The sequence below is a fragment of the Rana temporaria genome, chromosome 6 (assembly GCF_905171775.1).
Source record: "Rana temporaria chromosome 6, aRanTem1.1, whole genome shotgun sequence".
NCBI lineage: Eukaryota > Metazoa > Chordata > Amphibia > Anura > Ranidae > Rana > Rana temporaria.
Genome location: NC_053494.1, coordinates 150,092,812 through 150,221,731, shown reverse-complemented (window position 1 = coordinate 150,221,731; position 128,920 = coordinate 150,092,812). Strand labels below are relative to the sequence as shown.

General features: G+C 43.0%; 2 protein-coding genes across 2 annotated transcripts; one reads left to right on the top strand and one right to left on the bottom strand.

Annotated features, from left to right (window-relative positions):
• Positions 1 to 15,652: 15,652 nt before the first annotated feature.
• On the top strand, positions 15,653 to 24,390 carry LOC120943904 (anterior gradient protein 2-like). Its single transcript, XM_040357572.1, has 8 exons — positions 15,653 to 15,764; positions 16,013 to 16,189; positions 17,017 to 17,080; positions 17,369 to 17,421; positions 19,859 to 19,935; positions 20,174 to 20,237; positions 22,766 to 22,849; positions 23,669 to 24,390. The coding sequence occupies exons 2-8, from the start codon at positions 16,018 to 16,020 to the stop codon at positions 23,716 to 23,718; spliced, it is 564 nt and encodes a 187-aa protein (XP_040213506.1). The 5' UTR covers positions 15,653 to 15,764; positions 16,013 to 16,017; the 3' UTR covers positions 23,719 to 24,390.
• Positions 24,391 to 41,670: 17,280 nt separating this feature from the next.
• On the bottom strand, positions 41,671 to 123,442 carry USP40 (ubiquitin specific peptidase 40). Its single transcript, XM_040357571.1, has 32 exons — positions 123,343 to 123,442; positions 114,255 to 114,480; positions 111,048 to 111,115; positions 108,931 to 109,044; positions 106,865 to 107,029; positions 106,441 to 106,587; positions 102,790 to 102,933; positions 101,524 to 101,652; positions 99,034 to 99,120; positions 94,783 to 94,893; positions 93,944 to 94,217; positions 91,270 to 91,351; positions 87,992 to 88,163; positions 86,300 to 86,384; positions 84,713 to 84,783; positions 82,655 to 82,974; positions 81,917 to 82,043; positions 79,426 to 79,483; positions 77,533 to 77,583; positions 74,894 to 74,982; positions 74,479 to 74,565; positions 70,810 to 70,846; positions 68,671 to 68,738; positions 63,146 to 63,220; positions 62,953 to 63,058; positions 60,662 to 60,756; positions 60,401 to 60,519; positions 56,581 to 56,646; positions 54,041 to 54,251; positions 52,924 to 53,019; positions 51,087 to 51,181; positions 41,671 to 42,262 (listed from the first exon to the last, which is right to left on the bottom strand). Exons 2-32 carry the CDS (start codon positions 114,457 to 114,459, stop codon positions 42,175 to 42,177), a joined length of 3,642 nt encoding a protein of 1,213 aa, XP_040213505.1. The 5' UTR covers positions 114,460 to 114,480; positions 123,343 to 123,442; the 3' UTR covers positions 41,671 to 42,174.
• Positions 123,443 to 128,920: the final 5,478 nt, after the last annotated feature.

Here is a 128,920-nt window from a genome sequence, read left to right as displayed (position 1 = left end):
ATGCTCTCCATCCAATATGACAGAGCTTGAGCTATTTTGCAAAGAAGAATGGGTAAACATGTCACTCTCTAGATGTGCAAAGCTGGTAGAGACATCCCCAAAAAGACTTGCAGCTGTAATTGCAGCAAAAGTTGGTTCTACAAAGTATTGACTCAGGGGAACTGAATACAAATGCATGCCACATTTTTCACATATTTATTTGTAAATAATTTTGAAAAACATTTATCATTTTCCTTTCACTTACCAATCATGTGCCATTTTGTGTTGGTTTATTACATAAAATTCCAATGAAATACATTTTCGTTTTTGGTTGCCACATGACAAAATGAGCAAAATGTCAAAGGATATGAATACTTTTTCAGGGCACTGTATATATGTAAAAGTATTAGGAAAAATAAATAAAAATAAACTAAGTTATGGCTTGACTATATAGGTCACTATATGCTAAGTGATGCCAGATCCAGCATACCTGCAGTTCCAGACCTTTTGAATGGTTAAAAGTTACAACGAAGGAGCACTCCGTGAGAGACTCTTTACCTTGATCGGTGTTGCGGGGTGTCAGACTGACACCCTGCAACAACGATCGCCGCGATGTGCGCCCCCGGGGGCGCGCAGCGGCTCAGAATCCTGAGGACGTCATATGACATCCAGTCAGGATTCTACAACCACTTTGCCGACGTCAATTTGTCATTGGCGGGCGGTAAGTGGTTAATCTGCAACAGGCTAGTCGCACGCCGAGCTTGGGCGCCATTCAGAGAACGCTTTGAATTTTCTCAATGAATGTAAAATGTTTTTTTTGATTGGGCAAGGTGAACAGGTGGGACAGTGACATCACAATCTCTACCTTGTCTAATCAGAGAATGCTTGTATTCATTGAGCGGTTGACCTCTTGTGGGTACTATGCAGCAGGACAGCTGCTGGGAACAGGTTCCAGAAGACAGCAAGGATCACGGTAGTAACGGTGGGTACTACAGTAATTCTCCTCTGCCACAGGGATTGGCCAGGTATAGAATATGCATACTTACATTGGTACAGGCTGGACCAATGTAACTATACCAAAAAACATACCTGGTATTCAGCTTTAAAGGAGTTGTAAAGTAAAAAAAAAATTCACCTTAATGCAATCTATGCATTAAGGTGAAAAAACATTTGATGCTGCCGCCCCCCGAGCCCCCCTTATACTTACCTGACCCCTTGAAAGTCCCACGCTCGGTCCCGAGATCCTCTGGCCGCTGATTGGCTAGAGCGGATGGATTGAGAGCAGCGCAGCCATTGGCTGGCGCTGCTGTCAATCACATCCAGTGACGCGGGGCCGAGTGATACATTGAGCCGCTATGGCCGCTCGCTGTATCACGGGAGCGCGCCAGCAATTACTCACCACCATGCGAGCTCTCTCGCATGACTGTGGACAGTACTTGCGGGGCAGCCGCCGAGGAACCCCAGAAGACGTGGATCGGGGCCACTCTGTGCAAAACGAACTGCACAGTGGAGGCAAGTATAACATGTTTGCTATTTTAAAGTAAAAAAACATTTTCCTTTACTAACCCTTTAAGATTGCAAGAAATCAAAGCTTGATTTCTCCATAGTACTCACAAACTCTGTAGTACTTACCATGTGCAGGTGAGAACCTAGGAGACACATATACACCATCCACAATCCTGACGATCAGTGCCTCACTATATATATATATAATATATATAAAAATATATAAAGCAGGGCTCACAGAATTCACCCCTAGACAATACTTTTTCCAAAGGCCATAATTGCCAGAGCGACATTTTGGGTAAGTGAAATGGATCTGAGGCACTACGTTCTTGTGATAATTCAATTATTGGGAAAAGTCAATACTTTCAGCTGTCCCGTAAATTAATTATACAATCTGTGAATTGGCACAGGAACATAAGTACTGGGAAGCACTGGCAGCAAACCACTTATATCTTCGCCCCCTCCTCTCCTGATGTCTGTCCTTTTTTGCAAAAGTGCTGGAAGTACGTTAGTATCTGGTGCTCACGTATACACATATTTACTGAAAAAAATAAAACAATATGATATTCCCTACTCATTATCAGGGCATCATCTGAGACCTGTGCAACAGGTTTAGTAACTTTACACATTTCGCAAAATATGCCAAATGGCCTATGTAGTGCAAATGCTCACCACAATGTGTAAAGTGCTAAGTAACCTCTAGTAACAAGATTTTCTTTAATTAATCAGTTTTTAGAGCATTTAGAACAATGAAAGATAAAGGGGCAGATCCAGATCCCGCCATGCATTGCGCTAAATGACGTTGCAACGAAGTAATTTTTTTAAACATAGACGTGAATTACGTCCATCCCGATTCAGACGACTTACGCAAAAAAACAAAAAAATTAAAATTTCGACCAGGGAACGACGGCCATACTTAACATGGCAAGTCTAACTATACGCCGCAAAACAGCAGCTTTAACTATACGCCGGAAAAAGCCGACTAGAGACGACTGCAGAGAATGCAACGGCTGCGCGTATGTTCGTGGATCGTTGAAAATAGCTAATTTGCATACCCGACGCGGAAAACGACGTGAACGCCACCCAGCAGACGCTGAAGTATTGCATTTTAGATCTGAAGGCGTACGAGGACGTACACCTGTCGGATCTAACCCAGATGCCGTCGTATCTGGGTTTGAGGATTCAAACCAAAGATACGAAACGGGTGATTTGAAAGTACGCCGGCGTATCAGTAGATACACCGGCGTACTCCCTCTGAGGATCTGGCCCCTAGACTCTTTATTGTTTTTGTTTTTAACGCTTAACTACAAAACTTCAAAACCTTTTTGTGTTTTGAGTGAAGGAGCAGAACCCAGAGGCACTGCAAGGCCCTGGCACACAGGTTTATGTGCAACAGTTGGAGGAGCGCTGCCTGTGCAGTGTGCTCCTGTGCGGCTCTTCTTTACCCCTCCCCCCACCGTGTGTGGAGCTAGAGTGGCCCCACTGTAAACAGCTGAAGAATGGACCTGCTCTGTGTGGATCCTTCATTCCCTTCCCAGCCACCGCTGTAGAGGGGGGACTAGGGAGGCACAGCTGTCCGCTATGTGTCAGAGCAAACTGATCCCCCCACTCACTCCTGTCCCCCCCCCCTGTTTCCTGGAAAGCATCAGAGGACCAATCTCAATAGATTGGAGGGGGATTATGGGACATGTAGTGCTATTATAAGTATTTGCAGTGATTTTCAATCAACCAGGTGTGTCAGAGGAGCTGAGGCTGTTCTTGGAGTCGAGGGTCGCAGAACAGAGGACCCAAAATTACTAAGCATCTCCTATGGGGGAAGCACTACATATGCACAATAAACATTTGGAACACTGTGTAATTAATCGAAATATTCAAAAATATGATTGTTTTTTCTCTAAGCAATAATAATACAACCGGTTTTCAATTTCAGTCCAATTTAGGTCTATGCATTTACATAGAGTGGGGTACCGATATAAAATTTGTGGAGGTCTGATCAGTAAACCTTTCTTCCAGCAGAGGTCCTTCATATCACAACCCCCCTCCTATATTTCACAATCCCTTTCTAACATCAATGCCCTCATTCCCTCTGCAAGCTTCACACCACAGCTGCCTGCAGCTGTGGCCCCTTTCACATTACAGCCCCTTGCAGCCCTGACCCCCCTTTACATCACAGCCTCCTGCAGTGCTGGGTCCCCTTTACATCACAGCCTCCTGCAGTGCTGGGCCCCCCTTTACATCACAGCCTCCTGCAGTGCTGGGCCCCCTCTTCACATTACAGCCTCCTACAGCGCTGGCCCCCCCTTCACATCACAGCCTCCTGCAGTGCTGGGCCCCCCTTCACATCACAGCCTCCTGCAGCGCTGGCCCCCCTTTATATTACAGCCTCCTGCAGCGCTGGCCCCCCACCTTCACATCACAGCCTCCTACAGCGCTGCCCCCCCTTCACATCACAGCCTCCTGCAGCACTGGCCCCCCTTTATATTACAGCCTCCTGCAGCGCTGGGCCCCCCTTCACATCACAGCCTCCTGCAGCGCTGGCCCCCCTTTATATTACAGCCTCCTGCAGCGCTGGCCCCCCACCTTCACATCACAGCCTCCTACAGCGCTGCCCCCCCTTCACATCACAGCCTCCTGCAGCACTGGCCCCCCTTTATATTACAGCCTCCTGCAGCGCTGGGCCCCCCTTCACATCACAGCCTCCTGCAGCACTGGGCCCCCCTTCACATCACAGCCTCCTGCAGCGCTGGGCCCCCCTTCACATCACAGCCTCCTGCAGTGCTGGGCCCCCCTTTACATCACAGCCTCCTGCAGTGCTGGGCCCCTTCACATCACAGCCTCCTGCAGCGCTTGCCCCCCTTCACATCACAGCCTCCTGCAGTGCTGGCCCCCTTCACATCACAGCCTTCTACAGCGCTGGCCCCCTCTTCACATCACAGCCTCCTGCAGCGCTGGGCCCCCCTTCACATCACAGCCTCCTGCAGTGCTGGCCCCCTTTACATCACAGCCTCCTACAGCGCAGGGCCCCCCCTCTTCACATCACAGCCTCCTGCAGCGCTGGCCCCCCTTTATATTACAGCCTCCTGCAGAGCTTGCCCCCCTTCACATCACAGCTCCCTGCAGCTCTGGCCCCCTTCACATCACAGTCCCCCCGCAGCTCTGGCCCCATCTTTCCACTGGAAAGATATATATGTTATATAAGAGATAATTCAGCGTCACTTAGCAATGCAAATATACAGTCGTATGCAAACGTTTAGGAACCCCTGACAATTTCCATGATTATCATTTAAAAATATTTGGGGGTTTGGATCAGCAATTTCATTTTGATCCATCAAATAACTGAAGGACACAGTAATATTTCAGTAGTGAAATGAGGTTTATTGGACTAACAAAAAATGCGCAATATGCATCAAAACAAAATTAGACAGGTGCATAAATTTGGGCACCCCAACAGAAACATCACATTAATATTTAGTAGAGCAGAAATAACAGCCTCTAGATGCTTGCTATAGCCTGTGATGAGTGTCTGGATTCTGGATGAATGTATTTTGGACCATTCCTCCTTACAAAAAATCTCCAGTTCAGTTAGGTTTGATGGTTGCCGAGCATGGACAGCCCGCTTCAAATCACCCCACAGATGTTCAATGATATTCCGGTCTGGGGACTGGGATGGCCAATCCAGAACATTGTACTTGTTCCTCTGCATAAATGCCCGAGTAGATTTTGAGCAGTGTTTTGGGTCGTTGTCTTGTTGAAATATCCAGCCCCAGCGTAACTTCAACTTTGTGACCGATTCCTCAACATTATTCTCAAGAATCTGCTGATATTGAGTGGAATCCATGCGACCCTCAACTTTAAAGGGGTTGTAAAGGTAAAATCCCCTAAATAGCTTCCTGTACCTTAGTACAGTCCTCCTTCACTCACCTCATCCTTCGATTTTGCTTTTAAATGTCCTTATTTCTTCTGAGAAATCCTCACTTCCTGTTCTTCTGTCTGTAACTCCACACAGTAATGTAAGGCTTTCTCCCTGGTGTGGAGCGTCGTGCTCGCCCCTCCCTTGAGGGCAGAGGGGGCGAGCAGGAGAGTCAGGACGCTCTCTACGTTGCAGATAGAGAAAGGAGCTCCCTTCCTCACCCGTCATTACAGCGGCTGTGAGCGTCGAGTCAACACCGGAAGAAAAGAAGAGGGAAGAAGAAGGCGACGAGGAAGAAGACGACAGAGGAAGACCGGGCTGGCCGCTGCTGCTAGTAAAAGAGCTACAAAGAAGATAGCAGCGGCGGCGCAGCCCGGCAGAAGGCACCGGAGAGCGGGAGAAGAACCGGGGAGCGCGGAGAGCAGAAGAAGAGAGCGGAGAAGACGGAAGAAGACCCCCGAAGTCAGAAGAAGACCCCCGGAGAGCAGAGAAGTCGGAAGAAGACCCCCGGAGCTGACCAATAAAATATTTTAAAAACCTGTGTAGTGTGTTTATTTTTTTTAACTTTTCGACTTACGATGTACCCCATACTCATTCACCTAGGGTGGGGGGCTGGTATCTGGGGGCCCCCTTGTTAAAGGGGCTCCCAGATTCCGATAAGCCCCCCGCCCGCAGACCCCGAAACCAACGGCCAGGGTTGTCGGGAAGAGGCCCTGTCCTCATCAACATGGGGGCAGGGTGCTTTGGGGTGGGGGGGCCGCAGGGACCCCCCCTGCCCCAGAGCACCTACCTCCCCATGTTGAGGGCATGCGGCCTGGCACGGTTAAGGAGGGGGGGCGCTCGCTCGTCCCCACCCCCTTTCCTGACCGGCCGGGCTGCTGCTCGGATACGGGTCTGGTATGGATTTTGGGGGGACCCCACACTGTTTTTTCGGCATAGGGGGTTCCCCTTTAAATCTGCACCAGACCCATGGGCCTGGTATGCTCTTGGAGGGAAACCCATGCCGTATTTTTTGTTAAAATTTGGCGTGGAGTTCCCCCTCAAGATCAGCAGAGTACAAGTCGCATGCAAAAGTCGGAGCGTGCAAGACTGCAATCCGACTTTGATCCTACTTCAATGATATTCAATGGAGTGAAGTAGGATCAAAGTCCGACCAAAGTAGTACAGGGAGCACTTGCAAAGTCGCTCCGACATGTGTCGGACCAGTTAAGACGGCTCCCATAGGGAAACATTGGTTTTCAAACGTCATGCGACATGAGCTCCCAATGTCGGAGCGTTTGTCGGACTAGTGTGAACCCAGCTGTATAGTGTGAACACAGCCTTAATGAGCTCACCAAACCAATTGTGTGTTCCAATTAATCAGTGCCAAGTAGTTACAGGTATTCAAATCAACAAAATGCCAAGGGTGCCCAAATGTATGCACCTGTCTAATTTCATTTTGATGCATATTGCGCATTTTCTGTTAATCCAATAAACCTCATTTCACTACTGAAATATTACTGTGACCTTCAGTTATTTGATAGATCAAAAATAAATTGCTGATCTAAATACCCAAATATTTATAAATGATAATCTTGGAAATTGTCAGGGGTTCCTAAACTTTTGCATACAACTGTAAATATAGCCTAGAGAAAAGTACATATTTTTAAATTGCATGGGTGACCTTAAAATGATGCCCCCTGAAAAAAGTTCTGCGGATGCCCATGCCTGGCATAGAGGAATATTATTTTGACAGATTGAGCAGGTGCATGGACAGAATTTGGAGTGGATGAAGCTTGTTAATACCCATTGCCAACACAGCAAAATGCATGTTACAAGCGCTTTGATGTGTTGCCATTCACTTGTATGGGCTTCACAGTGTACTAAAATGCAGATTTTTTTAAATTTGCAACGTATTTTTTTAAATTTGCTATACTGCAGCACTTAGATGAAGACAGATATTGGCCCAGATTCATGTAGGGCGACGTAACTTTGTGCGGGCGTAGCGTATCTTATTTACGCTACGCCGCCGCAACTTAGAGATGCAAGTGCAGAATTCACAAAGCACTTGCGTCCTAAGTTACGGCGGTGTAGCGTAAATGGGCCGGCGTAAACGCGCGTGATTCAAAGTAGGCATGTAGTTGGCGTGTTGTATGTTAATGACTCGTGACCCCACAAAATTGACGCTCCTAACAAACGGCGCATGCGCCGTCCGTGAAAGTATCCCAGTGCCCATGCTCAGTATCACGTCGAATTTATGCCCTAAGATACGCCGGCTCAATGCCTGTGACGTGAACGTAACCTACGCACAGCCCCATTCACGTACGACTTACGTAAAAAGATACGCTTGTTCTGACGTCCATACCTTGCATGGGCTGCGCCACCTAGAGAGCAGCTTTATCTTTACGCCGGCGTATGTCTTACGTAAACGGCGTAACTAATTGTGACGGGCGTACGTACATTCGTGAATCGGCGTATCTTGCTCATATTTACATATTCAACGCGGAAATCAACGGAAGCGCCACCTAGCGGCCAGCGTAAATATGCACCCAAGATACGACGGCGTAGGAGACTTACGCCGCTCGTATCTTGGCCGAATTTATGGGTAACTGATTCTATGAATCAGGCGCATAGATACGACGGCGCTCATTCGGACTTACGACGGCATATCTGGAGATACGCCGTCGTAAGTCTTTGAGAATCTGGGCCATAATCTTTAGTGTGGGTAAAACAAGACATGCATTTTTAGTGCATCAGAACTTTCCTTTAGACCTATTTGGATCTCTGATCTTAAAATACAATGTATCATGATTTGTGAATGGTGTATCTTCAATCAGGATTTGTAATTTAAGCTCCTTATATTAAAAACTGTGTAATTTCCCTTTTGTCTCTACAAACTGGATTCTAATTACACTCACCAATAATCTACTGTTTAGGCCTCTCCCAGTCGACTATTAGGCTTATCACTCGACTTTATCTGTATCCTGCTCTAGGAGCTTAAAATGACTGTACAGTCCAGCCAAAAGGAGCCGAATGCTCCGCCTAGCAGTGCACCTGTAGATGTGATAAATCAGGAATTGGAGGCTTTTAAGAAACTGTTACATAAACTGATACTGTGGATTAAATCTATAGATAACAGCAGGTGTGTGACAGAGGATAATCATTATGTGATCTGAAACATTCTTTATGGTCAAGGGAAGCCGTGCAATTTACTTTTATATTTAAATAATATTAACTGTATTTGGTGACATGACATCAATTGGAGTTAAATTAGCTTCGATCAGAAGTAGAAACACGTCATATACATACACCATGGCTACATTCACAAGGATGATTAGCAGACCCTGCAACAAGAATCAGCAAATGACAGGTGTGTGTGAATAAGGCCGGCTATAGATGGAGCGAATCTCTTTTCGAAAGAAGAAATGAAATAAAATCGCTGGATTCCCCCATCATCACAGTGTTGATGGGGGGAATCCCTCCCCTGGAGCCATTGGGCCGGTTTTAGGTATAATTGCGCTTTTTTTACGGAGGCGCAGGGCAACGTTTTTGCCCTGCGCCCCCGCAATTTTTTTGCGCTGCCCTCTATTCATGGAGCAGAAGCTCCGTAAATTGCGCGGGCACGCCGGCAAAATGCCCGGCGCAAGAGCGCGCAATTTAAATGATCCCGTATGGGCCGGGAATCATTTAAATTAGGCGCGTTCCCACGCCGATCGTAGAGCGCATGCTCCGTCGGGAAACTTTCCCGACGTGCATTGCGGCAAATGACGTCGCAAGGACGTCATTTGCTTCAAAGTGAACGTGAATGGCGTCCAGCGCCATTCACGATTCACTTACGCAAACTGCGTAAAATTCAAATTTTGCGACGCGGGAACGACGGGTATACGTAACATGGGCTGCCCCTGCTAATAGCAGGGGCAGCCTTGCGCGAAAACCGCCGTACGTAAACGACGTAAATTGGGCTCGCGCAACGTTGTGGATCGGTGTTAGTATGCAATTTGCATACTTTACGCTGAGCACAACGGGAACGCCACCTAGCGGCCAACGCAAGAATGCAGCCTAAGATATGCGGGCATAAGAGCCTTATGCCGCGCAGATCTTAGGCTGCAGTCGGCGTAACGAGGTTCCTGAATCAGGAGCATTCGTTACGCCGGGGCAAGTAAGCAATTGCGCTGTGTAACCTATGGTTACACAGGCGCAATTGCTTCTTGAATCCACCCCATTGTGTTCTTCCAGCAGGGGGGAAGCCATCCCCGCCGGGAGAACACAGCGATTATTGCTATAACAACCACTAGCAATAATCGCATGTAAAATCTGACAGGCTGGTTGTACCCACGTTAATTAATCTGCCATCTTTGGTATATTCAGCCTGCCCATACATGGTTCGATTCTTGGACGGTTCCTGCTGAATCGCTGAGATTCGAACCGTCTATGGCCAGCATAACTATTACCTGTGGTGATTGTGGCTGGACACACACACAATGGCCCGGATTCACATACATCGGCGCATATTTATGCCGCCGTAGCGTATCTCTTTTACACTACGCCGGCGAAGCGCACAGAGACAAGCACTGGATTCACAAAGCACTTGCTCCCACTCGCTCTTAAAGATACGCTGGGTTTCCTCGGCGTAAGCCAACGTAGGTGGAAGTGGGCGTGAGCCATGCTAATGAGGTGTGACCCCATGCAAATGATGGGCTAAGCGTCATAGAAGTACTTAAAATGAACGGCGCATGCGCCGTCGTGTGGCCGCATCCCAGTGCTCATGCTCAGAATCACGTCGAAACAACTGCCTAAGATACGTCGAATCACTGCCTACGACGTTAACATAACCTACGCCTAGTCATATTCACGTACAACGTAAACGACAAAAGATACGATGGCTTGTGTTCCATGGTCCATACCTTTGCATGCGTTGCGCCTCCTATATGGGAAATAACTTTACGCCGGACATACGACTTATGCAAACCGCGTATATTATGCGCCTGGCGCAACTACGTTCGTGAATCGGCGTATCTCCCTCATTTGCATATGTGCATAGAAAATCAATGGGAGCGCCTCTTGCGGCCAGCGTAAATATGCGCCCACGATACGCCAGCGTAGGTAAGTTATGTCAGTCGGATGAAGCCTATTTTCAGGCGTATCTAGTTTTGTGGGCACGGTGCATAAATACGACGGCGCATATTTACACTTACGCGGCGTATCTCGAGATACGTCGGCGTAAGTACTTTGTGAATCTGGGCCATCGTGTTTATCCATGATCACTATAGTAATCGTTGGCTGTGCAAGCAGTCAGGAATATCTGCAGCCGCCATCATTCTGTCATTGCATTGGCTGAGCATGTGCAGCTCTTTGCATACATCTGCAATTTCCACGTTCACACGGGTGATTAGAAGATACTATATTGTCAAAAGTTTTGGGATGCCTGCCTTTGCACACACACACATGAACTTTAACGGAAACCCAGTCTTAGTCCATAGGGTTCAACATTGAGTTGGCCTACCCTTTGCAGCTATAACAGCTTCAACTCTTCTGGAAAGGCTGTCAACAAGGTTTAGGAGTGTGTCTATGGGAATGTTTGACCATTCATCCAGAAGCACATTTGTGAGGTCAGGCACTGATGTTGGACGAGAAGGTCTGGCTCACAGTCTCCGCCCTAATTCATCACAAAGGTGTTCTATCAGGTTAATGTGCAGATCAGTGAAGTTCCTCCACCCCAAACTCGCTCATCCATGTCTTTATTCACTGGTGTGCAGTCATGTTGGAACAGGAAGGGGCCATCCCCAAACTGTTCCCACAACGTTGGGAGTATGAAATTGTCCAAAATGTCTTTGTATGCTGACGCCTAAAGAGTTCCCTTCACTGGAACTAGAGGGGCCAAGCCCAACCATTAAAAAAAACCCTCACTATAATCCCCCCCCCCACCAAATGATTTGGACCAGTACACAAAGAAAGGTGCACAAAGACATGGATGAGTGAGTTTGGGGTGGTGGAGGAACATGACTGGCCTGCACAGAGTCCTGACCTCAACATGAGAGAACACCTTTGGGATGAATTAGAGCGGAGACTACGAGCCAGGCCTTCCTGTTCAACATCAGTGCCTGACCTCAAAAATGTACTTCTGGAAGAATTGTCAAACATTCCCATAGACACACTCCTAAACATTGTGGACAGCCTTCTCAGAGGAGTTGAAGCTGTTATAGCTGCAAAGGGAGGGCCAAATCTACATTGAACCTTACGGACTGAAGTCGGGTACACACGAACCGATTATCGGATACATTTTCATCCATTTTTTATATGCTGCTAGTCTAATATCGAAAGTAAAGAGGTTACTCCACAAACGGAAATTTTTGTAAGGCAGAATTCAACGTCAGAAGTGATGTAAGGTGTTGATTCGTTTTCTATGTGTTCTTTTGTTTCTGAGCATGCGCAGTCTTGCTCTTATGATTTATTTTCGGACAAAAACTGTACTAATTGAACGAAAATCAGACATTGTGTTCACATCCGACAACAATTTTACAGCCTGCACACCCAGCTTTAGTCATACGAAAATTCGTAATCGGCTGTCAAATGCACCATACCAACGATCAGAAAATCAGCAGATCGTTCGGACAAAATTTTACTTCCGATTTTCTATTCGTGTGTACAGGCCTTAAGACTGGGATCAGTGGTGGCTGGTGCTCAACATTTTTGGGGGGCGCAAACAAACTGAAAAATCCCCATCAATTGCAGCCACTGTGCCCATCAAACACAGATACTGTGCCCATCAATTGCCGCCACTGTACCATCAAATGCAGCCACTGTACCCATAAATTATCGCCACTGTGCCATCAAACGCAGCTACTGTATCTATCAATTGCTGCCAGTGTTCCCATCAAATTTCTGACACTGTGCCCATCCATTGCCGCCAGTGTGCTCATCAATTGCCGCTACTGTGCCCATCAATTGCTGCCAGTGTGCCCATCAATTGCCGCTACTGTGCCCATCAATTGCTGCCAGTGTGGTCATCAATCACCACTACTGTGCCCATCAATTGCCGCTACTGTGCCCATCAACTGCTGCCAGTGTGCCCATTAATTGCCGCTACTGTGCCCATAAATTGTTGCCAGTGTGGCCATTAATTGCCGCTACCATGCCCATCAAATGCTGCCAGTGTGCATCCCCTGCCCGCCCGGGAATTACCATGTCTCGGTGGGGCAGCGGGTCACGGCGGTGTCCACCACACTTCTCGATGTCTTCTCCTGTCCTCTCTTCCCATCCTCTGCTATGATTGGACGCCTGATAGGCTGTTGTTCCAGCCAATCAGGTGACAGGTAACAGACCCGAGCACCTGATTGGCTGAGAGGCAGTTCAGTGCTAGGAAAGCGAATAATTATTTTGCTTTCCTAACACAAAGCTGAGTGAACTGCTAGCGCCCAGCATGGCAACCGCTGTTCACCTTTTTGGATGCCTATTGGAGCCTATGGCTCTAATCAGGTGCTTCCGAAAAATAACCCGCCACTGTAATTCAGACTCCTGGCGCCCAAACAGGGTCCGGGTACCTGATTAGGGGGTGGCAGCGGCAACCATAGATAGATTCATGCAATGCATGAATCTTTTTATGGTGATAGAGAGGTGGCAGGAGAGAGGGGGTGGCGCCCATGCACCCCTTATGGACGCACCGCCACTGACTGGGATGCAAATAAAGTTCATGTGTTTGTAAAGGCAGGCGTTCCAATACTTTTGACAACATAGTTTATTCCAATCACCTGTGTGAACGTGGAAATGAATATTTATATGTTGACCATAGATACATTTTAACTGCAGTAAACAAAATTCAAGTCTCCTGCCTTGCCGGACATAGTGGGGGTCAGAGGTGTGAAAATCTTTGAATAGACAAAATTACAAATCTTTTGGCAGGTTGAACAGTTTATATAGATTTGTGTATTTAGCAGTCTGCTTTGTGTTCAGCTTTAGGATCATTAGTTATTGTGCACATTTGGAAAAATTGAATTTCTCTTCCTGTAATCTTTGAAAAAAAAAAAAAAAAAAATTCCCTGAATATACTGTAGCTATGGGAACTGTGCATACTTATATGATAATGACATATCGGCCCGGATTCATATACAATTGTGTATCTATCGGCGGGCGTAACGTATCTCAGATACGTTACGCCGCCGTAACTTAGGGCGCAAGTTCCGTATTCATAAAGAACTTGCGCCCTAAGTTACGGCGGCGTACCGTATGTGGTCCGGCGTAAGCCCGCCTAATTCAAATGTGGATGATGTGGGCGTGTTTTATTTAAATTAATTGTGATCCCACGTATTTCACGTTTTTTACGAACGGCGCATGCGCCGTCCGTGAACGTTTCCATATGCGCATGCTCCAAATTACGCCGCAAACTGTCAATGCTTTCAACGTGAACATAACTTGCGAACGACTTACGCAAACGACGTAATCAACGGAAAATTAGACGCTGGCCCGACGTCCATACTTAACATTGCGTACGCCTCATAGACCCAGGGGTAACTTTACGCCGGAAATAGCCTAACAAACGACGTAAAAAAATGCGCCGGGCGGACGTACGTTTCTGAATCGGCGTATCTAGCTAATTTGCATATTCCTTGCGTAAATCGACGGAATCGCCACCTAGCGGCCAGCGTAAATATGCAACTAAGATACGACGGCGTAAGAGAATTCCCTGGGCGGACGTACATTTCTGAATTGGCGTATCTACCTAATTTGCATATTCCTTGCGTAAATCAACGGAAGCGCCACCTAGCGGCCAGCGTAAATATGCAACTAAGATACGACGGCGTAAGAGACTTACGCCAGTCGGATCTTAGCAAAATTCCGGCGTATCTTGTTCTCTGAATATAGAAAAACGATACGCCGGAGCATACTAGAAGTTACGCGGCGTATCAATAGATACGCCAGCGTAACTTCTTTCTGAATCCGGGCCATCATTTTTATTATCTTCATCATTTCCCAGTGCAGCAGAGATGAAGATTTGTTGAGATAAGCTTTCAGGGGCAGATTCACGTAGAACTGCGTAACGTATCTCATTTACGTTACACCGCCGCAAGTTTTACGGGCAAGTGCTTGATTCACAAAGCACTTGCCTGTAAAGTTGCGGCGGCGTAGCGTAAATCCCCCTGGCGCAAGCACACTTAATTCAAATGATCCGGGCAGGGGGCGTGAATCATTTAAATTAGGCGCGTTCCCGCGTCGATCGTACTGCGCAATTTCCCGCCGTGCATTGCGTGAAATTACGTCGCAAGGACATCATTGGTTTCGACGTTAACATAAATGGCGTCCAGCGCCATTCACGGACGACTTACGCAAACGACGTAAAATTTTAAAATTGCGACGCGGGAACGACGGCCATACTTAACATTGGATACGCCACCTAGGGGACATGTTTATCTTTACGCCGCGTATCTCTTACGGAAACGACGTAAATTCACTACGACGGGCAAGCGTACGTTCGTGAATCGGCGTAACTAGTCATTTGCATATTCTACGCTGACCGCAATGGAAGCGCCACCTAGCGGTCAGCGTAGATATTGCACCCTAAGATACGACGGCGCTGGCCGTCGTATCTTAGGCATGTTTAAGTGTATCTCAGGTTGAGAATACACTTAAACATACAACGGGCTTAGATGCGGAGTTACGTCGGAGTATCTGCTGATACGCCGGCGTAATTCTATGTGAATCTTCCCCCCAGATTCTACTGCATAGTTCTATATTGTACTGTGAAATCACCATAACAAAGTTCACGTGGAGGTGCAATTTCTGTTGCCCCAGGGTCTACCTAGAACATGCAGGCCGATAGCTATGCTGGGACTACACATCTCAGTATGACGTAACAGCTAGCCAGAGGGCCATATTCTGGTATAGACAGTATTGTGCACAGTGTAATTATAAATAATCCCTGAGTAATCGTTATAAAATGATGTTTAGAGAAACAGATATAAGTGTAAAATTTCCTGCAGCCGTAAATGTGAAAAGAAGTACAGTCATGCTTGTGAATGGAATGTACAGTCATACATTTTCTTAATTGTTCTTCTTGGTTCTGAATCTCACAAACACTGTACTCTCCAGCCAATAAGTATAGGACACATGCAGAATAAAGGGCCAGGGACGGGTGTGTCCCCCAAGCATATCTCCACTAAACAAACAATGGCAACCCGGAGAAAGGGAAAGGTGTGATGGGGGCAGTTCTTAGCTTTCGTTGAGCTCTGGGTTGGGTCACTCAAACTACAGGGATCAGGACATCCTGGTTTTAAGGCTGACGTTGATCTTTGGCAGACTTCTCAGCTCTGGGTATAAATAGATGTTCACCTGTAACCTGTAGTACAGATCATCTTGTTACACTTCTGACATTGCCAGAGGCAGCCACAAGCCACAGGTGAGTGAAAGAAACAGTCCAGCAAGGGATGCCTTTTAGTTATTTTCCCCAAAAGCTCTATTTTCTTTTTACTTTCTATAGTAAACCCTGTGTATACTTAACGATGTATTAATAGAAAACATTATGTGCAATTTTGGAGTATTGTATACAGTAACAAGTGTTGTTTGTATATTGTTCATACAAGGGTTTTGGCATCGTACTTATAGAGGAAATCTGATATCACTATTGCTATGTATTTATCTTTACAGACACCATGAGTTTCAACCTGTCTTTTTGTTGCCTGCTAATCCTCCTGTGTACTGTGATGAGTGAGGCTGCCACCCGAAAGCCAAAAAGACAGCAAACAGCTGATACCGCTGCTTCACCAAAGCCCGATACAGAATCTACTGAAGCCCCCGTCGGGCAGCCCAAAACTCTTGACAGAGGTGAGTGTTTCAATAAGATGTTACTGTGGGTGGTCTCAGGGGGGAAAGTATACCCTTATTAAAGGGGTCGTAAAGGAAGTGAAAATTTCAGACAAAGAAAAAAACTATTTAGAAGGGAAATCGAAGGAAAAAGGTAAGTGAACCAACAATGCACAGCTTAAAAGGGACCTATTCAGAAAATAAAAAACCAACCTTTACAACCCCTTTAAAGTGGAGGTTCTTTTACTGTTAAAAAAAAAAAGTGGAGGTTCACCCAAAAAATCAATTTTTAACATTAGATTGAGGCTAATTGTTCGAAGCAGAATGGGATGTTTTGTTTAAAATAATGCAGTACTTACCGTTTTAGAGATAGATGTTCTCCGCCGCTTCCGAGTATGGGCTGCGGGACTGGGCATTCCTATTTGATTGACAGCCTTCCGACAGTCGCATACAGCGCGTCACGAGTTCCCGAAAGTAGCCGAACGTCGGTGCGCAGGCGCCGTATAGAGCCGTACCGACGTTCGGCAACTCGTGATGCGCTGTATGCGACCGTCGGAAGGCTATCAATCAAATAGGAATGCCCAGTCCCTAAGATCATACCCGGAAGCCACGGAGAACATCTATCTCTAAAACGGTAAGTACAGCATTGATTTAAAAAAAAAAACACCCGATTCTGCTTCGCACAATTAGCCTCAATCTAATGTTAAAAATTTCGGGTGAACTCCCGCTTTAAGCTAATAAGAGGAAAGCCTTGCAAATGTGAATACATTACAAATTGCTGTGGTGGGAATTTGTTTTAGTTTTTTATAGTGAGAGCTGAGCAATATGATATATTCTTTTCTTTGTAGGCTGGGGTAGCGACATTACATGGATCCAAACCTATGAAGAAGCTTTAGCCAAGGCCAGAGAATTGTAAGTACATCCTTCGTGCCATCACATACAGAGATACCTGCATTTTTTTCTTTTTTTTTTCCCATCAGTCATAAGGTCAAATCCTTACGTGTATGGGTGGATTACAAGTTTCTTGTAACAAACTTGGAATCTGAACAATTCAGTTAAACAATTCTATTGCACTGGCCTTAAGTTTTATTGCACTTTACATATATAATCACTAAACCAAGTGTGTTTGCAGCAAAGGCTTAAAAATAGTCATGTAGTAGCTCATATCATAACTCTTCTTTTGTCAATATTTCTTTGCAGAAAGAAACCTCTTATGGTGATTCATCATCTGGAAGACTGTCCCTTCAGCCAAGGTAAATTTATTATTTGGTTTTAAAATATCGTCAATAAGAGGTTTTTGTAAATTATATAAATAAAACTTAAACACCATGTAGGGCCTGAGGGGGAAAAGTAATATGGAACCAATGTAACATTTGTTGAAAAATGCATTGTCCTTGTAAACCAGCAGCAAAATTAAAGTTTGCCCTGGTCTAAGTATAATAGAATGGCATCCCTTATGATTAAAATTGCAGCTTCTGGTGCCTAAGAAAAAAATATAAAGCTAATAAGTAGAGCTGATAAACTAAAACACTAGTTCGCTGGTCATCATAAATGCATAAAGTAAGACTGTTGTAATTTTAATTACTATTTCCAACCTCTGCTGGTTGCTAATGTATGATGCCAGTCATTGCAACCATGAAAGCCTAATTACCGCCGCTAGGGACCCTTCTGGGTTTGATGACAACCTTAGAGTCATCTTATTTTTTTAAAACAGTACTAAACATAAGCTTGAGATGGAATTTTTTTCTTTTAAGATTCCAGCAGTAGGAGGCATACGCTGCTTGGCACCTCTGCTTAGTGATTCATGCTGGTCAGCATCACCTTGCCAGCTGACGTCAATTTAAGGGGCGGACTGTCAATTGGAATTAATGAGCACAGAGTTCCTCCCTATCTTTGAATTGTTCCTAGACCGGCCCATCTATCAGAGCATTTGGTCTTGAAAAATCATCAAATACTCCCCAAGTTCCCATTAGAGTAAAATAAGCATAGCTCCCAACTGTCCCTGATTTCGTGGGACTGCCCCTGATTTGGAGCAATGTCCCTCATTCCTCCTCATTTTGGTCTGATCTATATAGATGTATATAAAATGCACTTTTTAGCTATCAAAAAGTGTTTTCCAAGTGCTAAACCCTTCATCTGATTTCTAAATTGCTGCATTTGTAAATTCCAAAAGCCAATATAAAGGAATAGTAATGATTAAAAAAAAAGCACTTATGGGTTTAACCAATTTAGTTTTTTTTTGTACAAGTCTCCTTTAACCACTTAAGACCTGGACCTTTATGCAGGTAAAGGACCTGGCCAGTTTTGGCGATTCGGCACTGAGTTGCTTTAACTGACAATTGCGCAGTCGTGCGATGTGGCTCCCAAACAAAATTGGCGTCCTTTTTTTCCCAGAGCTTTCTTTTGGTGGTATTTGAGCACCTCTGCAATATTTTTAATTTTTTGCTAAAATAAATATCCCCCAAAAAGATATAAAAAAACGTTTTTTTCCTCAGTTTAGGCCGATAGGTAGAAGAATACGTAAAATCGCAATAAGCGTTTATCGATTGGTTTGCGCAAAATTTATAGCGTTTACAAAATAGTAGATAGTTTTATTGCATTTTTATTAATTATTTTTCTTTTACTACTAATGGCGGCGATCAGCGATTTTATGGCGGAAACATCGGACAATTTTGACACATTTTTGGGACCATTGTCATTTTCACAGCAAAAAATGCTATAAAAATGCATTGTTTACTGTGAAAATGACAATTGCAGTTTGGGAGTTAACCACTAGGGGGCCTCATATGTTTTTCTAACTGTAGGGAGGCGGGGCTGGACGTGTGACCTCATTGATCGTGTTTCCCTTTATTAGGGAACACACGATCAACGATCAATGAAGCTGCCACTGTGAAGAACGAGGAAGCTGTGTTTACACACAGCTCTCCCCGTTCTTCAGCTCCGGGACCGTTTGCGGCCGCGGAGCTCCAGACCGCGCCGTGGGCACGCGCTCGCGACCCACGGCTGGGCACTTTAAGAGGATGTACAGGTACGTGCTTGTGCCCACCCGTGCCATTCTGTTGACGTATATCTGCAGGAGGCGGTCCTTAAGTGGTTAAGAGGGCGTGGCAAGGGGTGTGTCCTATGCCTGCATACTTTTGCCGATAGGTGTCCCTCATTCCCATCTCAAAAAGTTGGGAGGTATGAAATAAGTAAAGGCATAGTGGTGCATGGCGATTTATATAGTTGGTTTAACGAGACACTGGCAAGGTAGAAAATGCTATCCATGCCTTGTTTTTGAAGATGCATTACATTCAGCTTTTCTTTAGTACTAGGAAATTTACTAGCCTAGAATAGGACATTCTGACACTTTCGTGGCTGCATGCTTGTCCAGGTTCAGCCACTCACTATGTAGTGACTAAAGGATGACAGCCCTGGGGTTGTTGTGGACAAATTCCTATTTCTGTGTTGACACATTATTCGTGTACAGCAGTAACATCCATATGGCAAGCAGACATCTGATCAGCTGGAAAACAGCCCAAGTTTTTATTTCTAATGGTTATGTAGGCAGTACAATGAATCCATAGCAGGAATAAGATTGAAACCGTAAATCCCTACTATTATGTACCAATAGGATTCAGTGCTCTAAATCTGTTATGAGCTCATATTCTATCAATGTTCAATAAAACTGATTTTCTCTCCCATATCCAGAACTGAAAAAAGCTTTTGTTGCCGATGTCCTGGGACAGAAACTGGCTCGTGAAGACTTTGTAATGTTGAACGTAGTGGTGAGTTTTCTAGTATTTTTCTGTAATTTATACCTAGTTAATTATAATAGTATATAAAATTAAATATACAAAAATTATATATACAGTATATATATATATATAGAGAGAGCATTTAATTAGGCACAGGATAACATCACTCCAGTTATTTTACAAAAAAAAAAAAGGATACCTGCCTGCAGCAACTGAATTAAATGAAGCTTATTCCATCTATATATCTGTATCTGCTCTTTGCTTACAGCACCCCATCGCTGATGAGAACCAGTCTCCAGATGGGCACTATGTACCCAGAGTCATATTTGTGGGTGAGTTCTGTTCCCATTGCCAATAAATAAAATGTTGTCTTGATTTGGACTGTTTATATCATCCCGAAAATGTCTCTAACATTCCGTTCTTCATTTATCAAAGTATGTGAAATAAAAACTGTTTAGTTACTCTGGTGATTCAATGTAATTCACACATATTAATCAGCATTTATATTCTAGGAAAAGCTTGACTTTCAATACTTGTGTAAAAGTTCTTATTTAGGACACTTTGCCTAATTAGACCCACAGTGCCTTCTTCTCAGTATCTATAATGGCCAAGTCTTTATATTATTATCATTCTTTTTTTACCTTTCATAATATTTATTGATTTTCTTCATCATAGAAAAAGTTAAGTTACAACCATATATATTCACATTTTTCTCATTTCTTAATTCACATATATATCACATATTCACATTTTCACTATCCCACCCGAAGGATATTATCATCATTCTAGTCTATTTCTGGACAAATCCACAATCTCCAAAAACTAAAAAGGGAAGGAATGTGTATTCAAGGCATTCTTTGGTTCAACTATGGCTGGACCTTAATTTGAATGAATTAGGGGGAGAACTTGCATATTATAATTTTTTGGAATTGCGTAGTTTTCTCATTGTTTTTGTATATACATTTCATAAGAGATCAGTGTGATGTAAATAATCCTATGCAATAATCAACATGCATGGTTTAAAAACCTTGTATTATATATTATATATAATTTTTTTTATTATTATTATAATAATACAGAATTTATATAGCGCCAACAGTTTGCGCAGCGCTTTACATCAGGGAAGACAGTACAATCACAATACAATTCAATATAGGAGGGATCAGAGGGCCCTGCTCGTTAGAGCTTACAATCTAGAATATATGTGTGTGTGTTGGGGCAGCCATATTTGCTTATTATACAGTATATGCATGTTCTGCTTTGCAGTGTTACACATAGCCTTTTAACGTGAGAAGTAAAGCACAGGCAATCAGTTGGCTGACTCTTTAAAAACAAAGTCCTCTCTTTCTGACTGATAATTTAAAGAGACTCTTGCACATACCTTCAACATGTCCCAAAACCTTGCTGTCATGAGGGAATGCTTAGCCATTGTCACAAGCTCTGGCACAATGTAGTAGTGAAGCTTGCCAATCCCTCACTGCCTTTTGTTTACCTCCTGCCTTTGACAAAAATATGTTTAATCAGTTAACAAAAGCTACCCAAACATAAGCAACACCATATCCCCTAATCAAAAGGCTTCTGGCATAAAAACAAATTACATAACGAGCAGGAAAATTTAACATTTACCCGCATATCCAGTTTTTCACGCCTGTGCACCAACATTACACGCTGGTCTTCTGTGTATGTGCTTATCAACAAGACGCTACCAGCATTATTCTTACCTTTGGGGGATAGGGAGACAAATAGTCTATCAATTAGGGCTTGTTCACGCTTGCTTAAGATACTGATGCTTATCAAATGCGCCTATGGCGTTAATGCGTGTAATAGGGACAGTTGATAAGCGTTTAATGAGCATTAAAAAAGCTCCTCCCAAATGCCCTATGTGCGCTTGAGGTGTTTTTAGTGTGTTTAAACTGCACCAGAAACACCTACGGTATTATTATCTGTAATGTACTACTGCACTGCATGCTGGTGAGGTTGCGGCACGTTACCATAGACCTGAAGAGTTTCAACTCCTTTCAAACTTGATATGAGGCCTCGATTTTGAAGCAAAGCAATGCTAACGCTTCACGTTTTTATAACATACACAGCACTGTGCGCTGTCCATAGTTCATTTGCATATTCATTTGAGAACGTTAAAAATGCCCCACAAACGCCTGCTTTCAATGCCAGTGTGAACTAGGCCTTAATGCTAGAAAACTATTAGCTGACCGACTCCTGATCAGTGCTCTCACCCAACAGCAGAGAGCACTGATCGGAGTGTTCTGATGGGGGGGGGGGGTCTCTCTGTCAGAACGACAGCTCAGCGGGGGAGTTCACTGGACTAACCTCACATGGTTAGTACAGCAGCTTCCGACGAGAGCTGTCAGTTTTTGAATTTTTTTTGTGCAACCCACAGGGTTGCATAAAAAACAAACAAACTGTATTGTGTAGGCTATAGACTTCTCAAGATCATTTATAACATTACCTTTTGAGATCTAAAATTTCTGGTTTGTGGCCCATTACTACATTTTTTTTTACAAAAAGGGCATTCATCATGCTATTTATACCTTAGCACCTGGATTCTATCATATGAAGCCATCTCGTAAGGTGTATGTCCACCTTTTGCAAAAAATACTTCTTTATGATAAAGCCAAGTTGCTGTGTTTAAACCTTATACACCATACTATTGTTTTCAAACTGTGCTTGTACTGAATTGTACAATAGTGGTTTAATAATTATAGAGCTATTCAAATGAAAAGTATTGTTTTTAGTTTTTTTCTGTCTTAGTTGCATAGTTATTGATAGTTTAACTGTCCTTTGAGGTTTTTGTCATTTGCTATTGCTTTGTCACTTCTAACAGATATGTTTTTTTTTATAGATCCATCAATGACTGTCAGAACAGACCTTGCAGGAAGATACTCAAACAGACTGTATGCCTACGAAGCTGGAGACATCCCAGAATGTAAGTATCACTGGAAAACGGTTTTGTGCAAAAGGAAGTAATTATACATGTATCCATTGTTTACTATAAAACACTTATTACCCCCCAACAGTTAACAGAGATATTGTTTTTTAGTTAGGCAAAAATTCATGTTTTTGTATAATGATGTTTAAAGTGACAAAGCCTTTAGAAAAAAATAATAAATAATCTGCACATTTTTGGGTTACCCAACAACTGCTTACTTAAAAACTTGGTGCAGAGGAAAAGTAAAGATGTTCTCTATAGTGACAAATCAGAAGCTATTTGATATAATTTAATGTGGATTACAAAATGTAATTTGACTGGCTACAGTGAGCAACAGGCCTAGCCCATAAGAGGTGCGATTTCTATTTTAAATAGTATCCATTCTCTTAAGGGCAGGGCTTACACCTCAGAGGTCTGTTGTGTTCCCCAATAAAAAGTAGGATAAATTTGGTCAATTGGCTTTTGCTGATCTACCTCTAAAAATACTAGTTTCCTAGTCATTTTGTCGATTCGGCTGGGAATACATATGCAAACTAAAATTCCGGCCTTACTACATGAGTGTTCACAGTCTGACTTATCAAAGACAGCGATAGCCAGGCATACAACAATTTCAGAAGGTAGTCAGCAATGACAGTCATATTTTTCTCCTGTGGTTTCTTTGTATTTATCTTACCCTTTAAACAGATGACAGTTTGTAATGCTTCAACCACTGTACATGAAAGTTACTTATCACTTATGATTTGCATAGCGTAATGATTCTTTTACAATCATCGATGATGATGTTAACACTTGCCTTTCCTTATATTTCACCAACAGTGGTTACAAACATGAAGAAAGCTAAAATCCTCCTGCACACAGAGTTGTGAGTGCCCAGAGAAGAGAGTCTTCCAGTGCTCCAATGGTGACCAGAAAAGCACCGCGTAGCACAACCCAGGAAAGACCAGCAAGTCCCTATTTAAACAGTCCCTCGCCTATATGAAACATGGTGAACTTGACCAGAAAGAACTCCTCATTTACAAGTTCTCCTCTGGTTAAGTCCCCATAAGCACACTGGCTTTATTCTTTTTAACTCACAGCTATTTAATATTTTTTCACCTCTGTGCACTCCCCTAGTTAATTGAAAAGATACATAATGCAATTTGAACTTACTTTCCGTTTAATATAGTGCTGTATAAACAGAGCAACACCCATCGTCAACATTAGCGTACAATTCACACTCTAAATCTCTCCCTTATGCAGAGGCCAGTACTTTGCGGGAGTCTCTAGAATTTACAACCTTTTACATGCTGTAGCCCTTTTTTTTCGAACTGAAAATATTTTGTCCAAGTTATGTTATTCTATTGCTTTGTGTTATTTTATATAATCCACCTAATTCCGGAGGGTGATGTTACTAAACATAGGCATTAGAGGCTCCTGTTCAGGTTTTTTGCACACACTTCTTTGGATCAACAGTTCACCTCCTCTTTAACTTTATACATTTTATATGAATATTTACTATGTATTTTTAACCGTATCAAATAAATATTTTATCAAAAGCATTCTGTCTACTGAGTGGTTGACTGCACATTAATAAATACAAGTTTAATAGTAAGCAAACGTAATTGCATGATGTCTGCAAACAGAACGGACCAACTTGGTCATAGCTTTGTTTATGCATAACCTAAAGGGAAGCTACAGAACCTTTCAGTGAGCACATACAGTACATAGTTATTGTATTAGATTAATGATATATGAATCTGGGGGCATTCTGATTTTCCCATCAGATACATATGCTCCAGTCCATAATTTGCGTTGGTGCACAAATGTTTTTCATATACCGTATTTTCCGACGTATAAGACGACTTTTTGGATGCAAAAAAATGCATCCAAAGTCGGAGGTCGTCTTATACGCCGGGGACGGTCTCCATGCTGCTGCGGGCGTTCATGATTTGAAAGCCGCGCCGTATTCTCCGCGTGTCCTGTGATAGGAGGAACACAAATCTTCCCAGCAGCGCCTCTGTTCTGTGTTCCGCCTATCACGGATGCCTTCTCATCCTCGGACGAGATGAGAAGACGTCCGTGATAGGCGGAACACAGAAAACAAAAACAAAATTTTTCCTAGAAAATTAGGGGGTCGTCTTATACGCCGGCAAATACGGTAAATCAAATCTGAGTCCACTGACTGATCGAAATCAATATGCACTCCCTGTCTGGCTATCCTACCTCAACAGTTGTTAAAGTGTGCTAAAAAGTGTCCTGGGGGCGCTATAGAGGAATATGTAATTACACAACTTATCCTATAATATGCAACAAGTAAATTAATAAAAATGTGTCCTGTTGTACGTGATAAATCAATCAATAATTCAATAGTAAATAATAAAGTCCCATTAGTGCAAACAAAGATACAACATCAATGCTCAAATATCCTCTAGATATATTTCTTGCTGTGATACAAAAACCGTCTCCAGTTGTGCAAACTTAATTGATCTTCCACCACCTGGATAATTAGTACGACACCCAATGTGCACAAGTAGTAAATTGTGCTCGACATATAAATGGACTGGAGCATGTACGATACCTCACCCTTGGAATGTTGAGATTTTAGAACATGGAATACAAACAGAGAGCTTCCATAGTGCAATGCTATTTTATTAAAATGGAATAAAAACACCAGCCAAATGGCTACTCACATAAAAAGTGCCCTTTTCCTGGCACTGGGGCTGCAAGCTTTGATAAAAAAAAACACTGGCTCTCCCACCTCCGTGGCGGCGTGCGTTCCACCAGCTGCTGACACTATCCAGACGATCGGGAAGTGACGTAGGACATAATACACGTGACCAAGTTCCGCCGCCAAAGGTACAGACCAGGGAGGGGGAGGGTGTAGCGTTAGGTGAAATTACCATATATCCTCGAGTATAAGCCGAGGCACCTAATTTTACCACAAAAAACTGGGAAAACGTATTGACTCGAGTATAAGCCTAGGGTGTCCATGTGCATGCCTCACTGTGTCCATGACTAGACATTTACATTTAACATGGGAGTATACAGGTCCCCAAAGTCAATGGAGAAATTATTGTTTAACATGGGAGTCTATGAAGGGGTGCCTGACTTTGAAAAATCGGTGCTCCCTGGCCGTAGGTCCCTCGGACAACAAACTTTGCACACTTGTAGAGGAAGAGTTGGGCTATATGTGTGCCAAGTTTGGCAGGTACCAGGTCCCCAGAGTCTGGGAGATAAGGCGCAAAAAGATGACTCGAGTATAAGCCGAGGGGGGCATTTTCAGCACAAAAAAATGTGCTGAAAGACTTGGCTTATACTCGAGTATATACAGTACCCTTCAAAGCAATTTTTATATGGCTTTCATGGTGGTGAGGGTGTAGGGCAGCTATTCTCAACATTTTTAACACAGAGGAACCCTTGAAATAAAATTTCTCAGAAAAAACCCTACTAATTTATCTAAAGCTCATGGCACATTAAATTGATGATCTCCAGGAAGAATGCTTTTTACATTTGTGGAAAGAATCCCCTTCCTTACAGATAGTAAAACGATCCTTGGTTTCAAGGATACTTATCTTGGAGGCAGAAGTTGTCCTTTGTCCAGGGAACCCCTAGCCACCTCTGGAGGAACCCTTGTTTAGAAAGGCTGGTATAGGGTGCTCCTTAACCTCTTTTATTGTGAAACAGTAAAAATATGCTTTAAAAGTGATTACATTTTTTTAATAGCAAACAGGTTTATATTTACCTGTTCTGTGCAATGGAATTGTACAGAGCATCCTCAAACCTCCTCTTCTCAGGTCCCCGGCCAGCGCTCCTGGTTCTGCCATCCTGAGCCATGCTGGTCGTGTCCATAGACACAGACAGCATGGCTTGGCCCCACCCCCACTTCCATGTCACAGGATTTGACTGTAATCAGCAGGAGCCAATGGCCTCAGCAAAGCCTGAGAGTCCGGAAAGCGAGAGGAGAGAGCTGCTGCAGACAGGAACAGTGCTGGATCGAGTGAGGGCTAAGGTAAGTATGGGGGCATAATAATGTTACCTAAACTTAGTTAATGCGAGGAATGCAATAATGTAAAAAAAATATTTGAACACCTAATATGTAAATCAAAAAGTTCACCATTATCAAGTAAAAGTATATAATTTGTAACAGAAGCAACATGCAAATCCTTAGGCCATAGGAAACTACAGCATGAAGTAGAGGGGTGGACTCAGATTGCATGGTTGTTAGGTACCGAGTTTGCATTATCCCAAAGATAGAAGGTAAATCATTGCAGATCTTTTTTATATTCAATTATATTTATTCAAAAGATTAAGGATTTTAAGGATGTAAACAACAGTACAAAATCGTTTCAACACATCCACCAGCGTTAGCAAATGCAATCTAGGACCCATACATATATCATAAGTAATGCAGTAATTTATAATAATAAAAATACAAAATAAAAACAAACTCTGAAAACCTCCCAGGATACCACCCAAAGAGTAACCCTTTAGAAACAACAAAACTATCAGTGCGTATTCCCAGGGACCTCAAGTCCCGCAGGACAAGAGTCCTCGGGCACAAAATCATAAGCCCATCTTACTTCTAATACTGATATCTGAGCAAAAGGGTCAGTGTTTGAGAGCTCTTGAATGAGAAATTGAGGGGAAAAAGAAGAGAAGTAAAGAAGAAAAGGAAGAAATAAATAAATAAATAAATATTTATTATATATATATATATATATATATATATATATATATATATATGAGAGCTACCGTCCAGGGCCCTAAAATCCATCAAATAGGATCATAACTACATCGCCAGTGTCCTCAGGTCGTTGGTAAGATACCCAAGCCATGGGTCCCAGGCTTTATGAAATAACTTAATTTTGTCCTGTACCAGTGCTGTCAGGAGTTCATTCAGGATCAGCCAGGACATTTTCCTCTTAAGCTGATCGAATGGCAGGGCTGCGGACCGCTAATTTCTAGCGATTGTAATTTTAGCCGATATAAAAATGAAAGTAAGCAACCGTCTTTGGGCCTTAGAGGCCTCCGCCACCCTGTCACCCAAAAGAGCCTGATTCTAAAACACTTGGGGGTAACTTCATGTACAAAGGTAGCAAGCCTAGCCTGCACCATATACCATCTAAGCAACACTTTATAATTAGCTTCTATTATAGATGTGTTGATAAGCGATCTGGACGCTGTGTCTGACATCCTGTGCCACTCTTCCAAGCCTAGGGTCTCCTGCAAATTTTCCTCCCATTGGAGCATATAGTTCAGTTTAGTCGATGAACGCATCAACATCGCATATATCTCAGAAATATGACCTTTGAGTCTATCATATTGAATCCAAAAGTGCTCCTTGGGAGTAGGGGCCGCAATATCACCCTGACGAGCCAGGGTCTGCACATAATGACGCAATTGGGCATATCTATAACATTCCACCAATGGCATGTGATATTTTTCCCGCATAGTTTGCTCAGTTAGCACACCCCCTCTGTCACAAATGTCTGCTATACGCAGCAAAACCTTATTTGTCCACCATTTGAAAGCAAGAGGATCGATGCCCGGGGTAAAGGCACTATTCCGCACTAAAGGTGCCAATGGGGAGTGTGGTGATTTGAAATTCTGGGTTCTAGAGACTATCCCAAATATCCAAGGAGAAAGATAAAGATGGACATAATATAGTGGGTCTATCCTTAAGCGGAAGCCACATAATATGGGATATTTAATGCGGGCGACAGGAGTGAGATTCCATGATCATCCATATCGCTAAAAGTATTTCTGCAGGTCAGGTAGGCCCAAACCCCCCTTACGTTTAAGAGTAAACATAGTGCGCTTATTAACCCTAGACCCCTTATCCCCCCAAACAAACTGTAGGATTTTCCTTTGCAACATTTTCAAATCACTGTGTACCAAGGCTACCGGTATCGTACGAAACAGATACAATATCCCTGGTAGGACGTTCATTTTAATAGAGTGAAGTCTGCCAAACCACGATGGGGGGTGATCCTCAGTTAACCTCTTGAAAAGAGCTGGGTAATTACTCCTATATAGCGTTTGAAGAGATGAAGTTAAGTTAATACCCAAGTAGGGAAGTGCTTCGGGTTCCTACTGAAACCGGTGCGTTTGTTCAAGTGCTTTCTGGGTGGAGTTTGGCAATGAAATGTTAAGTTCCCTAGATTTGCTATGATTAATTCGTAGCCCCGATATTACCGAAAATGGATTAAGTATCGCGTACAAATTGGGAAGAGACGTGATCAGTGAAGTTAAAGTCAACAACAAATCGTCAGCAAAAAGTAAACATTTGTGTCCATATCCGCCGCCAACTATGCCCCGTATATCCTGGCAATCCCGAATTTTTATAGCCAGCGACTATTGCCAGGACGAACAAAAGCGGAGACAAAGTGTATCCCTGCCTAGTTCCCCTCTTAATAGCGAGAGGTTGGGAGGAATGCGCCCGAAGCACTAAGGAGGCCGTCGGAGCGCCATATAACGTTCGGAGAAGGGCCAGAAAGCGTTCGCCAAATCCATAACGATGCAATACATCGAACAGATAATCCCAAAAAAGGGAGTCGAACGCCTTCTGAATATCTAATGAGAGTATCATTCCCCTTCTAGGTCCTTCGCTATCCCAATCTGATTGGATGGCCAAGATCAAATTTATAATTCTACGGGTTTGGTCCGACGCCTGTCTATTAGGAACAAAACCTGCCTGGTCCGGGTGAATGTAACATGGGAGGAAGGTATTCAATCTAAGAGCTAGGACTTTAATCAGAATTTTTAAGTCAGTGTTAATTAGCGAAATCGGACGATAGTTTGCGCAGTCCCCATGATCCTTACCCGGTTTTGGTATAACATGAATAAAAGCGGCATTTTCATGTATGGGAAGCTCACAAACTCGACGTAGGTCATTAAAATAAGCGCATAGGTGAGGAACGAGAATGTCTTGGTACTTCCTGTAATAATGGCCAGAGAAACCATCCGGTCCCAAAGCCTTCGTGGGGTGCAGGGACTTTATGGCGGCCCTAACCTCAGTGTCCGTTATTGCTCCTTCCATAAGGTCGACATGGTCCTGCACCAATCTGGGCAGATTAATATCATGAAAGAAAGCTTCAACTTTGGATGGGTCTAACCTATCATGCTGACTGTATAATGACGTATAACATTTAGCGAATTCTCTAACGATTCGCTCAGGATCTTGAGTAAAATGACCGGTCGGTAAGCGCAACTTTGGTAGCGTCGATGTGTAAGGCCGGGGTACCAGCCTCCTTGCCAATAACGTAGTCGGCTTGTCTCCCATCGTATAGAACCTATGTTTAGACCAGCTAACGTGTTTCTCAGCTTTTTTTTTCAAAGATTCAGTACCAAGCGCGCCTCGTCTATTTTAAAGCTCAAATCCGTCCGGGGGTTCTTGTGCTGCTCCGCCAAAAGAGCCTCCAGATTATTCTCTAATTGTTTAATCGTATGTTCCCTCGTCCATTTTAGTCTACTCGCGATTTGTAGCAATTTACCCCATAACGCCGCCTTGTGAGCCGCCCAATTAACCACAGGGGACGTGTCAGTAGGCTTATTGATTTCAAAGTAAGCCTGAATCTCCCGTTCAATCTCTACATAGAGCATGGGGTCGTTTAATATGCTCGCATTAAGCCGCACGGGGAGGGGGCCGCTTTAGTCCACAGCCCTGTAGTAGTAAGTTTGATTGGGGAATGATCTGACCAGGGGATGAGTAATATTTTAGCAGATGTTATATAAGGGAGCAGGGGGGTACGGACTAAGATGATCAATCCTAGAATAGAATGATGCACCTGAGAATAATAAGTGAAATCCCTCACTGAGGGGTTACACTCCCGCCAAATATCGATCAGATTGCAAGAGTGGAGCAGACGCGCTACCTTACTGCCACTGATCAGGGGTCGCCTCAGGATAAATTTTGTTGGATCCGATTTGTCCATGGTTAGATCCAATGGGATATTGCTGTCCCCCCTCATGATTACCTGACCCTGGATCTTAGGGATCAATACCCTAAGCATATTTTGAAAGAACTCTAACTGCCCAGTGTTTGGGGCGTAGTACGAAATAAATGAAACCAACTGATCGTGTGGACGTCCCACAGCCATTAAATATCTTCCTCCCCTGTCCTTAACTATTGTAATGAACATGAAAGGGATTTGCTTAGAAAAGCAGACTGCCACTCCCCCTTTTTTTCCCCCACCACACGAAAGGAAGTATTGCGGCTATCTGGCGTAGAGATAGCAAGGCGCTGAGGTCTTAGAAAAATGAGTGCATTATCCGACGCGTTTCGGCTCAAAGCCATCAACAGGGGCATCAACAGGATGCCCCTGTTGATGGCTGAGCCGAAACGCATTGGGTAACGCACTCAGTACCCCATACTGCTTTTATACATTTGTTCACGTGATTTTATTAATTTATATTTTAAATAAAGCCTCCACGCTTTTTTGATCTGCACCATTGGGAGCATTTCCTTTTTTTTTTTTTCTTATACCACACATGCTGCATGCTGTGTTCGTCCACGAGTTGGCCATTCCACCATTGGCCCTTTCCATCCGGGTTCCTGCATCCGAGGTATTTGATCCAGACGGATCCAGACTATCAGGAACCTGTACTCACCGAGGCCGAGATGCTGAGGACGGCTCACCTTTGCGACCCTGCGCAGTCCACTCCCTGGAGTTGAGACAGAGGAGGGAAGGCACAAGGAGGCACCGGTGCCGGAAGCAGGTAGGTAGACTTGGTGCAACTGACGGTAGCAGAGCAGACGTGGACTGGAACAACTGGAGGTCAGGCAGGAACTGGCAGGAAGTCCAGGAGAATCAAGCAGGAGACACAGGCAAGTCCGGGTCACAGGCCGTGGGTCAAGGGCTGGAGAAGGCAGAGGAAGTCCGTAGGTACAAGCCAAGGTCAAGGGGCAGGAGACAGCAGCAATCCAAGGTACGTTAGCCAAAAGGTCAGAGGTTCCGGGTGAGAGGAGAGTCGTCAGGACGTCCGGGTCAAAAAACAGGAAGATATGGCAACAGGTACACACACTAAAGCTGATGACAAACCAGCAACCTGTTCAGGGGATGTTGCTGGTTTAAATAGGACTGTCAGTCCTCTGATTGGCCCCAGGACTGCCGCGTCCACGCACACGGCGCACCGATGTACCGCGCATGCGCGCGCAAGTTGCACCCAGGCATGCGACAAAGCCCCGTTTCACCGCGCATGCGCGGGAGTCTATCAGAGACGGGACTAGTACCCTGACACAGACCGGTTCCAGCTTTCCCCTCGGAGTGACCGTCTACGCAGAACCATCTGCACAGAGCCCAGGGTCCGGTATGACCACCATGCCTAATCAGACTTGCTGTTAATATTAACATGTAAGTCCACCACAGCTGGTAAGAGTACCCATTCTCTTCTTTGATAGTCTACCGTCAAGTCATTACTGTTGTCTCCATTTATCTGAATTGGCATTACATGTGAAGTGATTCATCCATTCACTGGGAAACACACCTAAGAACTTTTCACATTGTTCATTAGACCTGTTTGGTGTTTCCATTCATCAGCTTGGAAACATATGTATGGACTCCCAGTAGTATTGCATTCATGCTGTGCTTGATTTCTCTATATATATCGTTTGTTCTGCCTGGATTACCATGTGAATTTGGAAACACTTTCACTCATCAGCTTGGAAACATATGTATGGACTCCCATTAGTATTGCATTCATGCTGTGCTTGATTTCTTTATATATCGTTTGTTTTGCCTTGATTACCATGTGAATTTGGAAACATTTTCACTTATTAATCCACCTTAGCGCTGCACTTCCTTTTCCTATGTTCACTTCTGACTTTGTTTGTCTGTGTGCTGGCTGCTACATTGTGGTTTTTGTTTTTTTGTTAGCTAGCGCAGTTGTTTTCCCCATTTTATCTCCAAGTTTAAACTTTTTAGCCAATGACTGGAAACAAACATGTCACTCTTTAAAAGTGATACTAAAGTCTCTTTTTTTTGCTTTAAAAATAACAAACATGTTATATTTACCTGCTCTGTTGCAGTGGTTTTGTACAGAGCAGCCCAGACCCTCCTCCTCTCTTCAGGGTACCTGGCCCCTCCATCCTGTCGAGTGCCCCCACAGCAAGCAGCTTGCTATGGGGACACCCGAACCGAGCTGCAGCACTGTGTGTTTATTCAGACACGGAGTTGTGGTTCGGCCCCACCTCCTCCCTCTCCTGATTGTCTGACTTTGATTGACAGCAGCGGGAGCCAATGTCTCAGTCAATCAGGAAGCAGTGATGTCTCAGCCAATCAGGAGGCAGTGCCCCGGCTGGCTGAGACTCATGCACATTGCTAGATAGAGATGGAGCTCAGGTAAGTATTAGGGCCCTGCTGCACATAGAAGTTTTTTTTATCTTAATGCATAAAATGCATTAAGATAAAAAAAAAACTTCTGTCTTTACAACCACTTTAAAGACAGATAAAAGTCTCGTCATCATAATGTTCAAAACCAGTTGCTTCGCAAACACTGAAGTTCGTAAATCAGCATGGACAGCCAGCATTTATATACTTTTTTGGCAGAGATAAAAAAGCTTTCCATTTATCCTACACACCTGAAAAACATAAAAAAAATACTCCATTTCTTCCTGGACAGACCTTGGAACACAGGAAGGAGTTTACCAGCTGACCCAATTAGCACACACCCTGCATCTACCTTCCACCAAATCACTCATGTGCACGTTTTTCCAATGCAATCAGCGAATACTGTGCTCACTAAATACACAGCTATAGATTGTTTACTTGGCAGAGTGTGCAGGAGCTGAGCAATCAGATAACGGCCTATGTAGATAGAGCTGTAGTATTAGAATCAGGAGAAGTATGTCCTGGGTTCTGTATAGCTCACTATACAATCTGATTGTACAATCTACTTTACATCTACCATCAACTATGTAGTGCAAGGACGTGAATGAACCAAAAACTCCCTGTGTCCAGAAAATACAACAGCAAAATTGGATTACATTATTGAAGCCATTTGGTTCTGTCACAAGCATGTTTATGGGACTTTGTACATGTTTAATGATTATTTGAACTACAGATACATATACACTATTTAACATTGGTTTCTTATATGAATTGTATATTAGTTTGGCACTTTTATACTCAATTTGTACTTTTCCGGCAACATTTTCACCAGCGCAACTGGTCATATAATTTTAACCAGAGTGCTGCATAGGATATCTGTTAGTATGTAGTGAAGGGGCCTGTCTGATTGGATACAGAGTCATTGGATAGATGGGGTCTCCTCCTATTATATTTTGGTAAATGTAAAGGAGATCGTACAGAGATTGTATAGTGTATGGCCACCTTTATACACCTAAAATTAACTAGTTGCACTTTCAGTGGCATTAATTGTTAATGGCACACCAAACACGGAAGCAAACACTCTTTTGCCACGTGAAAAAAACCCCCAAAAAAACCACAAGCAACAAAACGCAGCAAAGCACACAGTAAAAAATGTGCAATCCGCAACACACCAAAATGTCCTATGAGCTAATTTACCACGTTTAGCGCAGCCCATTGAAATCATCAAGCTGGCCTATGCGTGTTGCTGGAAAAACTAGCCAAAAAACAAGCAATCTTACTATGCTAGAGGTGAAGAGTGAGAGTGGTGTGTGTACACAAGAACAATGAGGCTCCATTCACATGTGTGCTTCCAAATGCATGGCAAACCTACGCAGAAAAAGAAAATGCACTGAAAAGCACAGTAAGAAACGCACCACAAAGTTCTGGAGCTTCCTTGAGGTGCTTATTGAACGTAGGGCAGCATATTCAAGTGATTGGGCTGCCCCCTATGTGTGATGAGCAGAAAATCTGCGGGGATATGTTTCCACTTTGTGAAAATATGAATGGAGCCTGACAGCTGAGTGTCTTCATCCACTGCCTCATATGTACTTGTGTAAAGACCATACACTATGCAATCTGATTGTACAAGCTCTGTAAAATTTTCTTTCGATTTAACAGAATTACGGAATAGGAGGACACACTTAAACAATTATTTAATTTGTATCAAATCAGGCAGGCTTTAGCACTACATAGCTGATGTAGTGCAAGATGACATACAGGGAAGTAATGCAAGCAGAAACATGACATTTCAAACCTTCTGTGGATGACGTGAGTGAGAGATAAAAGCATTGGGATGGCTGGGCCAGAAATGATGGCACAAAGAGATTCCATTTATTATGAAAAGTGAAATTCTGCCTGAAAAGGTGAACCTAGCCTTTAACCCACTGTAGTACATGTTGCCCCTTCCCCCTTATTCTTTGTGCCAAATCTTCAAGCATGCTTCCAGGTTATCTCAAAATGATTAGACTCCTCTTATCGAGTTTGCAGTCAGTTTTCTTTAATAATATTAAAACACAATTTCATATATGCAATATGCAAACAGAACTTGAAACTAATTTTGCAGAGCTAAAGATCAAAATGAACAAAAGGTTTACAGTCAAACAGAAACAATGAAATGTCAGTCTTCTTTATATACTTTCAAAGTTCATCAAGGGGAAAATGTATAAAAAAAAAGTCCAGCCTACCTGGGATGGCAGGGATTTGAGCAGTGTTTGCACACGATAACATAATGTAATCAGCAGTGGACAAGCTGGTAATATTTTGCAGCATGCAAAGGGGACACATGGAAAGATAAAATTGAAGGCACAGCCAGTGAAGTCCAACATCAAGCAGGTCTTTCTGCTATGTTTACACTTTATGAGGGATATGCAATTAGCAGACCTTCAGCTGTTGCAGAACTACAAGTCCCATGAGGCATAGCAAGACTCCGACAGCCACAAGCATGACACCCAGAGGCAGAGGCATGATGGAACTAGTTTTGCAACAGCTGGGAGGTCCTCTAATTGCATATCCCTGCACTATATGATTCCATGTTATGTCTCACATGAAAAATAAAAAAAATAAAAGCAAAAGTGCCTCTCTTGCAGGCTGATTGAACCAAATTGGCCACTTTATACTAAAATGTTAGACTGGCCATAGACCGTGGAAATTATTTCCTGCAACCACAGTTTTCAGGAAATAAATTCTCAGGATTCCTCCTCATCAGCACTGACAGGGGAATACCTCCTGCTGAGACATTGTCTTCTCCCGGAAAGGATAGGGAGGGGGGAGCCGCCCCCTGCTGGGAAAAGACAGCGATTATCGCTAGCGACTATAGCAGCGGCTTGCGATAATCGGAAGTGAATCCAGCAGGCTGGTTATATATACCCAAGTTGATTGATCAACTTGGTACATTCAGCCTGCCCATTAATGGTTCGAATCTTGGCCGGTTCCTGCTGAACCGGCCGAGATTTGAACCGAGTATGACCGGCTTAAATCAAATAAAAAAAAAAAAAAAAAGGTCAGTTAACCCAAAAACAAATATTTTAACTATAGATTTAGTGTGGATGTGAGATAGTACTTTGCTTATTTTATGGCTTGAATGCACCAAGCCCGAGCTCTTCCTGTTCTAATACAGAGTTCTTATCTACTTGGCAGTCCGGGTCCACCTGCCAGTTTTTTAGGCGGAACCCATCGAACCATCCATTGTCCTCTATGGAGCAGTGGGTGTCAACAGGCATGTGTCTGTTGACACCCGCTGACATCCTATCTGTTAAAAACAGATGAATGGGGGGGGGGGGGTCTACTCCCCATCCATCTGGCTGATTAAATCGAATGACAGTCAGATGTAAACAGACAGGTGGTCCGTTTACATTTGACTGCTCATAGGAGGAGAGTGGAGTGTGTCTATGTCAACTTTGCATAAGTGGAGCAGACATGGAAGTGTCATCTACCCTGCTCAGCAGGGATCACCCGGGAGCATGAGGATCTGCTGGCGGAGTCCGCCAGTGTGAAAAAGGTTGAATATAAAATAAATGTAAAATCTTCCAGCAGCTGCACAAGCTGTGCAGACTCAAGCTATTGCATCAACAAAGTACCTAAAAGATATAAGAAACTGCCAGAGGGATGAACTCCCTGCCATCTTATAAAAAATTCAATATCAGTTTTTAGATGGACTGGCTCCTTAAAGCTATACTCCGCACAGACAAAAATAAAATAAAAAATTGAATAATAACCTGTTAACCTGTAAATTTCTAATCTTTGAGTACAGTATAGGGACACAGGACTGGTATTTATAGACTATGGATTATATGCCGCTACCTTCAGGTGATTAGACAGACACTGGAAAAACTTTTGCTAGGGCCACCCTGGAATGTACCCATACAACTTTATGCAATCTGTGAGGCTCCAGTTTTTCATCAAGCAATAAAAAGTGATGAAAATACAGGGTGATGGGTGTGAGATGGGGGGGGGGGGTGTATCCTGTACTGTACACCAAGTTAAGGAATGTAGAGGTAAATCAAAATGATGTTGATCGCACAGTACTGAACTGGTATTCACAGATCATGGGGTGTACACAAGAATTTAAAAGTGCACAACATAGCAATGTAGAACTGTCAACAGGCTCACAAAAAATAAAGAAATGTTAAGGAACTCGAACAAATGCTCAGATAACCACTTGAGCCTAGGTTCACACTGCCGCAAATTCAAAATCGCGGTAAAATGCGCGATTTTACCGCGATTTCGCGGCCGCGATTTGCCACGATTTTGCAGCGATTTCGGCTGCAATTTAATGTAAATCGCGGCCCGAAATCGCAAAAAGTAGTACAGGAACTACTTTTTGAAATCGCAGATGCGGCGTCGCACTGATTAGGACAGTGCCATTGCCGACAATTGCCGCCGATTTGAGATGCGATTTGACATGTCAAATCGCATCTCAAATCGTTCCAAATCGTACCCAGTGTGAACCAGGGCTGAAGGCCTGAGCTCACCTAAGCTGAGGCCTGAATGTCCACCTGGTAGAACTTGAAATACATGCGAACAGAGGAGCACGTGGCGGCTTTGCGAATCTGCTCAAAAGGAGACCCCCATGAAACCCAGAACCCTCATGCAGAAGCAAATTGAAGGGTGTAGGGAAAGGGACTCTGGTCTGGGCTGTGTCCAAGCTTAAACCCAGGTAACCGGTGACATGGAATGCCCTGAATTCATAGAAGAGCCAGAAGGGGGAAAAGCACTTTTGTGGTGCACAGAAGAGCCTTAATGGCAGTGCTACGAACTAGAAAAGCTGGTTTCCCACAGCAAAATGCAGGAAGTGTTGATGTGAAAATTAGATTATGGAGCTAGGAATGTCTACCGATGCAAAAAATCCATTTGTCTGAGGGAAGCAATGACAGATCTTGTATGTTCCATTTACAATTTCGTAACATAAAAGAAATCTGTTTATCGATTTTTTTTTTCTTAATTCAGATCTTATTTAAACACAAAAAGGTTTTTCATAGTAACAGAGACAAGCTGTCACAAAGGCCAGAAAGACCAAGAGTAATACCTCGTACACACGATCAGTTTTCCCGACAAGAAAAGCGCGATGTGAGCTTTTTGTCAGAAATTCCGACCGTGCTCCATCACACTTTTTCTGTGAGAATTCCTGCCAAGAAAAGATTAAGAGCAGGATCCAAATTTTCGTGACCGGAAAAATTCCTATAGGGAATTGCAGTCTGTATGCAATTACGACACGAAAAAAAACGTGCACATGCTCAGAATCAAGCAGAAGAGCTAAACTGCCTTTTGAACTTCAATAATCTCGGCTTGTTGTACGTCACCACGTTCTTGACATTCGGAAATTCAGACAAGATTTGTGTGACCGTGTGTATGCAAGACAAGTTTGAGCCGTTTTCAGCTATGCACTGAAGCTACAGTGCGAAACGTTAGCTTTTGTTCCAATTTTTTTTGCTGCGGCATGTTTATTTTGTGATCGATTTTAATTAAAAGAACATTTTTGGAGTGCGGCTGTCCAAGTTTCCTTCGAATTATTGCATCACTATTGCATTGCCGGCACCCATGGTTTGGTTCCAGTGAGGAGGTTCTTTGAAGACTACTGAGCGGTTATTTTCTCTCTCTACTAAATGACATGGATTCCAAATTTTTAAACAGAGATCTCTTACCAAATAGTAGGATACTATTCACTTCAGATGTCCACTCGTCTATGGTTGGAGGTTTAGCAGATACCCATTTTAAAGCAAACAGTGATAAAACAGCGATTATATGACTACCAAGGTTAAACTGTCGTTCAACACACTGGAGTCAATGTTCCCTAGAATATACGCAACAGGATCAGAGGTTAGGGTAATACCATATATATTGTTTAAGGTGGTAAAAACCTTGCTCCAAGAAAGTTTGAGTTTTGGGCATCTCCCTTTTTGTGGATTTCGGTATGGGGCTATTTTTGGTCTGAGATTAGTGTATTGAAAGGTAAAAAGCGAGAAGGGAGAGGTAATAGAAATCCTATTTTAAAAATGACAAATTGGTCCCAGAGGTCCAAAAAATAAATAAAAAATAAATAAAAAATAATCTCCAGAGCAGAACAGGTCCATTACCCAAGGACCCTAGAAAAAAACTGGAGCCTCATAGATCGGGAAGGGTTTACCAGTGTTCAATCACTTTAAGGTAGAAGTAGATAATCAATCCATGGTTCATTAATACCAGTCCTGTAATGTATGATTAACCACTTAAGGACCACCCCATGTACATATACGTCCACAATATGGCACGTACAGGCACATGGGCGTATAGGTACGTCCTCGCCTATTAGCGGGTGGGGGGTCCGATCGGGACCCCCCCCGCTACATGCGGAGGTCGGGTCCGCTCGGGGAGCGATCCGGGACCACGGCGCGGCTATTTGTTTATAGCCGCTCCGTCGCGATCGCTCCCCGGAGCTGAAGAACGAGGAGAGCCGTGTGTAAACACGGCTTCCCCGTCCTTCACTATGGCGGCGCATCGATCGCGTCATTCCCTTTATAGGGAAGACACGATCGATGACGTCATTCCTACAGCCACACCCCCAAACAGTTGTAAACACATACTAGGTGCACCCTAACTCCTACAGCGCCACCTGTGGTTAACTCCCAAACTGCAACTGTCATTTTCACAGCAAAAAATGCATTTAAATTGCATTCTTTATTGTGAAAATGACAATGGTCCCAAAAATGTGTCAAAATTGTCCGAAGTGTCCGCCATAATGTCGCAGTCACGAAAAAAATTGCTGATCGCCGCCATTAGTAGTAAAAAAAAAATAAAAAATAAAAATGCAATAAAACTATCCCCTATTTTGTAAACACTATAAATTTTGCGCAAACCAATCGATAAACGCTTATTGCGATTTTTTTTACTAAAAATAGGTAGAAGAATACGTATCGGCCTAAACTGAGGAAAAAAAATGTTTTTATATATGTTTTTGGGGGATATTTATTACAGCAAAAAGTAAAAAATATTGCTTTTTTTTCAAAATTGTCGCTCTATTTTTGTTTATAGCGCAAAAACTAAAAACCGCAGATGTGATCAAATACCACCAAAAGAAAGCTCTATTTGTGGGGAAAAAAGGACGCCAATTTTGTTTGGGAGCCACGTCGCACGCAATTGTCTGTTAAAGCGACGCAGTCCCGAACTGTAAAAACACCTTGGGTCTTTAGGCTGCATATTGGTCCGGGGCTTAAGTGGTTAAGATAACACAATTTCTTTCATTGCATTTACGATATCCTTTATAGGAATACTTTCCTGGCAGAAACATGGAGACTGCTGACCTCTTTCTGAAATTTCCAATTGTCTGGCTATTATACTAAGCGTCTGGCTTCAATAATTTGAGACACTAACCTGGAATCAGTATGCAAAGCGGGAAAGTAAAGGTATGGCCAACATAACAGCCAGACAACTAGCATTTGCTGCAGAAAAAAACCTGCAATAGCAGTCTTTAGGTTTCTTTCATAAAAGGTTTCATTTAATAGACTGTATAAGTACTTGAAACCGGTCAAAATTTTAGCTTTCTGTAATTCCCTGCACATCAGCACTCTAACTATCAGAGGGAAAGTACAGTACTCTGAGCCAATCAGGGCTCTCTCTAGTGCTTTGCAAAGAACTGTCATTCTAGCACAGTGAACTTACAGGGGACGAGAGCACAGCAAGGCTAGTTGGATGACACCACTTTGAGAATGGAGCAAGAACTGTGTATTTCTTGTACAGTTTACAACTAGAAGTCTGCTGACTGGAAAATGAAAGAGTAGCAGCATAATGATTAGGCCATCTCTCTTTTCACTCTTCTCCCATAATCATGTATCACGTCAGGACATTAGCATGTAATATATGCCCGCTTGGCTCCCAATCAAAATGTTGCTTTACAGGAGATTAAAACAGGCTGAAATTCATGTGAAATTCGGGTACTTATACTTGTCGAATTTAAAAAGTACTTTTCATAATCTATTAATGCATTAGTTTGTATGTTTTGTGTCACAGATCATAATAATGACCTTAAAGCGGTTCTAAGTCACTCCCATTTTGTTGCACAAGGATTTTTGTTGCCGTCTGTATACCCACTAGAGAGATTTCTCATCGATTTCTGTCCTGACAGGAAGTGAGGGCACATCTCCCTACAGACTACAAATAAAAACCTGACAGAGGGACTAACCTTTACACACCAAAAACAAGGTTTTGCATGGAGTTGGGTTTTAATCAGGTTCATAAAATGGAAAAATGATCTTGAATCAGTTATGTGCATTACACACATCTGTACCATGAATGTTTGTCTTACTTTTGGTAACACATGAGCACAACCCACATATTTAAAATACACAAAACTGCACAATAATGCACAAATGAATGCATGTCTAAAACATCCAAAATGGCGCATAACTGCATGCAGTAATGTGTATAAAAATTGTGCATTACTGCATACAAGTACTGTGAGTGAAACTACCTACATGAACCCATAACAAAAATACCAGATTAAATCTTTAAAAGAATTGCGCATGATTATCCCTTTATTCCTATAGCTGTTGACTCCCCAATAAAGCATGGGAATGTAATCCTATAGAAAAATTAACCATATAGAACTGACAAGTAACATAAAATAATAATAAAAAAAAAAATGGAGGCAGGGTCAATCATGTTTAAACCTGATTGCAAGAAATACAGCTATAGGTTTTCCTTATTTCTTATAGCAGCAGTTTAAAGAAATCAATTCCAGGTGATGTACAGCAGATCATGAGAAAAGAGAAGGCACCTCCATACACAGAAATTTTCCTGACTGTTTTGCAGCTGAGGTCAGCTACAAGCACCCATACTCCTGCAGCAGAAATGCAGCACCTGGTTCTGACCTCCAGGGGGAACTATAGAATTATACCACAACATCACACTGCCTCCTAGTGACAGTATATTTTAAGTTCATCCCTGAGTTAAAGGGGAAAGAGATTCTGTATTTCATGCTCCAACCATGGGAGCAAGTTTGTGCTATCTGAACACTCCCACTCGGATGGAGAGAGAACTTTCCGGCTTCCGTCCACTTGGCTGAACTTTTTGATTGCAATTAGATGGTGGACTATATAAAAAAAAAAAAAAAAATCAGTAATACATAATACATAATAGTTTGAATAAAACATCATACTTCATGTGTACAACTAAACGTTAACTAGACACTTTTACCACTTAAAGACCAGGCATTTCTGGCACTTTTTGTTTACATGTGAAAATCATGTTTTTTTTGTTAGATAATTTGTTAGAATATTTTTTTTAAAGCAGATGCCCTAGAGAATAAATTGGTGGGCTTTGCAATTTTTTTTATGTCACGCGGTATTTGCGCAGCATTTTTTCAAACAAAAATTTTGGGAAAAAATACACTTTCAATTTTAATGCAAAAAAAAAAAAAAAAAAAACACACACCACAATACATAACCCTTTTTTTTTATATAAAAGATGACGTTATGCCGAGTAATTAAATACAGACGCCTTTGCACACTAGCATGGGGGGACGGGGCACTTTAAAACATTTTTTTTTTTACACTTTCGCTTTAAAAATAATTTGGACCACTTATTGCTGTCACAATTTAAGAAAACTCCTATATACACTTCGCACAAATCCTATGTAAATGTGACCCTCTTTTCTCTGACCAAGCCCTCCAGGACTCTCAGAAAAAGGGATTTTTAATAACAGCTTACCTGTAAAATCCTTTTCTTGTAGTACATCACGGGACACAGAGCAGCATAGCCATTACATATGGGTTATATAGTGCACCTTCAGGTGATGGACACTGGCACTCTCCGACAGGAAGTTCCCTCCCTATATAACCCCCACCCATAGTGGGAGTACCTCAGTTTTGTAGCAAGCAATATGCATCCCAAAATTCCCCATAAGAGGGGTGGGAGCTCTGTGTCCCGTGATGTACTACAAGAAAAGGATTTTACAGGTAAGCTGTTATTAAAAATCCCTTTTTCTTTATCGTACATCACGGGACACAGAGCAGCATAGCCATTACATATGGGATGTCCCCAAGCAATGCAAATGAGGGGAGGGAAAGCAACCATGCACAGAAAAAAACAGCGGGTGCCATAGGACAAGAGGATCTTATACTGCGGCCTGCAGAACTGCCTGCCCGAAGGCTGAATCAGCGTTCCTCCTAACGTCCATTTGATAAAATTTAGCAAACGTATGAACCGACGACCAGGTCGCTGCCTTGCAGACTTGGGCCATGGAGACCTGGTGATACGCTGCCCAAGAGGCGCTCACGGCTCTCGTGGAATGAGCCTTGATCGACAAAGGCGGGCTCTTACCTTTCAGGCCGTAGGCCTGTACAATCACTTGTCTAATCCACTTGGAAATGGTGGCTTTAGACGCTGCCTGACCTCTTTTAGGTCCTTCCGGCAGAATAAATAAGACTTCAGTCTTGCGAATCTGGGCTGTGGCCTTTAGATAAATCTTAACGGCCCTAACCACATCTAAGGAATGCAGGAGTCTCTCCTTCTTAGAGGAAGGTTTAGGAAAAAAGGACGGAAGAATCAAGTCCTGATTCAAATGAAAGCTAGATACCACTTTCGGTAGGAAGGACGGATGTGGCCGAAGAACGACCCTGTCCTTATGTACAATCAAATAAGGTGTCTTGCATGACAAGGCTGCCAGTTCTGATACCCTTCTGGCGGAAGCCATAGCGACCAGAAAAACTAGTTTCCTAGTCAACAAGACCAGCGGGATTTCAGACAGTGGTTCAAAGGGCTGACTTTGCAAAGCCGACAGAACCAAGTTTAGATCCCAAGGATACAGGGGAGCTTTAATCGGAGGGTTAATCCGAATAACCCCTTGCAAAAAAGATTTCATTAAGGAGTGAGAGGCCAGAGGTCTCTGAAAGAAAATGGATAGGGCCGAGACCTGTCCCTTGACTGTGCTAACAGCCAGACCCTTTTCTACTCCTAATTGTAGGAATTCCAAGATTCTCCCAATGACATACTTGCAGGGATGCCATTTCTTAGCCTCGCACCATGTAATGTAAGCCTTCCACACCCTATAGTATATAAGCCTAGAGACCGGCTTTCTTGCATTAATCAGGGTGGGAATGACCCGGCCAGAGAGGCCCCTGTTCCTAAGAATTAGGGATTCAGCCGCCAGGCCGTCAAATTTAGGGCCTGTAAGGCAGGATGGAAGAACGGTCCTTGTGAGAGGAGGTCCGGCCTTAACGGGAGGACCCAAGGTTCTTCTACTGCCATCCTTATTATTAAGGAGTACCAAGGCCTCCGGGGCCACGCGGGGGCTACTAGAATCGTTGGCTTGTGCTCCACCTGAATTCTGAGAAGAAGACGGGGCAGCATCCGTAACGAAGGGAAGGCGTAGATCAGTGCAAACTGATGCCAAGGACATACCAGGGCGTCCGTCCCGTAGGCCAATGGATCCCTTGTCCGTGACACGAACTTGGTCAACTTCGTATTGAATCTGGAGGCCATTATGTCCACCTCCGGGACTCCCCATCTTTGGCAGATGGCCTGAAATACTTCGGGATGGAGGGACCATTCTCCCGGAGACATCTGATGGCGGCTGAGGAAATCCGCCTGCCAATTGTCCACCCCGGGGATAAACACTGCTGAGATGCAGGGAACATGGGTCTCTGCCCAAGCAAAGATCCGGTCCACCTCCTTCTGGGCTGCTTGACTCCTGGTGCCGCCCTGGTGGTTTATGTAGGCCACAGCCGTGGCGTTGTCGGACTGTATCCTCACAGGGGAGTCCTGTAATACATCTGTCCATGCAACTAGAGCCAACCGGATTGCTCGTATCTCCAGAACATTTATCGATAGAACCGATTCTGCTCTCGACCACTTCCCCTGCTGGGTCAATCCTTCCAGAACTGCGCCCCACCCCAAAAGACTCGCGTCTGTAGTCACAATCCTCCATGAAACTGGACTGAACGACCTTCCCTTCAAAAGGTTTTGTGGGACCAGCCACCAGCACAGACTCTGACGAGCTGCCTGGGACAGGGATATGGGAAGATCCAGGGCCTGGATTCTCTTGTCCCAGGCTGCGAGAATTGCTCTCTGCAATTTTCGAGAGTGGATTTGGGCGTAGGGCACCGCCTCGAAGGTGGCCACTAGCTTGCCCAAGAGGCGCATACACAGGCGAACTGTTGGCCTTGCGCTGCTTAGAACCACCTGGACCAATTCCTTTATAGAATCCACCTTGGACTGGGGAAGAAAGACCTTCTGCTGCATAGTATCTAGAATTAACCCAAGATACTCCAACCTTTTTGTGGGCTGTAAGGCCGACTTGTCCTGATTTAGAACCCAACCCAGGGATTCTAGATAATTTACCACTAAGCAAACTGCCTGATTTAGGCTGGCTGCTGAAAGATCGACGACTAGTAGATCGTCTAGATAAGCTATAACCAGGATCCCCTGGGATCTTAGGTTGGCCAACACCGGGGCCAAAATTTTGGTGAAGACCCGGGGAGCCGTGGCTAGCCCGAAGGGCAAGGCCATGAATTGAAGATGGCCTAGGGCAAACCGGAGGTACTTGAAATGGCCGGGGTAGATTGGCACGTGCAGGTATGCATCCTTGATGTCGATGGATGCGAGAAATTCTTTCCCCTGTAGGGCGGCCATCACTGAACGAATGGACTCCATACGGAAGGAGCGAACCCTTAAATAACGGTTCAGGGTTTTTAGATCCAATATTGGTCTTACATCGCCGTTGGGCTTTGGGACTATAAACAGATTTGAATAAAATCCTTGTCCGCGCTCCTGAGATGGTACTTCCATAATCACTCGTTGATTTAAGAGGCGATCTAGGGCTGCTAGAAGCGAGACCCCTTTCTTTGGATCGCTTGGGAGCCTGGACTCCTGGAAGTGAGGAGGGGGAAACCCCAAAAACTCCAGCTTGTACCCCTGAGCTACTGAGGACAGAACCCATTCGTCGGAGATTCTGGCCTCCCAAAGCTCCGAGAAAAAGCGGAGTCTTCCCCCCACCCGAGAGAGTGGGGGCGTCCCTTTTACAGATTCGCTTTAGGGGCAGCCTTAACTGGTTTGCGAAACCACGGCTTCTTGATACCTGAAGCTTGCCCTTGCGATCTGTTTGCGGGTGAACGGCCAGCCGGCCGTCGATACTGCCTGGAGGGTGAGGGACCTGGACCTGGAGAGTTTGGGCGCTTAAAGGTTGGCCCTCGAAACCTCTTTTTAACAGGCAAGAGAGTGCTCTTGCCACTGGAAATCTTCTGAATATATTTATCCAGATCGTCTCCAAACAACCTTTCCCCCTGGAACGAAAACCCAGTTAAGAGTTTCTTACAGGGAGTCTCTGCCGACCAATTTTTTAGCCATAAAAGTCTTCTCATGTGAACCAGAAATAAGGATAACCGAGAAGCTTGCTGGATGGAATCCTTAATGGCATCTACGGCAAAGCATAATGCCCTAGGCAGATCAGCCAAGTCCTGTGCCTGTTGTGCCGGAAGGTCTCTTAGAACCTGTTTGGCCTGGTCCTTCAATGCCTGGCATACTCCAATGGCAGCTACCGCTGGTTGCACTACAGCACCTGCGGTGGCAAAGGAAGATTTTAGCAGAGTTTCAAGCCTTTTATCGACAGGATCCTTGAACATGTGAATGTTGTCTACCGGACACGTCAAGGACTTGTTGACACATGAAATGGCTGCGTCCACAGTAGGGACAGTCCATTTTTTAGAAAAACCTTCTTCTAAAGGATATAAAACTGAAAACCTTTTAGGAGGAAGAAAAATCCTATCTGGTTTGGCCCAATCCTGAAAGATTAGGTCCCTCAGTAAGGGATGGACCGGAAAAACCGCATTGGATTGAGGAGCTTTTAAGGAACCAAGGGAGGATACGGTAGCCTGAGGTTCAGGCAGGGGTAATTTAAATGCCGTCCGTACCATGTCCGCTAGGGACTGGATCCATAGTCTCTCTGCCTGAGAGGCTGAGAACGGTTCCTCTATTGTGGATTCCTCCGAACCCTGTTCCAGGGGGTCATCCCCCTGCTCCGCCAAGAAATCTATTTCTTCTTGGGAAAGGACCTCCTCATCTGGAGAGTCAACCCTAGGGGAAGGGGACCTAGTCCGTTTCTTCCCGGGTAATGAGGCGGCTAATAAAGCAGTCATCCTCCGCTCAAATCCACCCAAGGTGGCGGCTAACATCTCCTCCGTAACAAAGGAGGGAGTTGGTTGGGTAGGGCCAGCCGTAGCACCTAGCAACCCCAATGGCTCAACTGGGCTAACGACCTCTGGTCTGTCCGGGGAGGAAGGCACTGCAGAGGCCTGGCCAAGATCCTCCGAACCCGATGGGGAACCCTTCTGCTTTTTTGTAGCTTTAGCATTTTTGGTGCTTCCCGCGCCCTTAGGAGCCATCTATACAAACCCAAGGTACTCCGCTAAACACAACTGACTGTCTTAATCAGCAGAGAAAAAAACACCCCTTGTAAAAAAGTGTCAAAAAATTAATAGGTTAGGGTGCTGTTAAATGATTAAACTTCCCATAACCTAATGAAGATGGACAATACAATGCCCCAAGGGCTTGTAACTCACACTAAATGAGCTAAGTAAAGCCACCTTTTATGCTGATCTGGGATAGAGCCGTGGGTAGCAAGGCTCAGACTGCTGCAAGTACACCGGCCTTTAAAAAAGAATCGAGCCGCAGGCTCTATAGAAAAGTGTACTTCACCAAAAACACCACCGGTGTCACTCTCCCTTCGCAAGGTACTGCTCTCGAGCAGCTAACAGCGCCGCTGCTCCGTGTCCCACGGCGACCCAGATCGACTGCCAGCCTAATATAGGCTCTCAGAGCAGGAAGAGGGACCGCCCCGAAACTCCGCCTCCCTCACGCAGCGTCGCCGCGTCTATTAACACCGCGCGCGCGCGCCCGTTCCGGACGCTGCTGGAGGAAGCAGGGACACACGTGGAGCTGCAGGGGAGAGACACCCGAACAGGTTTACAGGGGAACACATGTAGCTGCGCGGATGGTAAGACCTCCATGCTACAAAAGGTGACCCCCCCTAGCGCAATAGCAGCTATTTCTTTAAACCTTATGGTCATGCAGCCGTCTACCAGAACCAGCCAGGGGAACCATTAATGGGTACATAGAACCATCCTGTCACTCAGACTTTGTGGAATGAGGCGCCCATGCACAGAGGCATAAAGTGGGCTAAACCCAGAGTCCCCTGTGGGGGCCTGCTGACAAACCAAGTTCCGCAGGCCCCCTCTTACCTTCTCCACGCCGCAGGGTATTGCCATGCAAGAGGCCCAATCTTCCCCCTAAAACGTGGGTATCGTCATAGACCTTCAGGTACCGGGGTCCAGATTAGGAACACCACACTCCTGGACCTATATAGCACTGCTGGCAACAGGAATTACTTGGTTGCAGGAAACCAGTCCTGGAACCCAGAGTCCAGCTCTCACAAAGGAGAAGCATTATAGGCAAAACCCCCTCCAGGACCTGGGGGCCCGGGTACCGTCCACTTTGGCTATGAAGCACCTTGGACGGATCCGGTCGGCATGCCCTGGTCCAGAGGACAACTATAGGCAGAGCTCTTCAATGTGCACCAACACCTAAGACACTGGCGAAAAAACTGAGGTACTCCCACTATGGGTGGGGGTTATATAGGGAGGGAACTTCCTGTCGGAGAGTGCCAGTGTCCATCACCTGAAGGTGCACTATATAACCCATATGTAATGGCTATGCTGCTCTGTGTCCCGTGATGTACGATAAAGAAAGTCAGGTTTTTGAAATTTTCTTCTTTCAGTAGGAACAGTTGTAGTAACTTATGACCGTGCGACAGCAATAGGCACGTGACAGGTACTCTTTATGGAGGAATCTGGGTTCTATATCCCAAATCCCTCCCCTTTGCACTTGAAAGCATTCAAAACACCAAGATTGGAATTTTTGAAGTCCTGGTGGCTTGTAGGCATCATCCCGGTACAACCATGTGAAATCAGATGATGTACCAGGTACTTGATTTGGCCGTAAGTGGTTAAGAAAGATCGATTATAGTGTCTCAAGTCCACTGCTAAAAAAAAAAGGTAATGTTTTCAGATTTTCATTGAATTTTTTATCCATTCCGAGTTACAATGTTCCAGTCTGATCACGGGGGGGGAGACGAGATTGGACTGAGGAAGTACCTGTCTACCCTGTCTGCAGCATAATGATGATATCTTAAAGTCAAGGTCACTTACTTGGAGCTTAAGAACTGTTTTTAGTGACACGAGGTACAGTTTTATATGCTTATAAAACTATACTTTTATTTTGTTGGTTACATGTTATGAGTTTATTAATAGACTTGTCAAGTTACTGACAAGTCCACTTTAAAATTAACTTTTTATTGAATAGTATCTTGCTAACTTTTTCCTACCCACGGTGGGGAAGTACCGACCCCATTGTAATTTTTTCTCTAGTTACTGCCGTTTACCCGTCTTGATGTTTTGTGATGACACCTTTTCCTTTGTAAATTTAAAAAAATATAAATTTGTCATTAAACTTAACCTTTATATGTTCGAAAAATGGGCATTAACGCAAGTAACTTGCTTTTAAAAGAATCTGATTCCGGGGGTTGTCATCCTTACCCTGGCGTTGAAACTAGTAAATCAATGTTCCGGAACAAGCATGCAGTCCGTAAAGTCTGAAAAATATAAACTGCCCACAGCATGCTTCATCAGTGTCACTGACTCACAGGATCCAAGTGATGACCCTGACCTTCACCTTTAAAAAAAAAATTAGCAATAGCAACGCCCATACTTCCATCAAGAGGTTTTGTTTGATTTTCTACAGGTTGTTGTATGTGTATTACTAGGTCATAAGTTACTACAACGGTTCCTACTGAAAGAAGAACATTTCAAAAACCTGACTTGCTGGGAGTCCTGGAGGGCTTGGTCAGAGAAAAGAGGGTCAAATTTACATAGGAGTTGTGCGAAGTGTATATAGGAGTTTCCTAAATTGTGTATAAAATTCCAAAAACACTCTATAACAGCTGTCGAAAGTTAGGAACACCTAATATAAATAATCTCCACTGTTGGATCTGCCCATAGTCCAATTAAAACATTAACAGATACATAATTTACTCATCTTGTGAACTAACTTTATCAAACTTATCTTGAGAACTAACTTATTGTTTTAATGATCTCATCTGTGGATTAAGTGATTTTTAAATTGTAGTTATCCAGGTTATTAATACATGTCAATTTAAAAAAAAAAAAATTTTTGTTGAACTTTTTAGGACTTGTTCACACCAGTCTATGTGCCAACATGTATGCCCGCTGATGTACGTTGCACAATGCATTGCACAGTTATTCTTTTAATTTTGTTTAAGTGTCACAAAATATACTTTACTCAACTCTATGCACCTATGCATGTGGTGTAGTTAGTTATGCTGACATGCTGCATTTTTATGCAGCACACTACTGAGCATCTGTATGTTACACAGAAATATAGAAAAGTGACGGCAGAAAATAGACTGAGTGGTCAACCGAAACTGTCCGTTTTTTTTTTTACACATGTTTTGTATTTTTGGTTTTGCTTTTTTTTTTTTGTTAACTTTTTTGTCTGAGTATAGATCTTGGTTTGTCCCAAGCATGTTTGAAGCCACTTAGTGTTGGCTGGCTCACTACCACTGCTGGAGAGAACAATTTCTTTCTATGTACCATTGTGTTGAGTCTGTGCCGATGTATGCAGAGCAACACAGCTCAATCGGTGTGGTGTGAATAAGCCCTTAGAATTTTATATACTAGTTTTTCACTGTATACCTATCTAGGAATATCTGAATCATTGTGCTGGTATTGTTTGTAATGGAAAACTATTGCAGTTAATACTTTATAATGAGCAATGTTATTTTCCATAACAGTATATATTATACCCTTTGAAGTCTGCATGAGAACAATCATAAAATAATTCCTTACATATTTTTCTTGCTTTCTGCACGTTGTCTTTGCTTTTCCTTGGCAATATATTCATTCTCTGAGCTGAAGTCTATCTTGTCATCCAGTAGAAGGTTCTAAAAAAATACAGTTTACATATTATTATATATGATTAACATGTCACTGCTTCCTTCCCACTGTTCAACTAATATTCCTCATCTCTAGGCTCATTAAAAGTACAACTAAGGTCAAAACTGTAGTCACAAAAAGTAAAGAGAAGGAATCTATCCAAAGTGGGGCAAATGTCCTCTTGCACAGGTAAAAATGTATCTACATGGAAAGATCTTCCCTCTGCTTCTGCTAAGTGACAATTGAAGATTCTGGATTTTCCCTCACTTTCAGTAGTGAAATGGGGAAGGTAAATCTCCCCAATGGACACACAAAGACATGGATTGTTACCCCTCATCTCGCTATGCAAAAATACTGTTTGGGCTTTAGATACAATTTTATAAGTTACATATACACCACTGCAGTGCATGAGAAAAAATCCTGCTTGCTGCAGTTTCCAGCAAAATACACCTTCAATAAAGAATACAAGCTATGAATAAGCACTGTACAAGAGTGTGAAACGCGTTAGCCCTTTTCCTGATTTTTTTGCTGTGACATATCCATGTTGTGACCAGTTTTTATTAAAAGGAACAAATTTTTATTTTTGGAGTGCGGCCGTCCCGGTTCTTTCTTATACATTTTTTGCAAAGAATACACCTTCTATGAAGAATGAACACATATTACACAACTGTTAATACATGTAAAAAATATGTTCAGGACATGGCTAAAATATATTGAAGCACAACAATTCACAGCCGACATCTATATACAGACCCATCGAAAAGTGCTTTTCACCACTACCCTGATCTAAACCCTCAAATCCATTCCCCACGTTAGTGCCCGTTTACTAAAAAGGCAGACCATTTGTCCGAATGCATTACAACTGGCCAAAAATCATATATGTATTATTTTCTCCAGCACAGCACATCTCAATGCATGGTGCACTACAACACAAGTGTAATAGGAACGAATGGAACCACAGCAACATGCTTGTTACCACAGTACACTAGGGTGGGTGGGCTGTTAATCTTGACTCTCAATTTAAACTTAATGCTGTGAAACTCTGTTGATGTATGTAGGATGCCTATAAACCTCACAAGCAGGTCAGACAAGGAGGCACAAAAGAATTGGCCACAGGCACCCCAGTTACAGGGCGTACACATAAACAAGAACATTTCCATACGCCTAAACCTCTTATCCAAGTTTCTCCATTTAAATTTCTAATTGCACCTCTATCTTTACAAACCTCCACCAAACTCGGTCCGCATACAAATAATCATCCAATTGTTCCGACACCTGATTGTGTCTGCAAACAAACCAGCTGCTCCGTTTTTTTTAAATTCTGACACTTCCAATTTATTTACTGATTAAAATGAAATGTAATTGCTTTCTTAAATATAAATTATTTCCAGGTTGAAAAGGAAAGTCTAGGGGCAGACAGCAAAATGTTAAGATTGGTATTCATGGGGTTGAAGCCGGTGTGGTATAATCTGGTCTTCATTTTCACTTTAATCGTGTAATAATCATGCAAGAATATAAAATAAAAATAATTAAAAAATGATGTACCAGTGATTGCAACTAGAAATCAGATTGACAAAAAAGTTAATTAATGCATGGAACCTTTTAAATTGAAAAAAATAAATAAATAATAATAAATAGTGTGGCAAAAGAGACTGGAAATTCCTTTAGTTTAAAAAAATATATAAAATAAATGAGTGACCAGCACTACTCTTATCCAATTAAAATATTACTTATTCCAGACATTACTCACCTTTACACCAATTATATCCCCATCCTTCAAATAGTATGGTGCCCCTTGCAAGTTCTCAGATTTCTTTTTCTTCTTCTTTTTGGAAACATGTTGAGTCTAATGTGAAACAATTATGAGCAATATCATATAAACAATGTCAGTTTACCGTAAATCACTGTATGTTGGTTTGTGGATACTTTTTTTGTGAAGCATGCTACCCTTATTAATAAGATTCCAACTATTGCTGAATTCTGAATTTGTAAAAAAAAAAAATCTTTATACATTATGGCCCGGATTCAGGTAGAGCGGTGTATGTATGAGCGGGCGTAGTGCAGCTCATATGCGCTACGCCGACGTAACAGAGAGGCAAGGCCAGTATTCGCAAAGCACTTGCTCCCTAAGTTGCGGCGTAGCGTAAATGGGCCGGCGTAACTTCAAAGTAGGCAGCTAGTGGGCGTGTTGTATTAAAATGAATCGTGACCCCATGTAAATGATGGGCCGAACGAACGGCGCATGCTCGGAATCACGTCGAATTTATGCCCTAAGATACGACGACTCAATGGCAACGACGTGAACGTAACCTACGCCCAGCCCCAATCACGTACGACTTACGTAAACAGCGTAAAATCCGACGGCTGTTCTGTCGTCCATACCTTTGCATCGGCTGTGCCTCCTATTTGGTGGTTTATCTTTACGCCAGACGTACGCCTTACGTAAACGGCGTATACTCATGTGACGGGCGAAAGTACGTTAGTGAATCGGCGTATCTTGGTCATTTGCATATTCGATGTGTAAATCAATGGAAGCGCCCCTTGCGGCCAGCGTAAATATGAGCCCAAGATACGACGGCGTAGGAGACTTACGTCGGTCGGATGGAGCCAGATTTCAGGCGTATCTCATTACAAGAATAAGGCGCATATATACGACGGCGCATCCATGGACGTCGGCGTAAGTCTTTGTGAATCCGGGCCTACGAAGCTATATACCCTCCTTTGGTAAGGCATATATAATTTAAGAGTATATATATATATATATATATATATATATATATATATATATATATATATATATTATAGTATTCTATAACATTTGCCATATCTAGAATAAAAGCAAGCCACATGCTAGGTTAAAGCCTCACCCAGCTTGAAATTGGGAGCCATTCGTGTTTCTCTGAAAAGTATTTTGCAATCTCCACTTTGTCCACTGAAAGCGCACAGTGGGTGGCAATTCTCTGAAGAAGAGCCGAGGTGGTACATCCACGAGAGGTATTCCATGCAATGTCCATTGGGGGAAAATATCGATATTCTCCTGGCACGGAAATCTGGACTCTCAGGAGCAGATCCTGGGGGCTAAGGGATCAAACAGGAAATTATACTAAAACACATCATCAACACATTTTTTTGTTGTTGTTAAGAAATAGGGAATTATTCCTCCTAAACATGTGTGAATGCATCCCATACAGAAGTGAGCCACTGTTAGTGTAATAGGTGTATAGTAGTTTGCCATAATTATAGGTACAGTGGAACCTCGGATTGCGAGTAACACGGTTAACGAGCGTTTTGCAATACGAGCACTCTATTTTGACTCAGTTTGTAAGTGTTGTCTCGCAAAACGAGCAGGTTTCAAGCCAAATCAGTGTGCAATACCGTGTTTGGCCTGAGATGAGGGGGCGCCGGAGCCGAACGGCGCAGTTCGGAAATGCTCAGAAATACTTTGTTCCCAAAGTTTTCTGAGTTGTCCTCTGCCCTTTCTGGGTGTTTCCAAGGCTCTCTGGCGCCCCCCCCCCCACCTGTGGCCACATGTGGTATTGCATGCCATTGAAGTCAATGCAGTACAAATTATTTTCGTTTCCATTGACTTCAATGGGGAAACTCGCTTTGATATGCGAGCACTTTGGATTACGAGCATTCTCCTGGAACGATTTATGCTCGTAATCCAAGGTTCCACTGTATATGAGAAATGCAATAGCTATGTGAACAATTATTTCAAATATTTTCTTCCTTTTCTCACCCTTTTAAATCCCGGAGAATAAAGCATGAACCTGATGTAGCTAAATTAGCATAGAATTAATGCATGTCCAAGGTTTTCAAGGAAAAAACATTGGACAAATTATGAAGGGGCCATTTCTTTAGCCTACTACTATTGGAAGCAGCAGATGAGATAGAGTGAAACTGGCCATAGCTGAAACAAAATTAGTCTGGTTCAGCAGAGACTGGCCAAATTTTGATTCATGTATGGCCGCCCCCAAATCGACAGAAGTTGATCATTAGAATGGGAATGTTGGAATCCCCAACACCAGCAGATCAAAAGTTGTGGTGTTTCCAGTGACACCACCAACTATGGGACATTTTATCTTTCATCTAATATTTGTGTATCAATCTAATACTTTTCAGTTTGCTGCAGTTTAATACTAACAATGGTACCATTTCATTGCATGCTGCAAACATTTTGGCATGGCCCCATCCACTTCAACATCTGTGGCCCCATACACTTCTACATTAGTTTCCAGGGCACTGGATGACCTTGTCCTGGAACTGCTGAATCTGTGGCCACCTTAAGGAAGGCTTGTACATAGGAAAGAGCTGCAGCAAGGTCCAATTCACACATTTGGTTTTAGATGCTGTACGTTAAAATAAAATAAAAATCCTGCTTGTGGCATCTTAGATACCCTTTCAACAAAATGCACAATAAAAAAAAAAAAAAAAAAGTTAAATGGCCATGCAACTTAAAGTGGAATTTTATCCTAAAAGGGGAAGGTCCACTTTATGTCCTCCTTCCCCCCCACCTTTTTGGTGGGGGCGGGCAGGTAGTTTTGGTAGGTACACTCTCCCATTTCCGGTTGAATTGCCTAGGCGATTGCCCCCCCTCCCTGCCACCTTCGGAGACACGTCACAGGTGCCAGCAGGCAGCAGACCATGCACACAGTGCAGCACCGCTTGCACATGCGCAGTGGGAAGCCAACCGGCTTCCCACACTAAGCATGCTGGGGCCAGGGACTCAAACTGGTGAAAAAACAGCCTGGGCGAGAATGGCACCGGATCCTTGGATAGGCAAGTATTATTTTTTTTTTAAAGTCAGCAGCTACAGTATTTGTAGCTGTTGAATTTTACAGTTCTTTTTCAAGCAGAGAAAAAAGAACCGTTTTAAACACACTGAACAGATGTGAGGTCCAAGATCCTGTCAACTGAGGTTAATGAAACGATTGTCACTTCCAGCCGAGTTACCTAGGAGGCATAAACAGGCCTGGGCAGCTCTGCCGAGTTTGTCTCAACATAGAGAAAGTAACGATGAATAACTATATTCTGGTGAGAAAGAAAGCTCTGCAGTTTGTCGATACAGAGAGAAAGTAACAATGAATAACTATATTCTGGTGGGATGGCCAAGTGCCAACAAATTCCTGCATTGTAGGTAATGTCAGAGAGCTGTACCATTTTGGTGCGAATGCGTTTCGATTTCAGCCGCACAGTTTGTATGGGTGAAGTCGCATCGCACAGACATTGCATGTGATCTGCACAAATGTGAACCCAGCCTGAAATGGACTTCTCACATGTAGAAGAAAAAAGGTTCTTAGTTTACTTTATTAATGAGACCTAAGCAGTTTGCTGTTAAAGCTACAGACTCTGTTCTAAATAAAACACTTCTAGAAATAAAGAAGAGAATTTATTGCACAAAACTCACCCAAGACACTCCTCTACCTGCAGAGGCTCCACACACAGCATTGTCCTGATTCCCAGTTTGTGGTCACTAGCCAGAGAAAAAACATTTAATAACTAAAAATCATACAGTGGACTGCTAAAGCTATACAGAAAACATTGCCATTATGTTAAAAGACAAGCATTCACAAATGGGCATTTTTAACAATTTAAATCTCCATGCTTGAGTTCATGGTTGACAGCCCTGTTCTTTACTTTAATTTTCTTGCTCTCTGAGCCAAACAGTACAGGGTAAAGTCACTTCAATAAATGACAAATGGGTTACATGCAGCTACCTTATAGTGATTGGACACTGGCAAAGGAAAGAGGGCTGTAGGAACATTTATAGCCTCTCCCACCCCAGATAGCCTTGGTTTTTGCTAGTATCGCAGTATAATGAATATCTTCTCTCTTCAGCGAGACCCTTATATTCTTACTGATGAGGTTTCTCTCTATCTTTGTACAAATAATGATATTCTACCAAGCAAATTCATCTATCAAGATTCCTGCTTCGCTAAAGCCATAATCAGCTTTTACTGCTACTCCTAGGATCAGTTGACTCCTCGGCAGAGCCTTGGGGGCCCCAGCCTGTAATGTTGCGGTCATACATTAAATCCTGCTGCATGCACTCTCCTTGGCAAGTAGTGCAACATGTGGAGTTAGTTGCAGGGTGCTATATAGGTTCAAGGGCATGGTTTGCCAGTGGCAGGGCCATGTCCCCGAAGACAACTGTAGGTGTATGATTGCTGTTAAAAGACAAAACCAACTGCGGGACAGGATGGAGGCACATGACGCTGTCTGGGAGCTGTGGCACCGCCGGGAGGATATATCTTGAGACGTATGTGGCCTGAAGTGATGACACTTTCTGTACCCTGTCCCTATACTCTTTCCCCCTATATTCTTCTTTCTGTCCCCTTTTCTTTTTTTCTCTCCTCCATGGCGTGAGAGTCCCCTAGTGACTCAGTTTGACAAGATGTGCAGCAATTAGGCTTCTTGATCACCCTAGCTACAACACACAGGCAGCCCTCATAGACAGGGGCAACTTTGCATCCCGCCACATTGGCACTATTGGAAACAACATCCACACTACTGCTGTGAACTATAGTAACCAAAGGTATCAAGCACCTTGTTTTAATATTGCAGTGCCTCCTTGATTTCTTGTTCTGTTATCTTTATCTGCATCCTTCCTTTCATGGAAGACTGAGTTATATATGTACAAACTTTATTTGATCAATAAAATTGTTATTGGAAAAAAGACAAAACCAAGATGAAGCAAGTAACCTGCTGACTCTGGATGCAGATGTTTCAGCGTTGAGTACAGGGCAAAAGCCCTTTAAACAATCATGCCCAGAGTGCCCCTTTTCTTATCCTAATCCCTCTTGGGTTGTATAGAGCCTGTCAGACACACAGATGGTCATTGCTGGGAGCCAAGAGTACTGAGGTTTCTTTAAAATTTGGTCTGTATTTGTGCCCATGTGCTGGCGCTATTGTGCATGCATGCTCCCCTTTGTCATTTATTGACTTTTTATTTATAACGCCTGGCATTTATTTATAACGCCTGCCTGGACTGAGCATCTACTGCATCTCTCTTTCAGTGGGGTTTCTGTAGCTGTGCACCTTGCCTCTTCCTCTTTCTGGACAGGACTACTGTAGAGTACAGAATACACAGGTCTCCCTGATATATAACATCAAAGTGGACAATTGGAACAATACATTCCAGATAAGATTACTACAAATTTCCATTTATGACTCTTTAAAGTCAGATGATTTATACTTAAATTGGTTGTATCCTCCGCTTGGTCATTTTTACCTACAGGTAAGCCTAGAATAAGGCTCATCTGTTGGTAAAATTAATATCTCCTAAACCTGCACGGTTTAGGAGCCATTCACTCTGCATGCAGCCGCTGATGTCAGTGACGCATGCACTTTGATCCGGCCGATCGTGCCGGAACGGAGGATTACCACCTGCATGCGGGAGTGACATCATTGCGGCTTTAACCATTCACAGTGCCGGAGACAGCGAACCTGGAAGAAACAAGTCAGAACCCTCAGTGGAGACCAGGCGCGCTGCGGGGACCTCGTTCTGAGGCAAGCATTTCATAATAAAACAAACTGTGCAGCTTTGACCAAAGTTGAATTATAGTTTAGGTCATTCAAGTACCTCCCAAAGCCTGGCTAAAAAACTCCTAGTGATGAAGTCCCCCCAGTTTAACTTTTCATGGGTGCTATCCCCTGAAGCTGTAGCTCCAAGCTCTATGAGCAGCTAGCAACAAGGCAGGATGGGATGTCATCTCGGGGAGTTTTTCAGTCAGGCTTCAGGAGGCACAGTACTTAAATGGCCTACACCTATAGCAAGGGCATAATTCAACTTTGGTCAAAGTTACACAGTTTTTTTTTTATCTACAGACATCCCTTACTTGTACAGGCAGCTTTCTGTTGAAGGTGAACTTTGCCTTTAAACCTCTTGCTGCAAGGTCCGTATGTCGTACAGACCTGACAGCAGGGGTATCACACACAATTCGTTGGCTGCAGCCACCGGTATTGTGTGAGTGAAACTGACAGACTGTCATGTGAACGCATTTGGGAGGCTGTGCTGCCACCCAATTGCTCACACAGACCAACGTTATTGGCGCCCTGCCATGTTTTCCGGGCTCTGCTTGCCCACCTGCGGGCCTGGGAGTGACATGGCAGGTGCTGGCGGCTGGAAGAGAAGGAAAAGAGTGGACACAAATCCGCTCTCCTCCCCTTTATGTTGTGACCCAGAAAGCGACGACTATGACATCACTTTCGCATCAGCCTTTCAGTGTTCCTGCCCCGAGACGAAGTGATTCTTTCACGAAACGCTTCGGGTGGAGCGAGCGGCATTCCTGTGTCATCCCCTCTCAACCGTCTACTCTCTACGAGCAGTCCTGTTGCCTGTAAGCGTCCGGCCGGAGCTGCATGGCAGAAATGTTTTATTGAATCTTCTGAAATGTGAGTGAAATATCTGCTACATTTATTTTAATAAAGTCACATTTGGTTTTATGCTATGGAAGCATTTCCTTTTTTCTTTATTTGGCTTATGTGAATACCATTGTGGAGTCTGCTTACATCTGGATACCAACATCGTTTTACTGAGGAGCTATATGCTGGGCTTGGTCCGTAGGGACCTTATAATCTGGTAAGCAGCTTACAATCACTGGTGGTGGATTCACTTTTGGATAATCTATCCCACGGATAATCGCATGGTTTTAAATCTGCACGGGTGTTTCCAACAGTCATATTATGGACTTCCTTTTTTTCTTGGACTATTCACAATAACAAATTGTTTGTCACAATTTCCGTTTATTGTGCAAAATAACTTAATGCCAAATTTGGTGATAGATCGATAATTGTGACACACTGTTACTGTTATTTATTTGTTTATATATTTTTCACTTATAGATTTGGGCATCCAGGGATCTGGAGCTCAATTGTTTAGTATATAGTCACTTAACCCCTAATAGGCCACTGCTTTTTGGCCTGTATTTTTGATATACACTTGGGCACACGTCTATTGTATTTTTCATATTATCACAAGATCTGTACATGTATGTGTACATTTCTGGTTTAGCGCAGTTATCTCCTTTTTTTCAGTGTTCCAGGCTAGTTTAGCCTGTGGTTGTCTTTGTTTTGCATAGTCATTTTCAACTTTAACTGCACTCAGAAATATAGGGAAATAAGCCTAACAAATTCCGTCTTCTTACCATGTATGAAAAAGTGCACAGATTAAAAAGGGCATATATTATCACCATGGAATAAGTATAAATGAAGCGATAATCAAGCACCTGATCTGCAATTGATTGAAGCGCAATATTTTTGCCAACCGTTTGTTTTCTAAAGTCCAGACACGAAGAAAATCAGGAGAAGGAATGCCAAGGGCATCAAAAAGTGGTAGAGTCATAACCTGCATAGAGAGAACAAATGCACTTACATTGCCATGACTACAGACAATTCATACTCCTTGGGCATAAGAAAACAACTGGTGTTGAACACCAAATATAGCATAATGTCACAAAAGTACCTAGGCATTGGTCTTATACACAAACCTGAATTTTAAGCTCTTGAACAGAAGCCTCTTTGGATATCTCTACATGACCCACAAAAGAATATTCAGAGTCTGGCTCTTCATGAGAAGAAGCATCTATGAAATAAAGAGATGCATACATGTGATACGAAAGGAAAAGAAAGCTGAAATTCATTAATCTGATAAACGTCAAGGTGGATTCTGGGACTACATGAATAAATAAAAACTAAAAGCACCTGCTTGCCTTTTCATCTCAGACTTATCTGCCATTTACCCCCCCCCCCCCCCAATATATCTGTTGTTTCTCCCCTTTCATGAGAAACTAGAACCCTAAAAGCTATACTCAAAACCACACCAAAACGTTGGTGTGAACCACCTTGCATACTGCTGCTAATCAAGCACAGTGCAGTTTACATTAGACTTAAGCCAGACATAGATGGATCAAATCTTGGCCAGTTCAGCAGGGACCACCCAATATTCTATCCATCTATGGCCAGGAGCACCCGCAAAAGTGTGAACCTATGATTTTCTTAGGAGTTTTGTGCAGTTCTTAGAGCATCGTCATTCATATGCCTTAGTAAACACTGGAAAGGGTTACATATATTGGGTAGCTGGAGCACAAAACCTGTAATATCTGTACAGATGTGTAAACACCGCTCTAGGTCAGTCTCGCATCTTCACCTCCACTAACACACAGACCAGGTGCTGGCCCCATCCCTCACGGATTTCAATGAGCAAAAAATAATTCTGGTTGGCCGCACGTCCAGTAAAATCACCTTTATTTCAGCAAGTCCATAAAAACATGTCCAAAAACACAAAGAGCGGAAGAGCATCATCAGCCAATGCATTTCACGCTTCATTAGCTTAGCTGTGACTAAGCGCTAATGAAGCGCGTTAGCCGGTGATGCTGTTCCCCTCCATTTGTGTTTTTGGACATGTTTTTATGGACTTGCTGAAAGGCAATTTTATTGGACAAGCAGCCAAACAGAATTCTTTTTTGCTCAGTTAAATCTGTAACTGCAGACCAAAAAGTCATGTATAACTGGGCAATCCCATACCATATGGTATTTTCCTCCAACCAATTGATAAACAGACCTGAAATACTGAAGTCAAAGCATGGTTTTTCTGCCAAAGGCTCTATTGTTGGGGTAAACAGGAGGGGTGAAAGATGACAGTCCTGCCTGGTGCTTCTGGCTATAGCAAATAGGGCTGAAATACAATTATTGACCTGCAGTCTATCTTGGGGGTTGCTATAGACAAGTTTAACCCATGTAATACAACGATTTCCAAAGCCAAATTTTGCAAGGACATCCTATATGGCCATTTAGGTAGTTTCTCTATAGTGGCTCATTCCTAACAGATTTGTTGTGCGATTTGCTGAATTTTCCAGCACAAGGCAATGCATGGGCATGAGAAAACTCTTTTTTCCCCCCTATACAGCCTGTTCACACCGATGTGCTGTATATAGCAGAGATTTGGGAACCTGCATTTTACTATTTAAAGCCCAAAAGTGGAACTTCCACTTTAAGCACTCCTCGCCCCTTATATGCCACATTTGGCATGTAATTTTCTTTAGAGGGGGGGGGGGGGAAGTGGGTACCTAGTTTTGACAGGTTGCCAGCTTCCACTTCCTGCTCCTGTCAGCTCGCTGTCTAGGCGACTCCTCCTCTCCCCCTGTGCAATCTTCTGGGACATGTCACAGGTCCCAGAAGATTTCCTGGCCACCAAGAGCATGACTCGTAAATGCGCAGTGCGTTCCTGGCTGTGAAGCCACAAGCTGTTGCAGCCGGGTGCCCACACTTGCAACCACGGCGCCGCAGAGAGGGGGGAGAAAAGGCGAGGCTTTGAGTGGCTGCATCGCTGAACCATGGGGAAGGAGAGTGTGAGGAAGGGGGGAGAGGAAGAGTCGCCTAGGGGGAGAGGGAGACACCAAGGCAGCAAGGGCAGGAAATGAGAGCTGGGTACCTGTCAAAACTAGCTACCCACTCCCGCACCAAAAAATTACATGCCAGATGTGGCATGTAAGGGGGCGAGGAATGCTTAAACCAGAAGTTTTACTTATGGTTAGACCTCCGCTTTAATGCATTATGCTTTATACACAAAGGATAAGGATATTTTTTTAGCCACGTAACTGCAGTTTTCAAATACTATTGGGCTTAACTGAAAATAACTTAGTAAAAGTAGCTTTATTCTCATCTGTTAGCTTTTAATTAAAGCCTAAGGTGTTTTAAGGCATGCAAACTAATGCAAGCAAGAAACGCCCACAGCAGGTCATCAGAAACTAATAGGACATACCATCTATTTGTCTCTTACCCCCTGATTGAGATATCTGCAGGGCTCCCCGGCAACTGAAGACATGATTGACAGAATTCTGTTCCATTTGTGGACAGTACAACCAAACGGGTAACTTTAGAAATCCCTATAAAAATGGTACAATATATAAATAGAAAGAAAATATTTATGTGCAGTGTCAGATATGAACAGATATGGCAAATACCTACGGTACCTTGGGTGGGAGTCTTCCCTCTGTAATTACAAATGTGTCTCCAGGTTGTATGTTTAAATCCTTCAGTGAAGAGTCCTAGAAAAAAAAAAACAATTAAAAGGAGCTTCTCACAGTGTATATATATATATATATATATATATATATATATATATATATATATATATATATATATATATATATATATATATATATATATATATATTAGGGTTGTCCCGATACCACTTTTTTAGGACTGAGTACAAGTACCGATACTTTTTTTCAAGTAGTCGCCATGTCTCCCCCCCATGCAGCCATGTATCCCCCCATCCAGCCATGTCTCCCCCCATGCAGCCATGTATCCCCCCATCCAGCCATTGTCTCCCCCATGTAGCCATGTATCCCCCCCCATCCAGCCATTGTCTCCCCCCATGCAGCCATGTATCCCCCCATGCAGCCATTGTCTCCCCCCATCCAGCCATTGTCTCCCCCCATGCAGCCATGTATCTCCCCATTCAGCCATTGTCTCCCCCCATGCAGCCATGTATCCCCCCCATCCAGCCATTGTCTCCCCCCCATCCAGCCATTGTCTCCCCCCATCCAGCCATGTATCCCCCCATCCAGCCATGTATCCCCCCATCCAGCCATTGTCTCCCCCCCATGCAGCAATGTATCCCCCCATCCAGCCATTGTCACCCCCCATGTATCCCCCCCATCCAGCCATTGTCTCCCCCCCATGTATCCCCCCATCCAGCCATTGTCTCCCCCCATGCAGCCATGTATCCCCCCATCCTGCCATTGTCTCCCCCCATGCAGCCATGTATCCCCCCATCCTGCCATTGTCTCCCCCCATTCAGCCATTGTCTCCCCCCATCCAGCCATTGTCTCCCCCCATGCATCCATGTCCCGCTTACCTGCATCCCCGCTGCCGCCGACTGTGTAATACGCCGGGAACATTACAACTTTGAATCGCTGTAATGATTGGCGCCGTGCTGCGTATAGACACTCCCCCTCGCTCGGGATTGGACAGTTCACCCAAGCGAGGGGGAGTGTCTATGCGCGGTGCGAATCATTACAGCTATTCAAAGCTGTAATGTTCCCGGCGTATTACACAGTCGGCGGTATCGGGGATGCGGCGAACGGCGGCGTCGGCGGGGGGGGGGGGCTACCGAGTATTCTATTTTGGTATCGTGGGTATTTGCGGGAGTACGAGTACTCCCGCAAATACTCGGAATCGGTCCCGATACCGATACTAGTATCGGGACAACCCCAATATATATATATATATATATATATATATATATATATACACACATATATACACATACACACAAGCCTCCTGCATGTATCCCTATGCCTTCTTTGCCATGTGGAACTTCCAGTGACCAGTAAGAGTGACACGCCATTTCCCCATTCACTCCTGAGACCTTGCAACACCGATGAGTCACCGGGAGGAAAAAATGTCTAATTGGGCCCAAATTGGACATTTTCACTTAGGGGTGTACCCACTTTTGTTTCCAGCGGTTTAGACATTAATGGCCGTGTGTTGAGTTATTTTTTGAGGGGACAGCAAATTTAAACAGTTATACAAGCTGTAAACTCACTACTTTACATTGAAGCAAAGTGTAATTTCTTTGGTGTTGTCACATGAAAAGATCTAATAAAATAAAATATTTACAAAAATGTGAGGGGTGTACTCACTTTTGTGAGATACTGCATGTATGACTTACCTATGAATTCCTTATCTTGGAGTAGAGTACAGGACTTTTAAATCATAGATCATTGGTTTTATTCAGGCTACCTTCTGGTGATTAGACATTGCATAAAACTGGTCACCCCAAGAGGATACTCATAACACCGCCCACTCTGTGAGAGACCAGTTTTTAAGCAAGAAATAAGGAGCGATTATGACAAGGTGGGGAGGGGCCTGTACCGTACTCCAAGATAAGGAATATACAGGCAAGTCAACATTTGTACAATACAGGACAAAGGGCCTGTATTCACAGACCATGGAATGCACCCAAGCAGTAAAATGAAAGCATAGCAAACAGAGCTGCCAAAGGGCCCACAAAAAAACAAGGGTTAAAGAACCTAAACATAGGTTGCTTTCTTAAAGTGGAGGTTCACCCGAAAAGTAAATTTTTAACCTTAGATTGATGCTCATTTTGTGAAGCAGAATCGGGTGTTTTTTTTAAAATCGAAGCCGTACTTACCGTTTTAGAGATGCATCTTCTCCGCCGCTTCCGGGTATGGGCTGCGGGACTGGGCGTTCCTACTTGATTGACAGGCTTCCGACGGTCGCATCTATCGCGTCACGATTTTCCGAAAGTAGCCGAACGTCGGTGCGCAGGCGCCGTATAGAGCCGCACCGACGTTCGGCTTCTTTCGGCTACTCGTGACGCGATAGATGCGACCGTCGGAAGCCTGTCAATCAAGTAGGAACGCCCAGTCCCGCAGCCCATACCCGGAAGCGGCGGAGAAGATGCATCTCTAAAACGTTAAGTACGGCTTTGATTTTAAAAAAACTACCCGATTCCCCTTGACAAAATTTTTTCGGGTGAATTCCCGCTTTAAACCACTTGACAACCGGGCCTATTTTGGCACTTCTCGCCTTCATGTAAAAATCACAATTTTTTTGCTAAAAAATTAATCAGAACTCCCAAACATTATATATTTTTTTTTAGCAGACACCCTAGGGAATAAAATGGCGGTCATTGCAACTTTTTTTCTTGCTCGGTATTTGCGCAAAAATTTTCAAACGCCTTTTTTTTAGGGAATTTCAATTAAAAAAATAAAACAGTAAAGTTAGCCCAATTTTTTATATAATGTGAAAGATGATGTTACGCCGAGTAAATAGATACCTAACATGTCACGCTTTAAAATTGCGCACACTCATGGAATGGTGCCAAGCTTCGGTACTTAAAAATCTCCATAGGCGACGCTTTCAATTTTTTTTACAGGTTACTATTTTCGAGTTACAGAGGAGGTCTAGTGGTAGAACTGTTGCACGTGCTCTAACGCACGCGACGATACCTCACATGTGAGGTTTGAACGGCGTTTACAAATGTGGGTGGGTGGGACTTGCATGCGTGTTCGCTTATGCGCGCGAGCTACCGGGGACAAGGACGCTTAAAAAAAATATTTTTTTAATTTCATTTTTATTTTACCCTTTTTAAAAATAAAATAAAAATTTTGATCACTTTTATTCCTAGTAATCATCCCTTGTAATAGGAATCACTGTGGCAGGTCCTCTTTATGGAGAGATGTGGGGTCAATAAGACCCCACATCTCTCCTCCAGGCTTACAAGCATGAAATGGGTGAAAAAAAAAAAAAAAAAAAAATCACCGATCACATGCCGACAGCCACAATTGCGGCTTTGTTTACTTCCGGGTACCTAGCGTGACGTCATAACGTCACGCCCGGGCCTCCGGCGGTCATAGAGATCGCTCTCCGGGCCCCCGATGGCACGGAAAAGCCCGGGGAAGCACCGGATGGCGGCGGGAAGGGGGGGGGACTGCCTATAAGATCGATCAAGCGGCGGAACTGCCGCTTTGATCGTTCTTATCGTGCACAGAATCGGCAGCTGAAGACGGTGATATCTTAATGATGCCTGTAGCTGCAGGCATCATTCAGATATCACCGCACAAATTCGAGGACGTTAAATAACGGCCTTCGGTTGTTAAGTGGTTAATATAATCAAACCTTTTTTTATGCTAGTGGAACGGCTCTATTGGTCTTATGAGCCGAGATCCTACTCCCATGATACTTCTACTTCCCCTTAGTCTGCATTATATAAAACAGGATAGTTGGATACTACACCACCGGAAGAGATATTTGATACATCTTCTCAATCGCTTCTTAGATCTTCTAAGGCTGATATCTGATATTTATAAAGTATTAAACTTTTTTTTTTTTTTTTAGGGCTAGCAGGCTTTATAATGTGAATTATTTGCAGGAAATATATATCTGTAGAACACAAATTAGCTATATAAAATTCTACCAGCATGTACTTGTATTTGTTTTTGTATAGGCAATCCCACTGTGTCTGTAAAGGGGTGGGGGGGAACTAGTTTCTTTTTTTTTTTGTGAACCAAGTCGAAACTTCAATAAAAATTTATCGGATTAAATAAAAATAAAAAAAACCTGAACAAAGCACTTTGCCAGCAGAACGCACATCAGCTGAGGCCTGAATAACCACCTGGTGGTAAGCCGAAGACCGGGTGGTTGAATTGTAAATCTGAGGGCAGATGCTTAAAAGTACAAATGCAAAACTTTTTGTTTTGGATAGAGTGGAGATGGATTAGAACACAGTTTTTACTGTTCTCTGTGCCTCCGTTAGGGAGATTCACCCTCTTTATTTGTCCTGTTTACCATTATCTCTGAAAGTAAAGGAACATCACAAATTTTGGGTTGTCCCCAGAAAAGTAATAGAGGGGAAATCTTCCATTGGGGACACTAGTTCTGGTGACCTGGGGGTCCCCAAGGGATTTCCTTAATTTGCAGGGATTTCCTTTACTTACTGTTTTGGCCATAGGACAGGAAGTGAAGGTAAATCCCAATGGGACGCAGATGGCAAAAAATAAAATGACAGGGGTTATAACCCTCCCTTACTCTATCCAGTTTCTGCACCGTAAACTGACTGCATGGTGTGAACTAGAGCCAACTAGAGCCATTGGAATACATGAAAAACACTGTGTATGAATTTTTAGTGCAGAAAAAAAAAATGCACACAAAACTGTACGGAACTGCGTCTGGTGTGAACTTGCCCTAAAGGCATAGGCACTCAAAATAAGTGGTCTGATCCACCCATGGAATTAGAAGCAGGTGTGTGTATATCTGACACGCTGACTTTTGGATGAAAGCAGTCTGGCGCCTCCACAGCTGCCGGGTCATAGCGCCCCCTTGCCCATCTGTGGACCTGGGACCGGAGTGTTGAAGTTTGTCGCCATTTCACGTGCGCACACAAAATTTAGCATTCAACATGTTGGGCATTCATTTACTCAGTGCATCCTCATTTTTTTATATTTTACCATAAAAATTGGGTAATTTATCGTGTTTGTGTGCCCTTTGATTAACTTTAGCGTATCTTTTACAAAGATGTTGCTTTTCCTAGACTTTTGCGGTAATATAATGCAATATAAAATATTGGAACTACCACCATTTTAATCTCTATGGTGTCTCCTTTCAGAAAATATATGTTTTGGGGGTTTATGCAATCTTTAGTTCTAAAATGATTTCACACACACACACACACACACACACACGTGTCCAAAAAAAACGGCTGTGGCCGTAAACAGGTTAACAGCATTTCCGTTGTGCGATACTTTTATAAACAACAGCTGCGAATGTATGAAACTCTATTATGTAGCAAAGCTATGAATTAAGAGCATCAGTGGTTAATAGCCAGAATAGTATTAAAAGGGAAAGGAATACAGGGATGTTCTACAATGTGTGTATAAATCTGCATGAGTGGAACATGGATAAAAGGGATGAGGGGATGAATTGGTTATTGTTTTGTACATAAAAAGGACAAGTTTTTAGTTAATACTTCTTCAGTTAGGGGATCTCCAGCTTCATAACACCAGTCCATTTTCCTAAGGTGCCAGCCAGCTTCAACTGAAAGAGAAACATATACAGAAATGTTGAACACTTCTACAAAAAAGCCAACATATATGATAAAAGCTTTCAAAAGACTAATCAGTAACTACCTTCTGAAATCTTTACAAAAGTGCTGAAATCCGTTTAGTCACCTCTCATAAAAGGTATTTTACACTAATTCTACAACAAATGAAATTATTTACCATTATATTTACCAGTGACATATGTCTTGACTAGAGCTTTCATTTTAATACTCAAAAAGGTAGACCAATTGTTAGTATAAAGATCAAATAATGTATGAAGCGGTACCCCCGTAGGGTACCCACCTGTCACACTGCCCAGCCTGGCATTTACTTCACAGTTCCATGAGGCAATGAACAGTCCATGTTTGTTTTATTGAGGGATTTTAACTTGAATGGAGTGAGGAAAATATGGGATGCCCGGTAAATTGTATATGAACTGTCAATAAACTGGGACAACCATGTACACTTCTCTGTACAAGTTAGGCTGCATTCACATTGTAACGCCGCATACGCGGCGTATTTTGCCACGATTTATTTACTTTTTTTTTTCTTTTAACAAATAATTTCCATTGATGTCTATGCCCGAACGCCAATGCCGCCTGAAAAAAAGGGTCCGGGACTTGTTTTCAGGCGGCAGGCGTACAGCGTTTGGCGTGAGATGTGAACCATCTCATAGACATCAATGGAAATTCGCCCCTCCAGCGGCACGAGCGTCGCGCTTCAGGCGTATATATGCCTAGGTGTGAATGCAGCCTTACTACTTCAGTCTCCTCCAGCACTTTCCTTGCTTGCAGACTATTCCCTCTTCCTTCCTCCTGCACAACTCTCTATCCTCAGGACCAGCTAGCAAATTTAAAATTAGGCCTGACACTGGTTCACCCAGGCCTTAGCAATTGCATTTTGCAGACAAGGACCGTGGGACCCTATGGTGTAGCAAGAAATGAAAAATATTTTGCTTTAGCTGTCCTACTTCTCCCAGTCAGCCCACTTCAGGCCCTGCCAGGCCTCCTGGCTGCAGCTGCCCGACTCTACTGTCCATGACATTGTAGTCCCCACTACTAGCTCTGCAACCATCTCTGACTGTTTCCTCTCAGGCATGCTTCCCCAGTCCTCCTGACTGCACGTCACTCACCAACCCTCCTGGCTGAAACCAGTGGTTCCCTCCTGAAGACTTGCACGGCAGTACTAGCTCCTGCTGTTCTCTTGCTCCTCCTGTGTCTCCTGTTCAGAACCTTCATGCTTTCCTAAAGGGCTCTGTCTTGCACCCGAGCTTCAGGCCCAAGGGCACCCTCCTCCCTAGACTGGGGAGCTCCCTCCAGCTCTTACAACTGACAACTCCCCCCCCACCCCCCAGCCGGGCTATTTAAGGAGGCCTGCACCCCGTCAATCCAGGTTGGGGATTGGTCAGGACTCCTTAGAACACCTCAGGCAGCTCCACCCCTCCTCTCCTTCTAGAATTCTCTAGAAGAAAGAGGGAGGTCTCAGTGGGGCTGCCTGTGAGTCACCAGCTGCTAAACTCTGAGCTATTCCCAGCCCACACAAACCAAAACAAACAGGCCTGCTTAAATGTACCTACACTACAGAACAAAAATCCTATTCTAGCACCTACCCAAGTAGAGGGTGCTACATGTATATTAAAAACACACTACATCTTAATATCTATTGTACAGCAATGTTGTCTTTTTATCATAGTCAGTTAAGAAAAAATAGGACCACTATCCATCTGTTTTTGGCGGACATGATCAGATTGCATGGCGGCAGGTGTTAACGAACATCCACTGCTCCATAGAAGAGACTGGAGCGTCTGATCAGGTCCGCTTGAAAAACTGACAGGCAGATCAGATCAGACAGCCCATGTGAAAAGGGGCCTAAAAGCAGGCAGCTACAGCTGTGCTGTCCTTCTAAAAAGAAAATGATAGTGCTCTAGTCTAGAAAATGTTTATTTGTAAAACATAAAAAAATCTGAATGAAAAAATTATAATAAAAAAAATTGGAAGAAAATTAACCCAAGGCCATTATAATTTCCCTTTAAGACTTTTTTTTTTAGAAAAAAAAATGTTTCTTACTTGGTAAACTCGCCTTCCGAAGCATTTGTTGTAAACACTGAAGAAAAAAAAGAAAATCTGTGTTGAGTTAACAGGTAGCAAACTGCACATACCATGGATGCAGACAATTTGACAATGCAGCCCAAAATATCACTAAATCAGGGGTCTCAAACTGGCGTCCATTCAGCCGTTGAGAAACTACAAGTCCCATCATGCCTCTGCCTGTGGGAGTCATGCTTGTAACTGAAAACACGAAAACCTTACCTGAACTTTTTTACTGTCCTCACCACTATTTTGCTTGTGTTTTAACAGACATATTTTTTTCTCACATGTTTTCACTAACATTTTTTCATATATTTTTTATATACACTTAATACATTTTTAGTGGCCTTCCTTTTTTTTTTTTTTTTTTTTTTTTCTCTTGATCACTAGAGAATAATTATAAATAGTTTCTCACCTAAAATGATCTAATTTCCCCCACACAATACAATTTTGTATTTATCCGGTACAGCCCAATGAGATTTTTACACATTTGGATCTACATCGTTATTCACTTATTTCACCACAAGATGGCCATCTAGCTTGTGTCATGTAAAAACCTTCCTTGGTTTTGTTTTTTGTTTATGCGTTCCAGCATGGCCTTCATGGGCGGTCACCTAGCCCGTAACTCAGATTGAGGCCTGGTTTTAGCCTATTTATATGTGTAGTGTCAGCACGTCGCCCGTGCCCCAGATGACGTCAGCTTTTGACGAAACGTGCGTCGGGAAGGTAGCGTGCTGACGCAAGACGTTTCTTCGTTCCGTGTGGACGGGCGTTTGTTAGAGCCGGCCGGCTTCTATCTATTTTCTGCTTTTAAACCTGTAAGTGTATTACTTTTTATATTAAATTCCTGAACTTACATACTTCACTATGTGGGCATTATCGTTTTTTCTATGCACCCACTGACCTTAACATACCGGAGGACCCGTAGGATATATCATCGCGTGGGATTTTAAAGGCCCTGGCTAGGGGTTTAGCCACATGTTTATATTGCCTTACGTTCTGGTAAGCCTCTCAAATTTAGGGTGTTTTGGTGGTGGTGGTCCCTTGAGTCACGAATACCTTGTATATGCTGGTCCTGCTGTACTTCACCATTGAGTTCCTTCTTTTTGTGTGTGACACGCTGTGATCTTGTGGCTCTTGGTGCGGGAAGCTTCAACATCTACCCCCTTGTCATCCCCCTACGAGGATCATCAAAAGGCCCTGGCTGGGGTTTGCAGCCGCAAGCTGGTCATTGCTTGCCATCCGGTAAGCCTCCACCTTTTTATCTAGTGGTGTCGGTCATCGCATATGTTTCCAACAATTTATTCAATACTGAAGAACTTGCCTGCAATGATTTTTGATTGACACAAAGACTCTCTTACCAGATATTTGTTCTACTCCTCTTTAAATTAGGGGTTTTTGCATTCACATTATCTCCATCTTTTTTGGTATCAACTGTCTGTTTAGCCTAGTTTTTAATAATAGCGCAACATTTTTTCTGTTCCTTACGTGATTTGTGTTTGTATGACACTGTCATGTTGCAGCTAAGTTAGGTATTTATATGTGTAAGCGCGGTATTTTCTCTTTTTGTTTTTAACAGACATGCTTACAATTGCTTAGGTAAAATAGCGAAAACACTAACAAAAAAATAATTTACTGAAAATATAAAAGCAATTACAAAATAATAAAGAAACAATAAAATAAATAAATTACTATGGGTGCTTTCACACCGAGGCGTCGGCGGAAAAGCGCCAGGGTGCTTTTTACCCCCGCTAGCGGCTGAAAAAAGGGTTAAAACCACTTGCAAATCGCCGCTGAGGTTCGGCAGCGCTGCCCATTCATTTCAATGGGCAGGAGTGGTGAAGGAGTGACTGCTCCAAAGATGCTGCTTGCAGGAATTGTTTTAATGTCCTGTGAGCGCATTGCCTCAGTGTCACAGGCTTTCACACCAGCGCCTGAAAAACACCTCAGTGTGAAAGGGGTCTGAAAGAAAGATTAAGGAATCAAACAAGGCGAGGCAAAGAAAAGCCTTTTAAAAAGAAAGATAAATACAAAATAACGTGACAAAAAATGTAATGGCAGAAAAGCAGTGGGTTTGTTTTACCCACTCTGATGGCTATACACCATGTTCTGTACGTATAATCAGGTGTTGCATGTGTGAATTAACATAATGAGAAGGAAGAGTTGAAATGCTCTTTAGAAAGAGATTACATTCTTTGGTATCAATTGCAGAGAATTCTCATCATATTGAAAAATAACTAAATGACCTGGTCCAGCAATATAGGGCCTGGGAGGATATTATTTAATCACTTCAGCCCCGGAAGGATTTACCCCCTTAATGACCAGGCCATTTTTTACGATACAGCACTGCAGTACTTTGACAATTGCGCGGTAATGCGACGCTGTACCCAAAAAAACTCATGTCCTTTTTTCCCCACAAATAGAGCTTTCTTTTTTGGTAATATTTGATCACCTCTGCGTTTTTTTATTTTTGCGATATAAACAAAAAAAAGGACAATTTTGAAAACAAAACAATATTTTTTGGTTTCTGCTATAAAACATATCTAATAAAAAAAATAAAAAAATAAAAAAATACAATCAAATTTCTTCATCAATTTATTCTATTGTTAAAAAAAAAAAAAATTCTTCATCAATTTAGGCCAATATGTATTCGGCTACATATTTTTGTTAAAACAATTTCCAATAAGCGTATATTGATTGGTTTGCGCAAATGTTATAGTGTCTACAAACTATCAGCGGATTTTAGTGGGACTCTGCTCAGGAAGGGAGCGCTCGGCTGTGTTAGATTGCTCGGTTCTCAGTGTTAGAGCTGGCGGGGGATAGATGCAGCATTGGAGCGATGTTGCATCCACCTAGGTAAGCATGATTGAGGAAAAAAAATAAATAAAAATTCTTTACTTCTTTTAAAATAACAAACATGTTATACTTTCCTGCTCTGTGCAATGGTTTTGCACAGAGAAGCACCAAACCTTCTCTTCTCAGGTCCCCTGCTGGTGCTCCCAGTTCCTCCCCCTTCTAGTACCTCCCCAGCAAGCCGCTTGCTGGAACATTACTTGTGCGGGCTCGATCCCGAGCCACACTTGTGAGTCTAAAGACACACATAGTACAGCTCCCCTGCTGCCACACCACTGGATTAGATTGACAGCGTTGGGAGCCAATGACTCCCCCCAACTCTCACAGAGTCCAGTGAGGAGGGAGAGACAGAACGGCACCGCTACTGCCATGCCCAGTGCTGGACTGGGATAGGGCTCAGGTTAGTATTTGGAAGGGCTGTGGGAAAAGCTGCACCTAAAAGGATTTTTTAATGCAAAAATGCATTAAGGTGAAAAAACCTTTAGCCTTTAGAACCACTCTAAAATGAAAAATCCTGCATTAGGCCACTAGATGGTGCTATCATAGAAAATTCCTATGATACTTGCTGTCAATCTAGGGGGCCAAATTAGGCGTTTTCAGTTTTAAATCAATGAAACATTTATGACCAGCACAAGAAATAATCCAATAATCGTTTTTTGCCCTATTCACACAGAACAATATATATTTTTTTTTTTTTTGAAGTAAATCCCTTTATAATAGTAAAAAGTGTTTAAGCATCCTAAAGAGATGAACATGTTTCCACTGTGGAATGCTGGATTGTTTTGGTGCACATACCTCTTTCACGGTTAGTGTTTCTTCCAGGATAATTTCTTGCTCTCGTCCTTCATGAAGTTCAGTGCCAAGAACAAAGGACATGAAGATCTGTGGATGTACATGAAGTACACCAGGATTTATTTGCAATGCACTAAAAGGTAACGCACCTCTGAATCACATACTTTGCAGCCCATCACAATGCATGGAAATGCGCTTTGTCAAAAAAAAAAAAAAAAAAATGCTACCTGTCCCATTTTTTGTTGGTTCTGGTACACTGACAACCCATCAATTTAAATGGGTTGTGTTTATACAAAGCACATTAAATGTGGGTTAATGCAATTTACTAAAATGCATAGTAAACCTTTAATCATTTCAATTTAAAATAAAGCAAACCATTAGAATCTCATCACTAAGAGCTTTAAGTTTTAATACCCACTTCTGAGGCACCAGGTGCTTTTCCTCTGAACACTCCCAGGGTGCTTCCAGGTTTAAGTTCTGCCTCTTGCATTGTGACATCCTCTGGCACTGCAAACACAAAGACATAAAACCACTTTATGGCACATTTCAACCTTACAATGTCAATCCATTTCATCAAATGCTTTCTGGGCAATTAATGATCAAACATGAAATAGTGAATAATGAAGAGTGCTCTTTGGGAATAATCCCTGGCCACCCTCATATTATTTGTAATTTGAGTTGAAAAGGAGCAGAAGTGGTGAATATCTATAGTAACCCCCTTTTCAGTTTTCTGTTGGGTGAACAACCTTGGGGCATATGAAGCTATGGAGGAAAAAATAAATACAAAAGTTTATGAAAATGTCACAGACAGCCAGAAGAGAGCAATAAATGCAAGAGCTGATTTGCAGTTAAGGAAGCTGAAGAGGCTGCCTATGGAAAAGGTCTGCACCCAGCTTGAAAACAAAAATGCAGTCATGCACGGTAGAGGACAATTAAAATAAAAATTTATATGACAATTGCACGGTCATGCAACACTGTACTTGTATGAAAATTTGATTTTTTTTTCTCACAAAAATAGAGCTTTCTTTTGGTGGTATTTAATCACCCCCCCCCCCCCAAAAAAAAACCCTCTCTCTTAATTTTTGTTTTAAAATTTTGCAGATAAGTAATTTTTATTCTTCACTGATGGGCTGCATTGTTGGGCAGCGATTGGCACAGATGGACACTGATATTCTCTGCACTGATCATCAGTGTAAATGTCCCCTGTAACTGAAATGTTCTCAAACAATGAGAAAAATAAATTACGTTAACCGGTATTTGTTTACATTTGTGATTGGCTACTTACCATGTGATTAGCTCTGGTCAAAGTCATCAGCTCTCTACCCTGATCAATGCTGCGCTGTGTGCCCCCGGGGGAAAAAACATGCGCGGCGCAATGTGAAGGAAATCATATGATGTCCAGTCAGGATGGCAAAGCCACCACCCAGGCCATGATTCTGCTATAGGCTGGGTGGGAGGGTATTAAGAACTATCTTCAATCTAAAGAAGAACAAAGAGTCCTGGAAATGATGGGTTGGCTCTTACAGAGTCATGATTTCAACATCATGGATTCTGTCTGGGATTACATGAAGAGACAGAAGGATTTGAGGCATCCTACATGCACAGAAGTTCTGGGATTAATTCTCCAAGATGTTTGGAACAACCTACCTGCTGAGTTCCTCCAAAAACTGTGTACAAGTGTACCAAGATGAATTGAAGAATTGATGCCGCTTTGAAGCCAAAGCCTGATCCCACCAAATATTGTAAGTAAATAAAAATATAAACATATCTATAATAGTGATCATGTAATTGGGAGCCAGTCCTACCAGTTACCAATCCTTCGTGTGAGACCTGGAGCTATTGGCCACAGCTCAATCTCTGTGCTGGGGGCACTGCCTGTATAAACACAAGTGTGCATATACTGTATGTGGCACCACAGAAGCGGCCCATCTCAGTGATGCTGGTGGGAACCAGTTTGGTTGCTTATAGACATCAAGTGACAGTGAAGCGAACCCATCAATCTGCCAGGTCTATGGGAAGAGGCGGCTGGAGCACAACTAAACAGGGAAAAACTCTTCCAATTATACCTACCATGAGATAAAAAGGTACCAATGGCAATTGCTGCACCTCTCATCTCCCCAAAAAACACTAACATTTGTTCAATCAGAACGCTCACGTTTAACCTCTTGCTGCCCACATGGGGTAGACTTTAAACGGACACATGGGAGGCCAAGGTATGAGTACTGACATATTTTAACCATGTTGTCTCTGAACTGTTTTTTTCAGAACTGTGTATTTTGCAAACGGATTGCTCTTAACCATGTCTTTTTTGAACTAGGTTTTGTTTTACCCATGTTTGCCTGGAAGCACAGGGAAGAAGACGAAGAAGAAGGAAGAAGGAAGAAGAAGAAAGAAGAAGAAAGAAGAAGAAAGAAGAAGAAAGAAGAAGAAAGAAGAAAGAAAGAAGAAAGAAAAAAAAAAAAAAAAGAAGAAAGAAGAAAGAAGAAAGAAGAAAGAGAAAGAAGAAAAAGAAAGAAGAAAAAGAAAGAAGAAAAAGAAAGAAGAAAAAGAAAGAAGAAAAAGAAAGAAGAAAAAGAAAGAAGAAAAAGAAAGAAGAAAAAGAAAGAAGAAAAAGAAAGAAGAAAAAGAAAGAAGAAAAAGAAAGAAGAAAAAGAAGGAGAAGAAGGAAGAACAAGGGCCCAGTAGGGGAGATCGCTGTATCAACATCGGATTGTTAGTTCAGCCGCTCCAATATAAGCCGACAATTTTTTAACAGGGTTGAATGAAAAAACTAAATAAAACCTAGTAGTGTGTACGAGGCTTTACACCCCCCTCCGACCAGACTGACAATACTGCTGTCTAAGGGTGCCTGAGCGTCTTCATCCAGAGTTGGGGCACTCTAATAACAGAAGGTGTGTTACTGGGCAGCTTACCAGATGAAAAAAAAAAAAAAAAAAGCCATAAAAAACTAAAAGAGAAAAAACAAATGCAGCCACCACGTCCAAGGACTGGTAAGCTACAATATATTACATATTTGGTTTTAGGTTTAAGACAGTTTTATGTTTCTTAGTATCCTACCTGGTGGAAGCAATCGCCCACTTCTGTGGATGGGTCTTAGGCAGGTATCACCTGACAAAATATAACAGAAGAAATGTAAGACTCACTTCCCTGCATACAGTCCAGAAAAAATTACAAGCAAGAGTTTTTATTGAACTCAAGTCAAACAGTTGAACACATCTGAAACACATACAGTACAGACCAAAAGTTTGGACACACCTTCTCATTCAAAGAGTTTTCTTTATTTTCATGACTATGAACATTGTAGATTCACACTGAAGGCATCAAAACTATGAATTAACACATGTGGAATTATACATAACAAAAAAGTGTGAAACAACTGAAAATATATTTCATATTCTAGGTTCTTCAAAGTAGCCACCTTTTGCTTTGATTACTGCTTGGCACACTCTTGGCATTCTCTTGATGAGCTTCAAGAGGTAGTCACCTGGCGCAGCACCCCATCACTCTCCTTCTTGGTCAAATGGGGTCATTCTCCTGTTGAAAAATAAATGATGGTCCAACTAAACGCAAACCGGATGGAATAACATGCCGCTGCAAGATGCTGTGGTAGCCATGCTGGTTCAGTATGCCTTTAATTTTGAATAAATCCCCAACAGTGTCACCAGCAAAGCACCCCCACACCATCACACCTCCTCCTCCATGCTTCACGGTGGGTACCAGGCATGTAGAGTCCATCCGTTCACCTTTTCTGCGTCGCACAAAGACACGGGGGTTGGAACCAAAAGCACAGATTTCCACTGATCTCATGTCCATTCCTTGTGTTCTTTAGCCCAAACACGTCTCTTCTGCTTGTTGCCTTTCTTTAGCAGTGGTTTCCTAGCAGATATTCTACCATGAAGGCCTGATTCACACAGTCTCCTCTTACCAGTTCTAGAGATGTGTCTGCTGCAAAAGGTGGCTACTTTGAAGAACCTAGAATATGAAATATATTTTCAGTTTGTTCACACTTTTTTGTTATGTATAATTCCACATGTGTTAATTCATAGTTTTGATGCCTTCAGTGTGAATCTACAATTTTCATAGTCATGAAAATAAAGAAAAAACTCTTTGAATGAGAAGGTGTGTCCAAACTTTTGGTCTGTACTGTACTGTGTCTGTAGTTATTATTTTACTTTAAAAAAGTTTGGAAAACATATACTTATAACTTCTAATTCACACACCTCTGCTGTATTGTGGCCATGAGATAAACCAAAGTTCGGGAATATTCCTTTTATCCCATTGTTTTGTAAATCTATGTACACTACAAACTGTATGATTGAATCGGTTCTAAAATCGCTGTTTTAGCAACCTGACAGATTATTATTCTAAACAGGAAACCTTCATTTTGTTTGCAAATATTAAAGATTGTAACTACCAGCAAGAATGATTCCTCGCATTTAAAGAGCACCTGTCATTTCAGATCCATCATGGCAGCGTATGTTAGCGGGCATCCACCCACCTGCTGCCAAGTCCCTGACCTTGTTGTGTCATTGTCGCATCACTAGCTGTCCCATTAAAGTGACAGAGATGACAGTTGCTCTTTAAAAAATATGGATTTAAATAATGCTATTTTACTAGCGATTTAAAATCGACTTGATTTAAATAAAATCCACCTTGCACAGCATAAAGCTGGCCATACACTTATTTATTTATTTTCACCTGCATGCGCAAAAAGAAAAAATGATTCCTCATCCACACTAAAGGAGGTGGATGAAGGAATCTCCCCAGCTGGGTCATTGCAATTTCTCATATGGAGAGCAAGGAATGGCAGCAGTGCATAGCACAGTGCACATTCTGCATAAACCGGCATCTTTGAGAATAAGGAGATGTGCTGTCACAATATTTTATGCATTCGCCCGGAATTGTTCTCTCACAATTCACCACATGACATTGCTAGAAAAAAAATCTTACCAGTATGCTCATGTAATTCCAACAATTCAACAGCTTTCTGGTGGACACAAAACACAGCCTGAAGACACAAAATAGTAAAAGAAAAAAGCTTTTAAAAAAGGACAACCATTCTCAAATATTCCCCAACATTTATGTGGGCCACACACACACACATGTACTTTTTATGGTAGTTTCATCCTACTTAGAATGAATCAAGGCAAGTTACCACCAGCAGTCTGTCAAAAAGCATGAAACAAGGCCGTCAGTGGGCGGAACAGCGCCCCCCCCATCCTTGGCGTCAGTGGGCGGAACAGCGCCCCCCCATCCTTGGCGTCAGTGGGCGGAACAGCGCCCCCCCCATCCTTGGCGTCAGTGGGCGGAACAGCGCCCCCCCATCCTTGGCGTCAGTGGGCGGAACAGCGCCCCCCCCATCCTTGGCGTCAGTGGGCGGAACAGCGCCCCCCCCATCCTTGGCGTCAGTGGGCGGAACAGCGCCCCCCCCATCCTTGGCGTCAGTGGGCGGAACAGCGCCCCCCCCCATCCTTGGCGTCAGTGGGCGGAACAGCGCCCCCCCCATCCTTGGCGTCAGTGGGAGGAACAGCGCCCCCCCCCATCCTTGGCGTCAGTGGGAGGAACAGCGCCCCCCCCCATCCTTGGCGTCAGTGGGAGGAACAGCGCCCCCCCCATCCTTGGCGTCAGTGGGAGGAACAGCGCCCCCCCCATCCTTGGCGTCAGTGGGAGGAACAGCGCCCCCCATCCTTGGCGTCAGTGGGAGGAACAGCGCCCCCCATCCTTGGCGTCAGTGGGAGGAACAGCGCCCCCATCCTTGGTGTCAGTGGGAGGAATAAATTGAACATTGTTGGTGTCAGTGGGAAAATGATGCCCCACTGTTGGGAGAATAGTGCCTTTTACCAGAGAGAAGAGTAGGGCCGGATACAGATAAACAAAAGGCCACATCCGTCCCCTGGGCCACAATTTGGAGACAACTGGTTTAAGGTGTCAATAGAAACTGTTGGTGGTAGTTTACATCTGTCCATTTTACCTTTCTTGCAGTCAAGCTAGTTTAAAATTACTGAAAACTTACATAAGCATGACCAGCATATTAGTAGCCACTTTTAATGTTTTGCCTGTCTATCAATTATGCCAGCCTCTAATGGTGCAAACCTGTGCCTCTCACAATTTATACAGTGCGAAAAAAAATGTCTGATATGCCCCCAATATCTGGCCACACATATTCATTGTTATACTTTTGTTTACTTCGGACGCCTACCATAATTTAGTCACATTTTTTTGCATGTAAAATATAAAAATCGGCCGGCTTCTGTCGGACTGGCTGCAGTACACACCGACGAATGCCGGTCAGTTTATATTGAACTGGCCGATGCCGCCCAACATACAGCCTGTGTGTACGGGGCTAAACTTCTCATTCCTCTCCCTTCAGCCATTTACCTTCCCCAGTTGACTTCTTGTTAAAATGGTACAACCACCTACTAATCTTCTAATCTCCAGCAAAGGCTAAATGTGTTAGTATATTGGAAGATGCAGAGCTGTCTTTTCCATTGGGCACACTGGGAAGTTGCCCGGGGGCCCCACTTGTCTGGGGGGCCCCCCATCGGCTGCCCAGCAACCCCAGTAAAAAATTATGGAGAGCAGCGGGTCAGAACTGTATCGTGTCTCTGAGGAAGAGTCTGAAGAGGAGTCAAGAGTGGGAGCGCCTCCAGGATGGCGGTCACGGGAGAAGTCAGACATGAGGAGACAGTAGGATAAAACCAGAGCAGCCAAGCTGGAGCCATCTGATTGAGCCGTGCATGTTGCACCTGAGAGGAGGTCAGTGATAGCGCCGCCAGGCCAGTCTAAGGGGCGGGTGGTTTCTGATGTAAGGGGGGAGTGAATACAAAAATATTAGTGACCCCCCCCTTACCTTAGTGTATTTACTCTACGGAAGGTGGTCTCTGGTCACCAGAGTGCCCCACACATCAGAGTTCCTGGTGTTCCCCTTTACATCAGAGTCTGCAGGATTCCCCTTTACAGTGCAAGGACCCTGATGCAAGTGGGAACTCTGATGTAAACAGAAAGCAGTGAACTCTGATTTAAGGTAGTCTCTGGTCAGCAGAGTCCCCCTCCACATCAGAGTTCCCCCTTACATGATCTGCAGCGTTCCCTTTTACATAAGAGTTCCCTTTCACTGTAAGGGGGAATCCTGCAGACTCTGATGTAAGAGGAAACTCTGAGAAGGCTGGGTTATAGTAACCTGACCTTCATGTCAATGAAGAAATTTGTAAAACTGTAATTTTAGGTACTTTTTTTGCAGTGCCAGTAAAAAAATGTGGTTCTGCCAGTACATTTCATGATTTTTGTCAGTAAATTCTCGTGCACGATTGTGTAGACAGGGCCCCAGTGCACTGTATTGCCCAGGGGCCTATAATGCTCTTAAGATGCGACTGGGAAGATGGTTCATCCTGGAGAAAAGCAGATATGTTTTACCAAGTACATAGTATCATTAGTTACTTACAGAGTTAGGATCTACAGATATTTGAACGGTTTTCTTTTCTTCTGCAGATGTACACCAATCCTGGATGTGAATGTAGTAAAGGTTCAGATCTTCAATTGAATTGTTTTCTGTAGCAATAACCATTTCGCTGAAAATCAAATACAAGGTCATTGCAGTTTTCTTAATCTGAATTTGTTTTCAAAAGCAAGCTGTAGGATGCAGGACTGCCTGTTATATGAATAAACTACAAAAGAACAAGTCACATTAGCATCAGAAAAGATTGATATGTCATGCATACAAAGGGATTTTAATCGAGACATAGACTGCCCCAATGCTACTCTATTACACTAAAATTGGGTTGGAGGTTTATGGATGACAATACAAAATGTACTAATCTGAGACAGAGGAAGGCTCATCAAATCACATAATAAAAGCAAAATAGTTGTAAGCAAGGATGAGCTCAGGCATGCTCCCAACCCGCACTTGAAAAGCCTGCCAGGAATTCGGCACTGCACAGCGCTAATCACAGGCAGTGAGACATTTCTCGATCTCTGCAGCTGCGGATCAGGAAATGTTTCACTGCCTGCGATTAGCGTTGTGTAGTGCCGACTTCCTGGCGGGCTCTGCTAGTGTGGGTTGTGAACATGCCTGAGCTCATCCTGAGTTGTAAGTCAATATGTATGTCTATACTGCTAGTAGAAAGAGCAGTCTACTCATACCGTGCTACTAGGTCCTATGTACAGGCAGCCAAATGCTTACCTTTCATCATGGAAATCTAACAGCAGCAGAGAACTTCCGTCCTTAAGCCCCAACATGTTAAGGGTTTTGTCCAAGTCATCCAATGCAAAAACACTCCAGCCTTCACTATTTTCTGTGGATGGAGAGCACAACAGTGACTCCAGTGACGGACTACCAGACAACTTGTTTTGCACGGCTCTCAAGTTTAAATTCGATGGGAAGACTCTCTGGCTCTCCAAGTACTTTTGTGAGGAGCCATTGCTCTGGTCTTTACATGGACGCATGATGGTTAAAAGTACTGGTGTACAGTCTGGACCGCTGTGTACAGGCAGACCACCGACCTGCATGACAGTTACACAAGAAAATACAAAAATAGTAACTTGTATGAAAAATATTAATACTGGACAAAAAACATACTTTATACTGTTGCGATAACAAAATCAACCCAGGATCCCACTACGGCAGTTGCGGCACAATACAATTTTCAGTGCAGTTGAAATAGTGTGACATGGCACATTTTTTATGCAATTTTCATACTGTTGCGAATTTTGTTTTGGCCATCTGCTGTGACAAAAATTATGTATGCAAAGTCCATTTGCAGTGGTCCTTCTACATTGGACCACGGCATTATACAAATGTGGGCAGATCAGGCACCAGGGGTATCAACTCCTCATAATCAATGTTGGCTTTCTTGCCTCGTCCCCCCATCTTTTGAGCATGACAAGAGCACATGTTTCTGGAAGAGGAGACTAAATAGGGGGAAAAAAATGCACCGGAATGACATTAACAACACATATAGATGTTATTTTGATGCGTTTCCTTTAAAGTCAATGGGGCACAAAATCACACTGTGCCACACCAGTAGCGCCTTTACCCTCCCCATGGTTTCACCAGAGTCTGGTTGCACTCATGTGAACGGGGACAATTGAAATCAATGTAATTTCCAATGCCATGCAATTTTGCGAGACCCAAAAACAACTATTAACCACTTACCGTCCCGCCATAGTACATTTAGGCTGGATTCGCACCTATGCAGTTTTAGTGCTTTTTGCATTGCAGACTGGCACGCCCCCTAGGGCACACAGCGGTGCGATCCTGTGACTCATAGCGACCACATGCTTACATTGTAACCAAAACAGTCACAAATGGCTTCCATTCATGACCGATTTATTTTTATTTTTTACTATTGTGATCCTGTGATTGGCCCACCGGTATCACATCACCTGGGCCAATCACAGCAATCTGTACCATGTGAGTAGCTGTAGCCAATCACAGGTCACAAACTGTCATGAATGAAATTGCGATCCTCTGGAATTAATTGTATATATTCATTTAGCCAACAGGGGGTGCCATTCCTGACCTGCTTCTAAAGATGCTAGTGTCCCCCTGATTTTACGCAATTTCTCAAAAAAAAAAAAACATTAACAATTTGGATACAATAATATTCAGATGTGCATTGAAAAGGTTAGCTTCATTACATGAGTGAATGTACATAAATGGAGCTTCACATTTTTTTTCATTAGTCTTGTGAAACTGTATGTCCAATTGCTCTGCGCACATAGGAGCAAAAAACAATGGGCAATTGATTCCTATTCATCAGGAGGAGTATGGCGCCAGCTATAGAAATCAACAGAGCAAGTGACCTGCATGTGCAGTAGGAGCGGAACAGCCATAATCAAATGCAGTATAGGGGCAGGCCACACAGTAAGGATCTTGGAAACAGGGTGCCTTCACCTTTGGAGGGTGTGAGGGAGCCTTTGAAAGGGACAACTTCACTAAAAGCGAAGGGGTCCCTTAAAAAGCAGCATTTTTTTTATTTGCTAGTTGTGAGTTCCTTAGCAACAAGCCTGAGTATCTCCGAAAAGAATTGAGGACAGTCATATTCTTCTCACACCATTTACCTGATTAAAAATAACAAAATGTGTGTGTATTGTCCTAATTATGCTTATATTAACAAGACAAACGGCATACTGTTGGTATAATCATTACCAGAGAACATCAAGTCTTTGTGTTCTTTACCAAAAGAGCAAAATTAGTGAAAGCGGATTTTCCACCGATTTTCTTAGGTTAGATTCATACCTGATTTCCATCCCACACAAATAGGTCACATCCATCTTTTATTCCTGTTCTTGACAAAGACTGTTCAACATCTGAGGAAAACAGCAAAATAAAAATAGATAAATATATTTTTGGACGAATGTCTTACAGCAGGGGTGTCAAACTCAATTTCATTGTGGGCCGCATCAGCATTAGGGTTGCCCTCAAAGAGCCGGTTGCATCTGTAAGACTAGATGTCTAGAGTGCCCCCCCTTAAATCAGATGTCAAGAACCCCCCCTCACCTTCAGACGTCAAGAGCCCTCCACCCTCCCTTATATCACAGTGCACCCCCTCACCTTGTGCTGCTGCCAGGAAAAATCTGGGGGCAGAGCTCGGAAGCAGAAAGTGTATGGTCTGGAGGAGCACATGGGACATACAGGATAAAATATCTAACTACCTACAGTCTGAATAATGGCAATGCAACTACTGCACTCTTTAAAGGGTCACTAAAGGAAAATTTTTTTTTTGCTGAAATGACTGTTTACAGGGCATAGAGACATAATAGTTAACTGATTCCTTTTAAAAATGATTAAAAATAGATAAAAAAACAATCATATAATGTGCCTGCAGTGTAGTTTCGTTTTTGCTGTTGTTTCCTGGTTCTCTGATGTACAGAGAGCCACTAGAGGGCAGTCAGCCAATAGAGAGCAGTGATACTTTGTCTAAAACTCCTCAGCACCAATCCAGTTTCGTTTTACTCACACCTCCTTGATTAGTGACCACCGTGAGAAATCTCCCAGTACTGTGGTTATCAGGAAACAGGCAACCAGGAAGTGTCCAGAACAGAGAGGATTTACAGCAACATGAATGCAAAAACGAACAATGAGGACATGAAACCAGGACTGCAGCAAGGTAAAGGAAGCTATTTAGCTAAAAAAAAAAAATTCCTTTAGTGACCCTTTAATATCAATGAGTGTGATCACCGAGTGTAGCTATGGGAACATGCCAACTATACTTTTAAGAACGTTTATATTAGATCATCATTACTATACATAGAAAAAAGAAAAAATCGCGCCAACATAAGTGCCAATGAAGTCTACTATTACTATACATAAATATAGAACAAGTAAACCATTTTAAAAGAGTTTTCCTCAACTAAAAACTTAAGAGTATCCAAAAGCCAACATAACCCCAGACAATTAACCATTCAAAAGCCTCCTCCTCTGTTGCCCTAGAGCCTAACCCAATAGACAAAGCTGTGTAAATACTTAACAACCCACAACTCTAAGCTCCCTTCAGCTGTTGCCACTCAAACAGTCTTGGCAAGCGAGTCGTATGGCCACTGTCAAAGACTGATAATCAAGTTATTTAGTGGTTCTGCCCAACCACAGATCACACAATGCCCATTTGTCCTGCTTCCAGGCACGTTTTAAGATGAAGAGAGACCTAAACCGATCAGTAAATTATGATCAGCTTTGCAAAATAAATTGGGCAAGGACAACAGAAAAAAGGAGAGGAGATAAGATTTTGATCAATAATGCATTTTGCTGAGGCTCTCTCAAAAACCCATACATTTTTTTCAAGCAATGACAGATTGAAAAAAAAAAAGATTTCTTTCAAGCACTTACCGCACAAGGTCTCAAAGATATGGAACCCTGCTGGCAGAAGCTTGGCAATGCTCAGCACTTGTCCTTCCAATGCCTTGTCCACAAGCTGCAACAGTAATCAAGTAAGATGTTCAATAACAACTCCAACTCTAACTTTTACATGAAAGAGATATATACTGTATATTTCTCTAGTATATTTATGCAAAGATGTGATCTCGATCCAGCGCTACTCTGTCTCCTCACAGGATTCAATGGTTCCTGCCTCCATGTTCAGAGAGGGAGATGCTCTTGGGCACAGCATTGGATCAAGATCAGGTTGAGGTAAGTATTTGGGGTGGCTGAACATGGAAGGTTTATTTACCTTGAATGCATTAGAGTGTTTGTAAACCCTTACATATACCCAGTGAAGTGACTGGCCTCAGGTGATACGCAGAGATGAAAAAATCTTCCTATAAAAAATTGTACCTGTCTAGCTACATTCTACTCTTCTCTAAAAGATGTATTGCTCAAAATCAGAACATAACACAAAGTGTCTGGTGTTATGTTCTGATTTTGAGCAATAAATCTTTTAAATGAACTGCACCATGAAGCACCATGAAGCCTTTCTCTCTTTGTCTGCTTAGGAAGCAAAGCTGCATCACCCAAATAAACCCTAATAGAAAGGCCTACATTTCAAATACAAATCCAATAAAAAAAAAAAGTCAGGACGCTGTGTAAATTTTACATGAATACAAAATGCAATGATTTGCAAATCTCATAACACATATTTTATTCAAAAAAGAAAAACGTATCAAATGTTTAAACTGAGAAAATTTGCCATAAAAAAAAAAAAAGAAAATTAAAAAAGGTAATTTTGAAATTGATGGCAGCAACACATCTTAAACAATTTGAGTCAGGGCAACAAAAACAGGCAAAAGCAAAACCCCCAATTCCATAAAAAGTTGGGACAGGTCCATGTTTACTGGAAACTGAGGAGACCAGTTGATGAAGTTTTGGGAGAGGAATGTTGTCCAATTCTTGCCTGAGCATATGCTGCACTAAAACCTGGATAAATCAGCATCGACGGTGCAAGATGTGCAAGCTGCCCATTCTATACACACCAATGCACCCCTATACCATCAGAGATGCTGGCTTTTGAACTGCGTGTTGTTAACAAGCAGGAAGGTCCCTCGCCTATTTAGTCTCAGGAATGGAACGCATCGTCATAGTTGCCAAAAAGAATGTCAAATTTTGGTTCGTCTGACCACAGAACAGTCTTCCACTTTGCAACAGACCATTTTAAATTAGCTTTGGCACAGAGAAGACAGCGGCATTTCTGGATCATTTTCAGATATTGCTTCTTTGCATGATATTTATTTATTTCAGGTTCTATTCCAGACAGGTAGTGATGTGGTTGGCATCTAGATTACCCTGGTGCTGCCATGCAGAGGTGCCAACCACTTAGTCACTGTGCTGCTTTAACTTGTATTTTTGGATGGCACGGCGAACTGTGTTCACAGACAGTGACTTTCCAAAGCATTACTTTTTTTCTTAAAATGGTACATTATCTCAGTTTAAACATTTGATACGTTTTCTATTTTCTATTGTGAATAATAGGTTTAGGAGATTTGCAAATCATTGCGTTGCTTTTATGCAGATTTTACACAGCGTCCCAACAAAAGACAAGCAAAAGGAAACACGGTACATGAAAGTAATGTAGAACAATGAGATCACCTCAAAAACTGTTTTTATCAGGTCTGCCACAGTCCCACGTCGATCTACACTTATCTCCAATGTGCTGTCACCTTGGGAGACCATTGGGTGTAAAGCACCATTTTCAAAGTGATAGCAAGATGAAAGGTGAAGACGCAGGTTCATCCGATGGGCTTCTGTGTCGGAATCCTTCCTGCATGGGTGGAAGATATAATCAACATTAATTTTGTTGGCTCGACACTTAAGGGAAAACCCATGTTTGTGAACCTTGTATTATTATTACAAATAAGACACACGCACAGATGAAGTCACGTGGAGTGTGACGTAACGCCGTAGGGAGATTGAGGCCGACAGCGCAGACCGGGAGCAGCGGAGGGCACAGTAAGACAGTGCGATTACACTGCTAAACATACCCCACTTACTCTATTGATTTTAATTGTAAGAGTCCAATTTTATGTTACATATTAAAAGTATACCGAAATTACTACACTATAGTAGTCTCCTCTTCTCCTTTTGGGCTTGGGTGGGAGCGATCCCCCACCGCCCCCCTTCCCATATTTCAGCTATCAATCTCAGGACACCGGATCGTGGAGATCAGTACACCACACGTTTGGATAATCCATAGATGTAAGGAGGCTGATACCATCCTTAAGTGCCTAATACACAGATCCGTGAGGTGAGAGTTTTGGGAGACAGGTGGAGGATCACCAATATGGTTCAATATTACAAGTAAACCAGGGGCGGACTGGAAATTTGGACTGTCAGGAGGATTTACTCTCTCATCCATGGGAATAACTTTATATTGGATTATCTTTAACCTTTTTTGCATTATTGAACCATTTTTTCATCACGGACATTGATGGTTAAGGAGGCACGTGTTGCACTTACTAATAGAGTCGCTGCATTTAGCAACAGTTCACGTTTCCTGTTTCTAGCAAAAGTTCATATTTGTTAGTTTAAAGTCACGGTTTGGCACAGGAGCACTTTATATTTATATTTGATATTTACATCTATTTATATTCATATTATTAAATATTTATCTACATATATTTTATTTTACATGTTTGTATTATATTGCCTGTGAAATTTATTAGCACAATATCACACGGTGCTAGCACTATTTGTATGTATGTATTGACTTTAGCGCTAATCATTTATTTATCTATATCCATTTTTATGTTCGGTGAACGTTATTAGATTTAGCAGCTTTTGTTATTATTGTATCTTTACACATTTATCCACATACTCATAGTAGCGCGAGAGATTCACTTTATTCACATCAAGACACACGCACAGTATACAGAATACAGACACAGTATACACACGCACAGTATACACACACGTATGGTATACAGATACAGAATATACACACACGCACAGTATACACACACACACACCAGCACTTTTAGGCCTAATTAAACACACTGCTGCTGACCTCATCTCATGGCATGCTGGTACCTGTAGTGCCCCAGCAGCTCATAGACACAGTCGGTGGTAATACAGGAGAGGAGGAGGCTGTGCCTGTGTACTGGTGGGAAGGTAATCAGTAGGGAGGTGTAGCAGAGATTGGGGGAGAAGTTCAGAACATCCTTTCTCCAGGAGCATTGCACTTCTCACACACAGAAAAACGATCAGCCTCAGAGACAGGAGCTCTGCTAGAGAAAAACACAGCCTTCCCCTCCTGCTCACCAGAGAAAGCACTGATAAAACTACATTTAACTCCCCGCCTCCCTCTCCTCTCCTCCAGCTGTCGGTATATTCTGCTCTGTAGTCAAAGAAGCTGTAAAGGGAGGTAGTGGAGGGGCGGAGCAGCTATAGCCTCCAAAATTTTACATCAAAATGATGTCGGTGTCAGACATTTCAGGGACAGATGTAAAAATACAGATTTATACAATCTGCCCCTGGTTTTACTGAGGCTGGCAACCCTGATGGGGCCCACTAGTGGCTGTGGGCACTCAGGCAGTGCCCGAATGGTCAGTCTGCCCCTGGTATTAACTATAAATGCTGCACAGCTATTTTTCTCTTAATCTTTTGTTTTTCGCATTAGGCACATTGTTGCATTTCATCTAACATAATCAGAGGTGGAATAACTCATTATTGGGTATCATACAAAATATTATGAATGGCTTTAATTTGGGAATTCATACCAAACACCTTTCCTTTCCGTTTTGTCTATTACACTGTAATAATTGTCTTGCTGCTCCATTTATGATTAATAGCGCCAATGTCAATATAGCAGTACAAAAACCAAGCTTGGAAGGGGGCCACAGGCAAAGAAGGGTAAGGAATACTGGTTTCAGGCTGGGTTCACACGGTTTTCCCACATCTAATTTGCATAGCAGGAAATTGCGACTGGCTCTCTATGGAGCCGGTTCACACATCTGTGTGGATTATGCAACTATAACATTTATGCCAATAGGCATATATGAAGATAAATATGAAAGCCGTCACTGGTGAAGTCCTCCTGAAAATGTTAGTTGCCTGGCTGACTCTGGATTTACTGTTTTCTGAGTTACTAACCCAGAATAAGCATGCAGCAACCAAAGTCAGTCTGCATAATTGTTGCAGGCCAGTAAAGTGTCTGGCATTTTCAGGATAAATCATCTATTTATCTCAGAACAGGTTTCTGTTCCTTTGTACCCCTTCTTTGCAAAACATCAAGTAGTGTGTCATAGAACAGAAACAGGGACTCTTAGGCCCCTTTCACACAGTCTGTCCGATCAGGTCCGCCTGTCAGTTTTTCAGGCAGACCCGGTCAGACCCTCCATTCACCCCCATGTCCGCTGACATCCGCCGCTATTCAATTTGATTCTGGCTGCAAAATCCAGACGGATGGTGGTCCTATTTTCCATCGGTCTGGCGAATCGGATGAAAATGGAGGTTTTCACCCGATTTCCCCCTAGAGAAGAGTAGGACTGGGTCTGTCTCTGCCCTATGCAGTGAGCGGACAGGGGCCCGTCATCCGATCAGGGGTGCGATCCCCCACTGCGAGCGATGTTTGTGAAACGGAAACGCCTGTGTAAAAGTGGCCCAAGACATATGCTGCTCGACTTGATCATGACCAAATAGTGCTGCTCAGTCCCAGAAGCCAATAATGGTACACATTCTATCTCTTTGGGCTAAAGTATGACGGCCATCCCCAAAATTATGAGCTTTCCATAAGTCTGCATATAGTGTGGGGTGCTACTCAAATGAGGGTGGCATAGTCAGAATATATTCAAGAAACACCAGCTCTGATGCATGGAATTTGAAAATGGAAATGTATTTAAAGGTTATATGCAAGCAAGAAGCAACCTTACCTTTTCTGCTTAAGTTCCTCATTTATTTGGTTCATCTGGTGTATCATGTAGTCAGGGATTCCAAACTGTGCATTGCCTTTAGCTGTCAAAAAAATATTATTACAAAGAGATTCTGTTACACTGGTATGGAGAAGGATTGGAACACCTGTCAGGTTTTCATTGGTGTTTGTGTCCCTATTAGGGTGATTCATCCTCTCCATCTGTTTTTTTATCATCGAGAATAAAAATTAACGAAAATAACACATTTTGGAGTCGTCACCACTATAGGAATAGCAAGGAAATCTTCATAATGGGGACACAAGTGCTGGTGACTCTGGTAACAACTGGTGATTGCCTCACTTTGGAAGGATTTCCTCTCACTTCCTGTTTCGGCTATGGGACAGCCTCACTTTTATTGCAGGATATTCATTGCTTTTAAAAGGGACACTGACATGAGAGATTAATGAAGGTTGCCATGGCTAGTTCTAACAACTTTGACATTCACATACAACATGCTTGTTCCAGAACTGTGACTGCAACATATTTAAAGAGGCGTTCCAGCCTGGGGAAAAAAATTAAAATAAACTGCAAATACTGTAGCTGCTGACTTATAATTTATGTACACTTACTTGACCAGGGAGCCCAACAATATGGGCACCCCAGCCGGTCTTCAAAATGGCTCGGGTGCTGCTGCCGCCATTTCTAGTAAGGGAAAACAGCAGTGAAGCCTTTCGGCCTCACAGCGGGCTCCCTGCTGCGCATGCACGAAGCATGCTGCACTTTATAATTGGCTCATCAGTGGAGGAGAGGGGCCTAACTGTCGAGGGATGGCGCAGTGCGATGTACCCCCTTTCACCCTGAAAGGTGCCAAATGTTGCACCGGAGGGGGGGGGGGGGGAGGAAGCAGAAGTTCCACTCTTCGGTGGAACTCCACTTTAAGTCAGACAGTCAAGCACCTACCATTTGCAGAAGGAGGCCTGCAATAACAGTCCACATACTCTTCTCATGACAGAGTCACACATCACCTGCATATCTGACTGCATTTTTTTTGTCCTCTGACTTGATGATCATCCACACAGCTCGATTCAAACACCACCGCTTAATGCAGTCTGTGGGATAGACTCCCTTCCCCTTTCTAGTGACCTTCCTATCCTTTTATATCGACCAAAACGGATATTGAATGGATTGCCATGAATGATATTCACATATACAGTGGAACCTCGGATTACAAGCATAATCTGTTCCAGGAGAATGCTCGTAATCCAAAGTACTCGCATATCAAAGCGAGTTTCCCCATTGAAGTCAATGGAAATGAAAATAATTTGTTCTGCATTGACTTCAATGGCATGCAATAATCGCATGTGGCCAAAGGTGGGGGGGCGCCGGAGAGCCTCAGAAACAGCCAAAAAGGCCCAAGGACAGCGCGGAACGAAATATTTCCGAGTCTTTCTGAGCATTTCCAAACGGCTCTGCTTGGCTCTGGCTTCCCCCCACCTAGGCCAAATGCGGTACCGCACACCGCTTTGGCCTGAATCCTGCTTGTTTTGCGAGACAACACTTGCAAACCAAGTTAGGATTTTTCAAAATACAGTACTTGTATTGTGAATGACTTGTCTGTGGTGAATGACCGGGAAAAAACTTTTTGACACACTGTTCAGGCACTGGTCTAGATGCAATTGTCCTCTTGTGACAACAGACCGCAACGAATATTTAAATTTAAATTTTGGTTCATTGAAGATGTACTCATAGCATAACAAGAAATGCATTTCCGTTCTAGAATGTGCATGCTCCCCTGAAGAAAATATAATTTGAAATGCGTTGGGGTTAAGTAATTCCCATCCTTTGTTCTCTATTGATTCCATCTTAAGTACAGTATCAAGAACCTGTTTCCCATAATTTTTTAGATGTATTGTAATGTTTTACACAATTTGTATTAATAAAGATTTGTCAACTTTCATACTACCTAGAAATACTGTTAATTCACTTGACTTTATAATGACCCAGTGCCATTAAAGAGGAAGTAAACCCTTATGGGTTTTACTTACTCTTTTTTTCCTCCTGCAAAGTAAAAGCATAATGAGCTAGTATGCATCCCATACTAGCCCATTATGTTGCACTTACCTGCAAATGAAGTCCACAATGTCCCCGCTGGTGGCCACATTCATCTTCAACCCTCTCCCTTCCGGGGCTGCAGACCCTGGCTCTGTAACTGGCCAGAGTCACGTGACGTCACATGCGTGCTGGAGCTGCCAGTCATGGCATGGGCCCTTTAGAAAGGGAAAGGGCCATGTCCTTTCTAAAGTGCGCATGGGTCGATGATGTCGGCGCAAGCATATATGGTAAATATCTCATAAACTTTGCAGGTTTAGGGGATATTTCCAGTACCTACAGGTAAGCCTTAAAGGCATACCTGTAGATAAAACTGGTGTAACTAGGTTTACAACCACTTTAAAATCCCATTTTGATTTTTTCTTTTTTTTATATGCATATAATTCAGGGATGTTGGTACTTCATTAGCTACCATGACTGTAGAGAAGAGAAGACCTCAGATAAACAGGTACAACGTATGTCAAAGTATTTGTTTTATCTCTATGCATCACCTGAGGCTAGTCAGTTCACTGGGCATATGTAAGGCTTTATAACCACTTTAAATAAAAAGGAAAGGTTCATTTGTAACTACCCATTACAGACTTACCTTCTTTAGGTCTCTTTAATTGGCTTTTGCGGTAGAAAAGCATATATGCACTCTCTTTTCCCTGGAACTGTGTCTCAATTTCCCGTTCCTGGATACATTTAACGGTTGAGTCATTGAAATCGAACCAGTGACTAGCACCTCTCTGTGGGGCTTGGATTTTTCCTGAACTGCTTGGCTTACAGCACTGAGGATCATTGGCATTTTCTGTATGAGCTAACCCCACCAAAGATCCATCAGAGCTCAACTGAAAGACAGAGGGATGATTCTGCAGAAACTGTAATAAAAATATAAAACATAAAAAAAATGAATAAAAAAGACTTCTGAATTGCATATTTTAGTTGCAGTAGCAATACATATATGAAGCTTGATATTTCCAATGCATACCATTAAAATCGACTTTTCCTGACACTGAAAAAAAGATGCAATTCTGACAATGCTAGTGTTTTTGGACAGAGTGGAGGAGAGTTAAAGCTGAACTGCAGCCTTACCTTTAGTCTTGCACAGTTGTACAATCCATCGATAGACTTAGGTACAACCTGCATGTCGGAGTTTTAAATGCGATTGTTGTCAGCGACTATAGCCACTAGCAACAATCATTGTGTTGTCCCGACAGGAACAGCTCCCTGCTCCCCCACCAGTAGAACACAATAGCTCCGCGGGAGGGATTCCCCACATCTGACTGTGTTGATGGAGGAATCACATGATTTTATTTTCTGCAGCCTGTGGTTGCAGTAAAGAAAACCCATATGATTTAGGGCCCGCCTTAGTTTCATTTGTCAATGAAGGGACTGGAAAGCTGCGTTTGCCACAATTTACACTTATTTACAGTTGTCCCTTACCTTACGGAGAGCTCCATGTTTCTTCCTATAGACCTTATTCCAAGAGGATCCTGTGTGCTCCAGCAGTTTCTGGCTCAGTTGATCCAATGGAAGCATTTTATCTGCTCCAGCCTTTAAAATCAGAATGATGATACCAGTTATTGCAGGTAAATAGGAAAGCTTGTTGGCTGTATTGTGAGGGGAAAGTCATAACATTTTCAAGAATTCAGCCGAAGTTACATAAATATGTACTGTACCTAAAAACCTAAAATCAAATAATGCATTCAGTAGAGAGCTAGGTGACACTATTAAATGAAGTGTTCGTACAAAGAGTTTCCACCATGCAAAACAGATATCTACCATGATACTATAAAACACCTAGTACATGGATTTGTCTTTAAGGCTGGCCATACATCATACAATTTTCTTCTATAGATTTCCTTTAGATTTACCAAAACCATATAATAGAAGGTCAAATCTAAACACTATGGGCTAGATTCACAAAGACTTACGACGACGTATCAGTAGATACGCCGTTGTAAGTCCGAATGTGGCGCCGTTGTATCTATAAGCGTATTCTCAATCTGAGATACGCTTATCTGTTGCTAAGATACGACCGGCGCAAGTCTCCTACGCCGTCATATCTTAGCTGCATATTTACGCTGGCCGCTAGGGGCGTGTACGTCGATTTACGACGAGAATATGCAAATGATCAAGATACGCCTATTCACGAACGTACGCACGCCCATCGCATGCAAGATACGCCGTTTACGTAAGGCGTTTTCAGGCATAAGGATAAACCACCAAAAAGATGGCGCAGCCAATGTTAAGTATGGACGTCGGGACAGCCGTGGAATTTCACGTCGTTTACGTTGTTTGCGTAAGCCGATTCAGAATGGGTTGGGCGTAGGTTACGTGCACAACGAAAGCAAGGAGTATTTGCGACGTGATACTGAGCATGTGCGCGCATGCTCCGTACGATCGGCGCTTCATTTACATGTATGGTAATGAATCGTGAATTCATTACCATACAACATGCCCCCTACCTGCCTATTTTGAATTAGGCGGGGTTACGCCGGGCCATTTGCGCTACGCCAACGTAACTTAGGAGGCAGGTGCTTTGTGAATACAGTACTTGCCTCACTATCTTACGTCGGCGTAGTGCAAATGGGATGCACTACGCCGACCTAAAGAAGCGCCGCCGTACGTGAATCTACCTCTTTCAATTTGTATGCAATCAGGCAGGCCCCTCTACTACACAGTTACAAAGGTAAATCTAAAGGAAGTTGAATAAGAAAATTTGATGGTGTATGGCCAGCTTTAGTCAGCCTCCTATATTTCCCTGCATGGCTGAACTTAAAAATCAGAGAGTGAGGGCCAGCACCAGCAGTAAATTAGACTTTATCATGCTGTACAATGGGAGCTTAAAGAGGTTGTAAACCTCCATGGGGAAGTTGTAGCTATAGATAAGCTTAGAATAAGGCTTACCTATAGGTACTGCAAAGATCTCCTAAAACGTGCGCGGTTCAGGAGATATTTCCTGTGCCGATGATGTGAGGTCATTGGCGTATGTGCCCTGAAGGAACTGCTGCCCGTGTGACGTTTCTTCAGATGAGTGTTCCATGACCAGCGGCTTCAACGCGCATGCATGTGAGTGACGTCACATGGCTCTGGCCAGTCATAGAGCCAGAGTCCGCGACCCCGGAAGGAAAACAGGTGAAGATGGGTGCGGCCTGCAGCAGGGGGGGGGGGGGTTCGGGTGCGGGCACATTATGCCCTGCCACCAGGGTTTACTGCCTCTTTAATGACTCTAGGAGAGAGCAGTATGAACATAGCTGATTCAATGTCCGTTCAGCAGAGTGGGTGTACTCTGGATGGGGGTTTACTGCTCAATAGTGGAGGTGCAGGGCTATAATGTCTCAGAGGAGTGTCTTAAAAATAAGCCTGGAAGAAAATGATGACAAATCCATAGGTAGGTAAGATAGTTCTCATACAAATATTCCAACTGCATATTTAGCTGTTTGACTGCATATTAAAGGGTCATCCATGCAGCTCTGTGCTTTCTACATCTATCACAGTGGCTAAGTGGTTATCACTTCCACCCAGCAGCATAAAGATTGTTGGTTCGAATCCCAACCACGACACTACGACACCACCTGCCTGGAGTTTGGATGTCCTCCCTGTGCTTGCATGGGTTTCCTTTGGGTCCTCCAGTTTCCTCCCATACTCCAAAAGACATGCTGTTACGTTAATTGTCTGCTGTATAAATTGGCCCTAGTATGTATAAATGCGAGTTAAAGCGGTGGTTCACCCTATCGACGAAAAAAAAAAAAAAATTTTTTTCTTTTACCATAAAATCAGGCATTGTAGCGCGAGCTACAGTATGCCTGTCCCGAATTTTTTACCCCCGTACTCACCTTGTACGCGTAGATCGAAGATACCGGGGAATGGGCGTGCCTATGGAGACGGAGGATGATTGACGGCCGGCTCTGGCGCGTCACGCTTCTCCGGAAATAGCCGAAATAGGCTTGGTCTTCACGACGCGTGCGCATAGCCTGTGCGCAGGCGCCGTGAAGAGCCGAGACCTACTCCGGCTGTCTTCGGGGAGAGTGACGTGCCAGGGCCGGCCGTCAATCATCCTCCCTCTCCATAGGCACGCCCATTCCCCGCGGGAGCCGAAAAATACGATCTCCGATTACAAGGTGAGTCCGGGGTTAAAAAAATCGGGACAGGCATACTGTAGCTCGCGCTACAATGCCTGTCTCGATGGTAAAATCGTGTCGGGGGGGGGTGAACTACCGCTTTAAGGACCTTCGATTGTACGCTCCCTGAGGGTTAGAGACTGATGTGAATGTATATTATATGTAAAGCGCTGCGTAAATTGATGCCGCTATAAAAAAAGTACCTGTAATAAATAAAATCTCTTCTGCTGCTATTTGGCACAGATGTTTGTCTTTAATTATTATATGTAAATGATTGTTTTTTTTTTTTTTTTAAACACAAACACAAACCATGTCATACTTACCCCCTTCTGTGCAGTTGGTTTTGCACAGAGTGGCCCCGATCCTCTTCCTCTAGAATCCCTCAGCGGTGTTCCTGGTATCCCCCCCCCCCCCCCCGAGTGCCCTGTCAGAAAAGCGCTCTCCCTCGGGGCACCCATGAGGGAGCGCTCCTGTGTCCTGCTGCTGCATCCATTGAGACAGACAGCAGGACTCGGATCCACCCCCTGGCCCCCTCACTATTGGAATTGATTAACAGCAGCGGGGGCCAATAGCTGCACTGCTATCAATCTATCCAATCAGGACCCGAGCCACCAGCTGGAGCAGGTGTGTTCATCCCCACTGCAGGACCCATTGGGCTCAGGTAAGTAAAAAAGAGGGGCTGGTACACTACAAGAGGTTTTTCACCTCAATGCATAGAATGCATCGAGGAGAAAAACCACAAGGGTTTACAACCCCTTTAACCACTTCAATACTGGGCATTTTCACCCCCTTCCTGCCCAGACCAATTTTTCGTTTTCAGCGCTGTCGCACTTTGAACAACAATTGCGCGGTCACGCAAACACACAATATTTTTTACTTTTTGATTTAATAAATATCACTTTTTTTGGGGGAAAAAACTTTTTCCCCTCAGTTTATGCCGATATGTATTCTTCTACATATTTTTAGTAAAAAAAAAAAAAAAATTGCAATAAGCGTATATTGATTGGTTTGCGCAAAAGTTATAGCATCTACAAAATAGGGGATAGTTGTATTGCATTTAATTTTTTTTACTAGTAATGGTGGCGATCTGCGATATTTATTGTGACCGTGACATCGCGACGGACAGATCGGACACTTTTGGGACCATTCACATTTATACAGCGATTAGTGCTATAAAACTGCACTGATTAATGTGTAAATGTAACTGGCAGGGAAGGGGTTAACACTAGGGGGCACTGAAGGGGTTAATATGTTCCCTGGGAGTGATTCTTACTGTAGGGGACTCACAAGGGGAGGAGACCGATCCGTGTTCCTCTGTACTGAAAACACACATCAGTCTCCTCACCTCTGACAGGAGGTATATCTGTGTGTTTACACGAGTGCCCGGTGGACATCGCGGCCGGTCCCGAGCAATGCCGCGGGCGCGAAGCAAAGGACGTAGCGAGAGACAGTTCCTGCCACCGTCCTATTACTATGGCTCAGTAGGGAACTGGTTAAGCAGGGACAGAAAACATTTTATGAATAATGTTCATGCAATAACCTAGCAAGTAAAATGTGGGTATCCATTTACCTCTGCTATGATGACAGCAAGTGTAACAGCAGGACAGTCCTGTTCTTCCCCAGCACCCCCTGTCATTGGCATCCTTTTTTCCTCTTCCTGTAAAAAAGGTACAAATGTGTGATTAAGCAAGTCATCAAAAAAAAAAAAAAAAAACATCTGGGTCATTGTTTTGTTGTGCCCAGAGTTGGGCTTTCAATTGATAAGCACACTTGAAAGATGTACGATAGGCAGCCAACAATGCAGGAACATTGACTTCTGACTTGCCTAAGGCAGGGGTCTCCAAACTGTTTGAACAAAAGGGCCAGTTTACTGTCCTTCGGGCTTTAGGGTGGCTGGAATTTGGCCAGTGTGTCCCGGCATCAGTGGGAGTAAACAATGTCTCGTTATTGGTTTTAACAGAAGGAATAGTGCTCCATTGATGGCTTCAGTGGGAGGAATGATGCCCCATTATTGGTCTTAGGAGAAACAGTGCCCTACCAATGGTGTCAGTGGGAGGAATGATGCCCCATCATTAATCATAGTAGGAGGAACAGTGCCCATAGATGTCAGTGGGAGGAATAGTGCCCCATAGATGGTGTCAATGGGAGGAACAGTCCCCATCAATGGTGTCAGTGGGATGAATAGTGCCCCATTATTGGTCTTAGGAGGAGAAACAGTCCCCATCGATGGTGTCAGTGGGAGGACTGGTGCCTCATCATTATTGTCAGTTGGAGGAACAGTGTCCTGAGGGCAGGATAGAAGCAAGCAAAGGGCCACATCTGGCCCCCGGGCCATGGCTTGGAGACCACTGGCCTAATGGATAAACAGACTCAAAGTCACTAAAAATAAATAATTTTTTTAAAGGAGTATGTCTGCAAAATAATACTAGTTCAAAGTGTGTCTAAACCAAAAGCACAAACATTTTATATACTGCAGCATACCAGCCCTTGGATGTAGTGGCTGCATGTTTTTTTTTCCAGGCCCTGTCCCTACTCTCTTTTTTTTCACAAGAAACCGTGTCCCTACATTTTCAACTGGTGACTCTGCCAGTAACACACTTGGGCCCCTTTCACACTTGTACGATCTGAAAGTCATGCAACTTGGATTGGATTGGAATAAATACTTATAGAGCGCCGAATGCGAGTTGTGAAACTCGCCGTCTAAGCGCTTACCAACAAGCTGGGGGTATCCAGTTCCCAAGAGCAAAAAGAAGAAACTAGGACATCTAAGTAAAAGAGGGGAACAGACAAGAAATAAACAGAAATATAAAAAGAAGGGGGGGGTGTCAGGGCACAAAAAGCCTATCCCTACTCCCTGACCATGGACCGCAGCCTGGGATTAAGGCAGCGTCCTGCTAAGATAAAGAAATAAAGTGATTCAGCGCTGGAAAAGTATAAATAAAACTAAATTGCAAGCCAGCACTGCAGATATGATCCAAAAAAATATCTCAAAGTGAATAAATAAATAAATAGTGCAGCGCAAATGAATATATCTAAAAATACAAATTGTAACACAGTGATTCAAAATAATTTAAATAGAGTCCATAAAGTGCAAAGTGATAAAGGTGCTCCGAAAAACACAATAGTGATAAATGGTGCAGAAATCTTCATCAGATCTGTGACCCATAGGACAGGATTATCCTCCACCAAGGCTAATGGGTGGCCTCTCACCTCAACACTTCGACCTGTGGCTAGGTCAAAGGGCAAAAAGCAAATCCTCCAAAGAATAGTAATCAGCTTAACATGGGCTCAACTCCAAAACGTCCACCAGATGGAACCAGCAAGCAATATGCAAGGCAGCACTCTCCCATAAAACATTCAATGGACCGGAAAGGAGTAAAAAAAGCAGCGTCCTGCTAAGGGCTTGGAAGGCCAAGTCTCTATCTGTAGGCTTGTGAAAAAATAAGTGTTTTCAAGCCCTTCAACGCTACTTTAGGCAATGCTTGTGTAATCGAGGTCTATGGACCTCAAGTCCCATCAAAGTCGGATCAAAGTGCAGGGAATACTTTAAAGTCGCTGAGACTTGAAGTCGCACAGATATGGTACTCATTGGAAATCATGGAGTATGACTTGTCATGCGACTTTGCAGTCCCAAGTCGCAGGACAAGTCGCACAAGTGTGAAAGGAGCCTTACTGTTTTTGATGACGACCCTTACTAGATGTACATCTATATAGAAGCAGCAATGTCATGTTAGGCTGCTTGCTACAAATTAGGACTACAGAACACCTCTCCCATTCCCCACCATATGGGGGTGTTCTGTTGTCCACAGAAAACCCTGAAACGCTAACAAGCATAGGAAATCATAATTTTCTTCTATCAAGAGTAACATGTAAGTTACTTATGAAACAAAATATTTACAATGTTATATTCAAACAGACCAAAACCAATCAATCAATCAAGGCATTGCATTCATAGAGTTTACATACACTTTAAGACTGAACGTTTAGAATATATTACATAAGCCTAGTCATGCATCATTTATTTTAGGTTTTTTAACAATTTAGCAAGGGAGATAGTCACCTGGTATCCCCAGTTTCCTAATTCATCCACATCCCGGATATACACATGATAATGGCCTCCATAGCAACTGCCCTTGTGTATAATAACTGAAAAGAGCTCATACATTTGTAAAGCATCATCCAGGTTTTGCTACAAAGTAAACAGACAGACACATGCAACTTGAATACAAAGCAATAGCTACTAATATTATTTAGGATACATTTACAAGAAATGGGTATATTTACATTTGTTTTAGGAATATGTAAAAGGGGTTTATAATCCTACTTGTCAAATATAGTTATAAGCGGAGTTCGAGTCTCCTGTGGAAAAACCTCCTAAAAACTTTTGAAGCATTATGGTCATAGTAAGGCTGGTCATAGAGGACTAATATATTTTCAATCAGCCAGCAGGCTGCTCAAAAAAAAAAAAAAAAAAAAAAATTAATAAATATAATAATAATAATAATAAGAATAATAATAATAATAATAATAATAAAAAAAACGGACTCCTCCATCCACACAAGAAATGTGTAAAGAGGAAGCATCCCTGACGAGAAATTGTATTCTGACAGTGGGAACTGTCTGCTGTCACAATACACTGATCGGCGGCTGCAGCCATTAATTGAAAAAATATTTCCAACAAGCCCATTCGACAGAAGTAGATTTTTAGACTGACTTCCGACGGACGAAATCGGGCAAACATGAAACAAAATTTGGCTGGTCGCTACTGAACCAGACAATTTTCAATACATCTATGGCCAGCTTTACAGTCAGGCAACTAGAATGCTCTGAAAAAATAAGGCAAGCAGCAAAAGGCTCTTACAATACCCAGAAGCAAGAAAAAAAAAATTAAACTCAATGACTTGGTAATTATATCCTTCCTCCCTTGTTCACACTGATGCGTTTTGACATGCGATTTGACATGTCGAATTGGCAGCATTTCCCGGCAATGTCGCCGCCCTAATCGGTGCGACGGTGCATCTGCGGCGCTGCATCGATTTCAAAAAGTGGTTTCTGTACTACTTTTTGCGATTTCGGCCCGCGATTTACATTGAAATCTGTGCAGAAACCTGCGAAGATGTCTCTAAAATCACGTCCGAAATCGGGACTGGCAGGCGGGAGTGAAATCGTTGCACAGCAAGCATGTTAAAATATCATATTAACTTCACTAAAAATTACATATAGCTTTTCACTTTAGGCAGAATGAAGATCATTTTCAACAGTTAAGACAGAGAATATCAGAAAAAAAATTCATCCACACTTGTGGATGAACAAAAAAAACTCAAACCTGCTCACAAAAAGGCCGGATGTTTAGCCGGGCGGGGAAGGCATAACATGACGTCTCTTTGTAGCGCTCACACTTATTAAAGTCAAAATTAAACCTTAGAAGAGAGAGAGTGAGAAATGGTGGCAACTTTCCTAGCTTTGCTGACTGAAAGACAAAAAAAAAAAAAAAAACAACACACATGTAAAATAAATAAAAATACAGTTAAAGCATCCACTTCATCTATTTAATGCTTTATAAGAGCTTTTTGAAGGACATAACAAAAAGACTTTAAAACATATACGTCCACCTAAAAAATAAAAAAGTCACCAGTTACCACTAAACTTTTGTAGTAATCAGAATCCTCCCTAATTGTTAAAAGTGCCGATTTACCTCTCTCGTTGATTACTTTTATTTATTTACTTGTATCCGGTTTTCATTTTTATAACAGAAGAGTCAGGCTGTAAGGCCATCCTATCTCCTGTCTGAGCTCAGGGCTAATGAGACACTCAAAAAACAGACGTTTGTCATAAATTATATTCAGTTTACATTCTACAACATAGGGAAAGAGTAACACCATTGTCTATTCTCTATCAGGGCAGCAAACACTTATACGAGGCAAGTTATAGAAGGTTATATAGGAGGTAAGGTTGAACTTTCACAACAACTTCAACGTAACTAAAAGGCAAAACTTTGATTTTGGATAGAGTGGAGAGGGATTAGAACCCCAATCGGGTTTTTAGTGCGTTCTGTGCCCCCCTTATGGGAGATTCACCCACCCAATTTGTTCCTTTTATGGTCATTGAAAGTAAAAGAAAATCCAAAATTTTGGCATGACATCAGAACAGTACAGAGGGGAAATCTTCCAATACGGACACTAGTTCTGGTGACACCCCAGAATTCCATCACTTTGGAGGGATTTCCACTCACTTAGGACTAGTTTACACTTGCTTCAAAACAAGGCTTCGGACATGCTTTGTTAAAGCTCTCTGAACGCCAGTCAAAGCCCCTGTCACTAAATAAAATGGTTAGCTTACAGTCCTGTTTACACCTTGCTTTTGCTTTAAAAAATGATACCCCATGTCGCTTTAGTGGTGCTTTAAAGCATCTTAAAAGCTTTGAAGCACCTGCAGCTTTTGAGAGGCTTTAGCTTTCGCTTTGTTTTGGAGAAATTGCAACAAAAGATAATACTTGATATTCTGGCATATGGTACTGTTGACAAGCCAACTTTATTTTCCCAGCTGCCGAATAACTCCACCGATACTGTTAATAGTAGCTTATCACTTCTATAGTAAACATAGTTATCCTACATTTAATACATAAGATCTGGACTACTATTCAACAAGATACGGAATGTGAGGGGTATACTCAATATATGCCCATATGGGATAATCTGCAATTGCCTGAGGTTGCGAAGCTTAGAAATTTTGATTTATGGAAAAAGCCTGGAATTCTGCTTCTTTGTCAACTTTTTGACAATGAGGTCTTGCAACTGTTTGATAAACTGGCAGAGAATTATCATTTGCGTCAGTACCATAGTGTATGTTTTTTTATTATTAAAAACTTTTAAACGATACTGCACTATTGGTGCTTTTTACCTCCCTGGGTGAGGGTCATTGTTGTCCATTGGACGTGACTCTTGAGGGGGACTTTATTCACAGAGAGAGATTACAGTTCATTGGGACATACCACATTCTGAAACGACTGGAACACCGTTGGCTATATTATATATGCGGTTACCTTACAGCAGTAAGGTAAGGGGACACCCTCACTAAACTTCAAAAGGATATTGGAATTCTTTTTCTGCACCACCTTCACGTTGAATATTTCGGCACAAGTACCAGCACTTTATTGTTGATTATTTTGATCTTTTAAACAGCATTTGGTTTTTGCTGTTTTTCTGCATGGACACTGATGTGATTTCTTAGCATAACTTATGTGTGTTTTAGTGGTGTTACTTTACATAACAGTGCATGCTTCAATTTAATATCACTGAGCACTTTGTATTTGTGATCGGATGTCATTTGTATTACCAATATCAATATAGTATTTTTGCTTTGATGTTCACATATCAGTTATAGCAACTGTCTTGTCTCTAATTCATTTACCCTATTACACAGCGCAGCACTACTTATTTACCTTAATATTTGAACAATCAGTTGAGTAAATTATGATACTGAGAAAAACAATGACCTAAGAGGGGGGACAAGTACCGAATTTATCAACGTATAATTTTAATTTTAAGGAGGGAAGTTTCACAAAAAAACAAAAATTTTAAATACATTTTTAAAGCAAAGTAAGGGTCAGTGCCCATCAATGCCCATCTGCAGCCTCGCCATTGCCCATTAAGGAAGCCTGATCAGTGCCCATTTGCAGCCTTGCCCATCACTGCAGCCTTTCCCATCATTGCAGCCTAATCAGTGCCCATCTGCAGCCTTGCCCATTATTGCAGCCTAATCAGTGCCCATCTGCAGCCTTGCCATTGCTGGAATAGACAGAACCAGATCATCTGTATACTCTGCTTGCAGTTCCGCCCCTTGGCCACCTTTTGCTCTGGTGACACCTTAAACATTTTGTATTTCCCCTTGCTTTCTGATTTTACATTAGCTTTAACACCTTCCTGGCGACCTATAATAAAATGAAAGCTGGACGGAACATTTGCTGTTCTGGGTGGATGTCATATGACGTCCTACACAGAATGCACCTCACGGGTGAGGACGGATCAGTGTACCGGCCTGCTGCTGGTACCATGTGATCGCTGTGACCAATCGCAGCTTATTACGTGACAGTTGTACACAATGGGATGCTTCCATTCATGTCATTCATTGTGTACTATTGTATCAATCTCTGTGATTGGTCACAGTGATTACATGGTACAGACAGGGCCAATCAGAGCCTATCTGTCCCATGTGGTTAGCTGTGGCCAATCACAATAGTAAACACTGAATGAATAGATTTCATTCAGAAAAAATGGTTGCTTATAACAGTGAAATTCACAGTTATAAGCCATTGAAGGGGTTGATTTACTAAAGGTAAATATACTGTGCACTACAAGTGCACTTGCTCCAGAGCTTAGTGAAGGAGGAAAAGCTTCACTGCAAAGAATACTCAAATCGCATACAAGGGAAAAAAGGGAAATAAAACATACCCAATAAAAAAAAAAAAAAAAAAAAAAAACTAAATCTCTTCATTGATTTTGGCCCATATGTATTCTGCTACAGTTTATATGGAGGAGACAAACCACGCAACTCGGGCAGGGGTGATTAAAATGATCAGATTTCATTTATTCATGCAAAATCCTTATCACAAAAACACAAAAAAAAAAAAAAGTTTGCTGTAACTGGTTATAAAAAGTGTGAGCTTTGAAGTGTGACTTCAATTTGTTAGTAGTTCTAAATCTGCTAATAATACATTTAAAACTCCCCTCAAAACAGACTGACAATGCTGCTGTCTGATGTGCACCCTATGTTTATTTCTCCAGAGTGGTGTCTTACTGGCTAGTTCACCAGGTTAAAACAGGGGGGGGGGGGACGGACGGATGCAGCCACCACATCTAATGATTGGTAAGCTGCGATAAATAAAACATTTTGGGTTTAATAAAATCTGTAACAAAAAGGGCACGAGTTTGTACCTAAACCTTTCAACAGAATAAGATTATTCATCACTTATAGCTACCTTAGCTGCAGGGACAAGATTGTGACAAGCTCCACAACGGTAAAGGTTGTCACCGTAAAATATTTCTTCCTCCACAAACATGTTGTATAAAGACTCCTCCAAGCTGCACATTCCCTTCACAGCCACTGTGAGGTCCAGGAAATCTTCCTGCATGAAATATATTGAATTCAAAATTACAAAATAATTTGCTAGTGTGTATAAATTCCCGCTTTAAAACTTACAGCAGTCAGCAGGATACCCAATAAATAGGCCTGTTAGCTAGCTTTTAAAGCCTTGGCTACTAGAATGTGTTAAATTACATAAACTTAAAATATATATAAAATATATATATATTCTCAACAACAACAACAACATCTGCTTGTTCCCATTTAGTGGCTAATGACTTTTTTTTTTTTTTATACACAAGTCATGTGGTAACTCTTACCTGCCTCTCACTAACATAGCCACACTCCCGGCAATTTATACGGTTTACTACAGTGCCATGGTAAAAATTCTTGATGAGGTTGTGACCAGAGGTGCCTTCCAAAGAGCTTTCCAAGGCACTAAATAGTATCCGATTTAACTCTTGGACATCCTGCTGGCCAGTCTCCTGCAAGGGTTATAAGTACAAATGAAAAGAATTAATAGAATAAAACCTAAAACGATTGTACAGGTTAAATTTAAATTGTTCTAAAATAAACATGTTCTAGTTAAGTGCTTTGTGCAATGGTTTTGCACAGAGACACCCCCCAACCTCTTCTTTTGGGGTCCCCCGCCGGTGCTCCTGGCTCCTCCTCTTCTGAGTGTCCCCATAGCAACCTGCTTGCTATGGGGGCACTTGTTCGGGCTCAGCCCCATGATCTCTGCTCACAGAAATGGATAGCTGGGTGTCTGGTAAAAAAAGGCGAGAGAAGAGCAACGCTGCTGCAGACAGGCACAAATCTGGCTCAGGTAAGTGTCTCTGGGGGGGGGGGACTGACATGGGAAGAAACTTACCTTTACAACCACTTTAATGATAATTATGAAGGTTTTGAACAGCAATAACGTGAGGTAGTTGGTACAAGCAATACCCAACACATCTCTCAATTAAAAAAATAAGTCAAGGCAAAATAAATATAAAAATCATGTGTAGTACATCTCTGCAATAAATACACATTTCCCAATAGGTTATCATTTAAAAAACCCACAAGTACAGAAAAAAAAAATGAATTTCTGTACCGGATCAGTAAAATCAATTTCTTGGAGTACACATGTTGAGAAAGGTTCTGATGATACAAAATTCCCAGTGTGCCACATCCCAGAGAAGACAGAAAAGAGGGAAACCCATATGGGTGGGACTTTAACCACTTCAATACAGGGCATTTTCACCCCCTTCCTGCCCAGGACAATTTTTAGTTTTCAGCGCTGTCGCACTTTGAATGACAATTTTGTAAGTTTGCCCACTGAAAAAAAAAAATGATCAGTCTATAATTGTAATGGTAGGTTTATTTTAACTATCCAGAAAACACATTTAAAAAAAGTTCTAAATTTATTTATATTTTAATGAGTGAAATAAGTATTTGATCCCTTATCAATCGCAAGACTTCTGGGTCCCAGGTGTCTTCTATACAGGTAAGGAGCCGAGATTAGGAGCACTCTCTTAAAGGGAGTGTTCCTAATCTCAGCTTGTTACCTTTATATTTGTCTCGTTATATTTAGATTGTCCATAGAAGCAATCAGATTCTAAACTCTCCACCATGGCCAAGACCAAAGAGCTGTCCAAGGATGTCAGGGACAAGACTGTAGACCTACAAAAGTCTGGAATTGGCTACAAGACCATTGCCAAGCAGCTTGGTGAGAGGGTGACAACAGTATGCCAAGGGGACAGGACAACTTCTCTGCATCAAAGGGACGATGGATGGGGAATATGTACTGTCAAATCTTGGATGAGAACCTCCTTCCCTCAGCCAGGGCATTGAAAATGGGTCATGGATGGGTATTCCAGCATGACATTGACCCAAAACACACGGCCATGGCAACAAAGCAGTGGCTAAAAAATAAGCACATTAAGGTCCTAGAGTGGCCTAGCCAGTCTCAGACCCTAATCCCATATATGGGAGAAAATATATGGAAGGAGCTGAAGGCTCGAGTTACCAAACGTCAAACTCAAAACCTTAATGAGGATCTGCAAAGAGGAGTCTGACAAAATCCCTCCTGGACATGTGTGCAAACCTGGTGGCCAACTACAAGAAAAGTCTGACCTCTGTGATTGCCAACAAGAGTTTTGCCACTAAGTTTTGTGAAGGGGTCAAATACTTAATTTCACTCATTAAAATGCAAATCAATTCATAACGTTTTAAAATGCTTTTTCTGGATTTGTTTGTGGTTATTCTGTTTATTACTGTTAAATAAACCTATCATTAAAATTATAGACTAATCATTTCTATGTCAGTTGGAAAAAATACAAATTCAGCAGGGGATCAAATACTTTTTTCTCTCACAGTATATATTAACCCAAAAAGATTTACAGACCTCACTGTTATCCCAGCCAAAGCTGCTTGTGAGGTCAGTGGTTAATGCGGCCTGTTGATCCACGAGGAGAAGCTGAGCAAACAGTCGTTGTAACTGTAATGGAATGATCCGAACCTGGAAGAAGATTGCATAGTGAGCAAGACTGATGTAATAAACCCACCTACAATTATATATTTGGAATAGATTAACCACTATAGACTCAGTGCAATTCTGACAGTTCTCACATACTGTACATGTAAAAAATCTGTAGTTTTTTTACTAGAAAATTACTTAGAAGCCCTAAACATTATACATTTTGAAAGCAGGGGCCCTAGAGAAGAAAATAGTGGCTGTTGTAATTTTTTTATGCCACATAATCTTTGTGCAGCCGTTTATCAAATGCAAATTTTCAGGAAAAAATACACCTTTTTGAATTACAGTGCAGACAAACATAATACCCATTTTTTTTTTTGTAAAATATAAAAGATGTTGCGCTGAGTAAATAGATATACAACATGTCACATTTAAAAACTGTGCATGCCTGTGTGAAATAGCAACAAACTATGGTACAATAAATTATCCATAGGCGATGCATTAAAATACCTTTTCAGGTTACCTGTTTAGCATTAAACAGGAGGTCTAATGCTAAACAGCCGCTTAGGCGCTAAAATTACTCCTTTCACCCCGACGTTCGCAACGCTACCTCACATGTGTGGTGCGATCACAGTTTGCATGTGTGTGCTTTTGCATTTGTGCATAAGCACAGGGGACAAAGGAAGTTAAAAAAAAAAAGAAAAAAACACGTCTCTTAAAAAAAAAAAAAAAAAATGTATTCAACTTTATTACCATCACAAGGAATGAACAACATCCCTTGTGACAGCATTATGCCCCATACATACGATCGGAATTTCTGATGGAAAAAGTCAGACTGATTTTTTCCATCGGAAATTCCAACGGTGTGTATGCCCCATCGGATTATTTCCAGCGAGGAATTCCGTCGGATTTTGGTCCGACCGTGTGTATGGGGCATTAGACTCCAGATCTCTTCTCTGCCCTCCAAAGCAGTCAATCAAACTTTACTCGCTGGTAACGTCTATTAAAAAAAAAAAAAAAAAAAAAATGAAAATGAAAGTGACAAAATTATCATCGCTTCCAGTTTCTAACATTACAGAACAGATCAGAGAATGGAGGTTCCATCCACTCTTCGCAGTACTTCCGATGCAACAAGTCGCATAGGTCCCAGGCTTCCCAGAGGAAAGGGAGAGCACAGGAAAGGCAATAGGTGGCAATGGGTGGCAGTGGGGCTAAATCCTTCGCACCCTCTGTAAAAGTGATGAGGCGACTGTAGCTGATTAGATCACACAAAATATTAAAAATAAACAAAAAAAAGGAAAAAAAATTGCCCCTCAAAATGTGGATACCAATATCATGTCTGCAGCTGTAGCCATGATCCTGGTATAACCACTCAAACCCTAGGATGTACCGGTATATCCTACTGCGGGAAGTGGATAAGCATTGACTTATTTGATTATTCTTTAAAATGTTGAATTCCAGATGCGGCAATTTGTACGTAGTTACATCAGTCCTTCGTGGACCAATGCAAGCCTGTAGCCATACCTGTGGAATCCCCTGGAAACCACTGTAGTAGGCACTGCGACTACAGTGATTGAAAGCACAGGACCCGGAAACTAGCTTCAGAGAACACTTTCTATTTTTCTTATTTAATGCAAAGTCTCTGACTGGATAATGTAAAGATTGTGACATCTCCCCACCTCACCCCATATTCCACTCAAAGAACGCTTTGCATTAATTGAGAAAATTCAAAGTGCTACCTGAATGGCGCTTGCGCCAAGCAACCTGTGTTCACAATGCAGCAGAACAGTCGCTTGACACAGGACCCAGGAAGCAAGTGGAGATCGCTGTAGTAAAGGTGCCTACTTCAGTGATTTTTAGCCTCTACAGGGATCCCGCAGGTATGGCCCATACAGCATCCAAGCTGGATCAATGTAACCTATGTAAAAATTGCCATACCTAGAATACATACTTAAACTATGGTACCATAGAATCATAGATACCTACAATCATATTCACATTAAAATTGACTGCACAGAAAAACGACCAGTCCTTCAAACAAATACCTTGGAATTTGGCACATCTTTATCTTCCAGGGATCCAAGCTCTTCAGGACTCAAGGCAAAAAGGGCTTCTGCAAAGTGAGAAAAAAAATATATATTTTTTTCATACTCCCTATAAAATCATTTTCTTGCAGAATTTGTTGAGGCACATAACATCGCATGTAAGCAGAGCTCATACCCGAGGATGGACACTTATAGAAACTGGTTTGCTTTCTAGGAGGCTACTCTAAAAATTAGATTTGGAAAACAGCTCCTAACTTTTTAGGACCTCATGGAATTTAAAAACCTTGGTTAGGCTCCATCTATGCTTTTGCCCTTGGTAATCCTTTATAAAAATGTGCAAACTTTGGCAGCAGAGCCAATTAGCATGTAGACACAAGAATTAGTTACAGGCAGCATTTACTGTTCATTAGGTGCATACATGGAGCATCCCCTTTCTATGTTAGTGGGTACTAGGCCTTAAAAATAGGATTTTTGTACTCTCCGTAAAATTCATGGATGGACACAGCAGCCTGACATTAGGGTTATATCCGCTTCCTTCCAGGAGAGTTAGGCAGAATTACAGCACTTAAAGTGTTAACAACTTTTCTTGAGTGCAGCTCCTCCCAGGGGGCGTGGTTCCCCGGGTATAACCCACACCCTGCTCTAGCAGCCTCAGTTTTTCTCTGCCTAACGTCAGGAGAGGACAGGCCCTCTAGAGTCCTGTACTCTGGAGATTTTTTTGCGATTTTTTTTTTTTTTTCTCGCTTTTTATTGTTTTGTTCCTGCATTTTTGGATCCTTCTATCAACTGCCGACTGGGTGACAGGCTGGGTCTTGACTCTTGTAGTCCCCTCCATTTTCGGCCATCGAGCGTGTGCTCAGCTTTGGGTTGTCCACGACAGGCCCCAGTGCTCCAGGGGCGGCCGGGGAACTTCATGTTCCAGGGCACACATATGACCGGTCTCTATGACTTTGTCACAGTGTGTCTGGCCGACAGCCATGCCGTTAGTGGACGTTGATTCTGTCTGGGACAAAAACATCATTTTTGCTTGGACATGATTGGAAGATGGAACATTAAAAATGATTTTTCAATGCAATGGCCGGTCTCTGAGTCTAACAAGAATGCTTAAGAGATAGCCAGGGTCAGGATTCACAGGAAAAAATGTTATTGCATTTATTTTCAGCTGAATGTATCTTTGGATCTGTTGATATACTAATTGAAACATCTTCTTCTGCATTTTAAATTGTGTCAAGGTTTGGTGAGCTTAAGATTTACTTTTAAGCAAAATTTATAGCGTTTACAAAATAGGGGATAGTTTTATTGCATTTTTATTAATTATTTTTTTTTTACTACTAATGGCGGCGATCAGCAATTTTTTTTGTGACTGCGACATTATGGCGGACACTTCGGACAATTTTGACACATTTTTGGGACCATTGTCATTTTCACAGCAAAAAATGCATTTAAATTGCATACTTTATTGTGAAAATGACAGTTGCAGTTTGGGAGTTAACCACAAGGGGGCGCTGAACATGTTAGGCTTCACCTAATGTGTGTTTACAACAGTAGGGGGGTGTGGCTGTAGGTCTGACGTCATCGATTGTGTCTCCCCTATAAAGGGGATGACACGATCGATGCGCCGCCACAGTGAAGCACGGGGAAGCCGTGTTTACATACGGCTCTCCCCGTTCTTCAGCTCCGGGGAGCGATCGCGACGGAGCGGCTATAAACGCATGTAGCGGGGGGGGGGTCCTGATCGGACCCCCGACCCGCGGAAAGGCAAGGACGTACCTGTACGCCCATTTGCCTGTACGTGCCATTCTGTGGACGTACATATACATGCGGCGGTCGGGAAGTGGTTAAACACTTCTAAACGCAAACGCGGCAAACCAGGCGTTTTAAACGTGGGTTACTATCTGCCAAGTTAAATCGTAAAGCAGTTGTAAAAACGTCCTGTGTACATGAAGCCTAACCCGACTGTTTCCTTTAATCATAGCAATCAGTGTGTTGTGTGATTACTCTTTTTATGGACAGAACAGCACAGATCTAGCCATAATTTTACAGAACAAGTATTACCAACTGGCCTACAGCAGTTTCAGGCTTCTTAGCTCTTACTAGTGTAGGATGTGGTTTTATGGTGTCTGGCTTGTGAGTCCAGAGGAACTGTGCAGCCATTAAGGTCAAGGTTAGATGGTACAAAATAACCTTTAGGTACCTTTCACACTGGGGCAGGAGGTGCGGTGGCGGTATAGTGCCGCTATTTTTAGCGCCGATATACCTTCGGAATTGCGGTGGTATTCGGCTTCTAGCGGTGCAGTTATAACCTCCGCTAGCGGCCGGAGAAGGGTTAATACCGCCGGCAATGCGCCTCTGCAGAGGCGCATTGCCGGCGGTATAGATGCTGTGTCCCATTGTTTTCAATGGGAAGGAGCGGTAAACACACCTCTCCTATCACCACTCCAAAGATGCTACTGGCAGGACTTTTGGAGCGGTCCTGCCCGCGCATTGCCTCAGTGTGAAAGCACTCAGGCTTTCACATCGAGACTGCAGGGCAGGATTTTTTCAGGCGGTATTTAGGCAATATTTTTAGCTCTAAACCACCTGAAAAAAACTCCTCACTGTGAAAGGGGTCTTACTTTTCAAACAGCCAGGCCAACAAAAGTGGTACTTTAGTTCTACATAGGGACTGACAAGCTGAGTCAACAGGAATGGAAAACACATAATTTTCTTTGGAAATACAGACGAGTGAGTGTGTGTGTGTGTGTGTGTGTGTGTGTGTGTGTTCCAGACATCAAATATAACATTTTTTAGGGTTAGTTCACACTACACGAGTTCCAGTGCTTTTTTAATTCTAAAATGTATTGAAAGTAGGTTACATAGTTTTCTATGGCGTAGTTCACACCAGGGCTTGCATTTTCAGTGCAAGCGTAAAAAAAAAAAAAAAAAAAAAAGTAGAACATACTACATCTTTCCTGCACAGAGCTATACTGAAATGCTGTAAAACACCTCAAAAACACACTGGGCCACAGTACAGAGAAAGAAAACAGGAGGGGGGAAAATAAAAGCATCTATAACGCATTCGGAAATACATAAAAAACATATATATGCAGTAGCTTACCCGGGACAAATTCTGGAGGACGTTTTTGTGGTGTGAACTATCCCTTACAGCCAGAAGTAAAAAGAAACAGTAAGTCAGAAAGCTTTTAAGAAAGAACATGCCAACCTTACCTCTAAATTCTGGGGTAAAAAGCAGAGTCTGTAGCAGAGAGTTTAGGTAGCATGTACCTCCCTGGTTCCTAAGGCCACTTAGTTTGGTCTCTCCACACGGTTCCAGTACTTCGGAATCTTTGGGTTTTGCCTTTTTGCCATTACTAGTTGTGCTGTTTGATAGGAATGAGAAATCTTCCTCTTCTTCAAACAAGTCCCCAAACATTTCTAGTCAAAAAGTGCAAATCTGAAAGTCATGAGAAACAAAATGAGTTGAACTTGGAGAGAAGTACTAAGGCAGGGGTCTCCAAACTTTTTACTTCGAGGGCCACATTCTATATTTTACACATATTCGCGGGCCGGAAACATAATTTATAAATAAATCCACAGAAGAAGAATAGAATAGAATTTGACTTACTGCTGACAGCAGGATTGGATGGTGCTCCTATATTCTTTGCTGGCACCTAAACGCTGGAGCATCATGCAGCGGGGCTAAACTTCCAGCGTGCATGAGGCTTTACATCCGTGTCACCATCATCTGTGTCCCCATCAGTCTTCCCATTCATCTGTGTCCCCATTTATCTGTGTCCCCATCATCTGTGTCCCCATCAGTCTCCCCATCCATCAGTCTCCCCATCCATCAGTCTCCCCATCCATCAGTCTCCCCATCCATCTGTGTCCCCATCCATCTGTGTCCCCATCCACCTGTGTCCCCATCAGTCTCCCCATTCATCTGTGTCCCCATCAGTGTCCCCATCCATCTGTGTCCCCATTCATCTGTGTCCCCATCCATCTGTGTCCCCATCCACCTGTGTCCCCATCCACCTGTGTCCCCATCCACCTGTGTCCCCATCATCTGTGTCCCCATCAGTGTCACCATCATCTGTGTCCCCATCTGTGTCCCCATCTGTGTCCCCATCCATCTGTGTCCCCATCCACCTGTGTCCCCATCATCTGTGTCACCATCATCTGTGTCCCCATCAGTCTCCCCATCCATCTGTGTCACCATCATCTGTGTCCCCATCAGTCTCCCCATTCATCTGTGTCCCCATCAGTGTCCCCATTCATCTGTGTCCCCATCAGTGTCCCCATCCACCTGTGTCCCAATCCACCTGTGTCCCCATCATCTGTGTCCCCATCATCTGTGTCCCCATCAGTCTCCCCATCCATCTGTGTCACCATCATCTGTGTCCCCATCAGTCTCCCCATTCATCTGTGTCCCTATCAGTCTCCCCATTCATCTGTGTCCCTATCAGTCTCCCCATCCATCTGTGTCACCATCATCTGTGTCCCCATCAGTCTTCCTATTCATCTGTGTCCCCATTCATCTGTGTCCCCATCAGTCTTCCCATTCATCTGTGTCCCCATTCATCTGTGTCCCCATCAGTCTTCCCATTCATTTGTGTCCCCATTCATCTGTGTCCCCATCAGTCTCCCCATCCATCTGTCTCCCCATCCATCTGTGTCCCCATCAGTCTCCCCATCCATCTGTGTCCCCATCCATCTGTGTCCCCATTCATCTGTGTCCCCATCAGTTTCCCCATCCACCTGCGTCCCCATTCATCTGTGTCCCCATCATCTGTGTCCCCATTCATCTGTGTCCCCATTCATCTGTGACCCCATCATCTGTGTCCCCATTTATCTGTGTCCCCATCCATCTGTGTCCCCATTCATCTGTGTCCCCATTCATCTGTGTCCCCATTCATCTGTGTCCCCATCCATCTGTGTCCCCATCAGTCTTCCCATTCATCTGTGTCCCCATTCATCTGTGTCCCCATCAGTCTCCGCATTCATCTGTGTCCCCATCAGTCTCCCCATTCATCTGTGTCCCCATCAGTCTCCCCATTCATCTGTGTCCCCATTCTTCTGTGTCCCCATCACTCATTAGGCTATCCCCACAAATTGGTGTCCCCATTAGAGCCCCCCCCATCATTTATCCGAGTCTCCCTGCACATTTGTGTCCCCATCACAGCCCACCCCCGCCTGCATATTTGTGTCACCATTAGAGCCATCAGCCCCCCTCCTCACATGTTTGTGTCCCCATAAGAGCCACCAGCACCCCCACATTTGTGTCCCCATCAAACCCCACAGATATTTGTGTCCCCATCAAAATCATCAGCCCCCCACATTTGTGTCCCCATCAGACCCCACAGATATTCATCACCCCCCCCCCCCCCCCCATATATATATATTTATGTCCCATCAGTCATCAGCCCCCCCCCCCACATTTATGTCCCCATCAGTCATCAGCCCCCCCCCCCCACATGTATGTCCCCATCAGAGTCATAAGCGCCCCAAAATGTGTGTCCCTATCAGTCTACAACCCCCCCTCCACGTGTGTCCCCAGCAGAGTCATCAGCCCCCCAAAATTTGTGTCCAAATCGGTCTGAAGACCCCCTCCACGTGTGTCCCCATCAGAGTCATCAGCCCCCAGATGTTTGTGCCCCATCAGCGCCATTCAACCCACCCCCACTCAAGTGTATCAGCCCCCCTCCTTGCATGTGTCCAGCGCGTCTCCACTCTCCGTCACTGGCTGTGCAGACCTGCTGCATCTCCCGACTCCCGCCCCGCTGGTATTGCACACTCGTTACTGGTTAACAGCGAGGCGGGAGGCGGGAGCAGGGAGGCGGCAACGGGTCTGCCCTAAACACCTTATTGGCTGCTGGGATGCCGTGGTCCCAGCAGCCAACACACACAGTGAGATGCCGGGAGGGATTGCGGGACCTGCGCTGCATATTGCCTGGGGCGAATATGCAGCACAGATTCCACAACTAACAGGTGGACTAAGGAGTCACGCTGCGGGCCGGAAGAAATGGCCTGGCGGGCCGGATGTGGCCCGCTGGCCGTAGTTTGGAGACCCCTGTACTAAGGCTTACTACGGCTACCTCAAGCTCTGTCTTTAGCCAACATTGGTTTCACACCAACAAAAAATTAGGATCCTTTATACATAGGTCACATCAATGCCAACTCTTGAAATACATACTTGGATGCATATTTATTAGTTACATTATCATACTGGCACAATCGGAAACACGTTCAGAGACAAAATCAAAAGCTAATACAATCAAACAAGCTTGCAAAATGCAAAATCAGAACCAAATACTGCCCCTGGTCACAGTCTACGATGCGATATTCTGGTCACAGTTACAATTATTTCTCCAATGTGCCTAAACTCTGTCTGACCACGTGTGGCTTTTAAAAAATCAGCTTCACCCATCAAGAGTAAAATGTTAAAATACACCAAGATGCAAAAATTTATTGTGTTCCTCATTCCAGTTTAAAGGCCCAGTCCAACATTTGTTTTCTTTGAATAATGTATTTTTGTATTGCCATCTCCACTGAGAAAATTCCTCTGTGTGCCTCAGGGACACCCAGGCAAGAAATGAGGACAGAGGTCACCAGGACAGGAAGGAAGGCACACCAATAAAAAGCTGTTTGAGCTTCTAACCCCCCCCCTTCTTTTTTTTTTAATAAAGTGGTTCAACCCCTCTTCCTAAGACAGGAAGTGACATCTTCCAGAGACAGGAAGTGACATCTTCCAGAGACAGGAAGTGACATCTTCCAGAGACAGGAAGTGACATCTTCCCAATGAAAACAGACAGCACTAAAAGAGGAGAGAAGTCTGACTAGATTTGAAGTGGAAACAGCAACTGCCACCTTCTCTGACTGAGGTTCAGAAACGTATTCATGATACTCAACAGCTGGACAATTACATATTTAAATTTACCAACATTTGGCACTCGCTGTAAAAATATTTTAAAAAGTAAGTTATAAATAGCAAATAAGGAGGAGAAGTAGTGAAGTTCTATCCATTCCTTGTATGATAAACAAAATTTAAAAGATTTGGCTGGTGTTGGGCTTTAAAGCGGAGCTTCAGTAATTTTTTTTCAACTTTCCATCTATTAAATCTTCTGCTCTTTCGTTTTAACTTTGGATAACAATTTTTTTTTCTGCCAGTAAATACCTGATACAGCCCACTTCTTGTTACTTGTCTGGTAAAAAGCATAGCCTTATGAATCATGCACAGCTCTCTCTCTTTCGCTCTTGTGAGAGTTGGCCAGGAAGGGAGGGGGTAAGTCATAAGAGGGCCAATGAGAGCTGCAGAGCTGGAGGTGTGTCTCTGTGTAAATCCAGGAAGTGAGCAGGCAGCAGCTTCAGCTTTCCACAGTTAAAATGGATCCAGCCAGACCCAGTGGAGGGAGATTACTGCTGCATATTTGGCAAGTACAGAATCACATTATATATAAAATAATATGCAAAGTGGTTGGAGGGAAGCTTCAGAATGTCAAAGATGTTTTTATTACAAATTATGTGAGCAGACTGCAGTTCCTCTTTAAGTAGCTAGTGAGCGCTCTCCTACTTTCTGTCTGACTGCATAGCTTGATATAATGGCCAAATAAGCACTAACCGCAGATAATACGTAAAATATCAAAAGCCAAAACATTTTTTTTTTTTTTTGCTTTGAAAGCAGTGAGGAAAGGTTTTTACTTCAGGTGGGGAAATTCGGCCCATTAGTCCTGGTGACTAGTGATGAGTTTGGGCATCCTCAGACTAGGATCTGAAAAAGTGGACAAGCCCATCAGGAGGTTGTCACCTGTACAGGCCAATCATCTGAGACCAGGGCACTCCCTACCCCCTAGCTACACATATACAAGGGGTGCGTATCAATGTGACTATGAGGCGGGGAATGCTCGGACTGTCGATGATTGGCCTGTACAGAGGACACCTTCCCGTCTGGCTTGCAATATTTTGGATCCTGGTACAAACATGCCAGAGTTCATCACTGCTGGTGACCATATTTACTGGGACTAAAAGTGAGGTAAAATCCAAAATGTTTAAAGTGGAGTTCCACCCATAAATATAACATTACATCAGTAGTTTTAAAAAAATGTCATTAGTCCTTTACGAAATTTTTTTTTTTTTTTTTTAGATGCCTTCAAAGTGTTGTTGCTAGGCAGAATAGTTAATCTTCCCACTTCCTGCACCTAGGTGCTTAATGCTTCCTAACCTACACCGCACAGACTCCTGGGAATGTAGTGGGTGTAACTTTCAAGGAGTCTGTTCACTCCCCAGTCTCAAAGAATCATGTGACTTGGACAGCACAGGTGCTGAAACCTGATCTGACACTGCTTGTGCAGCACTGAGCATGTGCGAGATTTGCAAGGCTGAAATCCAGGAAGTCATACAGTCTGGCTTCATGATGCCCACACTTAAGATGGCCCCAGTCAATTTCTATTTTATAAAGTGTCTAAATGCTGTAACAACCTAACAAAACGGACCTTAGTTTACAGACTAACTTTACTAGTATACATTAAGCTTGTGTATTACAGGGGTATTTATATTTAAAAAGTGAAATTGTGGCCGGAACTCCGCTTTAAATTGCCACCAAGACAGGAATAGAGGATACAAAAACCAGAAAGCGGTGCCATGTCTGTGGGCTGAAGCATATTGTGTTAGCCAGCCCATTCAAGATAAATAGGTTGCTACACACCTCAATGCACAAAAAAGGGAAAGGAGGAGAGGAATTCCTGCTATCCGGCTACATTTTTTCACTGCAGTGCAACACATATTAGCAGGGCCAGTGCTACCACTAGGCAAACTAGGCAGCCGCCTACGGCGCAGTACTGCCTAGGGCGCCTGGCCACTGGTGTTTCTACTCTCTTCTCTCTGCAGCAAGCAACCAAGTCTCAGCATCAGCAGACAGCCGCCGCTCCATTCGCACAAAGTGTCATTCACTGGTAGGCTGCATTTGATGGGCGCTTGATTAACCACTTAAGGACCCCCTTCATGTCCGATATACATTGGCAGAATCCACGTACCTGTACGTGGCCCTTTTAGCCCAGCCGTGGGGTCTCGCGCGCGACCCGGTTCGAAGCTCCGCGTCCGCGGGACCCGATCGCCGCCGGTGTCCCGCGATCGGTCCTCCGGAGCTGAAGAACGAGGAGAGGTGTGTGTGTAAACTCCTTCCCTGTTCTTCACAGTGGCAGTGTCATTGATCGTGTGTTCCCTGATATAGGGAAACACGATCAATGACGTCACACGTCCAGCCCCACCCCCCTACAGTTAGAAACACATGGTCACATTTAACCCCTTCAGCGCCCGCTAGTGGTTAACTCCCAAACTGCAATTGTCATTTTCACAGTAAACAATGCATTTTTATAGAACTTTTTGCTGTGAAAATGACAATGGTCCCAAAAATGTGTCAAAATTGTCCGATGTGTCCGCCATAATGTCGCGGTCACGAAAAAAAAAAAAAAAAAAAAAAAAAAGGCTGATCGCCACCATTAGTAGTAAAATTTTTATTTTTTTATAAAATTGCAATAAAACTATCCCCTATTTTGTAAACGCTATAAATTTTGCGCAAACCGATCGATAAACGCTTATTGCGATTTTTTTTACCAAAAATAGGTAGAAGACTAAGTATCGCCCTAAAATGAGAAAAAAAAGGTTTTTTTATATGTTTTTGGGGGATATTTATTATAGCAAAAAGTAAAAAATATTGTTTTTTTTTCAAAATTGTCGCTCTATTTTTGTTTATAGCGCAAAAAATAAAAACCGCAGAGGTGATCAAATACCGCCAAAAGAAAGCTCTATTTGTGAAAAAAAAAGACGCCAATTTTGTTTGGGAGCCACGTCGCAGGACCGCGCAATTGTCAGTTAAAACGACGCAGTGCCGAATCGCAAAAACTGCCCAGGTCCTTTACTGCATAAAGGTCCAGGTCTTAAGTGGTTAAAAAGGTGAGATTTACATCGGCATGCCAAAGGGGGTGGAATCAGAGGTAGAGCCGGGAGGGCGCCAAAATGAGGTTTCGCCTAGGGTGTTAAAAATCCTTGCACCAGCCCTGCATATTCAGAAACAATTATCAATTCTGTCACACAGTAAAGGATTGCTTAAAGCTGAAATCCAGTCTGTGGTGCCCTTTTTTGTTTGTGTGAACACCTGGGATTTTGGGGTGTGCCCCCCTGAAGGAGGAGGGGTACCCCAGGGGGTTATCCTATGGATTTGGATTCTGGTGCAGATGTGGAGGGTATCGTGGATGGTGCTCAATTGTTTTTCTACATTCAGCCTCATGCAAAGCCAGCCTCTGATATAAGATGCTTTGGGCAGGCAGTTTACAGCTTTGGTCAAAAGCCTCTGGGTGCTCATTTGTCTATCCCACAGTAGGATTGCTTTGACTGGCCTTAGGTTAGGAATTCCCTCAGTACATCCAGATCAAAGATAAAAAGCTGGCAAACAATGGTCGTTTAGGTAGCCAGAACAGCTATACATAGTTCCTTATTAACCAACAAGGGTAGAAGGTGCCAGTGTACAATTGCTTTGCAGTTCCTAAAGCCCACTATACTGGGCTGGAGCCACTGAAAGTAACTGCTGCTTATTCCACCAGCAGCATATGAACATCGTGAGCAGCAGAGACCTCAACCAATACGATAGGCAGGACAGCCAAACAGGTACTTTTATGGAGCATTCCTTCAGCACTACTGATGGGCTCAGCTGTTTTCACTACAACTGACTATCATAAATTTTCCTTTCCTGGCGCCAATCCATGGCAGCATACTAAACCCACCCAGTTGGTTCCAAGCATTGTACAGGGAACGGGCTGTTGTGTGAGCAAGAATACTTTACAGCTATGCACTGGTCCTGTGGGCAGAAGTAGGCGAGGGTACTACCACCGGTATGTTGCCATGGATTGGTGCCAGGAAAGGAAAATTATATATTTGATACAATATTCTGTTTTATTTTATTTTTCTTAGTGATCACATGACTTCTGTTCTTAGCTGCATATCGGGCTTAGAGAGCTGGGGGTGGAAAAACAGCAGGACACCAATCTTCCTAGTGAAGAGCTGTGCAGGGGGGCATGTCAGCACAAGTCTCTGATGGAGGCTCTTTACCACGCGATCAGCTGCGTCCAATCACAGTTGTTCATAGTGTAAACAGGAAAACCCGTGTATCGGCTTTTCCTCTATCATGTCTGACAGGCGCGAGTAGAGGAGAGCTGATCAGCTGCTCTCCTGACAGGGAGGGGGGTCTACGCTGATTATCAGTGCAGCCCCCCCTGAAGATGCCCAACCAGTAGGGATGAGCTCCGGCGTGTTCGTACAGTGCACGTGCAGAGCCCGCAACGGCGCTGCGCTAACCACAGGCAGGGAGGCATTTCCCAATCTCTGCAGCCGAGCATCGGGAACATGTCTCCTTGCCTGTGATTATCGCAGCACCGTGCAGACTTCCTGGTGGGCTCTGCACGTGCACTGTGCGAACATGGCGGAGCTCATCACTATCAACCAGGACCACCAGGAATGCCCACCAGGGATGCCAATCAGTGCCCATAAATGATGTCATTGCCACCTTTAAGTGCCTATCAGTGCCCATTAGTGCTGCATATTAGTGCCATCTTATCAGTACAGCCTCATCAATGCCCATCAGTGAAGGAGAAAACATACTTATTTACAAAATTTTATAACAGAAACAAATAATTTATACATTTTTACATTTTAGTCTTTTTTTTGTTTATAGCACAGAAAACACAGGAGGTGATCACCTACCACCAAAAGAAAGCTATATTTGTGGGAACAAAAAGGATAAAAATGTTGTTCGATTACAGTGTAGCATGACCGTGCAATTGTCATTTAAAAAGAAAAAGCGCTGAAAGCTAAAAATGTGCCTGGGCAGGAAGGGAGGGGGAGAGGGCCTGGTATTTAAGAGGTTAAAAAGACCAAACGACAGGTGCAATTGGTAGGAAGCCAACTGATCGCTGTTATCATCAGGGTGAGAATGATTTTGTGGGAATTTCATAGCCAATAGGAATAGCAATCAATACACATAGTGCTACAACAAAGACACAGGGAGGCCTTCTCTTTATTTGCTAGGAACATTCTGTAATCTAACTCATGCCATCAGTAAATAGAGGTAGACAGGGAGGAAGCACACACAGGGTTAAACAATGGGAAGCACGGGTCATCCCCTCAATCGAGGAATCACTGTTGTCACACAACGACCAGCTATGGCTCCAAAGACACACACACACTTCATTCCACACACAGCAGCCACAAGCCCGCCTCTGGGAGCAGAGCTGAACATTTCCCACACACAGCTTACACGACCACCCTTTACCTGTCACCAGAAGGCTTTCTAACCAGGGGAAGTGCTACATGGAAGCCGCCATGTTTATTGTGTACTCTGCCTAGGTGTGAGGAATGCTGGGGTGTGTAGTTTCAGCAAATACAAATCAACGACACGAAGAGTCTAGTGAACTACAAATACCGGCATGCTCTGCTGCACTCCGGGAAGGAAGCAGAGCGCTTTCATTCGGAATGATACAGCTTTATTTAAAGTCCTATCAGGGCACACACAATCTGTTCACACCATAGACACAGGTTTACGATAGGGGCGTGGCATTGTGCATCCCAACTTGTTCATTTATGCTGTGTGCGGGGCCGTGGTCTGTGAGTGGATAGGCAGTCAGCCTAGTCAGGATATACATACAATGTTTGAAGCTGTAGTGTAATGTGGGGGAATGTATGTGGCTAAGAAAGTTAGGTGATTTATAAAGTGACACATAAGAACTATCAAGTTATGCTCTTTAACCACTTCAGCCCCGGAAGATTTGGCTGCTTAATGACCAAGCCATTTTCTGCGATTCGGCACTGTGTCTCTTTAACTGACAAACAAAATTGGCGTCCTTTTTCCCCCACAAATAGAGCTTTTTTTTGGTGGTATTTGATCACCTCTGTGGCTTTTATTTTTTGTGCTATAAACAAAAGAAGAGCGACAATTTTGAAAAAAACACTATGGGGGTTATTTACGAAAGGAAAATCCACTTTGCACTACAAGTGCAAACTACTACTACTACTACTTGAAATTGCACTAAAACTGCATTTGGAAGTGCAGTCACTGTAAATCTGAGGGTTAGATCTGAAATGAGGGGAAGCTCTGCTGATTAGATCATCCAATCATGTGCAAGCTAAAATGCTGTTTTTTATTTTCCTTGCATGTCCCCCTCGGATCTACAGCAACCGCACTTCCAGGTGCACTTTCAGTGCAATTTCAAGTAGACTTTGCACTTGTAGTGCAAAGTGGATTTGCCTTTCGTGATTTAACCCCCTATATCTTTTCTTAATTTTTTTCCTCAGTTTCGGACGATATGTTTTCTGCTCCATATTTTTGGTAAAAAAAAACCTGCAATAATCGTATTGATTGATTTGCGCAAAATTTATAGTGTTTACAAAATAGGGGATAGATTTATGTCATTTTTATTATTATAATTTCTTTACTAGTAACGGCAGCGATCTGCGATTTTTATCGGGACTGCGGACACATCAGACACTTTTGACACATTTTTGGGACCAGTGACAATTATACAGTGATTAGTGCTATAAAAATGCACTGATTACTGTATAAATGTCACTGTCAGGGAAGGGGTTAACACTAGGGGGTGATCAAGGGGGTTAACTGTGTTCCCTCATTGTGTTCTAACTGTGGGGGGGGGGGTGGGACTTACTAGGAGGAGAGGTACATTGTATGAACACACGATCCGTCTCCTCTCCCCTGAGAGAACCAGAATCTGTGTGTTTACACACACAGATCACGGTTCTCGCGCTGTCACAAGCGATTGAGGGTGCCCGCCAGGCACTCACATCGGCGAGCCGCGCGCATGCCTCTGGTGGTGCTCGCACGGCCCCCTAATGGCCAAAAGGCAAAGCGACGTAAGGTAACCTCGTTTTGCCCAGGAGAGCCAATCTGCCGCAGTAAAAATGCAGCGGCTGGTCCGTAACCGGTTAATACTTAAAAAAAGCAGAGCCATAACTTTAGTGCCACATTAATCATTATGCTATAGCCCTGTATTGTAAACTTTAAATGTATGGGGATATTTAGTGGTTAGCTACGTGACGATTGCTCTAGTCCCTCCATGCTTTATGATATGGTTTTGTATGTCAAGTACGCTAATCTATATGGGATTTAAGCCACATGGTTGCATGCTTTACATATATCAAGATATGCCTCTGTGCTAACATTTTGCCAACACTACCGCTATATTCTTTCCTTACATATATAGGGGCAGATCCACGTACCTCCGCGCCGGGCGCAGCGTATCTAAGATACACTACGCCGCCGTAACTTTTTTCTTTTTTTGTTGAATCCTCAAATAATTCGCACCGGAAGTTACGGCGGCGTAGTGTATCTTTGGCGGGGTAATGGCGCGCCATTCAAATCTCTGTGATGGGGGCGTGTTTTATGTTAATACGTCGTGACCCGACGTAAACAACGTTTTTTTTTAACTGCGCATGGGGGTATCCGTGGGGGTATCCCAGTGCGCATGCTCGAAATTAACCCGGAACAAGCCAATGCTCACGACGGTGACGTCATTCTACGCAAATCCCTATTCGCGAACGACTTACGCAAACGACGTAAAAAATTCAAAATTGTACGCGGGAACGACGGCCATACTTAACATTGAGTACGCCACCATATATCAGCTTTAACTATACGCCGGAAAAAGCCGAACGCAAACGACGTAAACAAAATGCGCCGGCCGGACGTACGTTCGTGGATCGCCGTAACTAGCTAATTTGCATATTCGACGCGGAATTCGATGGAAACGCCACCTAGCGGCCGCCGAAAAATTGCAGCTTAGATCCGACGGCGTACTAAGACGTATGCCTGTCGGATCTAGCCGAGATGCCGTCGGATCTTGTTTTGAAGATACAAAACAAAGATACGACACGCAAAATTTGAAATTACGCGGCGTATCAAGAGATACGCCGGCGTAATACCTTTGTGGATCTGCCCCATGGTGTTTTGCATCTGAACATATATATTTGGTATTTTTGGACTTCTATCGGCCCAAACCATTGTGCCTTTTATACGGTCCGATGCCTACCAGACCAGGCTGATGACTCTGACATCACCGCTCAATCACTGGATGGTAACTCACCTTTGCTTTCTCTGATGCTGCAGTCGTTTTATTGTCAATACCAAAAAGTTTGGTGAGCACCTATACCAATAGTACAAATATTGCTAATATTGTGAATACATCAATTTGTTATTGATACTAATGTTATCTTTTTTTTGTAACTTGGACAATGATATAGATGCATGTTGAGCTGCCCAGAAGAAGCAGATAAGCAGTCTGCGAAACGCGTCGGCTGTCCGCATATACAAGCATCTGTTCAAGCTTTCTGGATTGAGTATCAAATATGGTCAATTTTGTATATGACCGAATGTTATTACTGAACTAATTTTATATTTTGTAATACATTTATATTTTATTAATACCTTTTTGTGGTTGTGCTTACCTCCAGTGACAGAAAACATATCTGTCAAAATCCCATCATTCTAGTGATGCTCTCTCCTATCCTTTTTCTATTGATCTAACAGGGATGTGGATATGATATTCTGTCCCTACTGTCCCTAGAAGTTGTCCAACAAACCCTATATATATATATATATATATATATATATATATATATATATATATATATATATATATATATATATATATATATATATATATATATAAAATAGTGTGAACTATAATATATATATATATATATATATTATAGTGTGAACCCAGTCTTAGCTAGAGCCTCCTGTAGTAGTACAGCAAGCAGGATCTGTAGCCAGAAGGACCGTAAGCCAAGCAAGTCTTCAATAGGAACGCAGGAGACAAAGGCGAAGGCAGAGTAGAAGTGAGCTGGACGGCTTTAAGTAGGCAGGGCTGATGAGCAGATCATCAACAGGTGAGTCACTGTGGAGAGAAATGAGCTGGCAATTAGGCGACAGCTGAGCTCAAAGAAGGAAAGGCTGAGCACAGCCCTGACAGTGAGGTAATGGGGGATTCAGTGCCCATACTCTATATAAGCCAGCTTGGGAGGAGCCTTGCTGGATTTAGGGCATGCAAGCCAGAAACCCCATAGTGTACAGATGTAGTTATCTAGGGGCCCTTGACAGGGCTGGAGGACAATATGAAATAGGTAAAAAAAGTATATACTCGCGCCAAGATGAGAAACAATAATTAATGATGTACTGTATATAGAACTTGCAGCTGCTGTACACAAAGTGCTAATCACTTGAACATACAGTGGATACATTTCAGCGCTTGCAACATTATAAATAAAGCAAATAACTTATACTTGTGTTGATGTATTTCCAAAATGATACTATTAGACCTCTTTCACACTGAGGCAGTTTTCAGGCATTCCACACCTTAGAACCGTTAGAAAAAGTCCTGCAAGCTGCATCTTTGGGGCGGTTTTTCAATGAATGGGCAACACTTCCGAAGCACTGCAACACAAGAGTTTTTAACCCCCTTTTTGGGGTTAATAGCGCCTCGCTAATGGCTTAAAAGCATTACAAAAGCACTGCTTAAACAGCAGTAAAGTGCCACTAAAACGAGCAGCGCTTTACCGCGAACACAGGGACGGCCCAGTGTGAAAGGGGTCTTAAAGTGCTCTAGTGCTGCAGAAAAAACACTTCAAACACTGTATAAAATTAAAACACTTCAAACAGCGCAAAATTAATATATAAACAACAACATATGAGATTGAGTTATATTATTACAAAAACGTCCCAATATTGGTGCTCCAATCCACTGAAAATTGGAAAGTGCTTCAAACTTGCACTCTGTAACGTAACACACTCCCCTTCAGTGTCCCCACTCACCAGATAAGATGCTTTTCAGTTTAAGGGTCAGGTAAGCTGATATCTGGCTGAAGATGAAGATTTAAACGATGATGCCTTGTGGGAGGGCGAAACGCATTGACATAATTACTGGTGCTGAGTCCAGACAACGTCGCTTCCGGTTTTGGTGGAACGCACTCTGGATTCAGCGTTCCTGGATTGTATCCCTGTATCTAATTACATGCCCATTGTAATTTGGAGTCTTGCAAGTAGGAATTTTTTGTTTGCGCAATAAATACCGATCATACAGAACTTCACTATTAGTTCCCTTTCCTTTTTTCTGCTGAATATTACAACTTTAACCACGCTGGCAGGGATTTCTTGTGGACCTGCTTAAATCATCATTCTCAGACAGTGTCACATCACAGAGTGGAAGTTTGAAGCACTTTGCAGTTTTCAGTGGATTGGAGCACAAGAGCACCTATATTGGGACGTTTTTATAATAATATAATTCAATCGCATTTGTTGTTGTTTATCTATTAATCAAGCGTTGTCATTTTATAGCGGGAATTTTTTTTTTTTTTTGGGGCACTTTTATAGTATAATTTTGGAAATACATCAACACAATTATAATAAGTTATTTGCTTTATTTATAATGTTGCGAGCTCTGTAATTTATCCAATGTACACAGTGAGATAGTTCCGCACCCAGAAGAGCCAGCTGTATTCATCCTGGTAATGTAGACTAGAGTGGGTTGCAAAGGTCTTTCAGGCCAAGACAAATGTTCTCTGATGTGAGTCTATCCCCTTGGAGGACCTGGGAGAAGTGCACTGGAGCTAGATGTTCAGCTGCAGTGATTGTGTCTCTGGAACACAAATCAGGGAGTTGTGGGCTGAACACAGATAGCCTAAGGCAAGCCAGAGAGCTTTGACCCAGTACTAATGATCCTGGGAAGGAGAGAGACCGTAATGGGCAAGATGGCTGAAGGGTGAAATGTTGTATTCTGCTTTCACATTAGACCACTGTGGATCGTCCACTATATGTGAGTACTGTCAAGTGACCCTGCATCTTC

Excerpts from the sequence above, each read along its gene's own strand:
- LOC120943904 (XM_040357572.1), top strand. The coding sequence starts at position 16,018 with ATGAGTTTCAACCTGTCTTTTTGTTGCCTGCTAATCCTCCTGTGTACT. Across the intron at positions 17,422-19,858 it reads AGACTGTCCCTTCAGCCAAG|AACTGAAAAAAGCTTTTGTT; the intron begins GTAAATTTATTA and ends TCCCATATCCAG. Across the intron at positions 20,238-22,765 it reads ACCCAGAGTCATATTTGTGG|ATCCATCAATGACTGTCAGA; the intron begins GTGAGTTCTGTT and ends TTTTTTTTATAG.
- USP40 (XM_040357571.1), bottom strand. The coding sequence starts at position 114,459 with ATGTTTGGGGACTTGTTTGAAGAAGAGGAAGATTTCTCATTCCTATCA. Across the intron at positions 111,116-114,254 it reads TTTTACCCCAGAATTTAGAG|AAGCCCTTTTTGCCTTGAGT; the intron begins GTAAGGTTGGCA and ends CTCACTTTGCAG. Across the intron at positions 77,584-79,425 it reads GGAATTACATGAGCATACTG|GTGATACCTGCCTAAGACCC; the intron begins GTAAGATTTTTT and ends ATATTTTGTCAG.